Below are 139,416 nucleotides of genomic sequence, written 5' to 3'. Positions count from 1 at the left end.
TGAATTATACAGAACATATAATTATTTTGTACAAGGATACAAAAGCAATAACTGAATTATGGACACTGTCCCTAGTCAGTTATGGTATAACAAATATTACATATATGCCCCAAGATTAACTAAGTGGCATACAACATGGAAAGTAAGAAATTAATAAAAAATGTTGTGGGCTCCTTTAATTCAAGGATAGAGTATGTCTTTCTTCCCATTGTTTTCTCAGTGATCAGTCCCTGGCACATTATAGTCACTAATAATGCTAAATAATTTCATTACATCTCCCCAACACATTTTCTAAATATTTCCTATAGTCATTCTCCAATGGCCTCATTATCAATTATGGCTCTTCAAGGTAGACTTGAGGCCTTCTTTTTCTTCCATACCTATCACATCAGTTTTCATTTACTATAGAATCTCCCAAAATAAATATGCTTTAATCTACTGCCATTCTTGTTTTAAACGAAATTTTTCAGTTATAATCATTAAGCACCACTGTGTCAGTTTTTTGTCATACACTTAAAGTAGATTGCCCTTAATCTTTACAATAAGTTCTCCAATGTATTAATATCCCCATGGCATACAAGATTTACAAATACAGCTGCAAACTACTGCGGTATTAATGTGAAGATGCTCTCCTTGCAGTTGAGCCCTTTGTATTTTTCACTTGAGCCACTGTCAGTGTGACAGTCTTCAAACTTCTTTCCTGCAATACGATTTTGCATTTTGCTTACCCATCTATTTTCATAAAAAATGAAAGAAAAGGAAAGAATAAAAACTAAAAGCAAACATCAAAAAATAGATTAGTAATCTTCAAAGAACAAAGAAGTCATTGTCAAATACTTCCCTGAACCCTCTTGCCTAGAGGCTCAATTCCAAACTCCTATTATAGAATATTAGTTTCCCTCAAGTTGTTTTTTTTTCTCTCATCGCTATGATGATTTGAATTGTCATTTTACAACTTGTGACCAGATAATTTATTATTTAAGTCTGAATTTCTCCTGAAATTCCAAAGATACCTACTACTTAATAGTAACATCTTATACTTGACATATCCAGAAGAGTACCACACGTTTCCCCACCAATACACGCCAAACTCACTTCACCTGCAATCTGCTTCAGCGCTGATTGGCAATGTTTTCACTCCAGTGAAGTGCTCAGGCCCATGACTTTGGAGTCACCCCGTATACTGCTTCTTGCAAATCTCACCTCCAAACAGATTAGTTTTCGTATTAAAACACACATTGTCCTACAACTTCTCATCATTTCTATTTTTGATCCAAGCCACCAATACCTTCCTCCTCAATTATTAGGAACAATTAACTTCCTAACTCATAGCTTTCCATCCTGCCCCATTTACACTCAACTGTCAGCATTGTGGTCAGAAGAATCTTCAAAATAAATTGTCTATGTGGTCATTTCCTTCTTTTAAACTCTTTAGTCATTTGTCATTTTGGTCAGAGTAGAAAACTAACTCCTTATAATGACTGAAAGTCTCTCCATACCCCTTTGACCTCTCTTCTGCTGTTTTCCCATTTATTCACTTCCCTCTGATCTCTTCTTTGGTACTGTTTCTTCTTTCCTTTCTGTGTTCACACTGGCCATTCCTTCTTCTTGCAGCTGGTCTCCCTACCTAGCTCAAGTTCTTGATCAATTCATCAAATGCTGTTTTTGATTTGCGGTCTACCCTATCCACTCTTAAACTATAGCATTTCCCTAGACCCTCCTTTACGTTGCATTTGTTTTCTCCTTAACGCTACCGCCTTTTGAGTATGCTATGTAACTTACTTTTTACACTGATTATTTTTTGTCTCCCTCAGACAGAATGTAAAATTCATGACAATATGTCACTAATTGTAAATTTGGTCATTATGATGACCAAATATATAGAATGATGTCTATCTGCCTAAGAGCTCAAAAACATTTGTTGGAAGAATTAACACACACTTTACTATTAAATTTATCACATATTACACTGAAATGTAGGCAATAAACATATTATATGTATGCAATATTTCTGCCTCCTCCTTTAGTGAACTACTTAAAGTTATAGGAGGTGCCTTAGTGATTTGTTTGTTGCTTTTATGACTGACAGAGCAGGAACATTGCCATCTTGGACAAGCCCCTGATTCTAAAGTTCACCTTAATAAAAAGCCACCTAAATCCAAAGGGCATAAGCCTAATGGCTAAGGTCAGCATGACCATAAGCCACAAATAATATCTCCAACCAAAAAACATTCCAAATCCCTCGAGACATGGTAGCCCCGCGATAACTCCCCTCTGGTGCGGAAAGCTGCCTGCTGCAAAATAACACCCCCTCCTCCCAGAGAGATTCTAATCCCGTCAAAAACTTCTCCACACACAAAAACATTCCAAGCTTGTGATAAGCCCCCTCACCCTAAAACTAATATACACTCTCAGTCTGTAAGAGAAAGCGCACCTGACCGAAACCAGCCAGGAGCGCCTTTCAGGTTTTCACTAAAGAAAACCTGTCTTTAACTGCCAGCCGCGTTTCGTTTTTCTTTCCTCTTTATTTAACTCTTACAAAGACAACTGATTTTTCCCCCAAAATACAACAGTGCTTGCCCACCATTTTAAGAATAAATGATAAGCAGTAATTATTTTGGTTAATTGCTTTAGGAAATTAGAAATAACCCTTAAAAGAATCTGAGAAAAAGTGAAGTTACATTGCAAATATATTTAGAACATTTGCAAAGCGCCAGTCATAATGATAGTAGGATTTAACATAAAATAAGTACTAGTGTCAGAGAATGACTACCCTTTCGGGTTCTGTTCTAATGTAGTTGAAGTCTGTGTCACAGTTTTGGGGAACCTCATATTTAAAGACAATGAAAAGGCCAAATAAAGGGACTGCCACTCAGGCAAGGTTTTGAGAAAGATTGTTATCAAAGGGAATGATGAAGTGGAAGAGATTACCAGAGTTTTAAGAACTCGAACTCACTGTCCAAAATATCTGTAAAAGAAAATCGGAATCCTAGGACACCAAACTCACTATGCCAAAAGCAAAGTTAAACTTGGGAACTGAGTCACTAACTTTCTTTTGTTCCCAAACAGATAGCTATAATTCCACATGCTTAAATTAAGTAATTTTAAAGTTTAATATTAAGTAAAACATAGACTTACTGAGCAGAAGAGGCATGCATAATTGACTTTTCCTTCTACTCTCTTATTTTCTCATGTAAAAAGTAGACTCCACTAGGTGCGATGGTTGGCTCACACCTGAATCCCAGCACTTTGAGAGGCTGAGGCCGGTGAGATCACCTGAGGTCAGGAATTTGAGTCCAGCCTGGCCAACATGGTGAAACCCCGTGTCTACTAAAAATACAAAAATTAACTGGGCCTGGTTGAGGCATGCCTGTAATCCCAGCTACTCAGGCGGCTGAGGCAGCAGAATCGCTTGAACCCAGGAAGTGGAGGTCGTAGTGAGCCGAGATTTTGCCACTGCACTCCAGCCTGGGTGATTGAGCAAGACTCCATCTCAAAACAAAACAACAAAAACAATAGACTCACTGAGTGCTAGTTCAGTGATCTTCCCTGCTGCTCACTCTTTCCCCTTTAAAAATTGAAATTCTCAAAACTTTCTTTGGAAAAAATGCCGGTCACAGGTCTCACTGTGACTTGGGTTTCTTTTCCCAGACGCACCCTCAACCTTGGCAAAATAAACCTCTAATCAATTGAGATCTGTCTCAGTCACTTTTTCATTGGGTTACATTTTGGTAACCATGAAGGGATTCTCTGAAAGAGAGTGAAGTTAGATCTTGGTCTACAGCAACTCCCCTATCAGGGCCCTGCTACAAGCTGGAGCTCGTATTGTCCTGATAAATGACTTGATTAGCTGAAGTCTGGGAGCTTCTCCCTCCAGAGATCCCTCATCTTCAAATAATTTTTAGTTGAGGTCTGAGGTTTATTCTGCTGCTGAGCACCTCTTCTGGGAGTTTTCTGCTTCCGTGATGGCCGAGAACAGGCTTCCAGTTGGGCTGCATCTCCAGGTAAGTGGTTTGGGGTTTCATTTTGAGGTTTGGTAGTTAAAGGTCAAGTTCTGTTAGCTGGCTATCACTTCTTTTCATGCTTAGTGATCTTGACCTTATGTGAATTGTGTGATTACCTTTTTTTCTGGTTTTTGTTTTTTTGTTTTTTTTTTTTGAGACAGAATCTCACTCTGTCACCCAAGCCAGAGTGCAGTGGTGCAATCTTGGCCCACTGCAACCTCCGTCTCCCAGGTTCAAATGATTCTCCTGCCTCAGCTTCCCAAGTAGCTGGAACTACAGGCATGCACCACCACACCCAACTAATTCTTTGTGTATTTTTAGTAGAGATGGAGTTTCACTACGTGGGCGTGAGACTCATTATGTGAGTCTTGAACTTCTGACCTCAGGTGATCCACTCACCTCAGCCTCCCAAAGTGCTGAGATTACAGGTGTGAGCCACTGCACCGGGCCTTTTTTTTCTTTTCTTTTTTAAATTTTAGCCTATCTTCCCTATTAGCTCTCTCTATGAAGCTTTCTCAGTCAACTAAATTTCTGTCTTCTTAAACCTCTTAAACCTCTGCCACCTCCTGGCTCTCTCTAATGTCAACTGAAACCCTCATAGCTATATGAAGTTAAGTTCCACCTCTAAAAAACCCTGGCCAGTTCAGAAAAATTAAAAAGATTGACTACCTGAGAGTTTTTCTTTATATAACAAGCCTGTCATCCCAGCCTCTCTCTGTGTGCTATTAATTGAAAGATTTTAGAAATCTGTTATTCTACATAATTAATGAAAACATCAAATTTCAAAAGGACACATAATAGTGTCATGGCTAGCCTTAAAAATTCTCTTGACTAAATCAAGAGAGAGAAAAAAAATCTGACCCAAAACAGTTTAAAATTCCCACTATGGCTTAGGTTTGCTATATCTGGTCAGGGAACAAGGGCCACTTAACCTTATGGCATAATAGCTAAAATTCAATTCTGCACCTTCACCTCTATGGCAAGGATTTGATTGCTGGTCAGTGAACCAGTCTCTCTTAGTTTGATATTTCTGTGACTTTTGGGGTACCAATTTACTATTGATCTTTCCCCCTTCCTTGAACAACTTTTGATTTCCTGCCTTCTTCTATCTGCAGGGAGCTCACAGGGTTTTGGGCCTTTGTGAGTGGAAGGTCATCTGAGAAACGAAGACCCCAGAGAGTATGGCCTGACAGAAATATGGGTTATACCTCATTTACAGCTAGTGAAACTGTCCTTCTCTGAGCTATCTTTTGGGTGATTCTGGATTCTGTAAAAATCTGCTTGTCACCTCTTTGGAGACAGCTTGTATATCCAAGGTTAAGTGATATCCTTGGTTAAGGTACTTGGGAGGATACTGTTTGTTAAAGCAGCTCAAAAGCCAGAAATATTAACTGTTTGTTCTATCTAAAATCTAGTAATAAGAAATTTGAAAGGAATTTTTAATAACTCCATCACCAAAAGTCAACAATAAAAACTGACATTTAGATTGTATATGGATATATATGTAGTTATAAGACCTCTATTTGCTCTCTCTATGAAGCTTTCTCAGTCAACTAAATTTCTGTCTTCTTAAACCTCTGCCAGCCACACAACTTCCCTCTGTCTGTTTCCCTACTTACTTATACAGGCCCATCCTTTCTCTTGCAACCCTTGGTAAGACATAAGGGGACAAAAAGAAAAAAATTAACACCCCAGGAATTCTAAACCCCAGGCCAACCCCCTCTCCCTCCTTAAGAAAAAACAGAAAAGGCACCACAGATTCTTTTTTTAGAGAAACTGCCGTGTTTTTTGTTTGTTTGTTTGTTTGTTTGTTTTTCTTCAGGGACTCCCAAGAGTTGGAATGAACAGAGTCCTTTCAAACCCAAACCTCTGTTTTTTGTTTTTTGTTTTCTTTTGGATTGTGTTACCTTAACCTTTTGGCTTTTGGAGGTACCAGACATTACTTTGTATTGTAAATAATTTGGCTTTAGTGTATATAATGACAACGGAATGGGTTGATCAGAGAGTGGGTTGATTGGCATTTGCTTGCCCACCAGCCTTGGAAGAATTTCCTTGTAGCGAAATTCACTGTGAAACTGTTGTGTGGCCCAGTCCCCATGGCATTTCTTCCTCTGTCGAAACCCAATATTCACTGTGTGTCCTGCCTTGAGTTTAATGTTCCATTTAAAAGATCAAAACTAAATTAAAAGTCCCTATCTAAATAAAATTGACTTTCTTATAAAATCTGATGATAAATTTAAGTAATGTTATTTTACCTCTGCATCCAGTTGTTAATCTTCCTCTAACACAACCAAAATGCTTTTGAAAAGCTTAAATTCTCTAGCTTTGTGTATACTATCAGATGTAAATTCTCTATCTTGTTTCACATAAGTGTTGTCTCTTTAGAAATGCAAATTTAGGGTGACCTAGCTAACAATTGCCTAGAGCAGTAAAACAAGTAATTGGAACAATGAATGAAAAAATTGGTATTTAAAACTGGCAAATGAAGAATCTTATAAATCTAGAAGATCTGCTTTTGTTTGTGTGAGTCTGTATGTCTATGTGTTTATATGTGTCACATGTATGTGATGTTTCACTACAAATATGTTTGAAAGTTCTAACTAATTGGCCTAAAGAAAAAGTAAGCACTTAAATCTCATATCAAAAAATGGAAACTTTAGGCCGGGCGTGGTGGCTCAAGCCTGTAATCCCAGCACTTTGGGAGGCCGAGACGGGCGGATCACGAGGTCAGGAGATCGAGACCATCCTGGCTAACACGGTGAAACCCCGTCTCTACTAAAAAAAAAAATACAAAAAACTAGCCGGGCGAGGTGGCGGGCGCCTGTAGTCCCAGCTACTGGGGAGGCTGAGGCAGGAGAATGGCGTAAACCTGGGAGGCAGAGCTTGCAGTGAGCTGAGATCCGGCCACTGCACTCAGGCCCGGCCGACAGAGCGAGACTCCGTCTCAAAAAAAAAAAAAAAAAAAAAAAAAATGGAAACTTTAACTCAAATGCTTTTCAGTTCATATGACTTTAGTAATCATTAGTAAATAAAGAGTTTTGAAATTATTTGTAAAGTAAAATAGAAATATCTTCAAAATTTGCCGTTCAGATACTGTTTCTGTTAGATATTTTAAGGTTTAAAACTTGGCTTCTGTAATACTTTCGATCCTTGCTTAACTTCTCTACAAATTTCTGTATTTAGACTTGAGCCTTTTGGGCCATGAAAAAGCCTAGCTTTAGACATTGGCCTTTGTTGTAGGCTTACTCTGAATCTGGTACATATTTAAAACCCCTTACTCATGGGCATGGTGATTCACACCTGTAATCCCAGCAGTTTGGGAGGCCAAGCGGGTAGATCACTTGAGATCAGGAGTTTCAGACCAGCCTGGCCAACATGAAGAAACCCTGTCTCTACTTAAAACACAAAAAGTAGTCAGGCATGATGGTGTGTGTACATGTAATTCCAGCTACTGGGAAGGCTAAGGCACAAGAATTGCTTGAACTCAGGAGGCAGAGGTTGCAATGAGCAGAGATTGCGCCAATGGACTCCAGCTTGGATAACAGACTGAGACTCTGTCTCTAAATAAATAAATAAATAAATAAATAAATAAATAAATAAATAAATAAATCCCCTTAGTTCCTAGGCCTCTCCCTAGAAATAAGAATTACTAAGAATTAACATTACAAATAATATATCTTTTTAAAACAATTAAGTATTAGTAAAACAATTTCATATGTAAAATATAAAGGAAAATAGAATGTGTTTTTGGTAAACAGGTAATAAGAAGGCATTGGAAATATGTTTTTTGTTAAAGGGAATAATTTTACCTAGTTTTGAGGTTTTTCTTAAATTGAAGAAATGAAAAAGAATGATAGCTAAAACTGAATGGATATAGAAAGTTGGAAAAGAAATAAGATGGAAACTAATTGTAAGACATTATGGCTTATTGAAATCTTACCTTATGAGATTAGGTGGATATGCTTATAAGATTTTATTTAAAATTACCTCTAATGTAAAATAAAATAAGATAAAATTTTGTTTTCTCTTTTGAACAAGATTTTTGTGTAGTATTAACAGATAATAATATATTTTTGTTTACCTTTTGAGTAAACTACAAAAAAGGGGAAAGAGAGAGGAACAGATTAAGTAGGCCTTATGCCATCTTTATTTTATCTTATTTTTTGGGAAATAGAGTCTCCTCTCTATCAAAGAGTAGAAGATTTCACTTTTTAAAATCTTTAATTATCCTTTTGGCTAGTTGAATGACTTACTTTTCTAGAGATCTGTTATCCCATTTTCTAATATCAAGAATTTTAAACTTTTGATATTTGAAAAACTCCAAAATCAAAATTGTATGTCCTAAATTCAGTTTTATTGATCTCATTAACTTTTTTAGATGTTAGGACACTTGAAGTCCAAAAGAGACATGTTCAGATTATTTGATATAATAAAATCATACACAAAGCATTGTTAAACATGAAATAGTATTTAACATTTTTTTGTGTCATCCACAATTATTATTTTACTTTGATCCTTCTCAAAAGCAGTTAATAATCAGCTATAATGGAAAACCTATTTATCTAAGGAAATTTCCAGAAAGGTCTCTGATGGGTGCTCTTAAGTGAAGGTTTTGGATAATCTTAGAGATTGTACAATTAGACTAAGGAAAATACTTCCAGGACTCTCATTGAAGAGCTCATACATGCATAAGAATTACTAACCAATATCAAATGGAATGAGTTAATTGTATGAGACTGAACTAGTAGAGGAATGAAATAATTTTTATGACTTTATTTTTGTTTGAAACATTGCTGATTCTTTTTGTTTTGTTTCTGAGAGTCAATAAAAGTTGTTGTTGTTTTGTGTTTGTTTTCTTTTGAGCAAGGTATAGCTTGTAACAACCGAGTAAAATATACCCTTGTGAGTAAATTTTGAAACATATTTCTTTCTATCTGATTTATCCAGAATTTGGAAACTATTTGTGAGTATTCTTAATTTACAGCAATATAGGTATTTGCATAGGTTCAGTAAGAATCTGTTTCCCTCTGTAATAGAATACAATTAGAGACACTGGTTATTATATCAAGGCTTTAACTGGAATGACATATTTTAGGTATGAACCAACTGCTTTGTGGAATTGAGATTATCATTACAGAGCTGACAAAACCCCGTTGGAAATACTGTTTTTGTATCTTGTCTATGCAGGCTTTTTACAGGGATCCTGAAAAGAATGTTACATCCTATTAAGAATGCCACTTTCTGACAGGCCCAGGAACATCAGGTTTTTTAGGGAGAGGAAAAGTTACTCAATTCATACAGACCAAACATATGATCAGAGACTCATTTTCTTCTATAATACTTTCTCTGAAAGATTTTGAAGAAAATGGGGGAAATGGCTAAGAAAAATAGAACCCTTGGACTCCAAACTCCCTATGCCAAAAGGAAAGTTAAGCTTGGGAACTGAGTCATGCGAAAACTGCCTTCTTTCTGTTCCCAAACAGATAGCTGTAATTTCACATGCTTACCTAATCTTATGCAAAAATGTAGATTTACTGAGCGCAAGATGAATGCATAATTCACTTTTCTCTCCACTCTTCTTTTCACGTGTAATATGTAGATTCGCTGAGCACAAATTCAGAGTGCTAATCAGATCCTTACAAGAACATAAGCACTTGCCTCATTGCCTACTCACCCTCCTTTTTTTTTTTTTTCTTCCCCTCCTGTTTACTCTTTTCCCTTTAAATATTGAAGTTCCCAAAACTCTTTTTGGAAAAAGCACAGGTTGCAGATCTTACTTTGTTTCTTTTTTCCAGATGTACCCTCAACCTTGGCAAAATAAGCCTTTAAGCAATCGAAATCTGCCTCATTCACTTTTTGGTAGTCAAGTTCAATTTTTGAGTTTATTTGCTTTTCATATTCTTTGTTTGTTTTAGGCCATAATTATTAAGTATAAAGGGTTAATTTTGTATTTGCCTGTTTACTTGTAACAAGTTTCCCTTGCTGTTATTGCCATGCTCTTAAATGCAAAGAAAACCTCGAAATGTTCCTAGCCATAAACTCTAGCGTCTAACTTGAATCAAGAACCCACGACAAGATCAATAAAATGAGTGGAGAGAACTGAAAACAATGAGCAAAGATGCTTAGAGCCAAAGCTACAAAGATGACTATAAAAAATAAAATATATACTTTAACTATCACCTCGTTTTAAATCAGCAAAACTACAGATATAACAATAAAAGTATGTGTATACATACATATATATTCACACACAAACTATATAAATACATATAAAGTGTGTATGTGTACATATATATCTGATACATTATATATTTGTTGATAGTTACACATGATATATCAATAAAACTTTATTTCACTTCATTCCAATGTTTATTTTACGTATTGTAATTTGTATATGGTCCTCTTGATAATCTTACTAATTCTTCAAGGCTACAAATATAGTACTTACCTCCAAGCTGAACTACTTACACTAATTCATTTTCAGATTTGGCAACTAACTAATCAAACAGAAGGAAAAAATATACTTCATTAATGTAATTACGGCAGAAAACAAGGAAAAGGCAAATAAAGATAATTTGTTCAAGCTTACTTTTTACTCTTATTAAAAATGATGTTATTTCAAAAGGGTACATAAAGCAGCACAATGTACAATTCTTTATTAAATTAGAGGATTTAGGGAGGAAAGGGTTAAAGATTAACAAGCACATAATAGAAAACTGGTAGACAGTGTGTTAAAAAAAAGTTCCAGCTGTGGAATTATCCTGAATTTGGAACGTGACATTTACAACTCCACAGGAAGAATAGCACAGCAACTCCATCCCCAGATTTATCTGAAGAAACCTCCCACATCATGTGAAATATTTAGAAGTACATGTGAGACTCTTGCCATGATCTCTGCCTCTCTCTTTTTACAATCAAAAGGATTCAAATGAGCTTTTTCCAATGTGTAAAATTCATTTCACTGTGTTGTAGTTTACTTTTGTTTCCATTATTCTCACTATTAATATAGTTTAAGTGAAACTTTCCTGAATGATTTTGCTAATATCAATGTGTCTTTGTAAAAGACTGCCAAATCTAGTCATTGATTCTACTTCTGGTATGTCATCCTACACTTCTTTTATAAGAGTAAAACTAGCACTGCAAATAATTATTATTTAACATCTTAACAACATAATTAAATTTTATATTTCTGTTTCTTCAAAGAGTTAAGCTTTATTCTAGTTTGAATTTGACAGCATTTGTATTAATGTGAGCATAAAAAGTATTCATCTAGAAGGATATAGGTACTTTAGTAGTTTCAGTGTATGAATGCTACATTCTCTTGGCAAGACCATATAATTTAGAGGAAAGTAGCTCCTTGATTTTTAGGTTACATTTGATTGAACACTTAAACCTGATAAAAAGCAGGTTCCAGCAGTGTATTGGGCACCTAAATAGGTTTCACATAAATATTTGTTGAGCGATTGATTAATCTTGGCATTGCAATACTTTGTTTTCTAATTTTGGCAGTGTGGAAAATGTCAGGTTCCATGCCTTCCCCACCCTCAACCAAAAAGGCAACATGTTTCATTCATATTTGAAAAAACATATTCTAGAAATGTCACAGTAACCTTTTAAGTTGACAGTCTCTGCCTAGGAATTCTTGACAGCAGCTATGCACAATTATGCCAGCTCTATATTGAACTTTCTTACATCATCTTCCCAAAAGTGATAGTCTGAGCAGACAGCATGTAGATGACTAGATAGAAAAAAACACAAACTCAATGCATTCTTTTATAAATTTGATTTTTGAGGCAGAAATAAGAAAAAGTGAAACTTAATTTTTGTGTGTTTTTATTGACAAAGAGAATTATTATTTAAAGATGATCTTATAATGCCTTAACTCCCATATGTATAAAATTGATACCCCTGTAAATTACTAATATAGAATGCTGAACACAATTAATGTTGTACCTTGATATGTTTCTTAGTATACATCTTTTAATTTTGTTGAAAAAGCAAGAAAAATAAAGATAAACACAGAAGTTCTTCTCCAAATTAATGAAAATATAAGGGACATCATTTTAGTGGTAGATTTGAGGGCATAAAATGTCCCTTATAAACAATAACTTTAATGTTTGTACCTGGAAAACATATACATGGAATCTTAAGAAAGTGTCCAATGTATAATAATGAGTAAGAAGATATAGATGGTGGCGATGATGATGACGATGATGATGATAGTAACAAAAATCTATTTGCCTGTTATGTTTTAGGATTATTCATTGTCTTACATATAGTAACACATTTTATTGTCACAATGAATCTCTGAGGACTCTTATCATCTCCATTTTACATATGAGGAAATCCAGGAACAGTGAAGTCAAATACAATTACCCAAAGTTCTATTCCTTATCATAGTGTAGAGCTAGAAAACAAAAGTGAGTCAGGTCTAAGGCTAGTTGTCTTATCCCCACCTGTGTTACTGGTGAGAATAAAATAATATTGATCTCTCAGGGGAGCAATGATAGTGAGAAGATTTCTATCAACAATGTTATGGAGAATGAAATTTCTAGTTTAAAAAGAGGTAGTATTTGAACCACACATATAGTCAATATTCCTATAATATAGCAGTCACAGCTGACTTTCTATGAATTCTAATAGATGTGCATATAATTTTTACTCAGAATGAATATCAATGAACACACATGGATAAGTACAAGTCAAATACAGGGGAATTACTTCTAGTATATTTTTAGATTGACTTACATTGGTAAAAGTGAAAGTCATAATGAATATAAATATATTTAAAATTTTTTTGTTGGTTGAGGAAGTGGAAATAAGTATGTAATGGTGAGAAAAAAAAAAACAAAACACTGACAACAAAAATGCTTTCATTTTCCAGTTTGTTTAAGCAGTTAACTCCACCTGAAAGTAAGCATCCACTTATCAGAATGCATCTAGAATACTAATAGCAGAAATAATAATATAATAATACCAATATGGTGAATTTAATTCTTAGGCCAGACAATATAGTGAGGCAACTCCCCATTTATTTTATTTATTTACACAATATTTGAACTTCTTCTCCTAGCTAGTATTTTGTTGATTTTACCTCCATACTTATTCGTGCTTCTTGCTAGTTATGGTTTTTTTGTTGTTTGTTTTCTGTTTTGTTTTGTATTTTGGAGATGGAGTCTCCTTCTGCTGCCCAGGCTGGTGTACAGTGGCACAATCTCAGTTCACTGCAACCTCTGCCTCCTGGGTTGAAGCCATTCTCGTGCTTCAGCCTCCCAAGTAGTTGAGACTGCGGGCATGCACCACCACGCCCGGCTAATTTTTGTATTTTTAGTAGAGACAGGATTTCGCCATTTTGACCAGGCTGGTCTCGAACTCCTGACCTCAGGTGATCTGCCCACCTTGGCCTCCCAAAGTACTGAGATTATAAGCGTGAGCCACCATGCCTGACTATCATGTTTTGCCTATAGTAGTGCTACACCAAAAACAGCCCCTAAATTGCAGTAACTTATAATAAATATAATTACTGTCTCTCATGAATCTATAGTTCTATGTCAGCTAAAGTTTGGATTTACTTCTCATTTTGATATCAGTGGATACCTAGCAACTATCCTACGTTCTTTTCATGGTAGACAGGAGAATCTGCGTAATATCAACCAATGATATTAATATCTAAAGTTTTTGAGAAACTGTTTTTGTAGTTTCTGCTGGTTCTTCATAAGAATAGTAGTTTTTGAGAGTTATCTTAGATGATGAAGTGATTATTGCTTTGAAATACATATATTTGTAGGAATAATGTGGGGTTTTGAATGAAGATGCATTCCTCAATTCACTTCTTCCATGGATTTAGCTTCATCAAAAAAAAAAAAAAAAAAAAAAAAAAAAAACGAGACCTCTGAACCTAATTCAGGATCTAAGAATATTTGAGCTACCTAGGATATGCGACTCTTAGTTATAAACTCCTGTGAGTGTGGCCACATGCTATTACTTCTCAATATAATTGCCTGGTTCCCTGTTATCTGCCTGTTTCAGGGTCAAGAGAATCCTTCCTGTAGTCTTTTAATAGGTAGGGAGGAAGGCAGGAGCAGACTTATTTTGAGTTCACATTTACCCTGATAGTACCGTCCTTTAGATACTCACTTTTGTCTGTAATGTTTTTTGGTAGGTCCTAAATTTTGTCCCCATTTCCAGGTGAGGTCATTAAAATAAAAGTTTACTTTCATCAGAATTTGAAATGACCTTGAACAAAGGCAGTAAGAGCTCAGCTTACTTTGCTGTCTTCTGAGATAATTCAGTTTTTATTTTTAAATAAAATCAATATATATAGGTTTCAATAGAAGATACACAGAAATAACAGCCTACCAGCACCAGGCATGAGAAACAAGAAGAAACATGACAATACTATTTATCTATAATTTACATCTGAGGAAGCTGAAATATAAAGAGTTTAAGTAACTTTCTGATGATCACAATCTTCATATAAATGGCAGCTGGATCTGAACACAAGCCACCTGTCTCTAGAGTCTAGGCCTGGTTGCATAGTCTTTTAATCAATCCTGTTATGCTCATGAAAATTAAACCTGATGTAAGAAGCTTAGGAAGACTGTCATGGATGACCAGACCTTGTTTCAATGGCAGATTGGAGAAAGGAATGATAGAAAGAGGTTAAAGAGATCACTAAACACTACCAAAACCTATTTGGGGAACAATATATTTTGTTCACAATGATACTGGGAACGAACGTAATCTCAGCCTTATTTCATCCAAGATAAAAATAAAATTTACAGTGGGAATTTAGTAGCAGGGATGTTACGGTTTTTGAGGGATGATTAGAATCACAAAAATGCAGAAGAAAAATAAGATGAACCTGATAGTAGCCTAACTTGGAATCTGGCCAGGGAGTATTTTTTTCTCTTTCATTGACGTTTAAAAAAAATATATACTTTGTGTCAATTGGACCAATATATAGAGTACTATTATTTTTTTTTTTTTTTTGCCTTTTACTTGTTATGAGTTGCTCAATTAATCAGTATTTACAGATAGGCTGAGTGAAATGTGGATATAATTTCTTTGTTTTTCTCTCTAACTTAGACTTTCTACACCAATATGCAACTTTGAAAATTCAATTTTACTTGTCTGTTTGAGAGATTTAGATTTAGACAGGGAACAGAATAATTTTACTCAAGAATGCTAACCACACACTTATACCTCCTTCGACTCTGATTAATATATATACTACTGAAGGTATCAGAGATGGGGAAACAAACATGAGGCAAGGAAGCTTTCTTCTATGAGAAATAAGTGCGACGTAGTAACTATCTGAACTTGGGGTAATCAAAGGCAAGAGTGGATAAGAAAATAAAACACCGGGCCGGGCGCGGCGGCTCAAGCCTGTAATCCCAGCACTTTGGGAGGCCGAGACGGCCGGATCACAAGGGCAGGAGATCGAGACCATCCTGGCTAATGCGGTGAAACCCCGTCTCTACTAAAAAAATACAAAAAACTAGCCGGGCGAGGTGGCGGGCACCTGTAGTCCCAGCTACTCGGGAGGCTGAGGCAGGAGAATGGCGTAAACCTGGGAGGCGGAGCTTGCAGTGAGCTGAGATCCCGCCACTGCACTCCAGCCCAGGCAACAGAGCGAGACTCCGTCTCAAAAAAAAAAAAAAGAAAGAAAGAAAGAAAAGAAAAGGAAACACCGAATATTTCTTTAGCAGTTATACATAGATTTGATGTGTAGCATAAAAATATCTGAGAGAAGATTCAGATACCACTTATTCTTATTCTCACATTTACCATAATTCACACATTTCTCAGCTTTTGGCTTTTAAATTATTTATTTCTATGAGAAGATTTAGTTTGTGGCCAGGCATGGTGCCTCACGCCTGTAATCCCAGCACTTTGAGAGGCCAAGGCGGACGGATCATCTGAGGTTGGGAGTTCAAGACCAGTCTGACCAACATGGAGAAACCTCATCTCTACTAAAAATGCAAAATTAGGCCAGGCGCGGTGGCTCACGACTGTAATCCCAGCACTTTGGGAGGCGGAGGTAGGAGAATCACCTGAGATCAGGAGTTTGAAACCAGCCTGATCAGCATGGAGAAACCCCGTCTCTACTAAAAATACAAAAAATCTTATCCAGGCATGGTGGCGCATGCTTGTAATCCCAGCTACCTGGGAGGCTGATGCAGGAGAATTGCTTGAACCTGGGAGGCGGAGGTTGCAGTGAGCCAAGATTGTGCCATTGCACTCCAGCCTGGGCAACAGGAGCCAAACTCCATCTCAAAGAAAAAAAAAAAAAGGTAAGAAAAAAAGATTTAGTGTGTGGTACCATTTATTCTTAATTTATAGATTTTTTTAAGTTTTAAATACGTTTAGTTTAGACCTCACCAGAATGTTAATGTATACATATTTACACCATATATAATATATGTAATAGATTACACACATATATGTAAAACATACATACATTTACATACATGCATATGAATATAGACATAGGTCTATATGGTCTTTTCTAGTTTGCATATATACATATAACATGTCTATGTAATATATACGTATATAACATGTCTATGTAATATATACATTTATGTAAACTAGAAAAGTAGATGAGTAATACCTTTTTGATAGTATGTAACAAATTTTGTAATTTCTAATTTTAACTAAGTCAAATATACAATAAATTGAAAGAATAATTCCTTATTCCTGTATACCCTTTATAAATGACACCAATTTTGAAGATTTTTTGAAATTTTATTTATTCTTACAATTGATCCATCTATTACCTATCTATCATCTACATTCTTATTTTTATTTCACTCAAACTGTCATATTTAAGTGGAATAGTACAGTCTCTACTATTAGTATATTCCTATTTCTCCTTACGTTTCTTGTCCTTTCTGCTTTTAATACGTGGTTAATGTGTTGTTTGGTATTACTGTTATATCTTCTTTGTAAATATTTTTAGCATTATAGACATTTCTTCTTTGTTTTATTTAATGTTTATATTTTGACTAAGTTTATTTGGTATCAAGATGACAACCGCGGCTTTCTTACAATTTCCATTTGCATGGTTATTTTTTTCTTATCCCTCTGTTGTTAGTCTTTTAATTACCTTGATTTAGTATGTCTTTTACATACAGTATCTCATAGTAGGAGTTAATATTAGGTGGTCTAGATGGATCAGATAATAATTCATGGCAAATGCATAAAATTTGTTGACTAAAATTAGGTAACATTCTTGTAATCATATTTGGAAAGTTATTCTAGAGCAGGATATATCAGCCTGTAAACATTTTCTAAGAAAAAATACTTTGATTCATGGTTTGTACCTGTGTGTTTTCTGGGAGAATTTCATGATCACAGTTATTCATATAGTTTGAATGTGCCTAACTCAGTACAAGAGAATTCCATCATGAAAAACTGAGCTTTCTAATGCTAAGGTGTTTCACATTCGTCCAATAGCTGAGCCTCAGTGAACACACTGAGCCTTCAAGTTGCAGTACAAAGAAGCTTACACCTCAGATTTTGGTTGTTACGGTAATGTGGTATCCTTCATCTATAATGAAACTATTTCATGAATAAAATCTCTTTGAGTTTTGATATTCTCTCAATAGTCAAACATTTAAAATGATTTTTTATTAATTCAAAGAAATAATTGAGTTTTGTGTTATGAGCCAATGTGACTTTTTAAATAGGTAAATTAAGACCATTCACATTTATTGATATGAATAAATTGTTTGGTCTCTGTCCTCACCTTATTTTACATTATATTAATGTTTTAAATTATATACATATATATCACAGTGTGTAGATACATAACAGTGTTGCATGTGTATACTATGTTACTGTGATTATAGATTACAGTAAATACATATTTACTGTGTTAATTGGTTACATTTACAGTGTTTATTCTCTATGTGTTATGTCTCGTTTTTGCATTTAAAATATGTTTGGTATTTAGAAATATATATTATTTTGTTATAATGAATCTCTTTGTATTTTTACACATTGAAGAACACTGTCTTTTTTGTACCTACTGTTTTATTTTTACTTCCTGGTATAACAACTTTAATAGTATGTTTGAACTCTCACCTATTGCAAATTCAAGAGTCATTGGCCATACTCTAACTTTGTGTTTCTTTTCTATTTCTCCTCCCATGTTTCAAGTCCACTTAAAAAAAAAAAAATGTCAGAATATTTAATGCTCATATGCTGTGATGGTTAATTTTGTGTATCAACTTGACCGGGCTAAGGTAATCATTATTTCTGGATATGTCTCTGAGGATGTTTTTGCGATAGATTAGCATTTGAATAAATGGATTGAGTCAAGTGAATTGCCCTCACCAATGCTCGTGGCATCATCTGATTCATTTAAGTCCTGAATAAAACAAAATGTCAGACAAATGGAAAATTCACTTCTGTTTGAATTGAAACATTTATCTTCTCCTGCCCTTCGAAATTGGTGCTCCTATTTTCAGGCCTTCAGACTTGAGTTAAATTATACCACTAACTCTCCTCTTTTTGTAACTTGCAGATAGCAGATTGTGAGAATATTTTCCCACCATAATTGCATGAACCAATTCCTATAACAAATTTCGGTCTCTTCCTACATATATATCAATAGATAGATGCAAAATGACTCACAATTATATGTAATATATAATATACAATATAATATACAAATATAATACATTTATATGTAAGTATATAATATAGTATATATTTATATATAACATATAAATATATATTATACATTTATATATAATATACATTATACATTAATCTATAATATAGATTATAGATTATACATTTATATATTATATATGGTCTCTATACTCACCTTATTTTATGTTATATTAATGTTTTAAATTATATACATATGCATATATAATATATATGATTATATATCTCATCTATATTTCATTATTTCTCTATCTCTGGAGAACTTTGACTAATACATACATTATTGTTCTGCCCAGGTCTGAACCCTTGCCTGCTTCTCTTTTATGCTATTAAATATATTGAATCTTAGAATTTATTATTTTACTAAACTTTCCCTAGCTATCTCTTTTTTGGATAAAGCTTATCTTCTACTAGAGTCACCCCAAAAAACATTCATGGGCCATACCTGAATTTTTACCATTTCAAAATGTTTCTTTTGAAGACTTTGTATTTAAAGTGCAATACATAAATCTTTGACATGCACTTTGTTTCCTGAGTTTCTTGAAAATCGTATTACCCCTTTGCTCAATTCTCTATGTTCCACTGGAAAAGTCTAATGACAGCCTATTTTCCATAAATTTTTAAATAACTTAATATTTTTGCTTAGAGTTTCCAGTAATTTTTTTCTTTACCTTACAGTCTATAACTGTTACTAAAATGTATTTCCGATCGATTTTTTTAGTCCAATTTTTGCAGGGTAAATGGTGGAAGACTTCAACAGGTTTAATTAAAGTATTAAAAATTATTTTTAAAAGATTTGTTGCATTAGAGCTTTATACATTCATTCTGTCAGGCCTATGAGCCCAAGCCAAGCCATCGCATCCCCTGTAACTTGCACATACACGCCCAGATGGCCTGAAGTAACTGAAGAATCACAAAAGTGAAAATGCCCTGCCCCGCCTTAACTGATGACATTCCACCACAAAAGAAGTGAAAATGGCCGGTCCTTGCCTTAAGTGATGACATTACCTTGAGAAAGTCCTTTTCCTGGCTCATCCTGGCTCAAAAAGCTCTCCCACTGAGCACCTTGTGACCCCCACTACTGCTCACCAGAGAACAACTCCCCTTTGACTGTAATTTTCCTTTACTAACGCAAATCCTATAAAATGGCCCCACCCTTATCTCCCTTCGCTGACTCTCTTTTCGGACTCAGCCAGCCTGTACCCAGGTGATTTAAAAGCTTTATTGCTCACACAGAGCCTGTTTGGTGGTCTCTTCACACGGACGCGCACGACACATTCAGTTTCTTCTTCTTCTTCTCCTTCTCCTTCTTCTTCTAAATCTCCAATTATATGGATGATGAACTTTCTTAGCTTGTCTTTTGTTTCAACCACTTTTACCTCTGAACCTTTCAATTTCTTCATTTCATTTCCATTTCCTGTTGTTACTTTAGTTTATCTTGAACGTTTGCTTCATTAGATTTCATTTTAATCTATTTTTGATGCAGAATGTTTGCTCCTTAGTTCAGCTAAATCGGGGTTCTTGTATCACGACCAGAAAAATTAGGCAACTGGAAACATTGAAGGGTGAGGAGAGCAGAATTTATTTGGTGAAAAAGAAAAAGAAAGAAAGAAAGAAAAGAAAGACACTCAGCAAAGTGAGAGGGAGTCCTGCCAAAAGGTGCCTACCTCACGGATTGAATACCAGGTCACCACACAGGAGCTGAAGAACCCAGGCTCCTCCCCTCTGCACAAGACAAGAACTTCCTGGGGTTCCACCCCATCCCCGCAGTGTGCATGTGGGTCCCCAGTCCCTTGCAAACATGCATAGACAAGACGCTGGACAGGTTCTCTCATCTGCACAAAAGCATCTGACCTAAACACTTGGGGCGGGTTGGAGATTCTCCAGGGATTCCCCCTTACTTTCCTCCTGCATCTATCATTTTCACCTAAAAACTTGTAATTTGTTGCTTATTTCTGACATTTTTGTTTCTTTTTGTTTGCTTTTTTAAATCAAATCAAATCTCTTCACATTTATTTCTGCTTTCATTAGTCTTAATTTTGGATATCTGATTTGTAAACCAAAAAGTATCTGAAACCGGTCTCAATTTTGAAGTTTATTTGCCAAGATTAAGGATGTGCCCAGAAGAAGAAATCACCGAATTGCAGAAAGAGTTTGTGGTTTGTGCTCTTCTTCAAAGATAACTTTGAGGACTTCAACACTGAAAGGGAAAAAGTGGACTGGAGGTAAAAGAATGGTATGGTAGTCTACATGTTGCAAGAGAAAAGGAGCAGGGAGGGGAATAGTTGATTATGTATTCATCTGGTGCTCAGTAAATTGGCACTTTACATAAGATAAGGTGAACAGAGGGTAACTACCTGTGGAGATATTTAACCTTTTATCTGTACTTACCTGCTTAGGAACAAAAGGAAAGGCAGCTTCTTGCATGAGCAGCCTCTTGCATGACTCAGCTTTCATCTTAATTTTTTTCTATTAGGCATAGTGAATTGTTGTCCTAAGTTTTTATTTTCCTTTCACAGATTCTAGGGAGCTTTGTTTCCTACTTTTTAAAATCTTAGAATGCTTACTTTGGATATTTATTTCTAATAGAAGTAATACCATTAATTTCTGCTTTTGTGAAAGTATGTGTGTGCATGTGTGTCTTTGTGTTTTGGGCGTACAATAATCAATGGGTGAAATAGTTTTATTTGCATTTTCTCTTTTTACCATAGATATATACAGAGGATTTTTTTTAAATATAAATTTGCTAACCTCAGACATTTTATAGAAAGTGTTTGTATTCGTTTTCTAAAACTTCTGTTGAAAGTTACCAACAATTTAGTGGATTACAAGAGCAACCATTTTTAATCTTACAGTTTAGTATTTCAGAAGTCTGACACAAGTCAGATTTTATGAGTTAAAATCAAGTTGTTCACCAGGCTGAGTTCCTTTCTGCCAGCTCTAGGGTAGAATCTGTTTCCTTGCCATTTTCAACTTCTAAAACCACCTGCATTCTTTAGTTATGGCCCCCTCCCTGTATCTTAAGTTCATCACTGGTGGGTTGAGTCTTTCTCACATCACATCCCTCTTGCTTGCTCTTCTGCTACCCTTTTCCATTTCAAAGGACCCTTCAGACTACATTGGCCTCACCTGGAAAATTCAGTATAATCTCCTTATTTTAAGTTCAGTTGATTTTCAAACAATCCATATGAATCCTTCTCTTTTGTCATAAAGAAACTTATGCATAGTTTTCAGGAATTAGGATGTTGAATGTTGGTAACTTTGGGGGTCATTATGCTATCTACAGGGTTCTAAATTTCAAAACATCCACCTCTCCCAGTTTAGTAAATTTTATATATTGGAGATGACCTCATTTGTGTTGGCTGTAGTGGTTGAAAGTGAGGTGTTAGTGAATCTGGTTTCTACTTCATTTCTGTAGAATATTTATCTATTTGATTTTCCCTTTGTAACATGGTTTAGATGCATATTCCCTCCAACTATCATGTTGAAATGTGATTCCCAGTGTTGGAGGTGGGGCCTGGTGGGAGGTGATTGGATCATTGGAGCCAGGCCCATATGAACAGTTTAGCGCCATCCCCTTGGCAAGAAGTGAGTTCTCACTCAGTTAATTTATGCAAGATCTGTTTGTTAAAAGTCTGGGACCTCCCCACTACTTGCTCCCTTGCTCCTGCTCTTGCCGTGTAATGTATATGTTTCTACTTCACCTTCTACCATGATTGTTAGCTTCCTGAAGTCCTTACGAGAAGCAGATGCCGGCATCATACTTTCTGTACAGTCTGCAGAACTGTGAGCCAGTTAACCCTCTTTTCTTTATAAATTACCCAGTCTCGAGTATTTCTTTATAGCAACACAAAAATGGCCTAATGCACATTGTTTATGTTTCCTCATGTCTCTTCTAGACCTGTTTTCTTTTAAGATACCTTCCTGTAGTTGGTGCTGTGAACTACCAATCCCAGATTTCAATATTTCAAAATATTGTTTCAGTATTTTGGCATTCATCTAGCTGAAGGCAATACGGGTAATTTTATTTGTAATTTGATAAAATACTCCTTTTTACTCCCCACTTTTTCATGGAATCTATTAAATATCCTTTCCTCAAAGATTTACATTTGCTTTCTGTACCTAGAGGCTTGCAGTAGCGTACAGCACTAATAAAAGTTGGTGTTTATATCTCTGTTTACAGAGAGTAACATTTTTTGTGACATTCTCTGTTTCCTAGGAATGGTGACATTATGAAATTTGTATGTATGTGTGTGCATTTTACTACTTATGAGTCTTACTACTCATTTTACTACTTATGAGTCTTATTTTGGATATTGGTCTTAATAATATTTTTTGGAAAGAATATGTGGAAAGAATCAGATTCAAGCAGCCACCATTATCCTTCAGAGCCACAGCTCTCTTGTGTATTATTCTTTCTAATAAAGGAACTACCATTCTTTCTGATGAAGTGTATAAGCCATGGGTGTCTTTGCTTCATAGTGTAATTTTCTAGTGAAGATGGCTTTTAACAGATTTTTTTAATGTTTTCTTAGTTACAAACCCTACCATATAGTAACCTTTTATTTCTTTAACTTTTAGGTACTTCTCAAGACATAATGGTAGATAAAATACAACTAAAATAAAATCATTTAGAAATGTAAATATTAATTCTTTTACAATAAATAAAATTGGCAAAAATAGAATATATTAGAAATGGTAAAAAAAAAAAAAAAGGCAAAACCAAATATGTTAGATAAAAATTCACATTTTCACTTAATCAAAAGATCAGGCCGGGCACGGTGGCTCACATCTGTAATCCCAGCACTTTGGGAGGCCGAGGTAGGTAGATTACCTGATGTCAGGAGTTCTAGACCAGCCTGGCCAACATGGTGAAACCCTGTCTGTACTAAAAATACAAAAATCAGCCGGGTGTGGTATTGGGTGACTGTAATCCCAGTTACTCGGGAAGCTGAGACATGATAATCACTTGACCCTGGGAAGTAGAGATTGCAGTGAGCCAATATCCACCCCTGCACTCCAGCCTGGGTGAACAGAGTGAGACTTTGCCTCAAAAAAAAAAAAAAAAAAAAATACACGCAGAAACTTGAAACAATTATTTTCTTTCTCAGTCTCCAGCCCCAATTTCCTCTTTCAATGAGAAGTTTTGAACTAGATGATCTGTTTTAACAACTGTAGTTGTATACCTAATACCTTCGATTGTTTTCTGTTTTCAAAGCTGCTTTCTTATTCTTGTTTAATGTTTCTAATATCCTCTTCTTTTCAATATTTAATACACACATATGTGCACACACACATATACACACACTCATTTTGATTCTCTTCTGTAGGTGGTCTTTCACTGTGACTCTTTTTCTCATATGTCATGTGATCATTTTAAATGCTCAAGGGATTTGCTTTCTCTAGTTAATAATATCTAACTGGGGCTGGAAGAGGGGTGAAAGTCTAAACCCTAGATCATGCTCTATGAGCTAAAATAACAACACTGCTTTCAAAACTTTTTTATTGAGATCTACCCTAGAAATGTGCTTTTCATTATGTAGTTTTTAAATACATATGGCATATAATTATATTAATATTTAAAATGCTTATTGAATGCCTATAAAATACCAGATGCAATCTGACTCAGTATCAGGATTGAACAAAACCCACAAATAGTTCAATCCTCATGGATTTAACATTTTATAACAAATGCGCCTGTGTGTATTTGAAAAGCTTAACTTACAAAGAACTTATTAAAAAATACTTACCATCACTCATTTGATACACCTTGATGTTTTTTTTTTTTTCAATTTTATAACTTTATTTGATGTATTTGACCATCAACGATTAGTTCTCATCCACACTGACTGTGTGCAGATTTTTGAAAGCGGTAACAGGTACATAGGTAACCAACGTATAGAGCTTATTTGGTGATTCTTCATCCTCATTACGTTTTCTGGACAGCCGCACACGGATTCGGTATGGGACATTCCTTATTCCTTTCGCCCAGGCAGCTTTGTTGAGCTTAGTATCAATGCGCACATCTGGAGTTCCCTTCTCCTTCATGGCGAATTTCCGAATCCCTTTGAGTGCCCGAGGGGCACGCTTCTTGAAGCGCACTCCATGGATGCGCTTGTGAATGTTGATGGTGTATTCTCGGGTCGCCACCTCGTTGATGGCAGAACGGCCCTTTTTCTTCTCGCCACCCTTCTTTGCGGAAGCCCTTCTGCCGGGTCCAAGTTGGAAAGGAAGAGCGCGAGGTGTTGTGGAAGAAGGAAAGCCCCACCTTGATGTTTTCAATTCATTCTCATCTTATTTAAATATGCTTCTTGTGGCCCATTAAAATTTTTTTGTTACAAATGAGTTTTGTTTAGCAGTCTGACAAATACCTCTTTTTGGTGATAGAGGAAGGGTTTGACCTCTCTCATTTTCATTACACATGTTTTCCTACAACTCAGAATAATTCCTCATGATCTCTGCTTAAGGCACTACAACATCTTGAGCCTGCAGTTAGCCATTGTGATTGACAAGTATCCCATATATGGTGCTGGGAGGTAGATTGAGAGTAATGAGAGAGAATACAGTGAAGCACCTTACTTTATACATTACTGGTCCCTGTTTATCCAGATGAGCACCAGAGCACTCCCATTTTTGCCCTGTTACAAGGCATCAGTTTTGCTTTCTTGTCCTAAGTGAGCTGATGAGAAGGCAAAGATCCCCCTTGGTCAATTTGCAAAGGAACAAAAACAAAAATAATGTAATTTTCCCCGACTATCATCTATGATTTACATATGGTCTCTTGTCTTCTCTCACTCCAAGGCAATGACTCTCCAATGTTGAGTCCAATTCCTTCTATTCCTCTGACATGGGCTCCCCGTATATTTGTATGTACTTTTGAGAATTCAGCAGTAGTTGCCAAACCCAGGTCCTTCAATTATACTCCTTCTTTTGTGGGTTCAGAGTAGAAACTGAGAACAAATGTATGTTCCTCATTTTGCTAAAAGCTTGGATGCTGGTTCAAGACTTTAAAGTGTTCTCATTTTATATCTCAGCTCACACCCTCTCAAATATTTGAGAAAAGTGGACTTTAACTATAGAAAAGTAATATGATTAATGGAAAAATTAGTTAATACTTGTTTGACCAAAGAAGAGAAACAAGCAGCAAAGATTTATATCTATCTATCAAAATTTTACATGTATTTGTAATTAAGACTATAAGAATATTTTCAAACTGTCGTATAAGGAAGCAGGAAAAAACCTGCATAATCCTGTCATTATAATAATGATCAATTTTTTAAATTTTTGTAAACTACTTTAAAAATGTCAACTAATATATGAAATCTATGCTATTAATCTATAGAAACAAAATTAATTATATATTAAAATGTGCTTTAAATTGTGCGATTAAACAAGGTTGACATAGGTATGTAGAAATGATGGCTATAATATTTAATATGTAAATAAACTTTTCGTGATGCAGTTTAACATATCAATATTCAAATAAATTTTCAACATAAAGTTAGAAGAACATTTAGGGTTTAGAATGTATTTAAATATATGTTGTGTTTTTTTCAAATTTTTAAGTCATTCTAAAAGGTATTGGTGTATCCTGAGACTATGAAGTCTCACAAAAACATATATATATATATACACACACACAAATTCATATATATGTGCATATATACAAACTTATAATGCTTTCATACATTCATATAAAACTATTATTTGTATATATAATTACATACTTATGTAATTATAGATATTAATACAAAATATTTCTTTATGGCAGTTTTTGTTATAGATTAGCAGTTATAGATTAAATCGCTATTTTACTTAGTGGTAGACTATTTTTTTCAATAAAGTATAAATAAATGTAATTTGTTGGGTTTTGACAAATATAAGTAATGTTTAATACCCACACCAATTAACCTATACAGGCATATCTAGTTTTATTATGCTTTGCAGATATTGTGCTTTTTACAAACTGAAAGTTGTGGCAACCCTGCATCAAGCAAGCCTATCTATATCATTTTTCCAACACTACATGCTTGCTTTATGTCTCTGTGTCACATCTGATAATTCCCACATTTCAGACTTTTGAATTATTTTTATATCTGTTACGGTGATCTGTGATCAGTGATATTTGACGTTACTAGAATAGTTTTTGGGGAACCACAAACTGCACTTATGTAAGGCGGCAAACTTAATCCTTAAATGTGTGTTTATTTTTCCTGCTCCACCAATTGGCTGTTCCCCGTCTCTCTCCCTCTTTTCAGGCCTTCCTATTCTCTGAGACATGATATTAAAATCAGGTCAATTAACAACCCCACATCGGTCTCTAAGAGAAAGAAAGAGTTGCATGTCTTTCACTCTAAATTAAAAGCAGGAAATAATAAAGCTTAAAGAGAAAGGTGTGTCAGATAATTAGGCTTAAAGAGAAAGATGTGTCAAAACCAAGATCAGCTGAAAAGTAGGACGCTTAGGCTACACAATTAGCCAAGTTGTGACTGCAAAAAAAAAAAAAAAAAAAAAAAAAAAAAAAAGTTTTTGAACTATCACAAGGAGAGAAAACCAAACACTGCATGTTCTCACTCATAGGTGGGAATTGAATAATGAGAACACTTGGACACAGGAAGGGGAGCATCACACACCAGGGCCTGTTGTGGGGTTGGGGGAAGGGGGAGGGATAGCATTAGGCGAAATACCTAATGTAAATGACGAGTTAACGGGTGCAGCACACCAACATGGCACATGTATACATATGCAACAAACCTGCACGTTGTGCACATGTACCGTTGAACTTAAAGTATATTTTTTTTAAAAAAAGAAAAAACTTAAAAGTGCTACTCTAGTGAATACACAAACGTGAAAGTGAAGCACCCCTTATTCCTGATATGAGGAAAGTTTTAGTGGTCTGAATAAAAGATGAAACCAGCCACAAAATTCTCTTAAGCCAAGACCTAATGCAGAGGCCTTAACTCTCTTCAATTTTTTAAAAGCTAAGAGAGGTGAGGAGTCTTCAGGAGAAAAGTCAGAAGTTAATAGAGGTTGGTTTGCGAAGATTGAGAAAAGTCATTTCCATAACATAAAAAATGCAATGCAAAGCAACAAATGCTAATATAGAAGCTGTCGGAAGTTATCAGAAGAGAGAGCTAAAATAATTGTTGAATGTGGCTACACTAAAAATCAGATTTTCAATGTATGAAACAGCCGTATCTTAGAAGATGTCCTCTAAGGACTTATATAACTAATGACAAGAAGTAAATGCCTGGCTTCAAAGCTTCAAAGGATAGTCTGACTCTCTTGTTAGAAGCTAGTGTATATGTGGTGACTTTAAATTGAAGCCAATGCTTATTTACTATTTGAAAATCCTAGAGCCCTTAAAAATTATACTTAGAGCTGGGCATAAGGGCTCACACCAGTAATCCCAACTACTCAGGAGGCTGTGGCTGGAAGATTGCTCGAGGCCAGAAATTGGAGACCAACCTGGGCAATATAGTGAGATCTCCTCTCTAAAAACAGATACACAAATAAATGAAAAACTTTGCCACGTGTGGTAGCATGCACCAGCAGCCGCAGCCACTCAGGAGGCTGAGGAAGGAAGATTGTTTGTGCACAGGAGTTTCAGGCAGCAATGAGTCATGGTCATGCCACTGCACTTCCTCCTGGGTGAACTGAGCAAGACTCTAATTATTAAAAAAAAAAACAAAACACAAACAACAACAACAATAAAAACAGTTATGCTTAATCTACTCTACCTGTGCTCTATAAATGGAATAACAAAGCCTGGATGACAGCACATTTGTTTACAGCGTGGTTTACTTACTGAATATTTTTAGCCCACTTTAGAGTCTATTGCTCAAAAAAATTTTTTTTCAAAACATTACTGCTCATTAACACTGCACCTAGCCACCCAAGAGTTCTGTTGGAGATGTACCCGGATATTAATTTTGTTTTCATGCCTGCTAACACAACATCCATTTTTCAGTCCATGGATCAAGGAGTAATTATTGACTTTTGAGTCTTATTATTTTTAATCCCAGCTACACAGTCCCCTGAGTGGCTGGGATTACTGATGTGAACCATTAGGCCCAGCTCTAAGCATAATTATTATGTGTTCTAGGATTTTCAAATAGTAAATAAGCATTGGCTTCAACTTAAAGTTACCAGTCTTATTTTTAAATTTCTCCATGGTTCAAGAAGTAATTTTTGACTTTTGAATCTTATTGTTTTGAAAATACACATTTTATGATGTCACAGCTACCGCAGAAAGTGATTTTTTTCTGACGGATCTGGGCTACACAATTTGAAAATCTTCTGGAATTGGATTCATCATTCTGGATGACAGTAAGAACATCTGTGATTCATGAGAAAAGGTCAAAATATTAATATTAGGGTAGGTGAAGTGGCTCACACCTGTAATCCCAGCACTTTGGGAAGCTGAGGTCAAGAGATCAAGAGATCACCAAGTCAAGAGATCGACACCATCCTGACCAACATGGTGAAACCCTATCTGTACTAAAAATACAAAAATTAGCTGGGTGTGGTGGCCTGCACCTGTAATCCCAGCCACTTTGGAGGCTTAGGCAGAAGAATCTCTTGAACCCAGGAGGCAGAAGTTGTAGTGAGTCGAGATCATGCCAGTACACTCCAGCCTGGGTGACAAGAGTGAAATTCCATCTGAAAAAACTATATATATATTAACATGAGTTTGGAACAATTTGATTCCAACCCTCATTGATAACTTTGAGGACTTCAAGACTTCAGTGGAGGAAGTAATTGCACATCTAGTGGAAATAGCAAGAGAAGTAGAATTATAAATGAAGCCTGAAGACTTGACTAAATTCCTGCAATCTTATGATCAGACTTTGACAGATGAAGAGTTGATTCTTATGGGTGGCCAAAGAAAATGGTTCCTAGAGATAGAATCTACTCCTGATGAAGATGCTGTGAACACTATTAAAATGACAACAAAGGATTTACAATATTACATAACTCAGTTGATAAAGTAGAATTTGAGAGGATCAATTCAAATTTTGACTGTGAGTAAAATGCTTTCAAACAGCATCCCATGCTACAGAGAAATCTTTAAAAAAGGAAGAGTTAATCGGTGAGGCAAACTTTATTTATTTATTTATTTATTTATTTATTATTTTTAAAAACTGTGGGCGGATGCAGTGACTCACACCTGTAATTCCAGCCATTTGGGAGGCCAAAACGAGCGGATCACCTGTTGTCTCGAGCTCCAGACTAGCCTGGCCAACATGGTGAAAGCTCGTCTTTACTAAAAAAAAAAAAAAAGAAAAAGACAAAATTGGCTACATGTGTTGGCAAGCATGTAATCCCAGCTACTCAAGAGGCTGAGGAAGAATTGCTTGAAATCGGGAGGTTGCAGTGAGCTGAGATCTTGCCATTGCACTCCAGCCTGGGTGAGAAGACCAAATTTCCATCTCAAAAAAAAAAAAAAGAATTGCCACACCACCCCAGCTATTAGCAATCACCACTCTGGTAAGTCAGCAGCCACCAACATCTAGGCAACACATTCCACCAGTAAAAAGATTATGAGGCTTGAAGGCTCAGAAGATTGTTAGCATTTTTTAGCAATAAAGTATTTTTAATTGTTATGTCCATTGTTTTTAGACAGAATTCTAGTTCACACTTAATAGACTGAAGTATAGTGTAAATATAACTTTTGCATCCACTGGGAAACCAAAATATTCTTGTGACTTGGTTTATTGTGACCTTCCCTTTATTGTAGTGCTCTGGAACCGAACCTGCAATATCTCCAGGTACGCCTGTAGAACATTTTCTTCACTGAAGTATGCTCCTCAGGTCCTGGTTCCATAAGTTCACATTCCTCAACTTCCCAGTATAAAACACTATTTTGCCACTATCAGTTATTTCTCCCTGTCTAGAGCTTGATATAAATGAAACCCTGAAATATACACGATTTTGGAAGTCTTTCACTTAACACAAAGTTTTTGAAATTCATTTGTATTATTGCAGACATCAATGTTTGTCTCTTTTATTGCTGAATATGAATTATGTAAATGCCAAAGTTTCTTTACCCATTACCTGTGAATGAACATTAGTGTTGCTTTTCATTTTTAATTACTATAAATGGAGCTTCCGTGAATATTCTTTTGGGAGTATTCTTGGGTCGTGTGTTCTGTGGTTTGGAATTAATGGGTCATATCATAGATCTTGCTTAACTTTATAAAAAACTCCCAAACTGTGTTCCTAAGTGACTGTAACATTTTATACTCACAGCAGGAATGCGAGATCCAACTGCTTCACATACTTGCTAACATTTGATTCTATCAGTCTTTAGTTTTGGTCACTAAAGGGAGTATAAAGTAATTTTGCTTGGTAGTTACGTTCATTTCTTTGATGACTAATGATTTTTGGAATTCTTTCATGTGATTCCAAAGTCTTATATACATTTTATAAATTATGTAATCAATTTTTCTTTCATATTTAATGATTTTGGTGTCTTGTCTAAGAAGTCTTTACCTACTTAGGGTCACAAAGTAATCTTAGTTTTCTAAAAGTTTGTAGATTGAATCTTTATGTTTACCTTAATTATTCATTTCTGTTTAATTTTTGTGTATCATTTGAGGTAGGATTCTAGAGTCATTTTCCCTCAGAAATATCCAGTTGTTTCAGTAGCATTTATTGGAAAGATAAGCCTTTTTCCAATTAAATTTTTATCAAAATTAATTGCTTATATAGGTTTGTATCTGTTTCTGGACTTTTTTTCTGTCCCATTTATTGATTTGTCTTCCCATATACTCTCAAAATTACCGTATAGTTATAGTAATGAAAGTGTGAAAAAAAAAAAAAAAAGAAAGAAAGTGTGAAATTTAAGTAGTATAAATCTGCTGTACTGGTTCTTTGTATTTTTCACATGTATATTAGAATGAACTTGTCAATTTATACAATAAAAGTGTGATGGATTATTTATAGTAATTATTGAATTTACATATTATTTTTGGAAGAATTTATATATTAATGACATTTAATCTTTAATGATTTGATCTATCACTACATTTATTCAGATCTTTGATTTCTCTCTGCTTTATAATTTTTATTGTAGTGGGGATACCATATTTGTTGCAAATATATTTCAAATTTGAAATTACTGTGAATGGTATTTAAAAAATGGTTATTTTCAGTAAACGTTTCTAATATACTTATGACTATATACATACATTAGTATGTATGCGCTTATATATATGCGCTTATATATACACACTAATATATATATATACACACAGAGAGAGAGAGAGTTATTGTGGTTTTGAGATGGTCTCACTCTATCACTCAGGGTGGAGTGCAGTGGCATGAATTCAGCTTACTACAGCCTTGACCTCCCCAGACTCAGGTGATTCTTCACTTCAGCCTCCAGAGTAGCTGGGACCACAGAAGCACACCACGGCACCTGGCTAATTTTTGTATTTTTTATGGAGATGAGGTTTTGCATGTTGCCCAGGCTGGTCTCAAACTCCTGGGCTCAAGTGAACTGCCTGCCTCAGACTCCCAAAGTACAGATGTTACAAGTGTGAGCCACCATGCTCAGCCTATAATATATTTTTATATTTGAGTCTATAACCTTGCTAAATTCCTTTATTCATATTTTTTGGTTGTTTTCTGATGAACTAGTATTTTATATAAAACAGTCATTCTTTTTTAAAAAAAAAATTTCTTCTTCCATTTTGATCTGAATTAATAGTTTTCTTTCCCTCTTGCATTGTCTATTAATTCTAGCACATTGTCAAACAAAAGTAGCAGGAGGAGATACTCTTATTTCCATATTTGGGAATTTGTAGTCCATCAAATATAATTTTAGCTATAAGTTTTTCATGGATGTCTTTTATCATATTGATGATACTCTTTTCTATACCTAGGTCTTGACTGGGTTTTAAATTTTGCCAAATGCTTTTTGTACATCTATGAAGACTACCATATGGATTTTATTCTATATTTCGTTGATGTAGTAAATTTTACTGACTGATTTCTGAATGTTGTACAGACCATTATAAGTCATTTACACATGTCAACTCATTCAATTCCCATAACATATCAGTGAGAAAGGTACTATTAATTTACCCAAGGTCATGGAGATAATAATTTATCAAAATAAGATTTAACAGTGGAAGGTCAACACCTGAATTTATGCTCTTAACTACTATATTTAACAATCATCTTTTAGAATCCGTTACATGTATGCAATTATTTATACAATAGAAAATAAATGTAATAAAATCTACATTACAAATAAACTTATACAAGGATTTCAGAAATCTAAAATTATACAACCACATACTCTTTCTAAACTTTTTTCTAAGTTTGAGTATTTGTTTGTCGTAGACACTAAGATGTCTAAGTTCTATTGTTTTCTTAAGCAGAAAATAACAAGTGTCTCTTCTTGGCAGAGGTCTTCCTTCCTGTCAATTTCATTTGGTTTAATGATGAGAAAAACACAGAAATATTTAAAGACTCATTGTTGACTTTCCAAGCCCTTAAACATGCGAGCACATTTTTAAAACCAATGATAATTTTTTTTTTCAACATGGAAACTTAGAGATTTTAACAGGTCAGCCCTTTCGAGGACTTTCATTGAATTCTCTAGTTCCTCAAGCCAGTTATCTTCTATAGTATATGAACATACTTTTTTTCTTTGATAGTAATAGTGCCAAAAATACCAGAATATTATGTTACAGAAAATTTAAAATTGAAGTGAATAACTACATTTGAATTTTCATACTAAATAAAATCATTATTGAAGTTTTTTTCCTACATCATTATCACCTTATATGGAATCTTAATGGAACTAGGATGCAGTTATTTAACTTTTTTTCCCTAGGACAATAGAAGATACTGATTTCTATGATGAATAATACTTTCCCTTGTATAGAATTTTGTTAGTTCAAAATATAATAATATGCATTTTTTTGATCTCCAAATTTAAGAAATATTGGCATATTAAATAGGGAAATTATCCCTATAGTAAGCTTCATGCTTCTTTCATTAGTGACATTTCAATAGCATCTGGCTTCTGCTGATGTTGAGACATTTATTACACTAGTGGTTTCCCTTCTTGAGTAATTTTTGTCAACCCTTAACCCCTAAGGGTGAAATACAAATCAGCTGCTATCTGTGTATCACTATGTGCCGGTTTCAATTTCCTTAAGAATTTTTTTTTTCAGAGGTCATCGTTTAAAAGATGACATAAAGCTGAAACTAGGTATGCCCTCCCTGTGGTGAAAGCTTTGATCCCCTGCTGATTTCTGCTATAGCTTCTGTGCTGAACACCACAGGAAGCCCCTTGTGTTGAGGCACTTTACTGGTCTCAATCTGTGATATAACACTTCAGTGTTGAGAGAGAGGACTAGCTGGATTTCCTAGGCTGATTAAGAATTCCTAAGCCTAGCTGGTGAAGGTGATCGCACCCACCTTTAAACACGGGACTTGTAACTCAGCTCACACCCAACCAATCAGGTAGCAAAGAGGGTTCGCTAAAACACAAATTAGGCTAAAAGCAGGAGGTAAAGAAATAGTCAAATCATATATCGCCTGAGAGCACAGGGGGAGGGACAATGATTGGGATATAAACCCAGGCATTCAAGCAGGGAGCGGCAACCCTTTGGGTCCCCTCCCATTGTATGGGAGCTCTGTTTTCAAGCTATTAAATCTTGCAACTGCACTCTCTTCTGGTCCCTGTTTGCTCCAGCTGGAGCTGAGTTTTCACTCGCCAACCACCGCTGCTGAGCACCACTGTGGCAGACCCACCACTGACTTCCACCCCTCTGGATCAGGCTGGGTGTTCCGTGCACTTCTGATCCAGTGAGGCACGCATCGCCACTCCCAGTTGGGCTAGAGGCTTGCCATTGTTCATGCGTGGCTAAGTCTTCTGGTTCATCCTAATGGAGCTGACCACTAGTCGCTGGGTTCCACGGTTCTCTTCCATGACCCACAGCTTCTAATAGAGCTATATCACTCACCTCATGGCCTAAGGTTCCATTCCTTGGACTCCCGGAGGCCAAGAACTTCAGGTCAGAGAATAAAAGGCTTGCCGCCATCTTGGTGTCTGCCACCATCTTGGGAGCTGTAACAGCGAAGACCCACCTGGTAACAGTGTTGTGGGTAGGACATTTCTCTCCCCCGTGTGGAGCTTCATGTCAAGCTCCATAAGGGCTTTCACAAGAAAAGCTCTAAGTGACTTGTAATTTTGATTGATTGGTATGTAGCCATATATGAATGTGGTTGAGCACAGAAGGAAACCATCAGTATCCACGTTTCTCTGCACTGAAACATTTATTTTCACTAACTCAGCTCTGGTGTTTGTCTTTAGTCACCATCTCATATCATGACATTTTCTAAGATGAGTTTACCTCTGGCATGACACTTGTCCTTCTTTCCTAGAATGACCTCATATGGGTCTACTTCACATATGCTTAAAATGTTTCTAAAACTTTTGGTTGCATGAAGAAAAAAATGCTTACTTTTACTTGGAGATATTGGTGAGGGTTTCATAGAGAAAATGAGAAATAGCTCCATCTGAATAGTGTACCAGAATCTCACAGCAATCAAAAATGGTGAATCCTGGCAGGAATGCAAAATAGTACAGCTATAGAAGACTGGCAGTTTCTTACAAAACTAAAGTCTACTTTTATTATATGATGTAACAAGAGTGCCCTGTGGTATTTATCCAAATGAGTTGGATAGTTATATCCATACAAAAGCCTGCATACAAATATTTATAACAGTTCTATTTATAACTGCCTAAACTTGGAAGCAACTAAGCTGACCTTCAGTAGGTAAATAGATTTAAAAAAAAACAAACTATGGAATATTTTGCAGTGCAAAGAAGAAATAAGCTATCAAGCTATGTAAAGTCACAGAGGAATCTTGCCTATATATTAGTAAGTGAAAGAAAGCAACCTGAAAAGGCTATCTACTATATGATTCTCACTATACGGCATTCCAGAAAAGACAAGAGTATAGACAGTAAAAATACCATAGTTTCCAAGTGTTGGAGAGACGGAGAGATGAATAGGTAGGACACGGAAGATTTTTAGGCCAGCGAAACTATCCTGTGTAATACTATAGTGGCGAATACATGTCATTAATACATTTGTCAAACTCTCTCTCTCTCTCTCTATATATATATATATAATATATATATACTCTCTCTATATAAAATATATATATACTCTCTCTATATATATTCTGTGTGTGTTTGTGTATATATATATACACACACACTATATATATCTTCTCTCTCTCTCTCTCTGTATATATATATGCAGCCTCCCGAAGTGCTGGGATTACAGGCATGAGCCTGTATACACATACAGGCTAGGTAATCCCAGCACTTTGGGAGGCTGAGGTGGGTGGATCACCTGAGGTCAGGAGTTCGAGACCAGCCTGACAAACATGGAGAAACCCCGTCTTTACTAAAAATACAAAATTAGCCGGGCGTAGTGGTGCATGCCTGTAATCTCAGCTACTCGGGAGGCTGAGGCAGGAGAATTGCTTGAACCTGGGAGGAGGAGGTTGTAGTGAGCCAAGATCACGCCATTGTACTCCAGCCTGGGTGACAAGAGTGAAGCTTGTAATCCTAGCTACTCAGGAGGCTGAGACAGAAGAATGGCGTGAACCCGGGAGGCAGAGGTTGCAATGAGCTGAGATCGCACCATTATCCAGCCTGGGCGATAGTGCGAGACTTCGTCTTAAAAAAGTGTGTGTGTGTATACGTTTATATATGTATATAATTTATTTATTATTTTTATATAGATATGTATGTATATATTGCATATATAACAAGAGTAAGACCTAATGTAAATTATAGACTCTGGGTGATAATAGTGTGTCAATATAGGTTCATCGATTGTAACAAATGTACCACTCTGGTGTGGGATGTTGGTAGAGGGGGAGGCTATAATGTGTGGGCCAAGAGATATGTGAAAATTCTCTACACTTTCTGCTCAGTTTCACTGTGAACTTAAAACAGCTCCAAAAAATAAATTAAATTTTTAAAAAGTGGTAAAATTATTTTGGCCAGAGAAAATATTGTATCTGAATCAAATACTCACTGATAGACGGACAAGCCTGTGAGGTTTCTGACATATCAAACTGTGAGAAATACATATAATCACTGGAAATGTAACAAGGTAGATGAAATTATTGTTGTCAGGTATTTTGTAGAATTTAGTACTCTGCATATTAGGATAAAATTCATAAAATTGCCCAAATCCAACTTTTTAAGCCAAAAGAATACTGTTAACTTTGTATGTCTTAAGCTAATATTGAAAAATGAATGCTGATCCGTGGTTTCTATAGAAGGCTGAGATGCCAATGTAGTTTTTCTTGGTTGGTAGTCAATAAAATGATTTTAAAAAGGGTGAGTCCTGTGGGCAGTTTGTTTATTGAGAAGAGCATGGAAGACTAACTAGGCCCAGCGGAGAAATGCTTGTGACACAAAAGAAAGGGGAAGAGATTGGACGATGATACCAGGAGTCCACCTTCTCAGCATATGTTTTCTGTTATAATTATATATTCAAGAAGTTATTTACAGAATATTTTACTGAGAGGCATTCACTTACACACTGGGGTGACTAGATGTCTCAACTGAGAACTATGCACAATCAAGAATACTAAAAAGAGCATAGGAAACCAGAGAGAAAAAGAACTCTAAATTTTATGAATTCCAAGAATCAGACAGGTATGAGCTGGAAATCACGGAGGATCTTGAGCATCATCTAGGAAGACAGGCCATTCTCTAGAGACATGAGAGGTTCCTAAGTAAGTGAGATCTGTTTTACACTTTAGAAGTAATTTTGTCTATGGTGTAATAAACTTATTAGGTGTGCATGTAAAAGAAAGCAGTGACAATTGAGACAAATTCAATAAGCCAGCCAAGAAATGATGGATGTTGAGCCAAACGGTAGTAATAGAAATGAATAACTGCAGGAAATTTGAGAATTTTTAGTATAAATTCGTAGTGTGATGGGTCTCTTACTAAGGTTTCCTTTGGATATTGTATGTGTATGTCCACTGCCTGACCCCTAAGGCTAGGTTGCACTCCAAAGCTATGGTGCCCAAACTAAAGAGCAGGTGTCTCTGAGAACCCAAATATTCTGGAGAGCACCTGAGAACCTCCTAAGGAAAACAGTCTCATTGCTCAAGCATAGCAGAAACAGAGCTAGCAAATTAGCTTAAAAACAGCCTTTTTTTTTTTTTTTTTTGAGGTGGAGGGGTGTGGAGGTGGTGACACAAATCCCCAAAGTTGCCCTGCTGCTGTCCAGGAGTATCCTGTATGTAAGTCCTAATAAACACGTCTCATCATCAAGCTTGACTTGTCCAAGTCATTCTTTGGTCTCTTGGCTCCGTCCCAAGTTGTGGGAATTTTTTTTTTTTCTATACAAATCTTGGTTTTTCTCATAACAAAAGTATTTGAAAAAAACAACCAGTTTAAAAAACAAACAAACAAAAATGCAGATTAAACAAACCTCAGTGGATAGTTTAAATGTAGCAAATGGGGGAAAAAGAAGACACAAAGAAGACTATGAAGTTCTTCATGGGGATATTGGAGAAATATTGTTGCCACTCCTTGAGCAAAAGAAACGAAAACTCAAAAAAGAAGCACATTTTCAAACTAAAATTATTTTATTTATTAAATCAACAAACCATGCAAAATATGAATGCAAAGTGCAGGGTATTTGATGGTTAATGTGAGTTTACACCATGGACAATAGAAAGGCAGGGATTTTTAAAGCAGTGGAATAAAATAATAAAGTAATACATACACCCCACGAATGGAACACAGTGGTATTTGAAATAAAATAGATGCAGCAATGAACTTGGAAACATTTGTTGTCAGGTAATGGGGGAAATGGATTTGGAAGAGCTACACTATTTGAGTTCCTCACGTTCCTGCTGGGAACCATGGGTAGTGGAACTTGATCTTGGACTGGAGCAGTGAGGGCCCCCCCTTGGAGTAAAGACATAAATAAATGTTCTTGAGAGCTAATTATTCCTGAGAGGGGGGAACATCTCTTACCCAGAAGATATGGCCCTGGTACATACCTGCCCTCGATACATTCTGTTCATTTTATACAACATCTGGGAGCATATCAAGACAAGGCATAACAAAACTGGAATGGGATTTGCAAATCATAATCATAATAAATAAAATGAGAATCACCAAATGTTACAGAAAAGTTTCATAATGAGACCAAGGCAACATATTTAATATAATTAAACAGAATGTAGATAATAAATAGAAGAACTTAGAATGAATATAATAAACAGCTTCAGAGAGTTGACTTTGAATATTTTATCTGTAAAAAGAATTGACAAATGAACTTGGAGATTGAATTTTTATCTTCAAAATAATGTAGATTTTTGTTGGATAAAGCATATTGTGTAATTTTAAAACACGGTCTTCTTTTAATGGAGAAAACTTATAAATAAAGTAGTTGTTTTTGCCTCATAGCTTCTTCAGGGTGACCTTTCTTTTCAAGAAGAGCATGCCTAAATATTTTCAAAATAATGCTGATTGTATGAGAGAAAGAAACAGACCTTCTCTGCAATACAATATCAAGACATTCACAATTTTCTTGACTTTGAGCTTTTGCTTTAAGACTATATGTGCTTAGTTAAAACAAGCAAAACCTTGTAATTTGTGCAATTGATTTTTTTATGTGAAAATTACCCAAAGGTATAAGAAAGGAATATTAAGTTTTATGATGGCATCTAAACTCCTTCTTGGCTACTTAAGGACACAGAGTTCACATTTTAACCTGCATTTCTAAATATGATTATGGTATTAATTTTCCTTTTGCTGTGCGTGAGTTCTTTGAGGTTAGGCATCATTTTTTCATTTGTGTTTTGTTCACAGAAATTGTGCATGGTACCTACCAAACAATGGACATTCAGACAATGTCTTATGAATGAATGAAAAAACGATTACTTACAAACTTGTTTAAAGTATTTTCTTTTTTGTCAACAATTCAATATCTTCTACAAATGAGTCTTTAAAAAGTAATTATCTTACATGTTACTTTGTGACTTGAAACAATTTTTTAAATAAACAGTGTTATAAACCAGCTATAAAGTTAGCTCCAACTGGAAAGTATGTAGGAAGTAGGCTACTTCAACATTTTAAAAAATAATATAGACAAAAGTGACCTCTTTCGGCCTGGTGTGGTGGCTCACGCCTGTAATCCCAGCACTTTGGGAGGCCAAGGCAGGCAGAGCATCTAAGGTGAGGAGTTTGAGAACGGCTGACCAACACGATGAAACCCCATCTCTACTAAAAATACAAAAATTAGCTGGGCATGGTGGCACGTGCCTATAGCCCCACCTGCTCAGGCGGCTCACACAGGAGAATCACATGAACACTGGAGGCAGAGGTTGCAGTGAGCCGAAATCGCGCCACTGCACTCCAGCCTGGGTGACAGAGCAACACTCTGACTCAAAAAAAAAAAAAAAAAAAAAAAAAACCAACAACAAAAAAACCTCTTTCTTACATCGTGCCCGTCCTTGTCCAGTTTCTTTCACATATGTGATTTCCGAAAGATTGTTCCTTTGAAATTATTAGGAGATTGTCTGACATCTAGTGGGCACTCACTAAATGCTTGTTAAATTATGTTGTGAAAGGATGAGAGAAGGAAAGGAGGGCAATGGCAGCTGAGAGTGTAACACAACTGAAAATGGCCAAAATTAGAGCTCAGATAGGAAGCAGGGGCTGGCATCTTAGAAGCTTCCTGAGGCATTCTATAAGAGGAGGAGTCTTTTGAATTTTTCAAACTAAGAGGAGATTCAGAATAATACACAGTGATCAAAATATGCACATACGTTTTAAGAATAGGAAAATTTAATAAAAATATAGTTAGGATTACACTGGTAGATACTTAATTATAATTTGTACCATACCCATATAAGTTAATGACAATATAAAAGCTACATTGTGACATTTTAGTCTGACTAGAATGCATTTTGTATTTTATGGACAGTAATTGAGTTAGCAATTCTTTGCTTATTTAGAGGCTGAAAATAAGAATACTCACATTATAAAAGGAATCAGTAAAAATAATAGCTGAATAAAGAAATAAACATTTCACTTAGAACATACTAGGTCAGGTGTAACTAGATCATGAAAGGCTTTAACTTAGAATATGCTGCATAGTATTTGAAATAGAAAACACTCTTTGTGTTTTTAAAAAATACTTCCTATGCTTCTTTAAAAACGATGGGTATAACTTGACACATTTGTGCATTTTTAGTATTTACAGTGGCATTTTTAATGAAAGGTAGTGAGTACTCCATTTCTCTTTCTTGAATTTTACATGCCAACATTATTCAAATTAAAGTCCTTTATAAAAGATAAGCCAACTTGTATACTCAATGTGTCTTCATTACTCAAACTCACTGTCTATCCATTCATTTTTGGTCTGAGACCAGGTACAGGCACAAACACGATAAGAAGGTGGCTCTCGCCGAGAGGAGAAAGCTTGTGTTCAGCCTTTGGTGTGATGCCACTGTGTAAGCTGCCAAGCACAAGCACAATTTTACTGGACACCTGTGTGCTCCTGAAAGAATCTGACCTAGTTGTGATGTGGCCCAGTGCCATAAAGGCAGATGGAATTTCAGAGGCTTAAAATAAAACATATAAATCAGCTTTCATATGGAATTGATCTCCCTTCAAAATAATACCAACATTCATGTAAATCAGTTTGAACAGAGGATGCATGCCCTTTGAAAGTTGTCATTAACGAAAATGCAGTCGTTAGAATTCGTATAAAGTTTTGGGTTACGTAATTTTAAATGTTGGCCCAATGTTATATGATAATTTCAAAATGATATTAAGGAATCACCTGGTTTTCGTAGATTAAAGAGAAAAAAAAAAAAAAAAGAAGTAGCACAGAGTTTAGATGCCAAGGAAAGAAAAATGTAAAAAGTCTAATTTGTTTGGCTATTTTAATATAAGAAGGAAAATGAAACTTTGTTTAGAAGGTGAACTTAGCAATATAATCAATACTGATTCTTTGTCTTCCCCTTTCTGTTTATTTTTAAACTTCGTTCAAGTTACTGCAGAATCAGCATAAATCTGCATTGATGGTATTTTTTCCTAACACCTCTAATCACGTAAGTGTATAAGCTAAAGAATGATATGTAGTTTTGAGTGAAAATAGAGACCAACCAAAGAGAAAAAGATATGAATGAGGCCAGACACAGAAACATTTGCCTAAGTCCACTGTACTTTACTGGATAGTACTTGAAAAAAAAAAAGTCACCTCATTATTTGATCCTTAATCTAGACGTTTAAAATGATTGATAAATAAGTTATTTTATACTCTTGTCCAAACACATGTATATTCATATTATTCAAATGAAGAGACTATTCTTTATTTATAGCACCAACTTGTTGCTTGGTGCTGGAAACCAGGCACTTTGCTAGCTGCAGAGTGTACAAAGCTGGATGAGATGTTTCTCCATCTCAAGGAGTTTGCTGAGGAGTATTCCAGCATTACTAAAGCTGTGCCCTACAGAAGCACAGGGGACAATGCGTAAGTGATGTTGGAAACTCACTGATGGCTTCACAAAGAAGAAGCTGGGCTATCTAAAACTTTGAAGGGTGAGTTGGGTGTTAGAAGTGGATAAATGTGGAAAGATAGTTCAGGCTGCAGGGGTGATACTACACAAGGAAGGAAGGAACAGTGAGGATTTCTTTTTTCATCAAAGATTTTAATCTAGGGAAACAACATGTTTATTTATTATGTTATTTAACCCTTAGTGTCCTCTAGGGCAGAAAAGGAAACTGATTCAAAAACAGGACAATTTATTCATCCTCTACCACCACTCCTTTTCAGAACTTTCTACCAGCCACTTAGTCATTTAAATTAAACCACAACAAACAACTTTCTTCTTTCTTCTTTCTCATTTTCTATGTGTAGACAAAGCTTTCACCTGGGTTCTCTCTTCTCTATATCTGCTTCTAATAGGAAGCAGCACAGCTCAGGGGTGACATATTCTGTGTATGAAGTCACATATCCAGGTACTTGGATGCCAGCTCTACCTTCCACTGCCTCTTCTTGCACACTTGACATATTTTCAATTAATCATACCAAATCATATTCTTCAGGTCCTATTGCAATGGTTAATTTTATTTGTCAACTTGGCTAGGGTATGGCGCCCAGTTTTTTGGTCAAACACCAGATGTTGCCATGAAGGAGTGTTTTTTTGTTTGTTTGTGTTTTTTTTTTTTTCCTCATGTGATTAACAATTATGTTCAGTAGACTTCAAGTAAAGCAGATTATCCTCCATAAGGAGAACCCCAATAAGTTGAAAGCCTTAGGAGAAAAACTGAAGCTTCTTAGAGAAATAATTCTGCATCAGGATAGTAACAAAGAAATCCTGCCTGAGTTTCCAAACTGCTGACTGCCTTGGAGATTTCTGACCTGCCAGCCACCATAATCATGTGAACCAAACAATTCCTTAAAATAATTTCTCTCTCTCGCTACACACACACACACACACACACACACACACACGTGCAGCTGACCCTCCAATATTACAGACTTTATTTTCTTCTGCCTTTGCAATCCCTGAGACAGCAAAACCAACCACCCCTTTTCCTCTTTCTCCTCAATCTCAATACTCAATGTAAAGATGAAGAGGATGAAGACCTTTATGATGATCCACTTATCTTAATGAATAATAGATGTATTTCTGCTTTCTGATTATTTTCTTTCTTTTCTTTTTTTTGGATAGAGTCTCACTCTGTCACCAGGCTGTAGTGCAGTGGCACTATCCTAGCTCACTGCAACCTCCACCTCCTGGGTTTAAGCGATTCTCCTGCCTCAGCCTCCCAAGTAGCTGGGACTACAGGCACGCGCCACCACGCCCAGCTAATTTTTGTATTTTTAGTAGAGATGGGGTTTCACCATGTTGGTCAGACGGTCTCGATCTCTTGACCTCTTGATCCTCCCGCCTCAGCCTCCCAAAGTGCTGGAATTACAGGTGTGAGCCTCTGATTATTTTCTTAATAACACTTTATTTCCTCAAGCTTACTTTATTTGTAAGAATACAGTATATAATACATATAACCTACAAAATATGGGTTAATTGACCGTTTATCTTATTGGTAAGCCTCTCAGTCAAAAACAAGCATTTATTTATTAGTTACATTTTTAGGGTGCCCAGAGTTATATGCAGATTTTTATTGCGCAGGGTGACAGTGCCCCTAACTTTTGTATTGTTCAAGAGTCCACAGCAAACTAACACAGGAACAGGAAACCAAACACTGCATATTCTCCCTCATAAGTGGGAGTTGAAAAACAAGAACACATGGACACAGGGAGGGGAACATCATACACTGGGACCTGTTGGGGGTATCGGGCAAGGGGAAGGAGAGCATTAGGACAAATACCTAATGCATGTGTGGTTTAAAACCTAAATGATGGGTTGGTAGGTACAGCAAACCACCATGGCGCATGTATATCTATGTAACAAATGTGCACGTTCTACATATGTATCCCAGAACTTAAAGTTAAAAAAAAAAAGTCAACTGTGTATTAGAAAGAAAAAGAGAGATAGAGGTAGAGAGAGAGAGAGAAAGAAATATCTTTTATCATATATAAAATAATATGTATATTATATACTTAATAGAAAGTTATATAGAGAGAAATAGAATATGTATAATAAATAGAATATGATTCTGTTTCTCTTGAGAACCTATACACAAATTTAACTTACGGGGCTATTTTTGGCATTACATCAAAACAATTCATGCAAAGCTCTTATGATACAAGGCACTAAATAAGTTGAGATAATGTTTTGTGTTTTATTATTAAAGTATCACTCTGCTACCTTTGTTTTTTGGCCTAGATGGTTGTAACATCTTATTGAAAATGTCTCTGGATTACAGTGCTTTCCTCTCCCAATTTGTTCTCCATACAGCTGCTAGGATGACCTTCCTATGGGTTAAAGCCCCAAAAATGATAATATCAATAATAATTTCAGAAGTCATTGCTAAAATTTGGGTAGATATAGAGCATCTTTTTATCATATAAATTTTGTTGTTTTATTTAAACCTATAAGCCTCATACAAGGTATACTGTACATATTTAGCTCAATATTTAACATATGAAAACCAAAGCCTTATAGCTGTCAAATAATTTGAGCAAGGTCAAACCATTACTACAGAGTTGGAGCAGGATTCAAACCAAGTTCTGCCTCCCTCAGTAGAGAGGCACACTTCATCCACACTTCAATGTTGCACTTTCAAATTTAACATCTAAAAATGTTCTCCAGCTAGCCTACCTGCCCCATACCTTTCACCTTTTTTTCTCCTCTAATAATACTTTTCTCACTTTGTCTGAATAATCTACCCCTTTCAGATCTCTATCTTTGTGCCTCATCCTTCTTCCCATAATATCCTCTCTCCTACCTGGTGTACCTGGCAAACTGTTTCAAACGCTGTAGGATTCTGCTTAAAAGCAACGTTTTCCGGGAAAGATCTTCTATCAACCAATTCACCGGAAGATGAAGTGTGTCGTCGTCCTCTGCCTTACTGAAGTAACATACATACTCATCTATTATAGCATTTATTATATTTTTCTTTAGCTATTTTTGCCTCCTTCAGAATTTGTCTTAAATAAAGTCAAACCATCGGGCGCGGTGGCTCACGCCTGTAATCCCTCGACCTTTGGGAGGCCGAGGAGGGTGGATCACGAGATCAGGAGATCGAGACCATCCTGCCTAACATGGTGAAACCCCGTCTCTACCAAAAGTACAAAAAATTAGCCGGGCAAGGTAGTGGGCGCCTGTATCCCAGCTACTTGGGAGGCTGAGGCAGGAGAATGGCGTGAACCCAGGAGGCAGAGCTTGCAGTGAGCTGAAACTGGGCCACTGCACTCCCGCCTGGGCAACAGAGCGAGACTCCATCTCAAAATAAAAATAAAAATAGAAATAAAGCCAAACCAGAACGTGTCCTACTTATTTTTCTCTTAAATTATCTGGCTGAATATCTAATACATAAGGGATATTTGATAGATATATTTATTAATCACGTGTTTGGGGGAAATAGTGTAATTTTTTAAAAAATTTGGTTTTAAAATACCAGCAATATAATGATCAAGTTAAAATTTAATTTGTTATATTTTTATAATAGAGACTAAAACTGTTGTTAGTAAGAACTAGGTTAAGCAACATGGTTTAAAATAAACCTTGACTACATTAATTATAGCTCTGAAGTGCTTTATATTTTTCTGAATTTACAGATTTTAAAAAAGAAAACATTGTATGACTTAAATTTAATAGACATTCTGGAAACCCTGTAATCCACTGGGTAATTATACAGGTTTCTGCTTACATCTCTGACCCAGGAATTAAAAAGAAAGAAAAATGAAAATTTTTAACTTGAGGCAAAAATAAGCATCACCCTAATTACCCATGACTCAATTATATAAGCATGAAATTCTGATACTATGAACTACTGTATATATTCCTAATAATACTGAAAAGATGAAAATGGACTGTGTGCAAGATGAAGTGTTCTACAGAAGTTATAAAAGATGAAATATAAGTGGTTGCTGAGCAGAATAGCAGCATGTAAAGTCTGACAACTTTGGTTATTTGTCTAGGTGTTACAAATTAAAATGCTTTTACCTGTGAAAGACACAGTAATTTTTGAGCATGAATGTGCATCTTGATTTGAGACTTGCAGAAAAATAAACTGCTAATTTCCTTCTAGCTCAAACTGATTACTGAAAACATAAATGCGCCAAACAACCAATAATAAAGGAAAGACCCATGACATATTGGCAGGCATTGTTTTAAGTGTTAATAAAAAATTTGAGGATCAGCCTCTGATTCTTTCCTTTAACATTTCTGCACTTAAGGGTTCTACTTATGTTCTTGTGCCTCTGTTTTCTAATCTATAAAATGAGGATGAGAAAAATTCTTTTCACACTCACAGAGCTGACATGAATGCCAAATACATCAATCCTTATGAAAGTGCTTTGAAAGTGGTAAAATACTACAATGATATTGCTAATTTTATTAACATTGCTATTCATATTATATTTTACAAAAATGAATATTATGCCAGAGTATTGCAAATGGAGTAAATGAAGTACTATGAATGAACAAATTTTTAAAAAGCATTTGTTGAACGTTCCAGAAAATGTGTCTTTTAATCTGGGCTTTGAAATACTTTCTAATATGCTAGATATTTAGAACAGTATTATGAAAAATAAGCTCAGAGGAGATAACTTTGTTTTAGAAGGAGAATGAGTCATAATTCCTCAGCTTGTTTGACTTAATGCAAACATCACTAAATGACTCTGCAGAAGGCTCAGGCTGAAGTAGTAAATGTTAAAAGATTCCTGAAAATATGAGATTCAGAGAGAGTACAAGCCACTCCCATGGAAGAAAGGCACTGTCTGAATTCAAGCCATTTTGCTAATTTCAGAGTCAAGATATGGTATTTTGATGTCTCAGATGATTCTTGAATACAGCTGAAGAGCAAAGACACAGAGAAACAGTTGTTCCTGATATTTCAATGCAGGTTCTTAGAGCAGAGGCCTCTTTATTGAAAGTGAGGAAATAATAAAATAAAAAACGCCCTCAAGTAATCTTCTGCCCATTTCTCCAGACTTGTTCTTTAGGTACAAAAAAACAGTCCAGTAGCACTTTTGGGTTGCATGTGGCTTGTGATGTATCAGTTGGCAACGGCTCCTCCTGTACCATGATATTACTATCATTGTGCAACCTACCAAAAACATCTGGTAAGGGGAAGACTTGATCTTCAGCTGGATGATTTGAAGAAGCAGAGTATCTGTAGAAGTAGTACCAGAGCAGATCTGATATTCGGAATCTTTAGAGTCCTATTTCTGACACCAAAACCAGAGGTCTCACCACTGGTGTCTTTTCCTCAAGGTTATTGTATAAGAATCAGTGGTATCACTCTTAATGAGCTTAATCAACTACACTTGTAACTCATCAAAAGTGAGATTCTTTATATTAGTATAAATAATTGCCTGAGTAAATCACAGCTTAGTAAAATGAGAACAAAATTAGAAAGTTTAAACTGAGATCTTTAGCTGCATGGTGGTGTCTGTTTTTTCCTACTGTTTCATTCAGCAATTTGAGGAATATATCATAACAATATGAAGGAAAGACACAGGTTAAAAATATATTCATTGTGGTAATATTTTAAAATAGATGATTAAAAATAGCAATAATATCTGAAGAAAAAATTATTTACTAGTTTTATAGAAAATCCCTCTAGTCGAATACTATGCAATCATTAAATAATGTTGTGGAAAAATTGCAGGAAAAAGATAACATGCAGAATTATAAGAAATTTATAGGTGTATAATATGTAATATATAATATACACACACAGTCAGCCCCCTGTTTCCATGGGCTTCATATTCATGTATTTAGTCATCCACAGATCAAAAATAGTTTTAAAAAGCAACTGTACTGAACATGAACAGAAGTTTTTCCCTTGTCACATGATACAATATAACAAGTATTTACATAAGATTTATATTGCATTATGTATTATAAATAATCTAGATATGATTTAAAGTATACAAGAGGATATGTGTAGATTATATGCAAATTCTGTGCCATTTTATATCAGAAATTTGAGCATCCACAGATTTTTATATCATTGGAAAGTCCTGGAATCAACCCCCCACTGAGATAAGAGACAAGTGTACACATACACACAGACACACATACACACACTTGATTAAAATGATGTGCAACTATAAACTATCAAACTGTTGTCTGCAGTTATTTCAGAAAGTGCAATTTTATGATTATGTTTTATCAAAATTTTTCTCTCGGGTGTCAAAATCTTTACAATAAGTCCTAGTACTTGTATAATAAGAAAATAGTTATTCTGAAAAGTAGTCATGTGAAGAGAGGCACTACGTAAGTATGACATGCATCAAAAAGAAAGCCAGTTTCACTTGATGTTTATATTAAAGAATCCCTTAGAACATAAATGTCTGAAGACTATATATTGCTTCCCACATCGGATTCTTATTATGTTAAACCTTGACACATTGAGAGTAATCTATCAATACTTTAAAATAATTACTGAAGAAAAATAAGCAATCAAGCAAACTAAACTAGTGGAAAGAAGAGAAAAAGAAAAATAGTCAAAACTGTTGACAATGTTTTAAAATAGAAGTACTGACTTAATGAGTTGAACGATTTTCTTTTCCATTTAATTTTTAACTTATCTAAAGCAATGTTTCTGTTCTATGTAGATGTAGGTACTTAGAGATATTTAAAATTTCTCAAGGGTTATTAATAAAGTATCTCAAAATCACACTGAAGCAGCAGAAGGTAAAAGACATTCTGATATCTTGTAAATTCTTACCATGTAGATGATATAATTATTTTACCAATGAAGAACTCAATCAACCTAAAATTAATTATATAATTATTTCAGAACCAATATTTATTACTGTTAAAACATTATCTGTATTCAACTCTCTTGATGAGAATCAAGAAAGCAAAGAGGAGAACAACATAATGACCAATTACCTATTAACAGAAAAAAAAAAAAAAAAAACAGACAAGCACGCTAAGGGTAATAATAGTGGCAAGTGGAATTTATTGAATATGATAAATTGCTATTTGAGGACAAAAAACACTTGCGCCAAATGTGAAAACAAATGAAATACCATACATTCTCCGTGAAAATCTATTAAGCAAATATATTGCTGTTTAGAATTGTACATTTTTTTAAAAAAAGCAACAGAATGCTTTTACAAAATATTGGCGATGGGAGGATAAATATTAAGCAAGAGAAACTTTCAATTAGTCTTGAGCTGCTTGAGAGGTCCTGCTTGATTGGGACAGTGGATTTGTTTTACTTTAGGTCTGTACTCTTAGGTGATGAGAATTACTGTTTGAGATATTGTGTACAGTGCCAATTCCGATACACGAAGAGCAGAGTGGCTGTAAATTGTAGGAAATCTATTCTGGGGCACCATGGGAAAAAGTTACTATAAAGCTGATGAAGATTAAACAGACCATACATTTTGGTTGAGGCTACAAATCGATATCAAGATCAAACCAACAGAAATGGGTAATGTCTCCAATTGAAAAAAAAAAAAAAAAAAAAAGCTAGTTTTGGATCATTGTAAAAGGTAAAATCTTTTTGAAAACCAGTAAAGCCTGTGAGATCTTATTTTCTGTTGCATTATAGCATCTGGCATACATGTTATTCAGTGTATATTCTTTAATGTTTAGGTACCTGTGGCTAATTTCTATTTCTTTAAGAACAATTTTCCTTTGAAAAACAGATGAGCATAGTATTTTCTTGGTTTCCAGCATCTACACCATTAACTTGCATATAGTAATCACAAAATATTTCTATGGTGATAAATGGTGTTTATGGATAAATATGATTAGAGAGTTCGATAAAAGGTCAACAGTGCAGAAAAAAACAACTCAGATATTCTGCCAATGGCCAAAAAACAAGAGCACTTTCAAGAAAGATGCACATGATAGGAAGAAGCTTGTTATGAAGAAGATATGAATGACTGTAAGTGTGAATTGGCATATGCAATGCTAAAGAGGGATTAGCTTTCCTGGGCCTATTTAATGTCATACTTTTTATCCGGGATGTCTCTTCTATTTCTGATTTCTCTGTCTTAGTTGCAAATGTGTTGGTGTATGTTTGTTTTTGGAAGGCAAATCTCCATGATATTTTTATATGTCTTGTGAAAGCTTTTGTATAGCAAAAAGCCTCAGATGAGAGAAATAGTGGCTCTCTTTGGGACACAAGGCAGACATGTTTTCTGATGAGTATAATAAAGATGATTTCTCCCTCTGGGGAAGAGTTTGATCAGTTTGCTGGGAGCCTCATCACAAAATGTGGTTTCCCTAAGCTTGGAACTCCTCAGCTGTTGCACAGTCTCCCTATGCGCAATCCACCTGGACTCCCTCCCCCACTGCTCCAGTGGGGCTTGTGGGAACAGGTAGAAGCGCATGTAAATATAAAATCATGCTGCCTACTGTTCTGTGACTAATAAAATCCTTTATCTGTGACCCAGGAGTCTCATGTCCTCTGCCACAATCTAAGAAACTGTGGTAGACTAATTTCACAGTTCTGTAAATTTCTAATGCTGAATTCTTGTTATTATTATTTATTTGGTGGAATGGCAAAAGAAGAGCACGTATATAGTATATTTATGGCTGAAAATCCACTGATAAAATGCAGAAGTAATAGCCTTTTGAATATGACTAGAACAATAAGTTTATTTTAAATATTTCAAAGCTTTCCTCTTTGGGTAAGAAAGGCCCTTATTTTTAATAAGTAGTTATTTTGGATAAATAAAATAAGGCAATAGAATAAATTTTCACTTTTGATGGGGCAGCAGTTGTCAAAGACCAGAGATAAATGGACCTCTACATTGGTAATAAGCTGATAAGTGGTTTTCTTTCTTTTTTTTTTTTTGAGATGAAGTTTTGCTCTTGTTGTCCTGGCTGGAGCACAAGGTCGTGATCTCGACTCACTGCAACCTCTGTCTCCCGGGTTCAAGACATTCTCCTGCCTCAGCCTCCCGAGTAGCTGGGATTACAGCACCTGCCACCACACCCAGCTAATTTTTGTATATTTAATAGGGACAGAATTTCACCGAGTTGACCAGGCTGGTCTTGAACTTCTGACCTCAGGTGATCCACCCGCATTGACCTCCCAAAGTGCTGGGATTACAGGCATGAGCCACTGTGCCCGGCCTGAATGTTCTTTACATGAGATTAAGCTCTGGTCATTTTCAGGGATTGCAGCAGAGCCTACTGTTGCAGATAACATTAAACTTGAGTTTCCACCTTTATTTCCTTGCTCATTTTGAGCAAACAACTAGGGAAGCATTCTCGGTGTTGGTTCAAACACTAATAAGTATTGGTCATTATCACCTCCTCTGTCTCCAGTCACATTCATCATGAAGGTAAATACCCAACTGTGAAAGCATTCTGCCCTGTAGAAGAGGGTAACTATTTGATGAAGTTAGCTGTAATACTTTAGGCACTGCGTACAATAAAAATCTCCACTCCGTATTTATTTTTTAGACTATGGTATTAAGTGATAATCCTTATTGGCATGCTTGGGGCTAGGGGATATTCCTCATGCATCAAATTGCTCAAGATATTTCAGTGGCCAACAATGTGTTGTATAATACTTCTCATTATTATTATTGTTATTATTTTGTCTCATTGCCCTGCTTTGTTCTGACTTACTTATTAAAAGACGTTGGAGACGTTTTACACTGAATCATGTGCATAATTTAAAGAAAATAAATCCCCTTGAAATTCTACATTCACAGCAGTTTACGATGAGCTTATTTTTATTTACCTATTTTTGTTTGTTTGTTTTCAGACGGAGTCTCGCTCTGTCGCCCAGGCTGGAGTGCCGTGTCACCATCCCAACTCACTGCAATCTCCACCTCCTCCTGGGTTCAAGCAATTCTCCTGCCTCAGTCTCCCGAGTAGCTGGGATTATAGGTGCCCACCACCACACTCGGCTAATTTTTGTATTTTTAATAGAGACAAGGTTTCCCCATGTTGGCCAAGCTGGTCTCGAACTCCTGACCTCAGGCCATCCACCCACTTCAGCTGAACTTATGTTTTGTTGTATCTCATAGTCAGTAGACTGACTGAGTAGGACTCTGACTTTTTATGTATCACAGTGTTCTGTCCACTCGGTGTTTTTACTCTATCTGTAATGTGATTCATACTAAATAAACCTTGTTATACTATGAGTATATTTCTTTATGATCCTTATTATCTTATTATCTCTTATTAGACCTTCTCTCTCATAAGATCCTTATTCTCCTTATTATCTCTCCTAATTAAATAATCAAATGATTGCCTCCTAATTTATCTTCACACACTCATCTTACTTCTGTCCATGATCAAGGAAGTCTTCTATTTACCTAACCACAAACACACGAGTCCGTCACCAACTCATTTTTCTACAGTGAATCTAAGTGAGGATTCTGTGACAGAAATTTTCAAATTTTTAAAACTAGTCTTAAGTATTTAAATTTGTTTCTCAATCTTAAATGTATTCCTCTCCTCTCCAACCAAAATGAGGTAAATGTCAGTCTTTGGATTTGATTTAAATTTATACCAAGCTCTTTCATCTCAAATGCACACATCTCATCTCTGACTGCTTATCATCAAGATGACTGAAAGCAATTGCTTTAAGTGCCTAACTCAATATATCTACATTCATCTGTAGAACTTCGGCACCACACTCATATATATCACCATGTTCCATGCTTCTGTGATTCTCTCTATGGAGAGTATAAGTCTCATAAGACACGCACTTGGCATTTGTCTTGAATCACTGTGTTAACCTAACCCTGCAGTCTTTCCCTCACAAGATTGGATGAAAAAATTACAGTCAAGTGTCAACGATCGAAGACTTGGGAAGAAAAGAGTAATGAAACACTGAGCACTTGTTACACAAATGAAAGCTAATATGCGTTTCTGAAGAAAAGATATTTGAGCAGAGATTTTTTTTTCCTGAAATATTAAAATGTTTCTCCTTGTCCACCAATCACCTTTTCTGTTCTTCAGTCATTGCTGATCCAATATCATTTGTACATTTGATATTTATCTGTGAAAATATAAGAGGAGGAGCATAAACAAAAGAAATAATAACAAAAAATTCTCTTAGAATAATGAATAGACATCAATATGCAAAATCTAAACATATTTTGAATTAATATTGTCACAGCAATCTGGCAGTATTTACGCCTAAGAAAACCATACGAAACTTAAACTTTTGAAAATCTTCCCTACATAGAAATATTTTCACAGAATTGTTTACTGGTCTGTGATAAAATTACAAATTCTTATTCAAATTATAAATAAGGAAAATAGATTATATTTAAAAAATTATTTTTCTTTGGCCGGGTGTGGTGGCTCATGTCTGTAATTCCAGCACTTTGGGAAGCCAAGGAAGGTGGATCACCTGAGGTCGGGAGTTCGAGATCAGCCTGACCAATGTGGGAAAAACTCATCTCTACTATAAAACACAAAAATTAGCCGGGCGTGGTGGTGCATGCCTGTAATCCCAGCTACTTGGGAGGCTGAGGCAAGAGAATCGCTTGAACCCAGGAGGCAGAGGTTGTGGTGAGCCGCGGTCGCGCCATTGCACTCGAGCCTGGGCAACAAGAGAGAAACTCTGTCTCAAAAAGAAAAACAAAAACAAACCAAAAATGTGTTTTTGTTTTTTACAACACATTTCCATAATCTACTATGAAAATGTTGCTCAATAGTCTAAAAACTATACAAAATATTGTGCTGATAGACTGTCTCTATTGTCTGTGATATTAATTAGAGATGGGTTAGCTTAATATTCATTACAGCAAAACAAATACTAATTAGTATCAAGCTGGAGAGTTTACTCTTACAAATTTCCTATATTAAAATGATTTTTAAATAACTAAATTAAGTGTAAACATATATCACTAAATCTTCCTGTTAATTAGTTCCAAGTAAGGTGGCATTTACTGTTTTGTCACATGTTGAAATATTTGCAAACATGATCTACTACCAAACTGTCAAACTATATCCTTACACTAATGTCTTAGTTAAATGTGCCAATATTGATTTCTTAAGTAATATTTTAATTGCTATGAGACTTCATGGTACTTTAATAATATAGAACAGGTTATGTTACTGCTTCATAGAATTTTGATGGAAATTTTGTATAAACCTAGTTATAAAAATTATTAGTTTAATATGATTTAGACTTAAGACTTATGCTATTTAATAAATTAGTGCTTTGATTAGCTGTTTATTGATGATATATTCAAACTATACGTGGTTCTTTTATCTGTTTTTAGTAAAAACCTTAATATAGTATAATTAATGGGCTTTCTTGCTCTAGCTTTAATTGCATAATTTGTTGCAATGACAAACTGGATCTCATGCTACATTTCTATAAATAAATATTTTAGATATTATAAAATGGTATTGTCATCTACATAAAGAAATCACATTTAAAATTATTGTTTTCTGTCTGTCATAACAAAATAGACTTTCATTCCACCCCCAGAATGACAAATAGGTCCATTCAACAGACATATTGATACTAAATCTATAAATACATAGTAACAATTTATCAAAACATATAAATCATTAATTGACATGACTCAATGGAAAAGAACCTATTCTCTGATAGCAGGAGGTGTTAGTTCCCATTAACTAATACATCAAGCAAACAAAAATATCAGTAATTATATAGAATATCGGCACAATGAAATAACTTTGAGCAACAGTTCAGATATAAAACACTGCCCAACACTGACATAATGTGCATTTTTATGTGAAAATAAAATATTTAGCAAAATTGATCATATGATAGGTTGTTGTACATTATCAGTTGAGATTCAATATACTTTACAGTTATAAAGTCACTTAGAAAATGTTCTCTAATCACTGTGGATTTAACAATTAATAGAGTTTTCTGTAAAATACAGTGAGTGACACATTTCTAAATGACTGTTGAATCAAAGAAGAAATCACAAAAGAAATTAGAAAGTAAGCTAGGTGCGGTGGCTCACACCTGTAATCCCAGCACTTTGGGAAGTTGAGGCAGGTGGATCATGAGGTCAGGAGATCGAGACTATCCTGGTCAACATGGTGAAATCCTGTTTCTACTAAAAATACAAAAATTAGCCAGGTGTGGTGACATGCACCTATAGTCTCAGCTACTCAGGAGCCTGAGGCAGGAGAATCACTTGAACCCAGGAGGCTGAGGTTGCAGTAAGCCGAGATCATGCCACTGTACTCCAGCCTGGGCAACAGAGGGAGACTCCATCTCAAAAAAAAGAAAAACAAAAAAAAAAAGAAAGAAAGAAATTAGAAAATAGTTTGAACTTCATGATCAGAAATATATGTCATATCAAAATTTGGGGTATGCTTAAGGGACACTTGACATGGTTTGGCTGTGTCCTCACCCAAATCTCATATTGAATTGTAGCTCCCACAATTCCCACATGTTTTGGGAAGGATGTGGTGGGAAGTTATTGCATCATGGGGGTGAGTCTTTCCTGTGCTATTCTCATGATAGCAAATAAGTCTCACGAGATCTGATGGTTTTATAGTGGGGAGTCTCCCAGGGGTTTCCCTTATATATTTCCTTGCACAAGCTCTCTTCTCTTGTCTGCTGCCATGTGAGACATGCCTTTCACCTTCTGCCATGATTGTGAGGTCTCTCAAGCCATGTGGAATCATGAGTCCATTAAACCTCTTTCTTTTATAAATTTCCCAATCTTGGGAATGTATTATTCCATGAAAATGGAATAATACAGCACATAACTAAAAAATTATAGCGATACATGCATATATTATAAAAGGAGAAAGACTCAAAATCAGTAAGCTATCATTTTTCCCATAAAAGTAGAAAATAAAAGTAAATCTTATCCAAAGAAAGTAGAAATAAAAATAAGAATATAAATCAAATAAATAGAAAGCAGATATGTAGTAGAGAAACATCAAAACTAAGAATTCATTCTTGGAAAAGATTTATAAACTTGATAACTCTCATATACTGCTATAGGCAGTAGTTAGTAGAGATGAGCCTATCAATACAACATTTTCAATTCTAGGCTTCAAACCTCTTACCCCAATATAAACATATGTTCAGCCAGAGACTTGCATCTATATATTCTTTGCAGCCTATTTCTAATAGTTCCAAACTGGAAATTAACAAATATTCATCAATTATAAAATACATACATAGGTTGTAGTATATTTATGTCATTGAAAGCCTTGCAGAGATGAGAATAAATAAGGTATGACTGTATACAACAATTTGAATGAATCTCAGAGATGTGATGTTTAACAATACGCCAACAGCAAGGCACGTATTGTACATTATTTTATTCATATAAAGCTTAAAAGCCATGCAAAACTGAACTATGTTGTTTAAGTCAGAATAGTGGGAAATCTTGTTGAAGAAGAGAGGGACTGTGAAAAAGTATGAAAGGGACACCTCTGGGAGACTGGTGATGTTTCTTGGTCTGAGTGGGGGGTTTATTTTGTGAATGCTGGACAAATACGACACCTGCCCTTTTTTTTTTTTTGTATGTATTTTATAATTCAATAAATTTACAAAGAAATAAACAACAGTCACATTCAGTTTAGTCTAATTTAACAATACATGTTTCAATATGTATTCCAATGTGAAGCACTTGGGGGTATACATATTCAATTGATATCTAAAATATGAAGATTTCTAAATACACCTGTGTTGGGACTCACAAAGCAATACTCCAAAGTGGAATCCCCAGAAGCAGTTTAAGAAGCAAAGTTCCTCTTTGAGCTTTTCCTGCACTTCTATCTCTCACCCTCATTCTCCGTGGAGGCAAGCCGTAGAAACTAGAATCCCTCTTCCTCAAGGTGGATCATGGAAACCAGAATCCCTTCTCTCCAAAGCCACCCATAAAACCTAAAAACATTACTCGAAACTTCTCCCATCTTTCTTTGTAAAAAATGGCCATAAAAAATTCTCAGACCCACCTCCTTTGATGGTAGGTCATAAGACCCCCATTGCAGAACAAGACCTGCCCCATGCCTAGAAAGAAGGAATGCTGTACAGAGAGGCCAATAAGAAGCTAAACTAACAAGCCTTGTTCAATTTCCACCCTGGTCTATTACTACCAGATCACACTCTTTCATCCAGTCGCATTGCTACACAATTGCCACAGCATCTTGGAATCTAAGCATAAAATCAGATAGCTTCTCCTGTATCTTTGAGTCTTCATTCTGAAGGCTTTCATGTCATATAAAACTGACAAAATAGATCTGCTATGTTTCTCTCGTGAATGTGTCTTTTGTTATAGGAGTATTGGCAGTGACTTTTATGATAGGGAGGAAAGAGGTTACCCCCTTTCCACCCTTATAGCTGTTTCATCTTTTAAAGTTGGAACTGTTGCCTTTACAATAAAAACAAACACAGGGTTTAAGAGTGACACAATACAAAGATTTATCATGATTTCATTTCTTCATCAGATAAATGACAATAAAGACTTATTTGCGCAAAAAAGGTGATAAAAAGGATAACACTTTAAAAATAGTTTGTTTCAAGAGGCAACACTTTTAATTTTATAATCTTTATTCATCTCACAGTGCTATATGGTCCATCCCCTCAAATAAATGTTTTACTAGTATTTTTAGCACAGCTTAATTAACATGCTAAAATATCAATTTAGTAAAACGTTTACTTGAAGGTATATGTTCACATAAGTAGTTTGAGACAAATAAAATCTCTAACAATGAGAACGATAGCTTGAAAACAAGAGAGACCCATACTGAACCCTTAGCATGATACTATTCCTTACAAGTCCAATAAGCCACGGGCTGACAAGTTGACTACACTGAGTTCTTTCTGACCTCTTCGATGTATGGGCTTGTTCTGACAGGCATGGATTTTGCACATCCTTTCTGCAGAGCGTACATAGCATCATTGCCTTGGGGCTTAGGAAATGCCTATTCCACACTCACATATTACCACTCAGCATAGTGTCTGACCTGAGAAATGACTTCCCAGCAAAGGAGCTAAGAAGTGGCCTCCACTGGTCAATGCATTTATAACATCATCCAGAAGCAGCCTGCCTCACAGGGCACCAGAGTCACCTTCTAAAGGCACAGCTGAAATTCTACACTATGAAAAAATGTGGTGCTCTCTTTTATAATGTAGTGGAATCATTAAATTAGATGCTTTAGTGTGCTACTGTGCTACCAACAAGAAGAATGAATGGGTCTTAGAAACAAGAGATGAAAATAAGAGTGGCCCCGTTAACCATAACTCTAAATGATCCAATAAGGTAATTTTTGTCTTCTGTATGTGTAACTGGGATCTCTAGAAGGTTGGAGACCCTTGTCCCCAAATAATATAATATTATTAAAGAACAGAGAAAGGGTCCCATTATACCATAAACAATGGCTGCACCAGTGCACTTTAAACACTTTATATCCTTGGACCAGCAGGTGAAAATAGGACTCACTATCACAGCAGAAGTAACTAACTACGATCTGCAGAGAAGGTAAGGCTACATTTACACAACAAAGGCAAAAGGCAGCATGTGCAGTCCAGATGATCCAGTGGGACGCCTCCTGGTCCTTCTGTGTCCCATTGTAATGGTGAGTGAGCACGCACAGCAACCCTGGTCTGAAAAGAGTAGGATTGCTAAGGATTCAGACCCTTAGGAGTAAAGCCTCAGGTTATACCACTAGGTAATTTATCAAGACTGGAGCAGTGATAGCTGCAGGTGAGAGAGATTTGAATGAATAGTGGATGAAGGTAAGGGTGAGTACTAGTTACAGTCTTGAAGCCAACTGCAGAAAGGGTTGGAGGGGATGAGTATTCCCTCCTCCATCTCTGTTTCCCTTCCAGAAGAAAAGTCCACAGGAACCATGGAAGAACTGCTCCCTAAACCTGCACAGACAAGTAAACCCGATGGAGGATATGAAAGACACTGCTCAACTCTCCTAGTGTGGGATCCTTAACGACTGTGAGACCTCTGTTTGTACAACAATGTTTGGGTCGTGGCTACACTTCCTGTGGCTTCCCTGTGACTGACAATGGCAAGAGTACCAAGACAGGCCCATTATCAAAAGAAGCAGGACTCCTCCTATGGACAATGTTGGCAGGGGAGTTACAGGACATCTGTGTTTGCCAGTTACCTCCTTACAACGGAAAAGTAAAATTTCTCCTATTTTAGTTTGCAACTTAGAGTGAGGAACCAGTGAAAATTAAATAAACTTCACAGACATAAGGACATAGGGTTGCCATCTTTCTTCATGATTACATTTCAAAAGCAAGACCCCCAAAGTCTTGAGAAAGACAATCCGGGGTTGTAAAACTAGCAAAAAGCTATTAAAATATTATAAATCTCAAAGGGGCAGAGAAAGAAATTACAATGATGCATTTTCTAAAGTAAATGCTCCTAGAAAAGGGAAGGGAGAGACCTCTGTGGTTAGGCCATCTGGATTTTGTCAGGGCTAGAGGCCACAGACCTAGAAGCAGAAAGAAGCCTGTCTGAAGTTTAATCAAGCTGAGGGGAACTTTAAGCTGTCTTGGTCACCTCCCAGGCAATCCTACACTTGTTTCTGTACCCCTCCACCAATGAGTCTTTTGCATGTCATATTCCTTCTTGTAGTCCTCTTGTCACAGGGTGCTGGACTTCAGTTCCCATTAATTCCCTTATCTTGTAGCCCTTGGTTAGAGCACATGTCAGTAGTTTTGGCTATTACCATTATTTCCATTGCCTTTACTCCACTTTACTATCTTGTTAATTATCTTGTTAATTGCGGTGGTATTTTTGTCCTCCAACTGGATTCTTCTTATCTTTTGAATGGAAACACACGTTACATGTATGCTTGTGCACACACACACACATTCTGACTCTAACGAATTTCTTATCTGCAGCACAGGGAGAATCCTAAATTGACCTAAAAACTCAAAACATCTTAAAAACTCAAAACATCCTCTTGTAAACGTGTCACAGTATATATGCTCTTATAATTCCTGTAGAACTTAAACAAAGGCAATTCTAAATATAAATACTGTATTTACTGTTATACATAGCTGAATACATACTTTATTGATTACATATTACCGTATGAGTAACATAGGCATGAATATTTCTAACTTCTCTCAGTATTTTCACAGATTTTATTTTTAAGGTTTTCATTTAACCTGTCATGATACTAGTGAAGACTAAACTACTAAAACCATTAGTCAATCATTGATATGCTTTCAATTATTTGAATATATTGGACATAAATAATCTTTTCAGTTCTCATTTTAATATTTTTCATTATTCAACCTGCAGAACTCTCCTACCCCAATCCACACACACGAGCAGAGCCATTTCTGTTATACTTTATTTTCCCTGTCACTGTATTATGTAGTGTTAAGGTTGAACTTGAAGGAAATTCATATTATTTGAGGTCTATAATATGCCTATAACTGGGTTAAGAATTTCATGTAAGTCATCTTATTTCATACCTCCAATACTGTGTGGTTGGGAACACCATCCATATTTGTAAGAAGATGAAAACTAAATCCAAGTGAAAATAAATTACTCAGTTTCTCAATTAGAAAACTGTATAGTCAGGAATACAGTGCAGGCTTGTCTGACTCCAAAGGTCATAACTTTTCACTCTGTGACTTATCTCCTTTTCCATTCTACTATTAGAGTCATCAACCAATGAATGCACATGAACTTAGCAATATATATCACAGTGACATGTTTATATATTTTATTAGCATTAAAGTAAGCTAATGGTTATTGCCATATTACTCAGATATATGTTGCATAGTCTTAATGGTTATTGCAATATTAATAAGGTATGCAGAGAATTTCTGTGGTGGTGATTGCCATTTTAAGAAGATACATGAGGAAGTTTACAGGCTACAAAAATAATAAATAAGCTGAAGAAAAACACTGTCATGAAGCATATTCTAAGACCTGCACTGCATGAATGGTTATGGATTATGAAAGTAATTTTCTTGGAAAGTTTTAATATCTGTTAAATTTAAAGTTAAAAGGACATAGAAAAGATATGCGTAAATGGTCTCCCTGTCTTTAAGGCTGGAATTCCTGCTCCAGTCCGTCTGCTAGATACTCTTTCTCCTAAAATACAGCTTTGACTGTGTGAAATTCATTTTCTAGGTTTCATTAATTTAGCATGGACAGGAGAATAAAGTCTATTTCTGTGAGCTGATATAAAAAGCCATTCACGACCTGACTCTCATCAAACTTGCTACTTTCGTTCTTTCTTACTTGTTTTTTTTTTGAGAGAGAGAGTCTCTCTCTGTCTCCCAGGCTGGAGTGCAGTGGCGCGATCTCTGCTCACTGCAACCTCTGCCTCCCGGGTTCATGCCGTTCTCCTGCCTCAGCCTCCCGAGTAGTTGGGGCTACAGGCACCTGCCACCACTCCTGGTTAATTTTTTGTATTTTTAGTAGAGACTGGGTTTCACTATGTCAGCCAGGATGGTCTCGATCTTCTGACCTCATGATCCGCCTGACTCGGCCTCCCAAAGTGCTGAGATTACAGGCGTGAGCCACCATGCCCGGCCCAAGCATGCTACTTTCTATCCCTACGTGTTTCTTTTTTAGAATAAATCTTATTTACTCACTGCATAAACTCTGGATACATATTATGTCTTCTTCTGAGCTGTCAGTGTCTGCCTATAGCTAATAAATGTCCTAATAGCTACCTTTACTTTGTTCAAATTAGACAACCTAACACTTTCTTCCTATCTTGTCTTATTAATAAATATATGTTAGATATATTTATGAGTAATGTTGTGGTGAGCCGAGATGGCGCCATTGCACTCCAGCCTGGACAACTGTTTTAAGTGATATTTTTTCGGCACACATTTCAATTATGTTTTGCTGTTATACAAGAACACACTGATTTTCTTACTTACAGGACTCTTTGTCTATGTTTTATGGCTCGCATATTATATCCAACATGCTCATAATGTAGTCATAAAGAAGTCAGCAATGGTTAGTGTTTGTTCTTTCTAGGCCTTAGGTGTCTTATTTGGGTGTATGTGTAGCAGTGCTTGTGAGGAAAGGTTGGCACACAGCAAGGAGTATCTGATGGCATTGCAAGGTTGTCCAGTACCGTGAAAAAGAGAACTCATAGAGAGCAACTGCATGTTGTTACTGATATCTTTAAAAGGGGAAATTTTGGCCGGGCATGGTGGCTTATGACTGTAATCCCAGCACTTTGGGAGGCCGAGGCGGGCAGATCACAAAGGTCAAAAGACCGAGACCATCCTGGCCAACATGGTGAAATCCTATCTCTACTAAAAATACGAAAATTAGCTGGGTGTTGTGGCAGGCGCCTGTTGTCCCAGCAACTTCGGAGGCTGAGGCAAAAGAACCTCTTGAACTGGGAGGCCGAGGTTGCAGTGAGTGGAGATCACCCCACTGCACTCCAGCCTGAGTGACAGAGCGAGACTTCTAAAAAAAAAAAAAAAAAAAAAAAAAGGGAAATTTTACAAGTGTTCATCAATAACTCTGATTTAAGGTTTAGTGGATTCTCTTCACTAAGGTAATGAACTGAGCTTTGAATCGCAGTTAAGATATTTCAATATAAATCACAATTTGTGTATTTTTAATAGTTTCTCTGGATATATTGAGATGATCATGTTATTTTTTTCTAGTGATCTGTAATATGGTAATTGATATTATAGATGTTTTAGTGTTAAAATGTTCTTGCATTTCTAAAATAAACACAACTACACTATTTTTTAAGACTATTGATAACTTACTTAAAATATTTTTACAATACGGAAGAGTGAGTTGAAATCATCATTTTTCTTTCTCATTATGGCTCATCTAGTTTATCAGTATTAATAATTTTTTTCATCAAATTATTTGCCCATTCACCGTTCTTTCTATTCCTTTCTTCAGTAATTCCATTTAAACATGCTAGAGCAGACCAGGAGCAGTGGCTCACTCCTGTAATCCCAGCACTTTGGGAGGCCAAGGTGGGCTGATCACCTGAGGTTGGGAGTTCGAGACCAGCCTCAACAACATAGAGAAACCCTGTCTCTACTAAAAATACAAAATTAGCCAGACATGGTAGCACATGCCTGTAATCCCAGCTACTCAGGAGGCTGAGACAGGAGAATCCCCTGAACCCGGGAGGTGGAGGTTGCAGTGAGCAGAGATTGTGCCATTGCACTCCAGCCTGGGAAACAATAATGAAACTCCGTCTCAAAAAAAAAAAAAAAAAAAAAGGTTAAGCATCTTTTGGTTCATTATACTACCTTTTATGTTTTTCCTTCTGTCTGTATTGTAAAATGTGGCAAAGCTTCAGGTGTCCTTGTTGGCTGCATTGAATCTACTGATTAAATTCGGTAAGTTTCTAAGTTTCATATTGAGTATACTCTTAGAGATCCCATCTAAATAATTTCGAAATGATCTCATCTATCTTGGATTCTTAAATGTTTGGATCCACTATATGTTTAATTCATTTCTTTATTTTTTAATGAAGTAAAAGGCATTATTCAAAAGCCAATCTAATAGCTCTACAATCTGTCATTCTTGGGTAGTCTAATTCTGTTACTATATTTACTAATATATAATTCATGATGTATTTTTCTTTTTGGTCTAGGTATTTAATATAACTTTAACATTGAGTATCAAAAAACAACTTTTTCATTTTTAAATACATTGCAAATGATTTATTTCAATATCTATTTTTAAATAATTGTTAAATCTTGTGTTTTCTTATGTTATATTTAATATTGATATAATTAATTTAATTTTTGGACATTATTTATAAAAGCTCTTTTTCATATAACAACACACAGTACTAGTATTTTCCAATATTTATTGAATTTACTGTGTATGATTAGCTTTTAAATTTCTATTAAATTTTGTTAATGTAAAATAAAAATCTAAATTTGATTTCCATATAGTCAATTACATCAACTCTAATTATTGAATAGCTAATATCCCACAGATTTTACTTTTAAAATTTATAATATAACACATTTCCATATTGGGGGAAAAGGATGACTAGCACGAGATGTTGGATTTGTCCTAAAAATAGAGATGACAAAAATTGAGAAGAATATGTAAAACTGGATATGAAAAACTGACATAAATTCTGTGTGAAGATTCTATAAAAGTAGAAAGCATGTAAAAAACATAACATCCCAGGATATAGTGTGTGTGTTTAGGGAATAATCAGAGGAAGCTAATAGATACGGATAAATCTTTCTATTAATTTAAACGGCGTTTCGAATCTTGGACTGTTCCATTGCCATTGTATCATTTGTAATCTCTTAGATATTTTGTAACATTAATAAAATGTTAAGGGGAAAATAATATCAATGGATTCAGAATAATATATTGATAAATTTTAATTTATATGTGTGATTAAATAAATTACAATTTATAATAATAAATAGAAAAAGTTAACAATTTAACTATTTAAAGCCTATACCACACTTAAAATAATCATAAAAATGTGTGAAATAAAATACATTTAATTTAAAATTAGAAAAAGAATTTATAAAGCATGTCTCCCATTACTGGCATGTTAAACTTCAAATCTACTAATGTTTTAAAACAAAAAAAAAGTGTAATAAGACAAAAAAAAAAGGTAATGTCTGTTAGGATAAGATAATCAAAATTTTCTTTATTTGCAGATTATATTGATTACAGATTTTAAAAGACAATAGAGTCTAAAACTACAAAATGATGAGAGTTTATGTGATTCTCAAATATAAAATCACCTCATAATTTATTAATTTTTGTATAGAACAGTACTTACCAAAAAATGAAGACAATAATATTGTTGCAAATAAAATTTAAATTATCTAAAGGTTAATACTTAAGATAATTCGTAAGAAAAAATTATGTCAATCAGCAATGTAAACATAAAATTAAAGGTAGAGATAAATAATTCATAGATTAAATATCTTCATATTGTAAAATTGCGAATCCCTCTACCACTTCAGTAACAAAAAATGTGTTTAAATTCAAAGACAAAAATTCAGGTACACATTTTGTGGAACTCTTCACATTTATGATGTTAACAGAATAAAAGCCCATCACTAACTTTTTAACAGCAAAGAAGTAGAAATTGACTCAGCAGATGTAAGAATATACTACAAAAGCAAATAGTTTTTAAAAATAATTCTACCAAACAACAACAAAAACAGGAAAAGAAAGAACCAATAGACCACACTGGGAAACTTAGAAACAAATGTACAGACAGAAATATGACAATGGAGACACCTGAAGTAAATGGGGACTGGATAGAATATTTAGTAATTAGTCTAAGACAAAATGGCTCACCACACGCAATGGACAAAAGCCCAAATTTTGTCATGAAGTATGTAAAAATAAATTAAGGTTATGAAGCAAATTACAGAAAATGTCAAATTATAAACATAAATAACTGTGTAATCTTGAGGCAGGCAAATAAGTCTTTAAAAAGATTAAAAGTACAGGAGTGATGTCAGCAAAATGTTTGACTAGAATTGACTGATACGCATTCCCTCCCCTCCCAAATAAAACAATAAAAACACTATATTTCTACTGCTGTGATTGAGGAAGTGTGTTGGAGAGCACCAAGGTAGTGACAACATCCCTGTGGATCACCATAGACAGGGTAACTAAACACCCTATTTCTGCTACGTTGTCTTCTCTGCTGGCATTAGTTTGGATTAATGAGAGGCTTCTTCTGGGACAAAGATAAGCTGGAGACCTCCAGCTGTCCCCATACTATCATAGACAGCTGCAGTCCTTGCTAGAAGAGAGTCTTGTAGCCCTCACAGGCACCAAACCTAGTTTGTAAAGTTGCCTGGAATTCACACTGCATTTTCTCAGAGTAGAAGCCTATTTTGTGCACCCTCCCACCCCTTAGCTGCTATATAGCATGGCACCATGTTGAAACCAGACCCATCGCTAGAGTATATCCTTACCTGGGGGCCAGAAGGCACTGCATCTTTATACACTGTAAGTGTGGCTGCCATTCCATTATGCTCACATAGTTGGCTGCACTATAACAAATCCGGCTGTTTGGCACTTAGGAGCAGCAGAATAGCTAAGCAGAATATCCACAACACTCAAACCCACATGGTACCTCAAAACCCAGGGAACAGGCAGAACTCATGGAGAGGAAATCAATGCACCATTAACCAATCTGACACAACTATAGACTTCACTGACCAGGATTATAGCTGAAGAAACTGACCAGAAGCTATGCTACTGTGTCTACCCAGAACCAAAGCCAATGCTCCATACCCAACTGACACATTAGGACCCATCTACAGAAAAAATTGTTTCTCTACAAAAGTTACTTCACGAAATTGGAAAAGAAGACTTTTCACTAGATGCACAGATAGCAACATATAGGCACACAAGGGGGAAATATGAAAAAGCAAAAACAACAGCAGCAACAAAAAAAGAACACAATAATTCCATAGTTACAGACCACAATGAAAAGACAATTTGCAACATAACTAAAAAAATGGAAAATAATAACCTTAATGAAACTGAGAGATACAATAGAATATAAACAAATGATTCAATAAAATCAGTTATAATTCATGATTTAAATAAAAATTAACAAAGAGATATAAAAAAAAACAAAAATCTTGGGTCTAAAGAATTCAATAAATAAAATAAAAACTACAGGGGAAAGGTCTTTTGAAATAAGCTAATCAGAGGAATAAAGAAACGAGAATAAACAAAAAATAAAGAAAACACGTGGAACTTATGAGACATCATTAAGTGAACAAATATGCAAATTATATAAATGACTAAGGGAAAAGAGTTGAATGAAGGCACAGAAAATATATTTAATGAAATAATACCAGCCGGATAGGATGGCTCATGTCTGTAATCCTAGCACTTTGAGAGGCCAAAGCGGGCAGATCACGAGGTCAGGAAATCGAGACCATCCTAGCCAACATGGTGAAACCCCGTCTCTACTAAAAATACAAAAATTAGCTAGGTGTGCTGGTGGGCACCTGTAGTCCCAACTACTTAGGAGGCTAAGGCAGGAGAATGGCGTGAATTCGAGAGGCAGAGCTTGCAGTGAGCCTAGATTGTGCCACTGCACTCCAGCCTGGGTAACAGAGCGAGACTCCATCTAAAAAAGAAAAAGAAAAAAAAAAAAAAGAAAAGAAATAATACCTCCATAAGTCCTGAAAGAGATATTAACATCCAGATTCCGGAAACTCAAAGTCCTCAGTTGGATTTAACCCAAAGAGATCCTCTTCAAGGCACATTATAATCAAACTGTCAAAAGTCAAACATAATGAGATCATTTTAAATGTTGCAAAAAAAAAGTGTCAAGTCACATACAAGGAGCTCCCCATTAGACAATTAGCAGATTTCTCAGCAAAAACCTTGATGCTAGAAGAGAATGGAATTATATGTTAAAATTTCTGAAAGAGAAAAAAGCAGCCAATAATACTATTCCACCAAATCAATCTATACTTCAGAAAAAAGGAAAAATAAAGATTTTCCAAGTCAAGCAAGAAGCTGAAAGAATTGATCACCATTAGAATGGCCTGAAAAAAAATCTTAAAGGAGTGCTAAAATTGGAAATGAAAGGAAAATAATTAATGTTATAAAAACACGTGAAAATATAAAAACCACCAGTAGGGACACATTTGTAACCAAACTCAGAATACCCTAGGGACATAATGGTGTTGTATCCATTTCTTAATCCTCTAGTATGAAGGTTCTAAATTCAAAATAGTCAAAAACAGCAGCTATTGTGGTTAAGGAAAACACAGTAGATAAAGATGTAAATTAAGGCAACAAAAATATAAGTTGAAGGGGGCAGGAAAACAGTTCAGAGTAATTTTCTGTGACTGAAGTCATGAGTTATCAGCTTAAAGTAATCCACTATCACCAGGAATAATGGCTCACACCTGTAATCCCAGTATTTTAGAAGGCTAAGGCAAGAACATTACTTGAGCCCAGGAGTTGAGACAAACCTAGGCAACATAGCAAGACCTATCTTTGCAAAAAATAATATATATATATATATATATATATATATAGCTAGGCATGGTAATATGTGTCTGTAGTCTTAGTTGCTTAGGATGGTGAGGTGGGAAGATCCCCTCAAGCCTAGGAATTTTAGGTTACAAAGAGCTATGATCACACCACTGCACTCCAGCCTGGACAACTTAATGAGACTCTGCCTCTTGAAAAAAGTCCATTGTAAATACAAGACTCTTTATGCTAGCTCCATGTTAACCCAAGGAGAGAAATTAAAGCAGATACACAAACAAGAAAGAGATAGGAAACAAAGCTTATCACTATAGAAAACTACCAAATCACTAAGAGAAAAAGAGAGTAAAAGCAAAGTATCTATAAAACACCCATAAAACAATTAACAAGATGTCATGAGTAAGTCTTACATATCAATAATAATCTTAAATATAAAAAGATTATATTCTCCAATTAAAAGATTGGCTGCATAGATTAAAAATAAAAAAAAAAAAATAAGACTAACTATATGCTGCCTACAAGAGACCCACCTCAGGTTAAAGACAAAGTAGAGTGAAAGTGAAGGGATGGAAAAAGATATTCTATGTAATTGGAAGCCAAAAGTAAGGGATAGTATCCATACTTAGATAAAATAGACATTAATGTGAAAATCTGTAAAAATGGACAAGGAAGGTCATTATATGGTAATAAAGTGATCTATTCAACAAAAGGATCTGATAATTGTAAATATATATGCATCCACCACTGGAGCTCACAAATATATAATGCAAATAGTATTAGATCTAAAAGGAGTGAAAGATTGAAATATAGTAATAGTAAGGAAGGTTAATGGCTCACTTTCAACAATGAAGAGATCATCCAGACAGAAAATCAGCAAAGAAACATTCAACTTAAACTGCACTGTAAACCAAGTGAACCTAACAGATATTTACAGAACATTGTATTCAACAGTTGCAGAATACACATTTTTCTCCACTGCAATAAAACATTCTCCAGGATAGATTACATGTTAGGCCACAAAACATGTCTTAACAAATTTAAGAAGTTAAAGATTATATCACATGTATTTTCTGACCATGATATAAAACCGAAAATCAACAAGGACAACAAATTTCACAAAGAGCACATTCCTAAATAACCAATGGGTCAATAAAAATTTATTTGGGACATTTAAAAGAAAAAGATTATGGAGAAAAAGGAAAATGGGAATGTATTCTAACAGGAATTACAGGATGCAGCAAAAGCAGAGTCCTAAGAAGAAAGTTTACAGCACTAAATATCTACATCAAAAAAAGAGAATTCTAATAAACAATGTAACAATGCACCTCAAAAACTAGAAACACAAGAACAAACGAAACCCCAAATTGGTAGAGGGATAGAAATAATCAAACTCAGAGCAGAAATAAATAATATAAAAGCTAGAAAAAATTCAATGGATCAACAAAATGAATAATTGGTTCTTTGAAATCGTAAAGAAAATTAATAAACCTTTAGCTAGGCAAAAAAAAAAAAAAAAGAGAGAAGAGATAATATGAAAAATGAAAAAGTTGACATTACAACTGATAACACTGAAATACAAAGGTAATTAGATTATTATGAGCATTTGTCTACCAACATATTTGATAACAGAAGGAATGGATACATTTCTGGACATATACAACCACCAAGAGAAAATTATGAAAAATAGAAAGTCCGAACAGACCAATAAGGAGTAAGAAAATTGAATCAGTTATGTAAAGTTTCTCATCAAAGAGAAACCTAGGATCTGACAGCTTCACTCTTAAATTCTTCTAGACAGTTAAAGAACTAATAACCAACTGTTACAAACTGTCTCAGAAAATTTAAGAGAAGGAAATTTTTCCATACTTACTTTACAAGACTAGCCTTACCATGATACCAAAATCAGAGAAGAACACAACATAAAAAAGAAAACTACAAGCCAATATTCCTGATGAACATAGATGGAAATTTTTTTTTTAAATCACTAACTGTATTCATCAGCACATTAAAAATATCATTTAATATGATTAATTGGGATTCATCCTAGGATGCAGGAATGTTTCAACACAGGATATGCTGATAAAACCTTGCAACATATTAGGCACAGAAGGTATGGAGTCAAAACAGTTAAGGTAACCTGTGACAAGCCCACAGCTAACATCATACTAAATGGGAAAAAGCTGAAAACTTTTTTTCTGAGATCTAGAACAAGACAGGGATGCCCACTTTCACCATTCTTATTCAGCATAGTACTGGAAGGCCTAGGCAGAGCAATTAAGCAAAGGAAAAAAACAAAAATACATCCAAATTGGAAAGGAGGAAATCAAACTTTCTTGTTCGAGAATGACATGATCTTATATAATAAAAGCTCTAAATAGCCCAACAAAAAAACTTTTAGAACTAATTTAAAAATTCAGCAAAGTTTAGGATACAAAATCAATATTCTAAATTTAGTAGTATTTCTGTATATTAATAGTGAACTATCTGAAAAAGATACGAAGAAAACAATTCTATTTACAATTGCTACAAAAAATAAGATAGCTAAGAATAAACTCAATCAAGATAATGAAAGATCCCTACACTGAAAAGTATAAAACATTGAATTAAAAAATTGTACTGGACACAAATAAATGAAAAGATATCTCAGAACACTAACTGAAATAATTAATACTGTTAAATGGCCATACTACTCAAAGCAATTTATAGATTTAATGCAATTTGTATTCAAATACCAATTACATTCCACACACACACACACACACATCTTAAAATTTATATGGAACCACAAAACATCCTGAATTATCAAAGCAATATTAAACAAAACAACAAAGCTACTAAACAAAATCACACCACCTGACTTCAAAATACACTACCAAGCTCTAGTAAGCAGCATGGTACTGCCATAAAAACAGACACACAGACCAGTGAAACAGAGTGGAGAGCCCAGAAATAAATTCATGCACCTATAGTCAACTGATTTTTGACAAAAGTGCAAAGAACATGCACTGGAAGAAAATAGATTATGTACATGCAGAAAAATGGGACTAGACTAGTAGCTCTCACCATACACAAAGATAAAATCAAAGTGGATTAAAGACTTAAACATAAAACATGAAATTCTGAAACTATTAAAAGAAACATTGGGGAGAAGCTTCATGACATTGAACTGGACAGAATTTTTTAGATAGAAACACAAAAGCACGAGCAATAAAAGCAAAAATATACAAATGGGCTTATATTGGAGTAAAAAATTTCTGCACGGCAAAGGGAACAATTAATAGATTGAAGAGACAACCCACAGAATGGGAGAAAATATTTGCAAACCATCCATCTGATAAGGGGTTAATATCCAGAATATATAAGGAATTTAAACAAATCAATAGCAAGAAAAAATAGCCTGATTGAAAAATATGCAAAATATTTTAATAGACATATTTGAAATGAAGACATGCAAATAGCCAACAGGTGTATAAAAATGCTCAGCACAGCTAATCATCAGGTAAATGCAAATCTAAGCCACAATAAGACACCACTTCACTTCAGTTAGAATTACTATTATCAAAAAGAAAAAAAGAAAACAAATGGTGAGGATGTGATGAAAGGGAAATGTTACATATTGGTGGTGGGAATGTAAATTATACAGGCACTATGGAAAATAGTATTGATATGGACAGGAGGCAGCAGAGTGTGGTCCCTAGTGAGGGACCCATGGCCCTAAATGAGAGTAGCCGTTCCTGTTTTTGTGGCCAAATGTTGCCTTTTGGCCCACCACACCCCTCTATCCTGTACCCGTATAAATCTCAAGCTCCAGGAGCAGAACAGCAGAAGAGAGGCAGAACAGCAGACTGGAATGGCAGAGAAGGAGAGAAGTGAAGGAGCATCTGAACGTGGAAAGGAGTTTGGCTAGGGACAGCTAGAGAGGAGATCGGCGATGGCACTGCTAAACTCCAGGGAAAGATCATCTTCCCACTCCATCCCCTTTCTAACTCCCAATCCATCCCGCTGGAGCCACCTCCATCACTCAATAAAATCCCCACATTCACCATCCTTCAAGTGCATGTGCTCTGATTCTTCCTGGACACTGAATAAGGACCTGGGTACCAAGAGGGCAGAGTGTAAAATGCTGTCACCCTGACTCTCCACTGAGCTAATTTAACACTCAGCCATCCCTTAATGGCCGGGCTAAAAGAGCATTGTAATACACTCCCAGCTGCTACATGGGGCTGGGGCCCAAAAGCCCTCACCCTGGTTCCCGCACCTGCCCACCTGCATTCTCCCCCTCCCATAAGGGGTTTGAGTGTTCGGCAGTGGAGCAAGGGAGCTACACCCCTGTCTCAAGTCCCATACGGGAGTCAGGCAACTCTCCCATTTCATCATGAAAGTGCCTCAAAAATTTAAAAATGTCAATTGAGAAACAATGGACAAACCTGAGGGACATTATATTAAGTGATTCACTCATATGAGGAATCTGAAAAAACTAAAAAATGGATTTCATAGAAGTAGAGAATAGAATGGTTACCATAGACTAGAGAGGAGTTGGGGGGAGGAGGGGATCTAGAGAGGTTCGCCAGTGGGTACAAAGTTACAATTAGATAGGAAGAGTATGTTCCAACAGTCTATTGCACAGTGGGGCGTATGGTTTGCCATAAGGTATCATTTATTACACAACAGGTAGAAGACAAGAGTTTCATTGTTTTCACCACAAAGAAACAATAAATGCATGAGGTAGCAGATATGCTAACTAACCTGATTTGATCATTACACAATGTATACATGTATCAAAACATCAAATTTTATCCCAGAAATATGTACTATAAAATTTATCGATCGAAAAAATTAAAAAAGGAAGATAAAAAGCATAATTCATAAGCAGAAAAATATTCATTTGAATGTATTGAACCTAAAGATTTTATTCAAGGAATAAATCTATGCAATATATTCATTAATGCTTGAAATTCACATATTATATATAATACTGACAGTATCTGTAGAATGCAACAGAAAAACTGCATTGCAGTGCATAAGGGCACAGACTCAAGTCAGATTGCCAGTGTTCAAACACTGACTCACAATTTGTTAGGTTTGTGTCCTTGGCAAATTTCTTAACATTTTGTGTATTAGTTATTTGTTCCAGGGTTATTATGTTCATAGCATTTTTATGAATATTAATGAAGTTAGTACATGGAAAGTGATTAAAGCATCACCTGGAATACAATAAACTCTTAAGACATTTAAACTATGAATTTTAGTTTTATTATTTTTATTATAGTTTTCTATAATAACATGAATATCCAATTTAGATAATCAAAGATAAACTTACAATCCAGTAACATACATATGGGAGAACAAATAGTCATATAGGCACAGATATAATTAGGAAATTCATATACAGAGAAAAAAATGATCAATAATAAATGATGAAGAAATATTTTTACATTTACATATTCTTGGAATGAGAGGTAGTCTGTGTTTCTAGATTAATATGGTTTAATTAACAGACTTTTTAAGCTGTACATCATTGATAGGGAAGGAGATCTTAAATTGGATGGGATTACATCATTTAAAAATAATATGAACACTGCTTAGACTCACAAGTAATCAGAGAAATGCATTTTTCTTAAAAAGAGACTATATACACTTACTATATGAGTTGAAAATTTAAACGTTAAGTAACACTAAGTTCTGATGAGGATTTTGGAAAGCAGAAAGTATCCTGCACCTCTGGTGGGAGTGTAAATCTGTCAATGAATCTGGAAAGCCATTTGGAAGAACTTAATAAAAATAGTGATGTGTCTAATACAAGCCTCAGCCTAGATATATACCCAATATATACATTCAAAATAAATATATTGGGTATATATTTAAGGACATAAAAAGACTTAGACATTGGTACCTTTAGAGATTTTCTTTTTGGTATGAATGAGGATTTTGAAACCACCCAAATTTTCATCACTAGGGGAATATCAGACTCTATGGAATACAGTGAGCACCAAATGATGTATACATAGCAATGTGGACTGAACTAACACACATAATTATGTGTGAGAAAATCCAGAGTGAAAAAGATATAATGCAAAATATTCATGTTAATTAAACATACATGCACAGGCTAAACAACATAACTAAAGTCGTAAGTAGATGCTCAAGGACATGGAACATTTTTTGAGTATGACATCTACTGGTGGTAGGGGAAGAACAGGGAAGATTAAGGATAAAGTGTTTAAAAAAATAGATAAAATTGTTCATTTTTTTGCCCAGTGATGAAAATGTGCTATTAATGAGAAGATAGGTCCTGCATGATAAATTAGAATATAAATTCATGAGAAAGTGAGTGAATATTATGCTGGTTTGGGTCTCTAAATTCTGTTTTATCTGTATTTGGTTTGTTTCTGCAAAAGCACCTTTTTGGACCACTTTTATTCATTGTTTAAAATTTTATTTTCTAGAGTTCTTATCTCTTCACTTTATTCATCATTTTTAGAATATTCTAAAATAATACATTTTCAAATTTGCCTGTCAACTTTCATAAAAACATAATTGGTCTTTGATATTGCATTCAATTTGTAGATAAAAGGGGAAGCATTTGCCTGTTTGCATCATTGGATATTTTTATGCATGAACATCTTCTATTCAATGTTTATATTATAGTTTTTTAAGATACTATTAATATATTTTTTTCTGTAAAGGACCTGTAAACATATTGTATGAATTAGTGTTGATTCTGTGTAACATTTGTTTCTATTTTGATTCAAGAATGATTAAAATACTTTTTGTTACATTTTCCAATTTGTTATTAGGCAAGAAAACCAGATACTTTTGTACATTGTTTTCCAACAAACTTCCTGAAATTTTCTGGTGGTTTTAATAATTTTCCAGGTAACTTCATAGTTTTCTTTTGTGTAGTTTTAGGCAAATTAGATATTGAATGCAAGTAGTGTCGTTTCTTTTTTCACTTCTTATGCAATATTAAAGTCTGATTTTGTTCTGATAGTGTGTTTAATTTCTATCTGTTGTTTATAACATTTTTTGACCATACCATTTATTTTATTGTCACCCAATTGCTGGATCTATTTGATGTATATTTTCTATTACACTATACACTTAGCTGTTATGGGATATTCTCTATTTAACTATGTACATTATCCAGCCAATGTGTAAAAATGGAGGTTTTATTTCTGGATACTTCTATGCTTTAAAATGTTTAAAAGGTAGTGTACTTTTTTTTGAGTTATTATTGGAAATATCTCCGAGGGGACTAATTTGGTCAGATTTCATACTGTGGAATAGGCTATGAGTACCAATACAATTATCTTATGTATTTTTGTGGTTCATATATTTTGTATTTCTCAGAATATTTTGCAACTTTTTTCAATCTGTGCATCTTGTCAGCATTTAAATATTTATTTGAATATGTACATTATTATTAACTCTAGTTTGTTCTCTTAATGTTTTTAAATGTATGGCTAAACATTTTTTATCAAGATTGACTGTTTTGTGCAAGTTATTTACAAATTTTAGTATTGTTATCCATTTTATAAATAGATGTCTTAATATTTAGTAATTTACTTCAATATGTTATTTTCAAGTAAGTCCTCAACAAGAAAACTTATATTTTTAGTTTTGTACTTTTTTTGTAGAAAAACAGATTTTCTGTATCCCACATGTTTTGCTATTTTCTCTTTCCAAAAGTCTGTCTCTAAAGTCATTTTCCTTTCGTTCTCATAAGAATATATTTTTACTAAAAATATTAATTTGATATGCACTTTTTTTGTCATAGATGCCTAATTTTATTGCTTTGTGTTCAGGCCACATGGTTTGCAAAGAGGAAGATTTTGGAAATTGTTGAAGTTTATTTAGTTTATTTTGTAATCTAGCACATAGTGAAATTTTAGGTATGGTTTATGTATCTTTGAAAGGAGAATCAGTTATAGGCTTATCGAGTGCAAATTTATCTATAGGTGTTATATTGTTTATTCAAACCCATTGTACGTTGTTTCTTTTTCTTGGTTTCCAGGTCTCAGAAATCAACCTTTCTAAGAGACCTATATTAAAGTTTCTTAGATCCAACTTGGCTGCATTATTTTGTTTTAGATATTTTAAAAATATACAGCAAATAGCTGAATTTTGATTTTTAAAAAAGATTTTTATATTGAGTCTTTCACTTTTAGAAGTGACTTAATGAATTCATAATAATGGCAAATGTAGTGTTTTATTTGGCCCATGATTTTATTTATTTATTTGATTTTCTTCTTGCCTTGCTTTTGACGTGTTCATCTGGCTTTGCTTTTTAAAGTTTAAATCTTTCATATCTTGAGGTTTTATTATGACAAAAGCTTCAAGTGGGTATTTAAATGTTTTCATGTGTGTCATGTGGGCCATGTGTGTCAACACTATTTATTAATAATGTATTTTTTTCACTGGGTGTGGTTGTTCCTGCCTATAATCCCAATGCTTTGGAAGGCCAAGGCATGAGGATTACTTGCCAAGAGTTCAAGACCAGCCTGGTCAACATAGTGAGACCCTCCCTATAGATGCTTTAATTCAGCTTAAATTTATAAATAAACTTATGTATTTATAATCTTTACAACATTGAGAGTTTCTATCCAAGAAAAAAATGTATGTTTCTATTAATTAAAGTTTTCATTTTTTTCATATTCGGTTCCTTTTATATTATCTAGCATAAGTTTGGCAGATCGCTAGTTTGGCACTTATATTTTTACTGCTATTATAAATGGGATTTTTTCCTACATTTACATTCTTTAAAAACATAATTGTTAGTATTGAGAGCTAGAATTTCTTTTTCTTACTTATTGTATTCCTTCCATTCAGTGTGCAATTTATTTCAGAAATTTCTCAAAGTTTTTGTGCAGGCATGGATCATCAGAGAGATCCAAGTCTGGTGATTTTTGAAATTTGAATGTAAGACAAATTGAGGGAAAATGAGTTTGAAAATATTCATGAGTAACACATTTTAATTATGAACAATAGAATTAATATATACTGAAAAAGAAGAAGTCAGAACAAGAGGGTAAGTTGTGGACTCAGAGGTAAAAAGAGTTTCTGTGAATGTACTTGATCTAGAAATAGAGAAGGGAGTGATGGACATTTAAGGTGTAACTTTGGATTATAACCTAAGGAGAGGATAAGGAGGTTGCGTGAAGATAAGTAAGCAAAACAGCAAACTGATTCTCCGGGAGTTTGGTTGAATCATCTCTGTGAATGGTGTAGTTACTAAGGATAATAGCATAGTTACTAAGGTTGGGGACAAAAAGAAAGTCTGTCTCACGAAATTTCTAATTGTTTACCTGAATTATTTTCACAGGTTTAACAGACATCAAGTATAATTTTATAAAAATGTTATTTTTGCATGTTTCTTATAAATATTATATCTTTTATATTTTTCTGAATTAATTATACTAAAAATCATCATTGACAGGTTTTATTATTATAATTATAGATTGTTCATAATAGAAATACTTCTACTCTAATTTTATTTTTCATCATTTTTAATAAGAGGGTTTTTTTTTTTTTTTTTTTTTTTTTTTTCTGAGTCTCGCTCTATTGCCCAGGCCAGAGTGCAGTTGGAGGATGTCAGCTCACGGCAACCTCCTGGGTTCAAGCGATTCTCCTGCCTCAGTGTCCCTAGTAGCTGGGATTGGAGGTGTTCGCCACCACACCCGGCTAATTTTTGTATCTTTAGCAGAGATGGGGTTTCCCTATGTTGGCCAGGCTAGTCTCGAAGTCTTGACCTCAAATGATCTGCCTCCCCCGGCTTCCCAGTGTGCTGGGATTACAGGCATAAGCCACTGTGCCCAGCCAAGAAAAAAATTTATTCAAACATTGATACAGATTTATTTCATAACGTGTTACTACTGTCTATTCATGAAGTTTCTAATTGAAACTTTAAGAAATGAAAATTTCTCAAATATATATACACATTGTGTGTGTGACCTGTGCATTATGTTCTTTCCCTCTACTCTAATGTAGTCAAACTCTTTTAATGTGTAGAACAATTACATAAGTTTACATGTACAACTACAGACACTTAAGTGGACACAAATATGCATATGCATGCATGTATATGTAATGTACCATATGCATTTATATATATATATATATATACTGATAGTGATTGCACAACCTATACTTCTTAATCTGCTTTGGCAACCGATATTAATCCTCAAGAGAAGCAAAATGGCAGACAGGCTGTGAAACAGTCTAACATAATTCACCAGACTGATTGCTGGTCAATTCGAGAAGCCGTCAGCTTGAACAGTTCATTTCATTAAATTACCAACAAATTGTCCAGTTTGTTTAATTTGAACATTGCTAGATGGATGTTTTCTAAAACCTGAAAAAATTGAAAACTGAGGTCTAATTACCATTATGACTAAAATATATTAGTTTTGTAACTGGCAAAATACCTTCTGCACTATCCTATGAAAATGCTCTATGTCACAGATTCTGAATTATACAATTTAGAAAATACTGAAAAATGACACAAACATCAAATAGAAAAATGCAATAATGCCAAATATCAACAAGTAAATATTGTGTACATGTTAGTAAAATGTTTTAAAGCTAAGTTATAATATAGATTTCAAATATTTCTAGTTCTTATGCAAAAATAATTAAATTGAAATATATGCAATATCCAAATACAGAGCACATCTTTGATAATTATCTATAATTTTTCTCTTAAAATAATTACATAAAGATAAAACATCATTCAGACCTGATTGAGGGTAATGAACATTTTCTTTCTATCCTGCACTGCATCTGTTTATCCTATACTGATCTAAAACAAGAGATTCAGAAATCCAAGAACTGTCCCCTGATTTTGGCTCAGAAACTTAAGCTGTCAGAATGAAAGAGGATTCAGGTTTTAGCAAAATCGGCATTGTACTTGAAGATTAGCCATTAGCTTCAAATACTTGCCAGGAGCAGCAGCTGGCCTTTAAAAGCTTCACATGCTCATTTCATTTCTGCTCATTGATTTATTCAAAGTGGGTGAAGAAGAATAAACAATAAAGAAGGATGAAAGTACTTTCACGCTGGTTTTACTCTATTGGAGCTAATTGTGTTTTTGTCATTCAAGGATCAGTCAGTTTAAAAATAGTAATTAGGCCGGACGCAGTGGCTCAAGCCTGTAATCCCAGCACTTTGGGAGGCCGAGATGGGCGGATCACGAGGTCAGGAGTTCGAGACCATCCTGGCTAACACGGTGAAACCCCGTCTCTACTAAAAAATACAAAAAGCTAACCGGGAGAAGTGGCTGGCGCCTGTAGTCCCAGCTACTCGGAAGGCTGAGGCAGGAGAATGGCCTAAACCCGGGAGGCGGAGCTTGCAGTGAGCTGAGATCCGGCCACTGCACTCCAGCCCGGGCGACACAGCGAGACTCCGTCTCAAAAAAAAAAAAAAAAAAAAAAAATAGTAATTAATATTTTGAGTCATATATCAGAAACTTCCTTAGACAACAAACTTCATATTCCATGTGCTGCACACATGTACATATGTATAAGTATGCATGTGTATATATGCATATGTGCAAGCATTCCTGCATGCATATATACATATATATTGTAAGGAGTCATAGTTAATCTCACAAGTAGAGATACTGTATTCAATGCATAATTTATAGTCCTTCTCAAATATATCCCAAGATTATATAGCTTAACAATATGCACAGACGGTGATAACTATTGTAACTGGCTGTCAACATGATTTTAATACATTATTTTTTAAATAAGCACTGAGGAATTAAGTGCATTAACTAAGGTCATCTTTCCATACCCCAAATGTTTTATTCATCATCGTATTCTCTTTATCACTCACTCAGATGGTCAGCGGTAATAACTTATAGTGATAAAGCTCCTTTTATTTCATATAATATGACAATAAGTCAATATATTATAATTTAAAAAGTCTGAGAGTACCACCAGGATGTTAACGGGATTAAAATATTCCTGTCATTTCAGGAGTTGTAGAGTTAGAAATGTTTAATATGGGAAAGAGCATTAGTATTCACGTTGTTGCTGGACTATGATGGGAAAGAGGTTTTGCTTTGAGAAATTTCTTACTCCCAAGGGTTTAAAACTTCTTCATAAGAATGGGAGTTGGGAGAGAGATTTAGATTCACTTCTAGGTAAGTTCATTCTAACAGTAATACAACAGAAAAATGCAATACAAATATGAACAAGTAAATATTGTCCAAAATTGAATTAGAAGAGTTGCAATGTAGGCAGTTTCCTCTCTATACAAGTGTTCAAGGATAGAGCTGGGGACTACACAGAGGATTCAAGAAGCAGCTAAGTAGCTGTCCATGTTTACTACCCTTCAGATGATCATCCATTAAAAAGTTAGAACGTTTCTAAAAATGCCAGACTTTATATGAGTGGGAGTTAACAGAAATATTTTGGAATAACCTAAACACTTTTGCACCATCTCCCCTTTACTTAGTGATATTTGACTTTATACTTCCAAATCATATGGTTTAATTTGCCATAGATGTTACTCCAAGTGGCAGTGTGTTGTCTTAAGAAGCAGGAAATATGCAAATTCAAGAAGATATCTGCAGTGCTTTTAACAAATCTGTGAGTTGAATAAATTTTAAAATCATTAAAAATGAAGTGAGAAAAGTTCTTCCTCTCACAGGATTTATCATTATGGAACATCTGGCATTTAGAATACAGATATTAAAATAAAAATTCATGAAATTTTACATTATTCACAATGTATAATTGATCTGTCTCGGCAGATTTTTCAAGTTAGCCATTCTTGTTTTTCCTTAAAAACACATATTTTATATGACCCAAACATTTTATATTACATTAGAAATACATTGAAATGAGAGCGATATTACGCACTTTCAAAGAAAATTAAAAGCACCTTTATGGTATTAGAAAATCAAGTGAAGAAAAACTAAAATTATATCATATTCCTAGTAGGCAAATACAATAAACCAAAATATCTTCACCAGTTTAATCATTTTCTAAAACATGTTTTCTTCTTTCTTAGGGAAGCAGCTGTGTGGTTGTCATATAAATGTGGCTTTTGAAAAACAAAATGCATAATGAGTGGTCATTAAGGAAGTAAGGTTATTCTGCACACATGCCAGTCCTTTCCATGCGTGCATACAGAGGAATCTAGACTAATAGCAAGAATAGAAACATTACAGTTTGAGGGCTGTGAAAGATAGTACAATCATAACTTAGAGTAGATTTTCTTCAAAGTTCTTAATTATAGGTCACTTAGGTGGTGAGACAGATGGTAAAATGGTTAAAGTAGATAACAAGACACAAAGACAGGTGGCAGAGATGCTAAGAACATTTTTTTTTTTCTAAGATGATGTCAGTCTTAGCACTCTGTGACATTGGGACTCCTAGGGCAGGATCATGGGTGGGGTCACTACTAATTTTAAATCATTTAAGAACTGATCATTTGACTCAAGTGAAACAATCAATTATGTTCATTATCAACTTGAAAGAACATGCTGAAGTACATTAAATTGTCTTTTGTAAACAGAATAATATTCCTGCATGCCTTTGAAAGTTTATTAAGGAAGGGACAGCCTAAATTGTATGTGTAGTAAGACTAATAATAACAATACCAAAGCTTTGGAGAAATCAATTTATATTAGCCAAGAAATTTTTAAACACAACATATACCAAGATACATATTTTTTAATTCATACAGGAAACCGTCTCATGATCCATTTCTGTTGGCATGACTCCGCTCAGAGATGAAAGGAGAAGGGTAGAGGCTGGCATTTAACCTTGAAAGGAGGAAATAGAACTCCCTCTGTGAACTGACTACAGAGAATGTAAAAGGGTAGAAACGGATAAAAAGATTTCGGAGCAATAAAAGCACTAGCAACCATAAGAGCAGAAACACAACAAAACACCTCTGTTAGGATTATTTAACAAATATTTATTTTACAAATATTTACAAAAATGTCACATTCTGTTTTACTTACAAGCAGTGGATTAAATAGAGATAAATAGACTAACCATGTCTAAAACTTTGAGAACTAACTATTCTCTGGAATGATGTGAGAAGTTTGTAATTGCTCCAAATTCCACTAGAATGCCATTGCAACACTTCAGCACAGCGGTAATTTATATACACAGTTTTAGAGAATAGATGGTTCTTTTGTGTTGTAGAATCCAGACTCCTTGACCTGTCTATGTGTCTCTTCTTTGAACAACAATAATAATAGCAAAATGTATTATAGGTTCATGATAGAAGCACTCAAGAATCATTTGAGTATTATATCACTAAAAGTGGTGTAAGTTGGCATTAGAGAGGTAAGAAAATCAGATGGGCCAAATAAATGACTTTATAAGGATGGGAAAAAGCATGACTCGAGATGCTTTCTCTACCCGAGATGTCCATTAAATTGATTTTTAAAAAGGCAATGGCATTGTTATCTTTTTATTCTTGAGTAATACCCATTTAAGGAAAACACAGGACAAAGGGTAAAAAACAAAATCCTTTTTTCTTTATTTATTTAAGAAAAAATATGGCCTATTCCTAACAGTTTATAATACCTTCTGGGTGAAACACTTAATGGACTTAATAAGGATCAAAGAAATGCAATGAATTCCCTTAAAAAACTACAGTGCAATTTATCTCCTAAAATAAAATATATAAGAATAAATCCTTTAAAATTCAAATTAAAAGTAATGCAAATTTCACTGGACATATTGCAGTATGGCTAACTTGGAGGAATATTTTAGCATTATTATCTTGGAAAAAGCTAAGAAGTAATATAGATTCATATAGTTTTAATTTTTGCATCTATGTCATAGTAAATAAATTTTTGCATCTATGTCATTAGTAAATTAGGTCTCATTAATAATATGAAAATACTATAAAACTGCTAACCAATTAGAAGCATCTAATAATATATACTCAGAACTTTTGAAAAGGAACCTCTAATAAGTTCTCAAAATGGAACATAATGTTAAATGTTTTTCTTTATTAATATATCCAGGAGATCCATATTACAGAAAAATAACATATCAATTCATAGAAATAACAACCTCAAATATAAGCATTAGTGTAACCTAAGGGAAGCATCCAGCTACTCTGTATTGGTAGAGTCATACTGGTTGTTTAAGGGTAGTGTCTCTTCTGATTAAGTAGTGTCTCTGCTCAAATAGTTGTTATATATTTTAAATATCTCTGCTAAATTGGCTAATAGGTATCATGAAATGGTAGAAAGATTTCATCTCTGTTATGTGGAATTTCAATGGACAGCCTCCTATCTTCTGTGAATGCAAGATGTTAGATAGTGGAATTGTGAGGAACATTATACTATGATCAACTACAGGACCTTTTTTTCAATATAGTTATAATTCATACTTAAAGCAAGTATGTTCAATAAAGGCATTCCATGCTTGTCCAATAGAAGCCACTCAGTTATCTTGGTGGGTGAATAAAATGTTACATTTTGAAGTTTAGAAAAGAAAAGAAAACCAAAAGAGTTTTCACTCCTACACCAGAAAAAAAGCTCCAGAGTTACCAACAAAGCCCACCAAGATTTTCTTCAATAGTAGAATATGCATACCCCAAACCTTGGCAAACATTTGATTGAGATGCCATAATTCCAAAGCACTGCCTATGGTAAAAACAATTTAATGCAAAATTAACCATAGCAGTCATCCCACTTATCTTTGTAACAATATCAGTAATACTACTGATCAAAATGTTGCTAGTAATATGAATGTTAAAGATCATGCTATTAAGGTTTCAGATGGAAATGAGGAAGATGGAAGATGCATTAGAAACTGGAGGAAAGACTTTGTTGTAAAGTGGTAGAGAACATGGCTGGATTATTTTCTACTATTGATAGGAAAATAAAACTTGTATGTACTGAATGTAGATATTTCATATGAAAAAAATTCCAGGCAAAGTGTGGAAAACACTGCGTGGTTTCTTCTTGTTGCTTATAGTATGATGCAAGAGAAAAGATAAGTTAAGGAATGAATTGTTACACAACAAACCAGAACTTGAAGATTTAAACAATTCTCAGCCTATGCGTATTGCAAGAAATGAGAAACTGTGCCCTAGAGAGAACACCAAGGGTGCAGCTGTACAACTCTTTGCTAAAAATATTAAGTGATTTATGGAGTCAATTAATCATCTCAGCAGAAAGACTGCCAGCTTGATCTGAAGGGTACAGAGATGGGAAAGAAGTGAATTAAGGCTGTTGGACATCTGGGATTCTAGAGGCAGGTTGTGAGCTGACAGCAATTCCCTGCAAACGTGTCTTATTGTTAAAACAAAAAAGGGAAGAAAAACCCTCAGGGTATTTCAGAGGGCATTGGGACTGCCACTGCCACCATGGGGACAGAATGCACTGGCTCAGGGAGTAGGAAGTGGGGTCATTGTCCATAACCAAAAGATAGTTACACCATTTTATTCTGGAAATAGACAACTTTCTGTCTGAATTAGCAGGCTTATAGATGGAGAGAAAATTTGTCTCTGATGAATCATGCCTCAAGTCTCTACCATAACTGAGTTGCATGATTTAAAACATATTTTGGAGTTAGAAATGATGGTGGAGTGGGTTAAGATTTTTGAGGGTGTGGGGATGGAATAAATGTATTTTGCATGTGGAAAAGAAATAAAATTTTGGGGGGTCAGAGGGTAGACTCTTATAGATCAAATAACGGCTCCTCCAAAAATATATGTTGAAAAGTCCCAAGCCCCCAATATCAGAATTTGACCTTGTTAATAGGGTCAGGGAATATGTAATTAGTCAAATGAAGATGAGAACTTCTTATGCAATGTGACTGATGTTCTTATAAGAAGACATTTGAAAACAGAGATACACTGGAAGAATGCCATGTGATGACCAAAGCAGAGATTAGAGCCATGTAGCTGCAAGCCATGGAACATCAAAGATTGTTGACAAAGCATCACCAGCTTTAAAAATGACAAAGAATTCCCCCACAGATTTGAGGGCAACATGACCCTGCTGAAACCTTGATTTCAGACTTTTAGGCTGCAGAATTGTGAGACAACGTATTTTTCTTTAAGCATCCTAATTTGTGACTGTTAATGGCAATCCTTGGAAACTAATATATCTGGCTAAGAAAATGTTTACCTAATTAAAACCAATGTTAAGGTATTCTATTCCATACTTGTTAGACTCCTGGAAAAACTGTTTGTTGTGTTGATTTTTGTTTCACAATAATAAAAGCACATAATTAGTATGTGGGATACATTTTCCTTTTTCTATGATGTTTGTACACTAATGTAGTCTTTTAAAAGCCTTAATTACTGTACTTACGTGAAGAAAGATCCCATAAACAAAACATAGCCCTCTTTAAAATGTTTTAGATTGTGACATGACCACTGAAGACACAATTTTTCCTACACAAATTTTTAAACTGATATAAAGAGAAGATGAATTAGTCATATCTGAAATTGTCTATCTACAAATTATTTCTGTTAACAAAGACCAATAATAGAACAATGTAACCTAGGCCTTCATTTTTCTTTAAAATTGCCTACTAACTCTTGGGTCTTTATTTAAATATTTGCTGAATGAATGAACGATTGAATTAATATATGAATGCAGGTAAAATAAATAAGAAACTAATATTATAGTAATGAAATTGGGTTCAATATCTGTTTTCATAAAATATAGAAGGAGAAGATTAAGATAGAGAATTTATAAGTTTTTTGGGTAATAAAATATTGCTTAAGATGTAGAGAGGGATTCATTATTATTTTGTGTCCAGAACTGGTTCCTTCCAGTGGGTTCTCGGTCTAGGTGACTGCAGAAATGAAGCTGCGGACCCTCATGGTGAGCATTATATTTCTTTTTCTTTCTTTTTTTTTTTTTTTTTTGAGACGGAGTCTTGCTCCGCGCCCAGGCTGGAGCGCAGCGGCGGGATCTCAGCTCACTGCAAGCTCCGCCTCCCGGGTTCACGCCATTCTCCTGTCTCAGCCTCCCGAGTAGCTGGGACTACAGGCGCCAGCCTGGTCGCCTGGCTAGTTTTTTTTTTTGTATTTTCTATTAGAGACGGGGTTTCACCGTATTAGCCAGGATGGTCTCCATCTCCTGACCTCGTGATCCGCCCCTCTCGGCCTCCCAAAGTGCTGGGATTACAGGCTTGAGCCACCGCGCCCTGCCGAGCATTATAGTTCTTAGTGTCCGGAGTTTGTTCTTTCAGATGTTCAGATGTGTCTGGAGTTTCTTCTTTCTGGTGGGTCTGTGGTCTGGCTGACTTCAGGCATGAAACCACAGACTTTTGCAGTGAGTGTTACAGCTCTTAAAGGTGGTGCATTCGGAGTTGTTTGTTCCAGGTGGGTGCTTCTACAAGATTTCCCTTATCACTTACTGAATACTCATTGGGTCTTTTTCCCTTAATCGCCTGGGAGGAACCATCTATCCTCCTGTCCTTAAAGGAGTTTCTCCTAGATCTGGTTGGACCTTTGTATGGTAATTAGTTAAGATTTAGATCCCCTGTTAGGAAACCTGTGGGGTTAAGGATTTTTGATAGCAAGGCTACGGGTAGTCAGTGCCCTCACTGCTTTTGGGCTACGCCCTTGTTTACACTGACAACAAGGTAGTTTTGGAGTGTTACAGGGTTACAGAGAAGACCTTCAATTATCAATCATAGGTTTTAAATTTACCCTGGCCTTAAAAGGAATAGGGTACACTATTTTTTTCTTTACTACTTTCATCTCTCTTTATTTCTCTTCTTCTTTGTCTCTCTTTCTGACTCCCTCTTTGTCTCTTCCTCTCTTTGACTTTCTGTCTCTATCTCTTCCTCTTTCTGTCTCCTCTTTGTCTCTGTTTCTTCCTCTTTCTCTGACTTTCTGTCTCTTTCTCTCTTTCCTTCAGTATTTGACTTTGTCTCTCTTTCTCTTTCTTTCTCTCTTTCTGTCTCTTTCTCTTTCCTTTCTGCTGGTCTTTCCCTGCCTCTGCCAGCTGCTTATGCTGCTGTTCTCCCCTCTCCCTCCCTTTTTGATGGCTTCAGCAGTGTAAGACTGCCACCTCCTTGAGTTTTTCCATTGCATGCAATAACTCCTTGTGATATTTAATGAGGATATCCCCAGAGGTTAGGAACTCCCTTTCTGTACATATTGCAGCATGGGCATATAGGGTTAGAGAAGCATACTTGCTTTTTTTTTTTGAGACGGAGTCTTGCTCTGCCGCCCAGGCTGGAGCGCAGTGGCCGGATCTCAGCTCACTGCAAGCTCCGCCTCCCGGGTTCCCGCCATTCTCCTGTCTCAGCCTCACGAGTAGCTGGGACTATTTTATTCTTTTTTCTTTTCCAGTTCTAAGGCTCAGGTAAGTGCCACTAGTTCTGCTAACTGGGCACAGGTCCCTGGGGGAAGAGGCTTACTTTCAAGTATGGTTATATCACTAACCATGGCATAACCTGCCCTTCATATGCCGTTCTCCACAAATGAACTTCCATCGGTATATGGGTTAAGGTCAGGATTAGCTAAGGGGACTTTTAAGAGATATCTCTGGCAGCGTAAGTCTGGACTATAATTTGTTGGCAGTCATGCTCGATTGGTTCCACATCCTCTGGGAGAAAAGTGGCAGGGTTGAGGGCCATGCATATACTTATTTGAAGCACTGGTCCCTCAAAGAGTAGTGCCTGGTATCTAAGTAGGCGGTTGTCTGATAGCCATAAACGTCCTTTGACAGCTTGTATGCCATTTACGTCCTGAGTAGTCCAGAGAGTGAGATTCTTTCCTTGTATTATTTTGATAGCCTCTGACACTAAGATGGCCACCACCACACCTACCCTTAAACAGTGAGGCCACAAGTCTGAGTAAGGACTCCAAGAGCTATCCCTGCTCTCTCTGTGGTATATAAAGAGAAGTTTTGTCCTGTGGAAAGGCTTAAAGGTGGAGCTTGTACTAGGGCCTGCTTTAAGGTTTTGAAGGCTGCTTCTGCCTCTGGTTCCCATTCTACTAGATGAGTATTTGCTCTCTGGGTCTCCTTGATTACAGTATAGAGGGGCCTGGCTATCTCACTGTATCCATGGATCCATAGTCGGCAAAAGCCAGTGATTCCAAGGAAGCCCCAGAGCTGTTTTAATGTCTTAGTGTGACGATAAGCCAGTATAGGCTATATTTGTTCCTTGCTGAGGACCCTGGTCCCTCTGGCTAAGATTAGGCCTAGACATTTGACCTGCTATAGGCAAAGCTGGGTCTTCGATCTAGACGCCTTATACCCTTGATTAGACAGAAAGTTCAAGAGATCTAGAGTGGCCTGCTGGCATGAGGTTTCCGAATTGGTAGCCAAAAGTAAATTATCCACGTACTGAAGGACCAGAGTGCCTGGACTTAAGAATTGGCCTAACTCTTGGGCCAGTGCCTGACCAAACAGATGAGGGCTATCCCTAAACCCTTAGGGCAAGACAGTCCACGTAATTTGGGACGTGTGGTTTGTGCAATCCTCAAAGGCAAAGAGAAACTGGGAGTCAGAGTGCAGGGGAAGACAGAAGAAGGCATCCTTGAGGTCCAGAACAGCGAACCATTCTGCTTCTTCTGGTATTTGAGAGAGCAAGGTATAGGGATTGGGTACAACTGGATATAGAGGAATTACTACCTCATCGATGAGTCTAAGATCTTGCACTAGTCTCCACTGACCAGTTTTTGTACTCCTAGAACTGGGGTGCTGCAGGGACTGCTGCATTTCCTTACTAAACATTGAGCCTTTAAATGTTTAACAATATCCTGTAATCCTTTATGAGCTTCAGGCCTTAAGGGATATTGCCTTTGATAAGGAAAAGTGGTGGGGTCTTTTAGCCTGATTTGGACTGGGCAAGCATTTTTTTGCCCTTCCAAATTGTCCTTCCAATGCCCAGACTTCAGGGCTGAGTCCTCCCTCAAGTAGGGGACAACAAATGGGTAACTTATTCCCCATATTTGTGTAGAGAATAGCTCCAGCTTTGGCTAATATATCCCTCCTTAATAAGGGTGTGGGCCTTTCAAACATAAGAAGAAAAGCCTGTGAAAAGAGCAAAGTCTCCCAATTATAAATGAGGAAGTGAGAGAAATACCTGGTTACAGGCTGTCCCAGAATTCCTCAGATAGTAATGGACCTTGAGGATAGTCGTCCAGGACAGGACACTAACACTGAGAAGGCTGCGCCAGTGTCCAGGAGGAAGTCAATTTCCTGGCCCTCAGTGGTTAAACAGCTCACTGAGGGTGACAACATGAGCTGGCACTTGCCCTGGGCATCTTCAGTCCTGTTGTTGGATCATCTGTTTGGGGGCTTCTGGCCCAGAGAACCTTTGCCTCTGGGGCAATGTGCCTTGCAGTGATTGCCTTGGTATAGTGGACATGGATGAGGGAGTGGCTTATTTATCACTGGACAATCTTTTTTAAAGTGTCTTTCCAAACTACACTGGTAACAAGCCCCACCAGATGATGGGCCTGCTCCATTTTCTGTCATCTCTGAACCACCAAGGTTTATTTGTCTGAGGGCCATGACTAAGGCTGCAGCCTTTCTCTGATCTCGCTTTTCCTTTTGGGCCTGTTCCTCTTGGTCCCTATTATAGAACACGGAGGTTTCCAGGTTTAATAATGCCTCCAGATTTTATTCAGGGTCCAGAGCTCACTTTTGGAGCTTTCTTCAGATATCTGCAGCTGATTGGGTAATAAACTTATCTTTTAGAATCAATTGACCCTCTAGTGAGTCAGGTGACAGAGGAGCATATTTTCTTAAGGCCTCCTGTAGTGGCTTGAGGAAGGTTGAAGGATTTTCTTCCTTTCCCTGAGTTATGGTGGACATCATTGAATACTTTATGGGCTTTTTCCTAATTCTCCTTAGTCCTTCTAGAACACAGGTGAACAGATGTTTATAACTTCAGTCTCCATGATGTGAGTCAAGGTCCCAGTGGGGATGGCCTGCTGACCAGTAGGGAATTTGTCATTTTCTTCTGCTGTCATACTATCATTTACTTGATTAAGATACAAGGTATCTCCAAACTCTCAGGCTGTAGCTAAAGCCACATTCTTTCCATTAAAGGCCAGGGTTTGATCTAACAATAGTATGACATCTCTCCAAGAGAGATCAAAGGTTTGTCCTAGACCCTGTAGGACATCTATATACCTATCAGGATCAACTGAAAACTTCCCCAGGTCTACCTTGCTCTGCTTTAAATCAGAGGGAGAAGGGGGCATGTACTCAGGTTGAGTCAAATTCCCCTCCCCCTACAGCTTGAAGGGGACATAACCAATAGCCCAGGGCTTTTTGTGGTCCTTTGGCAATTTCTTTGCTTGTTTCCTTCTGGGTGGGGGAGATTAGAGGAGGCTTATCATTAATAGGAAGGGTAGCTATAGGGTGGCTAGGATATGGGCGTAAGCTGAGAGGTCCTCCAGTGGGATGTAAATTGCAAGCTTTGCATAGTTGCGTATTCTCTTTCAATGAAAAAAAAGCTTGGACATAAGGTATTTCACTCCATTTGCCTTCCTTCTTACAGAAAAGGTCAATCTGCAGGATAGTATTGTAATTTATACTTCCCTCAGGTGGCCATTTGTCCCCATCAGAAAGAGAATATTGAAGCCAGGCCATAGTGCAGTAAAAAGTGAACTGCCTCTTTTTCAGGGTTTGTCAGTCAAATTGGTCCCAATGTCTTAGGATGCATTTCAACGGTAAGCCTGTTGATACCTGAGTGTTTCCTATCTGAAAGACAAAACCACCCACGGTTTTGGTTTGTTTCTACTCCCCGCCCAACAATGCGCAATGGTCCCTGAACCCTGCTGATTGGGATAGTTGCACTCACTGATGCACCAGCAGAACACCTCTTGCCCAAGAACCTGCAACAGTCCCTGGACCCTGCTGATTGGAATAGTTGTGTTTACTGATGCAGCAGCAGAAATACCTCTTGCCCAAGAACCCACAATGGTCCCTGGACCTTGCTGATTGGAATAGTTATGCTCACCCACGCAGCAGCATAAACACTAGTTTTCCTCCTAGACCACAAGGAGGACTGAGGAAGGTTGGATTTAGTGATCCTTACTGAAGCATTCTTGAAAACCTGTTAGAGTCCTAAGCATTCTCCTGTTAGTACTTGGACCTTACCCCTGTTCTGTGAAGATGTTATGCCCCAAAAATGAAGTGGAGGGCCATATCCTGAGGGAGGCAAGGGATCTCCAGGGTTGGAAGAGTGATGCCTTTTGTCCTTACTTATATGAATAGGAAATATACCATTTCTGAAGCTCCCCCTATCCTAGCTTCAGGAATAGCTTCTGTTCGGCCTGCTAGTCTGAGGAAGGATCCTAAAATTCCAGACAGTCCCCTGTACAATGGGGCTTTGGGCAAAAATTATGTCTTTCTGATTGGTGAGTCCGGGTGCCTAAAGAAGGTAACAGAGTCCTGAAGTTTATACTAGAAATCATTCTTATAGGAGAAACTAGAAAAGCACCAGAGAAAGGGAGTGATTTTTAGAAGCAAGACTAACTTCGGAGAAGAGAGGAGGGAGGAAGTTTGTCTGACAGGCGTTAGGACACAGCAGGCAAGGGTCAGGATAGCTAGGATAGATGAGTGAGTCTCACTTGGGTGACATGACTTTGAGAATTCTGCTCATGGCCACAGGGTCAACCAACTTGTTGTCAGGACCCCAGAGCTGAATGGCTTTCCTCTCTGTCAACCCTCAGCTCAGCCCAGAAGTATAGGAAAAGTGGAAGCTGGTTCCAAGCAAACCAATGCTCCCAAATCCGAAGAGTCAGGGGTTGTCAGTTCTTTCTCAGAAAGCCTGACACCCATGTCTTTAGTCCGGCGGCCGCACTAGTTACTTTTAACTGACTGAGAGGTGCCTGGTATTTAGCCCCCGAATTCTAAGGAAAAATAGGACAGAATCGCAAGTGAAAGGGGTCCGATGATACTCACTGCTTGACGATAGGTGATAGTCCAATCTGGATTGTCAGAATGCGTCTGGAATTGGTTCCTTCCAGTGGGTTCTTGGTTTTGCTGACTTCAGGAATGAAGCCACAGACCCTCATCATGAGTGGTACAGCTCATAAAGGTAGTGAGGACCCAAACAGTGAGCAGCCTGCAAGATTTATTGTGAAGAATGAAAGAACAAGAGTGAAACAACAAAGCTTCCACAGTGTGGAAGGAGACCCGAGCGGGTTGCCGCTGCCGGCTCCGGCGGCCAGCTTTTATTCTCTTATTTGGCCACATCCACATCCTGCTGATTGGTCCATTTTACAGCGAACTGATTGGTCCATTTTACAGAATGCTGATTGGTCCATTTTACAGAGTTCTGACTGGTGCATTTATAATCCTTTAGCTAGACACAGAACACTGATTGGTGCATTTTTACAGAGTGCTAATTGGTGCATTTTACAATCCTTTAGCTAGACGCAGAGCACTGATTGGTGTATTTTTGCAGAGTGCTGATTGGTACATTTGCAATCCTCTAACTAGACCGAAAAGTTGTCCAACTCCCCACTTGGCCCAGGACGTCCAGCTGGCTTCACCTCTCAGTTTTGCCTCTAACTTTACTGTATTTATATAAATAATATACTTGGAGAAGGAAGCATTTTTAGGAGTAATAGAATATTGCTTGAGATGTAGAGAGGACTTCATTATTTTTTTGTCTCTAAACTTACTTTGTTTATATAAATAATATACTTGGGACTGGTGTGGTGGCTCATGCCTGCCATCCCAGTACTCTGGGAGGCTGAGGCGGGCAGCTCACCTGAAGTCAGGAGTTCAAGACCAGCGTGGTCAACATGGTAAAACCCTGTCTCTACTAAAAATATCAAAATTAGCCAGTCATGAGGGCGGGTTCCTGTAATCCCAGCTACTCGGGAGGCTGAGGTAGAAGAATTGCCTGAACCTGGGATTCGGAAGTTGCAGTTAGCCAAGATAGCACCATTGCACTCCAGCCTGGGCAACAGAGTGAGACTCCATATCATTAATAATAATAATAATAATATACTTGGAAAGGGAAGCATCTTCAATTGTTCTAGGATGTTTATGTCAATAATGCATATAGATTAGGAAATACCAACTACTTAGTCATTAACAGCATCTTTCTTAGTTTGAAAATGTAAGAACATTTCCCTCTAGATTTAACTCACAAGTCTGGGCATAAAAGTAATTTGCCCAGGAAGTGCTAAAGCAGTGTCTCATAGTGGAACAATCCTCTTAGTTAGCACTTTATATGGCGAAACTAAAGAAAATCCCTGTACATCTAGATTTCTGTTGCTGATATGTCAGTTATTGGGTGTATAATCTCTACAGACATTAAAAGATTTCCAATGTAAAGTCAGGTAGCTAAAGTGATTTCATTCAAGTTTTGAGAGAACTAGGAATGATAGGACACGTGGATCTCTATTTGGGAGGCTTATTCAAAATTCTGAGAAAGAGGTTTGCATTACTTTTGTACAATCGTAGAGATCATCTCTCTGGCATTCAAGAAAATTGATGTTATTTATCTTCTTTACTTTAGTCAATAATGTATTTTGAGCTGACAGAAAGGCAAATAACCTAAAGAGTTAGAAAGGATATATAATTAAATTTGAGTTTTTCATTAGTAAACAAATCAAGTCTCTTAAAGATAATTTAAATCAGAAATTTAATATTTAGAACTCTTTCTACATTATACCAAGAAAAAGTTAATTTTCATCATACTTTAAGGTTCAAATAACCCAATTAAGTGAAAAGATATAGACGTTTGTTTTTTAAGTGTTTGGATCAAATTGGCCTGTCAGCATTGATGAAGTGTTATCACTTACATAGGTCAAAAGCTCTCATATTGCCTGGCATGGGGCAACATTTTGTGTTAGTACTCTATGACACGCTTTTGCATGCCTCTCAAACTATAATTTTGATATTTATTTTGTCCCATTTTGTATTTAAACTTTGAAGAATTTTTCACAGTTTCTAATCAACCAAACTTTCTCTTCTTTGTTTTTGCACATACATTTATGTATATTTTGTTTATGTATTATATTTTTATTATTTATTCATGTCATTTAATAATGTACTGGGTTTTAAGCAAAAATAAGAGATGATGTGCATTTTCTTATCATGTTGAAATTAATGACCCTGGAAAAGTTGAATTCCAGAATTTGATAAATGTCATAAACTCTGACTACCTGGACTGGAGTCAATATATGATAAGAACAATTTTTTTTGTTTGTTTGTTTTTGTTTTTGAGACGGAGTCTCGCTCTGTCGCGCAGGCTGGAGTGCAGTGGCTGGATCTCGGCTCACTGCAAGCTCCGCCTCCCGGGTTCGCGCCATTCTCCTGCCTCAGCCTCCCGAGTAGCTGGGACTACAGGCGCCCGCCGCCTCGCCCCACTAGTTTTTTGTATTTTATTTTTAGTAGAGACGGGGTTTCACCGTGTTAGCCAGGATGGTCTCGATTTCCTGACCTCGTGATCCGCCCGTCTCGGCCTCCCAAAGTGCTGGGATTACAGGCTTGAGCCACCGCGCCCGGTTGATAAGAACAATTTAATCTACTGCCCCTGTCATGTAGAGACATATTATCTCTAGATACATTTTTTCGTAATTCAAAACACACTTTAACTCAAAGGAAGCACATTAGAAATACAAGTGATGTAGGTGAATTTCATGTGCTCTTAATGTCCATGGATTAAATATTGGGCCAGATACAGAGAAGTTACTGATGAAGATGACTATACTCTTTTTATAGCGAATTGAGCTAATTATTGACATGGGTGCTTTTCAAAGGATTTCAACCATTTATAATCAATTAAAAGGTTTAATTTCTATATCTAAAGAAATAAGATAGATTGTCCTCATATACAGCTATCACAAAGTCAGTGCAGTTGACCAAATTTTAAGGAGGTGATTTGCTATTCATAGCAGAACACATTTGTTGGTCAGCTTGGAACTATTAGTAGCCTCCTCAGGTTCCTGGAATATTGCATTTTTTCTAGTGAAAGCTTCTGACAAAACAGGAAGCAAAGAACACATGGCACTTAGACATTTTCACATCTATTGTCTTTTTCTCTTTATTTGAGACTAGTCAAGTTGTCAGCTACAACTGCAAACAGACTTCCCTTTATGTAATGCTTTCTATGGTCCTAAAAATAGTAAGACTTGCTGTTTGCCAGTATGTGAGGAGGCAACTGCCGTTTTCTTTCAGAATCACAGTATGAACGTTAATATTAAGTAGACTTTGCTGTAATTCCTTTTAAAGGTACACTGCAAGTCATTGAAATCTTTGTGGGGAAATTGACCCAAACATTGCATATAAGTAATTTATAAATCAGAAACCAAGCTGTTTCAAAAGATTCTCAGATGTGAATTGATACTGAGATTTGTTTCAGCACCATGATACACTTGGGTTGTTAGTAAGTAGTGTGACCGTATAATTTATCGTCCAAACCTGTACATTTTAGAATGAATGTCACATTATTAACTGTGCAGGAAAACAACCATTACTAAGATGTCTGGGGCAAGCTAGAATGTATGGTCACCTAATTTGCCACATCATGAATTCTGCCAATAGCTAGAAGGCTCTGATGAGATTTGCATTTTAACAGGCAGAGCCACAGTCTTAAAAAAACGAACCTGAGGTTAAGAGTTTCAGGTCAAAGTTATTTTGCATGATGTGATTTTCTTCTACAGAAACAATTTATGAAATATTTAATATAGATTAACTTGGAAAAATCTGGCTACTCAAAACATTTTCTTCCCCTTAGTTTCTGTTGTACCTATTTGATTTTATCCGATAGTGTAAAAAGTGTGTGTGATTGTGTACACATGTGTGTGTGTATATATATATATATTTACAATAGTGCATATAGATTTTATTGTTTTGAAGCTAATTGACTCTGACTAGTATGAAAAGAATATCCCAGACTTGGCCCTTTATAACTCTATGATCCAATTAACTTAAATAATTGACCTAAATGATAAGTACACATAAAAAGTTGCTTCATAAATACTTTGTTTGGGTACCATAATATTTGGAATGTTTTGTTAGAAAATTAATATTGTTACAAGTATATTACTAAATAATATGGAAAGTACTGATTTGCTTAATTTAAGTTTGCTTATCACATCATCATTTACGTCTAGTTAGTGACAGATAGTATATTATATATCTATTATTTACAGATGTTATATATATGTATAACACAAATTCACATACATACAAAACATAAATTACACATGAATCCCTTTTCCTCCTACAACTCATTGCCAAAAGCTTTTTTTAAAAAAAAAACCTCGGTCCAGGTGCAGCGTCTCATGCCTGTAATTCCAGCACTTTGGGAGTTTGAGGTAGGAAGATTACTTGAGCCCAGGAGTTTTAGACCAACCTGGGCAACATAGTGAGACCCTGTTTCTACAAAAAAAAAAATTTAAAAAGTGTCCGAATGATGGGGTTTGAACTAATAGTCCCAGCTACTCAAGAGGCAGAGTTGAGAGGATCACTTGCACCCAGGAGGCTACGGCTGCAGTGGGGCATGATTGTGGAACTGCAAACTCCAGTCCGGGTGAGAGAGCAAGACCATCTCAAAAAAAAAAAAAAAAAAAAAGGAAAAGCAATAAAGAAAAATCCACCACCCAATAAGTTGATTAAACTTCTATTACATTTTACACAGAAAAGGTATCTCTGAATTATGGGGCAAGGAGCCTCATCTTATATAAAATTGAGATTTAACATTGCTATTAGTCCAAAGTAATTTTAATGTAATAGGCTGGTGGTCTGAAAAAGAATCCACATTGAATTATCTATACATTATTTTATACTGTAAAAATTATTATTAATGTTCAGAGTCCACTTTATTAAGGTGGCAGGCCAATTTAACAGTTACTGTTTTTATGTTGCAATTGTGTGTGCACACCTATCTATTATATTAGAGATACATATGTATAATTTTTAAAAGATAGCACATCTACAATATTTTATAGTCTAACATATATTTCCCGGTGCTGTTAACATGTTACTGTGTGACAAAAATTGAGACATAATCAGTTAGTATCAAATGCAGATTAACCAACATCCCAAAGTAAAATTTATTTACTATGCAAATTAAATGGATATTTGATGTGCAAAACTCGTACTTAAAGTTAGTTAACAAATTTTTTATGCTTTTATATGTATTGTTTTTTAACGGGAAGATCTGCTTATGTATAATGCCTTCATAAGCTTAGGTATTTAAAAAATTAATTATACATTTTTCATCTCTATAACCTGTATTACGGTCTAATTAGGTTTGTTTAGAAAAACTGTACTCATGTAATAAATGCCAATGGTTTTAGTTTATCATTTTCATAGGTAGGTTAATTAAAGAAATTATTTATTTTTGTTTTCTTTTCAACATTGTGAAAAATGCACTCTGATATAAGGTACAAAATTAGAATACAATCGATTACGGGCTGAAATCGGTTGTAAATCAACTTTCAGTACTGTGAATATTTTATAGCAGGCATTTGCAAACTAAAATTCTGACATTTATACAGCAATGCATGCATAATTTCACTCTTATATGTCATTTCCCTGAGACGAAAGTAATTTTAAAATGCAAGGTCAAAGAGATGATTACCTCTGACAAATAATAATAAAAGAAGCTAAGGACAAGTATCAGGAGGTAATTTAACATTTTTCTATTTTGCAAAGCATTTAGTATCTAATGTACACCTTTAGATAAGACTAGGAAAGGTGAGGTAGGAAATCCTTGAGGTAATATGGAGATAACTTCAAGGTAGATAAATTGTTCCTTTGATTTAATGGCTGCTATTGTTCCCTGGCAAAAACACAGTTGGAACTGTTCTTGTGGGATGCCAGTATCTCCTATATCTGATAAATGGTATGACCAGGACAACCTCAGTCTCAGCAGGAAAGACATCGAACAAATTGTCAGCATGATTTACATAGAAGTTGTCAACAGCATCTGGGTTGCTCTGTGAAAGAATGATGGGTAACAGATGTTCTGGGAAATGCTACCATCTGCCCTTTCTCAAGATACATCCCCTGTGAAACAATGCATTTGAATGGATGCCACTGAGATACCTTTCCTTGCAAGCGCTTAACCATCCTCAATATTTCAGTGTTACTTGTAGCCATCACAAAAGCAAAACAGTCTGAAGATTGTAAGTGCAATTAGGTCAAGGAAGCAGACAGATCCTTGAAACGGTCTTTTAGGTTTAGCCACATCTTTTGGAAAGGGATTGGCTGATGACTCTCGAGTGCGTGTGCTAGAAAAATTCCACCAAGAGGTCAGGAACTCAACCTGTACATATCTAGCCAGTGATGTTATACTTGTGGATTATTCAGTGATTTGTTTAAATTCTAGAGTGTCTTCACAGTATTTTAAAACTATTTGCTCTATAGCTTACAATAATATAAATATAACCAGAAAAGTAAATATATAATTGAATAAATTGATAATAACTTTTACATAAATGTTTTTACTAATGGAGCAATATGCTGAAGGTTAAATGCACAGTGGTTGATCATTATTAGCAATAGTAAGAGGTCAAGGCTCTTAAAGGGAAAAAACCTTTAGCCATTTTCTCAACCCATATCTTGCCAGTGTGTATTATTTATTTTCAATGGGTTTTTCTCATCTGTAGAGATGGTGATTAAATTTGTGCTTGTTGTACCTGGGAACATACATGCAATTAAAAAAAAAAAAAAGAAACTCCTTAAAATTTAACCATAATTTTTACATCTACCAAACACTTTTATGTACTGAATTATTAAGAAGAGTGTTACTCTTAAGCATGCAATTCAAAGTGCAAAAAGAATTCATGATGTTTTCTTTCCTTTGTGGATTTAAGTCAGGTTTTATATCTTAATGTTTAAACTCCCCACACTTGTGATAATATATTCATTAAAAATAGAATAATAGATATTCATCTCGACAGGCATAGAACAACATATATGACAATGGTGATATAGGCTCTGCTTAGTTTATTATAATTTATTAACATATAGCTTTTATAGTGGTCTTAAATAATTTTAAGAACTGAATGCCTTATGAATGGTACATGATACATTGGATATGTTACACATTTATCACATTTAAATATTTCAAATTTATCTTATAAGTTTATTAGAGATGACAGTATTAGAGTAACCAGAATATTAAGTTTATGAAAATAATTTATTCTTAGTAGTTATTCTGGGTAAAAAGAAATAAGTTCTTCCTTTGGGTTGAATATGGCTTGTGAGAAGGTTTAACCAGCCTGAGAGTAGAATCATCCGCCATTAGATTTATACAGGACCTTTTGGCAGAAGCCACTAAAAATACAAAAATTAGGTGGGCGTGGTGGCAGGCGCCTGTAGTCCCAGCTACTCAGGAGGCTGAAGCAGGAGAATCGTTTAAACCCGGGAGGCGGAGGTTGCAGTGAGCTAGGATCATGCCAGTACACTACAGCCTCAGTGACAAAGTGAGACTCTGTTTCAAAAAGGAAACAAAAGGGCTGGCACGATGGCTCACCCCTATAATCCCAGCACTTTCGGAGACCAAGGTGGGCTGATCACGTGGTCAGGAGATCCAGATCAGTCTGGCCAGCATGGTGAAACCCCGTCTCTACTAAACATACAAAAAATCAGTCAGGTATGGTGGCAGGTGCCTGTAATCTCAGCTACTCGGGAGGCCGAGGCAAGAAAACCACTTGAACCCAGGAAGCATAGGTTAATATGAGCTGAATTTGTGCCATTGCACTCCAGTCTGGGCAACAGAACAAGACTCCATCTCGGGAAAAAAACAAAACCAAAACAAAAAAAAAAACAAAAGTTTTGTTAAAAAACAAAATTAGACGCACACACTCAACACAGAAGAGGATTGGCCAGAGCATAGAGAACATATATTTGAACGCCTTCAACCTAGCCCTAGGCAACTACCTTTTATGTTGAAACTACAAAAATAATTTCTTATCTCTTACTTTTATATTTTAGTCTCATCTTATCCTCTCATTTTTTCACCATTGTCTTTGATAAAATCTGGAAAAAATTTGTCAAACTGAATCATGGCAAATTAAAAGGAAGGGGTTATGCATGCTGTTCTCTTTCTTTAAGTTTTTAAAAAATATATGAATCACCAGAGAATTACTAATTGTCTTACACCATTGAGAGGTGACAATGTGCTAGCAGCCCTTGCTCTCGGGGCCTCTTCGGCCTAAGTGTCCACTCTGGCCGCACTTGAGGAGCCCTTCAGCCCACCACTGCACTGTGGGAGCCCCTCTCTGGGCTGTGGGAGCTCACCACTGCACTGTGGGAGCTGGCTCCCTCTGCTTGCAGGGAGGTGTGGAGGGAGAGGCGCCCGTGGGAACTGTGGCTGCACGTGGGTGCTCACGGGTGGGCACAGGCTTGGCGGGTCCTGCACTTGGAGCAGCCTGCCGGCTGGCACTATTAACCCTAGGCAGTGAGCGGCTGAGCACCTGGGCCAGCAGCTGCAGAGGGTGTGCCAGGTTCCCCAGCACTGCCAGACTGCCCGCGCCCTGGCTTGAATTCTCGCCAGGCCTCAGCCACCTCCCCATGGGGCAGGGCTCTGGACCTGCAGCCCGCCATGCCTGAGCCTCTCTACCCACCCCGCAATGCGTTCCTGGGCGGCTTGAGCCTCCCTGATGGGTGCAGCATTCTACCTCCCCGTGCTCTGCAGCACCCAGTCCTATCAACCACCCAAGGTCTGAGGAGCAGTGCAGGCTGGTGGGCAGCTCCACCCATGGCCCTGGCACCCAATCCACTAGGTGAAGCCAGCTGGGCTCCTGAGTCTGGTGGGGACTTGGAGAACTTTCATGTCTAGCCAGAGGGTTGTAAATGCACCAATCAGTACTCTGTGTCTAGCTCAAGGTTTGTAAATGCTCCATTTAGTGCTCTGTGTCTAGTTAATCTGGTTAGGACTTGGAGAACTTTTATGTCTAGCTAGAGGATTGTAAATACACCAATCAGCACTCTGTGTCTAGCTCAGGAATTGTAAATGCACCAATCAGCACCCTGTCAAAATGGACCAATCAGCTCTCTGTAAAATGGACCAATCAGCTCTCTGTAAAATGGACTAATCAGCAGGATGTAGGTGGGGCCAAATAAGGTAATAGAAGCAGGCTGCCCTAGCCAGCAGGGGCAACTGGCTGGGGTCCTTTTCCACACTGTGAAAGGTTTGTTCTTTCACTCTTTGCAATAAATCTTGCTGCTGTTCACTCTTTGGGCCTGCACTGCCTTTATGAGGTGTTACTTTCACTGCGAAGGTGTGCAGCTTCCCTCCTGAAGCCAACTAGACCACAAACCCACCAGGAGGAAGAAACTCCGGTCACATATGAACATCAGAAGGAGCAAACTCCAGACACACCATCTTTAAGAACGGTAACACTCACCATGAGGGTCCGCGGCTTCATTCTTGAAGTCAGCGAGACCAAGAGCCCACCAGTTCTGCACACACCATCACAATTTAGCTAATGCAGTTCAGCAAACACTAACTGAAAATCCAATTAATACTCCTGTGTGTTAGGAAGACACAAGTATAAACATACAATTCTCATTCACACATGCTAGGGCAGTGAGACAAGTCTTACATAGACACATATCTGGGTGCCCTAAAAGTTAAGTTTCGATGAGCTGTAGCAAATGAATTTTACAATTTGTTTTTGTTTGTGTGTGTGTTTGTTTTTATCAGCAATAGAGCCATGAATTTCTTGACCATTTGTCTATAGAAGTGAATAAATTTCACTAATTCTCTTATTTTCTCCTAGCCTTAAGACAAAAACAGACTTACTTATCAAGATCTAAAATACATAATGAAAACTGCATGTGTAAATACTGGAGATAAAGAAAGAATAGAGTCTGAGTAATTATATATAGTTTATAAATAAAAGAACCAGATTCCATTATAAATCATGTATATATGATCATTAAAATTTTAACAGCAACAGCTGATGTGGTTCTAATAACTTTTCAAGTGATTACAGATCATTAATCAAGGATATATATGATTCTTCAGTTTACACAATTCTAGCCTATAGCAGAGTTCAAAGATGGATAATCTTTTATTAGTGATAACATGCAAGGTATGGTAAATTGAGTGAAATGATGGCAAACTCTCTTCATCCCTCTTCTTTATGCCTGTTTTTACTATGTACCTTTTCAGTTTCTCTCACTTAAGAGCCTGAGTCTATTTCTGCAGACCTGGATTCTGAGTTTAGTCATCATGTAATTAACTTAAACCAATGTAATAGCTTAGGCAGGTTGACCCTCCATTCCTTGGGTTCCGAAGCTGAGGATTCAACTGAGATAGAAAATCTTCTGCAATAAAAAATAAAAAAAATAGCATAGCAATACAAGTACAAACAAAAACAGTACAACAACTATTTGTATTAGGCATTATAAGTAATCTAAAGATGATATAAAGTGTGTAGGTTATACCAAATACTATGGTATTTTACATCAGAGACTTGAGCATCCACAAATTTTGGAATCTGTCGGGGACGCGGAATAAATACCACGTGGATACTGAAGGCGGACTGTATATATGACACATGTAGAGGCTTGACAAAGTCCCTGTGGTGTTTGCACTTTCCCTTTTGCCTCTCTTGAATGGCTTATCTGCTGGAGGATGACAAATCATAACTTTTTCATACTGTATTTGTCTAGTCTTGCCAGACAAGGCTGCCTTAGGTCATTTGAAAGACAGGTAATCCATAGATATGAGTCGACCAAAGACACGTGAGTGAACCCAACTGAAATCAGGGGAATCCCCTAGATGTATCAATTAAGTAACTGTTTACTGAAATACGTCACTGAGGTTGTGTGATTGTTTTCTGCATAATGTACTTGGAGATAACTGATGCTTAGGTGCACAAAATTATTTTTGTTTGTTTGTTGTTGTGGTTGTTTTGTTTTTGACCACCATAATGCTTTCTTTAGCGTAATTTGAATGGCTGTCCTTAGAAGGCCATGCATTTTTCAATTAACTGAAGAGTCAATCATGTGGTATTGTTTGCACCTGGCCCAAATCACATGTTTACGTCATTTGCTTGGATTCTGTAAGCTTTTACTTTTACAGCCTTTGATCTTTACAGGTATTTTAAATGTTTACTCCTTGGATATAAGAAAGCACTTGACACAGACTTTGATTTACAAATCCAGTTCTCTACAAGCTGAAAAGTCTCTGGATGATCTGCCAAATAAATTCTTTCTCGAATATATTTCAAGAATAAACTCACTTCTGATTGTAATAGCATGGAACAACTTTTTTCATGAATAAATATTTTTTATAGTAATCAAATAAAAATCTAGTTATAAAATTAATTTAATTCAATTTATTAAAATTTTCCTTTCAAATGTAATGAAATGAACTATTCTTGATTTGCATTTTGAAGGCAGTTAAAAATGTTTCCCTTCCTTTTGTTAATACATTGCACTTTTTTTTCTAAAATGTTACGTTAGGCAATAATAAACCAGTCTAGCAAACAGACCTGAATATTATTGCACAGATAACTTTCCAACTTGTTATGTGTTGTAAAGCTCTTCCCTAAGTGTCTTTTTCTGAACTGCTTTAAACTTTACTGGTTCTTTTGTCTTCCTTGTTTTTCTCTCTTTCTTTTTGAAACATGGACTTACCCAGTGAGTACATGCCTTGTGCTTAACTGTTACAATACAAAGCTTTAAATGTCCCCTGCTCACAAGGAGGTTACAACTGGTTAGGGGATGAACCTTTAAATAAATGAACTTCTATGTTCGTCTAAATCACTCATTTTATACTAAGACTAAAGTTTCTTGCACTGTTTTTGACTTCTTCAAATGGAGGGCTATCTTCGCTTAATCATGCACTTGCTTCTCAACTCGTTAAGGTTAGTGACTGTACCTTACGTCTCTTCACTTTTAACTCCTAGCATTCAATTGTCCAGTTAATTCCAAGGTCCTAGAACTGTGCATGACATGCAGTGGTTTCCTTATATTATATAGTATGCAGCAGCTCTGGAGCCCAGCTTTTATGTTCCCTGGCCCCTTTGATTCTACCTACAGTTATGGTGCAAATGCCCTGCCTTTCTGCTGTCTGCCCTGGGGTCTTCCTCAATGCTGGAAGAACTCACTCAGCCCAGAAAAGCATCCTCTGGATGGCAGAAGAGTTAGCACCTGTAAAAATTTCAGATACCAGAATAGAGTCATGTCTGCAAGACTCTAATCTGAGCCAGAAAAGCACAAAAACGGAAGGCCCGTGCTTGCATGTCTGAGATAAGACTGTCTCAAGGACTTTCGAAAATAACTCCACCAGAAACCACTTTATATTTTTTATATATTTAATGCTTCTTATGACCTACATTTTGCATGTGTGTATACATCTCTTTGACCACGTTTATCACTAAACATTCATTCGGACTGCAGTCATCCAGATAAGACGCTCTCATAAGAATACTGGCTCAGTAACGGCATCTCCACCAAGAAACTGATGCAAGCTCTGACTTTGAGCCTCTACAACCAACAAACTCTGTTTCCAAGCAGTTTATGTGAACCTCTGCTTTTTGCTAAAAGAAGCTTGTTCTCACCCTCCCCTCTTCAGATGTATCTGTGACTTGCTGTAGGTGTGTATTGGGGCTATAATCATCTTTGCCTACTTCTGATAAATTCATTAAATTAGGACATATTTTTCTCTTCTGTCTTTTTTTTTTTTTTTTTTTTAGACTGACATGCCGTTGGGTACATCTCTCAACTGAGAAAAAAGCCAGTGGTAAGTAATGCATTCCTCCTCTGCTTCCAGTATACAGTCCTATAAGGTATTCTGAACGTTTCTTAAAAGGTCCACAAACACCCTAAACTGCTGTAGCAACAGTAACTACACACTAAACATTGTGAATGTCGCTCCTTCCTCTTTTTGTATTCAGCTGGGCTCAACCACCATTGGCCCGCATGCCAAATTTTCTCTCTAGTTTCAGGAGAAACCAAGGACACCCTTTAATAAATAATTCTTGACAAACAAATTCCCATTGGTCAGCAACATAATCTACAGCGAAGATAAGTGACTGCTCTCAAGCAAAAATGACATTTGTCAAAGTGAAAACCTAGGGTTCTGTAAGTTCCTGATTGGTTGATCAAATTATTAGGCTATACATTTAATATGGAACATGGAGATGAGTAGACACAGTTGTCTCTGACTATTGAGCCAACTATTAAAAATGATCTCTTCTGGCTATATAAACATTTTAAGATGTTGTCAAATATTAATAAAAATGACGTGTTTGAACTGAGTTGAGGATCTTAAAAAGAAACGTAAATTTCGCATCAGGACTTTAGCAATTAATGATTCCTAAGTTCTGCCAAGTGAGAAATAATTAAGGGCCTTCCTTCTTTTATATACTATGAATTTATGGAGTAATATTTTCAAAGGGTACAGCAATAAGGAGAGTAAATTATGTTTCTTTAAAATTCAATTGATCCGAAGCAACACCGTGCTGAGTTATAGTGTACTATTTTTCACAGGAAATGTGGTTCATCTGGGTGAAAGTTACCTTTGTTTAGCTGTTACTGATTACTGACAGTAATTACTCTAATTACTTAAAAATGATAAAAATAACTTCAATAGTTACACTAAATAGAAGTTATTTCCAATGACTCTTATAATGAAATATAAATATTTGAAATTGTATGTAATTTTTAAAAGTAATTTCAACTTATATTTTAGATTCAGAGGCTGCAAGTGCAGATTTGTTAACATGGGTATATTACATGATGCTGAGGTCTAGAATACAGGTGATTCCGTTTCCCAGGTAGTGAGCATAATACCTGATAGATATTTCAGCCCAAACTTATTCTTGTGCATAATTTGCCTTTTTCTGTTTTCCTTTATATACTTTTTAAAAATATATATGCTTTAAGTTCTAGGATACATGTGCAGAATGTGCAGTTTGTTACTTAGGTATACACGTGCCATGATGTTTTGCTGCACCCATCAACCGGTCATCTACATTAGGTACTTCTCCTAATGCTATCCCTCCCGTAGGCCCCCCAACTCCCATCAGGCCCCAGTGTGTGATGTACCCCTCCCTGTGTCCATGTGTTCTTATTGTTCAACTCCCACCTATGAGTGAGAACATGTGGTGTTTGGTTTTCTGCTCTTGTGTTAGTTTGCTGATAATGATGGTTTTCAGCTTCATCTATGTCCCTGCAAAGGACATGAACTCATCCTTTTTAATGGCTGCATGGTATTCCATGGTGTATATGTGCCACATTTTCTTTTTCTTTTTTTTTTTTTTTGAGACGGAGTCTCACTGTGGCCCAGGCTGGAGTGCAGTGGCCGGATCTCAGCTCACTGCAAGCTCTGCCTCCCGGGTTTACACCATTCTCCTGCCTCAGCCTCCCAAGTAGCTGGGACTACAGGCGCCCACTACCTCGCCTGGCTAGTTTTTTGTATTTTTTTTTTTTTTTTTGGTAGAGACGGGGTTTCACCGTGTTAGCCATGCTGTTCTTGATCTCCTGACCTCGTGATCCGCCCGTCTCGGCCTCCCAAAGTGCTAGGATTGCCACATTTTCTTAATCCAGTCTATCATTGATGGGCATTTGGGTTGGTTCCAGGTCTTTGCTATTGAGAACAGTGCCGCAATAAACATACGTGTGCATGTGTCTTTATAGTAGAATGAGTTATAATCCTTTGGGTGTATATCCAGTAATGGGATCACTGGGTCAAATGGTATTTCTAGTTCTAGATCCTTGAGGAATCACCACACTGTCTTCCACAACAGTGGAAATAATTTACACTCCCACCAACAGTGTAAAAGCATTCTTATTTCTCCACATCCTCTCCAGCATCTGTTGTTTCCTGACTCTTTAATGATGGCCATTCTAACGGTGTGAGATGGTATCTCATCGTGGCTTTGATTTGCATTTCTCTAATGACCAGTGATGACGAGCATGTTTTCGTATTTGTTAGTGCCATAAATATCTTCTTTTGAGAAATGTCTGTTCATATCTTTTGCCCACTTTTAAATTTTTTTTTCTTGTAAATTTGTTTAAGTTCTTTGTGGATTCTGGATATTAGCCCTTTGTCAGATGGCTAGATTGCAAAAACTTTCTCCCATTCTGTAGGTTGCCTGTTCACTCTGAAAATATTTTCTTTTGCTATGCAGAAGCTCTTTAGTTCCCATTTGTCAATTATGGCTTTTGTTGCCATTGCTTTTGGTATTTTAGTCATGAAGTCTTTGCCCCTGCTTGTGTCCTGAATGGTATTGCCTAGGTTTTCTTCGAGGATTTTTATGGTTTTAGGTATTACGTTTAAGACTTTAATCCATCTTTAGTTAATTTTTGCATAAGGTGTAAGGAAGGAGTCTAGTTTCAGTTTTCTGCATATACTTTAGAATCCATCTTCTATGTGCATAAAATGTGTTTTTATAGGTTTTCACTTTTAGAGCACCTGAGTGGAATTACAGCCAAATGTTACGTTTATTTGTGTTTGAATTCTAATTTAATGCAAAAAACATAAAAACTATATATGTCCCTCTACATATAATTCAATATATTAATAATTATTTTTATTGAAACATCATTAAATTCATTTCTCAATATCTTTTAGTCTTTGTATAAGTATTTTTACTAATATTTTTATTAACATTTCTGTTCTTTATGAATCAATCATATACAGTGCTTAATAAATGTTATAATAAAATTATATATTAGAGATAAGTTTACCAAAATATTGTTCAATTTACCAAAAAGAATTGGTATTAGTAACCTATGAAAGTCACCATTCACTAGTCAAATATTTTATCTACATTAAAAGTAATGTGAGATAACTCAAGAAAAAACAAAAAGCCTTTCAAATATTATTTCATTTAATATTATATAATAGTCTTTTACATAAATATTTTTGTTATCAAAGGAAAGATAATTTTATATTCCACATTCTTATCCTGTCATATGTATCTCTTATGTTTCTAAAGTATAGTTATCGTTACCATTTGACATGACTACATCTGGTTGAGATAAAATAGAATTAGCTTCATCTATTTAAATATAGAGTCTTCTTTAAAATTTTTGCTAGTATATAGTATTTTATATATGGAATTAATTTGCTGAAATGTATCTATAGAAACATATATAAAATTTATATTTCATGTCATGCTGGTTACCAAAGTATCACAGAAACCTTTAAAGACTGATGTCATCAGTCTATAAATGTATTTGCTTCTAGTGTATTTAAAATAATTGCCTCAATATATTTTCTCATATTTTTCTAAATCTCTTCTCATTTTTATGATCTCACGTTTTTTAAAGTTATCACAATGATTTTTTTTCTATTTTAAAATAAAAAACAAATGCATAATTTCTTAAATAGTCCATCTGTATCTTGGAGAATGCTGATGCATATTAAATTTGTGTTGTAGCACAATAAATAATCAGTTATTTGTAGTGTGCATGATGCTACATTATATGATTTATGTCATAAAAACATTGTATTACTTGTTTGAAATTGAATACACTTATAATAAAAATGTAGTTTTTAAAAAGTAATTAAAAATTGGAATTATTATGTATTTGGGGGATATAGATATGAAGAAGAATATTTTCAAACCATTAAGAAATTTTTAATAGTTAGTAGACAACATTTAATATAATACCAAAACTGAGTTTTTTTAATGATGTCCCGAGTTCATGGCATTAAAAAGAGTATCTCACTGGAAAAAATATGGGAAGCATTATATGAATGAAAATTTGAACATATAAAATTGATAGATCCATTATAAGATTAATATCCAAATAACAAAAATATCCAAACATTCAAATAAAAATATCCTATCCTAACTTACCAAATATTAAAAATAAAAATATATATTAAAAAAGAAAATACTCAAATTTCATTATTGAGGCAGAAAAGTAGTATAGGTGTGTCAATTTTCTTTATTCTTGGCATTTGTTTACTTATAGAATAATATTTCATTTTGTTTTGTTTTTAAAAATATTTCCTTTGCTCCTTTGTAGAAGATATATATTTATTTTCCAAGTTATATTTTAAGTTTTTAAAAATATCTTTTCATTATAGAAATGTCAATTTTTTCTAGCTTATTTTAACCTGATCCTTAATTTCATAAAATCTAGAATTTTAGGAACAGATTAGTAATACAATTTTTGTGATCTGTATACATGTATTTAAGTATTTTTATATCATAAATACAGGTTATTGATATGCATGTACATATAAATACCTTATATTTAGGTTTCTATTTTAAATAGGGCTTTTTGTTCATTTTAGTCACTGTCAATTCACTTAAAATGTAAGGCTTTCCTCAGTGAGTATTTTAGATGGTTAAATATATGAAATATTTTATAGCCTCTTCCACCTCTGAGAATTTAGTTTTTGCTTTTTGTTTAAAGGAAACTGTTTAGTAGCATCATGTGATTCTTTTGCCTTTATTTAACTGCAGTATTTCTCTAAGTGTTCTTTTAAACTAATTTTTCATCTTAAGAATATTGTATTTCAGTACGTATAGGTTAAATTTTCTCCTAAGTACCGTATGATATTTACAAATATAGGTTGACCTAACTAATTAGCAAGTTCCTTATTGATGTGCCTTTACATTTTTTCCATTTAATTATAGTAATTATTAGAAACAATTCAATTTCATTTTGCATATTCTTTGATGTGGTCCTAAAGGAGTAATCTATTTATTTTATTTTGAGATTACTGCCAAACTGCCTTTCAATTTGGCCATAGCATTATATTCTACCAGCAGTAAATGACTGCTTGTTTTCTAATTCTTTGAATGAATACTGTAATCAAAACGTTAAAATGTTGCCCATCTAAAGGTTGGCAACATGATTTGTTTTTATAAGTTGTTATTTATATATTATTACTGATGAAAACATCATTTTGCACATTAGTCATTTGGGTATTTTCTTTGTAGTTGGCCTTTGGCTTTTATTCTTATTTTGATCTAGATAAACACATCAATATTATTTTTCATAAATTTTTCACTTTTGTCTGTTTGGAAAGCCTTCTTAACCTTAGGCTACAAATATACTATCGTTTCTTTCTAGTTGTAGTATGTTTGCCCTTAGTTTTTATTTATAAGGTATTTGGAATTTGTCTTTAGCATGTATTTCCTTTTTTGGTAATATATACATTTTCACACAAGTTTTTATTTATAAGGCATTTGGAATTTGTCTTTAGCATTTATTTCCTTTTGGGTGATATATACATTTTCACATAGAATAACCTATGTCATAAGGTTTTAAGGTTACTGTATTAACAACTATATATTGTATTCTTATTTTAAAATTGTTCTTTGTATATATAATCTTCTAGATCAGTCTTTTCTAATTTTTCTATTTTTAAAAATAATTTTCATGCTTTGATTTGATTCATTCCTTAAGACAAATTTATTGTAGTGGATAATGCTGAGTCAAAATTGACATTCCATGGAAGGTGGGTTTCTTCAATATTATTTGACTAGGCCCATGAGGAAAAGGTAGGACTACTATTTATAAACTAAAGAATATTTTTAATCTGCTGTGATTGGTATAGCATTCAGGTCCTATGTAAAGTGATGTAATTTTAAATCATGCCCTCCACTGGTGAGGGAAGAGGTGACAGGCACCGTGTTAAAACTCGTAAGTGTTGTGCGAATCTTGCCAGAGGTCAGGATTCTGACAGACAAATAATTAAATCCCACTCTGTCATATGACAGTTGTTTGACCTTGGGGAAAGTCATTGTTTCCTTTGACCATTGGCTTCCTCATTGCCATATGGAATGTTGACTACAGAGAAAGTACATTCTTTTCCATACTCTATGGACAAATGAGATCCTATTTCTGTTTCTCATATAAGGATGGGATGGTAGCTGTGTGATTAGGCAGCATTGCTTACAATAAACATTTTCCCAAATAGGTCAACAACATCTGGACAGGACAGCTATGAATGGACTGTAAACAATTATTGGTGATAGCTATAGGAGGCAGGCAAATTCCTAGGCAGACAAGCAGAACTTCCGTTCCTGTTCAGTGTGTTCAGATCCTGCTTGATCCTGGGCCAAGGTCTCAGCCCAAGCCTCCACTCCAGCCCCTGATTGGTCCTGGACCAAAGTCTTCCCTTCAGCCTCAGTGGCCACTGATTGGTTCTTTACACTGTTGTACCTCTTTCTGAATGGTGGTTTTTTTTTGTTTTTTTTGTTTTTTTTTTTGAGGTGGAATCTCGCTCTGTCGCCCAGGTTGGAGTGCAGTGGTGCAATCTTTGTTCAGTGCAAGCTCCGCCCCCCAGGTTCATGCCATTCTCCTGCCTCAGCCACCTGAGTAGCTGGGACCATAGGCTTCTGCCACCATGCCCTGCAAATTTTTTTGTATTTTTAGGAGAGACGGGGCTTCACTATGTTCACCAGGATGGTCTCAATCTAACTGTGTGATCTGCCTGCCTCCGCCTCCCAAAGTGCTGGGATTACATGCATAAGACACCGCACCCAGACCTGAATGGTGCTTTTTGCAAGCCACCAGTCAGCATGCATTTCCCCAATCTAAGCCCATGAAAAGCCCAGGCTCAGTCTGGTAGGTGGCAACATTCTAGCAACCCACTTTCGGGTCCACTCTTGCTGCTTAGAGCTTTCTTTTTGGTGCTTAATAAAATTCTACTCTGCCTTACTCACTCTCCAATGTCTGCCTACCTTATTCCTCTTGGTTATGAGGAAAGAATTTGGCATTTTCCAAACTGTGAGAGTGAAAGTGTGTCTGGAATCGGTTCCTTCCGATGGGTTCTTGGTCTCGGGGACTTTAAGAATGAAACTACGAACCCTCATTGTGAGTGTTACAGTTCTTAAAGATGGTGTGTCTGGAGTTTGTTCCTTCAGATGCTCAGATGCATCCAGAGTTTCTTCCTTCTGGTGGGTTCGTGGTCTTGCTGGCTTCAGGAGTAAAGCTGCAGACCTTCGCAGTGAGTGTTACAGCTCTAAAAGGGGCACATCTGGAGTTGTTCATTCCTCCCAGTAGGTTTGTGGTCTCTCTGGCTTCAGGAGTGAAGCTGCAGACTTTCGTGGTTAGTGTTACAGCTTATCATGGTAGTGCAGACCCAAACAGTGAGCAGTAGCAAGATTTATTGTGAAGAGCAAAAGAATAAACCTTTCACAGCATGGAGGGAGACCCCAGCAGGTTGTCACTGCTGGCTCCAGTTGACCACCTTTTATTCCCTTATTTGGTCCCGCCCACATCCTGCTGATTGGTCTATTTTACAGAGTGCTGATTGGTCTATTTTACAGAGTACTGATTGGTCCATTTTACAGAATGCTGATTGGTCCATTTTACAGAGTGCTGACTGGTGTGTTTACAAACCTTTAGCTGGACACAGAGCGCTGATTGGTGCTTTTACAATCCTTTAGCTAGACAGAAAAGTTCTCCAAGTCCTCACCCAACCCAGAAGCCCAGCCAGCTTTACCTCTCAAAGGAGCTTTAACAATCCCTCCTGCTCAATGAACTATGGCAGTGAAGAAGACACAACTTTGGGAAGCCATAGCTTTGGGGCTGTCCTGAGAGCAGTGGAGCTTTGGGGCTATCCTGGGAGCACTGAACCTTGTAACCTTGCATGGACTGCACTGGAATATTGGAAGCTTTGCCTGTGGGACCATTATAAGAGACATTGACTTCTATTTGAGACCTGGGGCTTCTGTGGTCCTCTCTTCGTGATCTTCCGTCCTTGCATCTAGACTGTCTCATGTACATACCAGAAAGAAAAAGAAAAAAACCTGGACTACTGTGTCTCCTGTGAAAACCCTTGCTGCTGAAAGATGTCTGAGGATACCCACTGCCACATTTCCTTTCCTGTTTTGTGTCCTTCCAAGTGAAGCTAGCGCCAAGTTCAGCCTATTTAGGTCTTATAAGTCTAACTGATAGGTTGAGCCCAAGAAAACTCAGAGAGGGGACATGGTAGAGCAATAATAATCATGCTACTTGAGGAAATGAAACCACTATCTCAGAAAAATAGCTGCACTCCCATGTTCATTGCTGTGCTATTCACAATAACCAAGATAAGGAAACAACCTAAATCTCCAGGCAGATTAATAGATAAAACAAATGTAATATTAATAGATGAAATAAAATGTAATAGATAAAATACATGTAAGAAATATTATTCAGCCTTAATAAAGAATGAAATCTCGCAACAACATGAATAAACCTGGAGGACATTATCTCAAGTGAAATCAGCCAGGCATAGAAAGACAAATACTGCATGATATTACTTACATGTGGAACCTTATTTTCAAAGTTTTTATTAAAGAGTCTACATAAAAAACTTGAACTCATGGTAACAGAGAGTAGATTGATCATTGCCAGGAGCTGGAGAGTGAGAGTAATGGGGCAATGTTGATCAAAGGACACCAAGTTTTAGTTATAAGTTGATTAAGTTCTAAAGATAAATATATAGCATGGCAACCCTAATTAATAGTACTGTAGTGGACACTTGAAATATTAATTAGGCAACCCTAATTAATAGTACTGTAGTGGACGCAACTGAATAGTACTGTAGTGGACACTTGAAATTAATAGCACTGTGGTGGACACTTGAAAGAGTAGATACTGTGTTCTTACCAAACATAGAGAAAACTATGTGATAGATATCTATGTGAGGTTTTGGGTATGTTAGTTAGCTTGATTGTGGTAATCATTTTACAATGTGTACACATACAAAATCACCACATTGCACCTTCTATATACACAATTTTTATTTGTCAATTATACTTCAATAATGCTGGGAAATTAATAAATAATAAAAAAATGAAATCGACCACCTTGTAAAACTGTGAAGAATAAATGAAATAATATAAATAGAACTGCTGGCACAAGGTCCGATCTTTTCTCTGTGTCCCAGAAAGATACTTGTCATTGGACTTTTCTCCTGTGACATGCACAGGTGCCAGCCCTGCCTGGAGTGGCTGGGGAACTCCTGGTGAGATGTGCCAAGGCCTTTGCTGGGGGTGAGGGTGCAGCACTGGCCCCATATCATAGATAGTCAGGAACACAATCTGTTTCCATATCACACCCCTGTCTCAGTGTTCATGACTTTGTTCAGACACACACAATTGTCTGTCTCCAGGCCACAGTGAGGCTGAGCCACAGAAAATTCCTGTACAGCACTTCTTAGAAGGAGGTTTTAGAGGCTGAAACTTTTCATTCAGCCCAGTACATACCGCTTTCTGCGTCATCTGTTGTTTTTTATGGGAATGCTGCTGCTTCTTGTTGCAAGAGGGAAGGGCTCCACTTTTCAGCCTGAGCAGATGGGTATTGGTTGTGGTGATGGTGGCTGGTTGGGTCAGCCCAACCTCTGGCCCTCAAGCAGTGGTGGACTGGGCTAGATAATTCCCCAATTCCCAGGCCACTGGGTGGCCTGCTGGACAGTATGTCCAAGTCCAGAAATGACAGGACTAGGTCCTGTCAGCCCACATTTTATGTGCTGGCCATAATAGGGAAGATCAAGTTTGTATCCTGGTCACTGGCAGAACTCTCAGGTAGGGGCAGGCAGAACACTCAGGCAATGGGAGCCCAAGGGCAGATCACAGGCCTACAGAGCCTGGGCCACAGCTGAAACGGTCAAGAAGAAGCAGAGCAGTTATGCTGTGAACCTTCCACTGGGGAGAACAGGCCCCTCCAATGGGGCTATGTGGACCGGGAGCTGTGGGACGCATGGCTTGTTCACACCTCCCTCTCACAGAAGCAATGCTGGGTTTTGCTGTTAGGGGAACGTGAAGGCTCTGCCCGCTCCCTGGCCCATGGGCTGCAGGGGCAGGGAGATGGCAGTGAAAGAGGATTTGGAAGGCCTGTTGGTAGCCTCTGTGAGTTGGTGGCCTCTTAAGAATTGAGCTCTGGCTGCAGTGTTTAGGCAAGAATGGGGAAGTGTGCCAGAGATCTATCAGCAAAGCAGGCAAGCCCCACTTGGCGAGGAGTCATAGAGGCAAGGGGTCACAGTGCAGTCGGCTTTCTTCTTCACACTGTGGTTGCACGTTCTGCCTTAGGGGTATGCAACATTGTCCTACCTCCTCATTTTTCCTCTGTCCCATGGGTGGCAGGGGTAGAGGCAGCAGTGGTGGCGACTAGAAAGGGCCTAACAGCAACTTCTGCGAGTTGGTCTCTCTGAGGAACCCTGGGCCACTTCTGCAGTGTTCAGGAGGGGTTGAAACAGCTGTGCTATGCCAGGGCTTGTCACTGGAGCAGGCAAACCATGCCTGGTGGGGAGCCATCAAAAGGATTGTGGATAGTGTGCATTCTATCTACTTCTCTGCACTGCACTATGGTGTCTGCCTTAGGGGCACCTGAAATTTCCCCACCTCTCAGTTTCTTCCCTGGATCAAGAGTGCTGGAGCAAATGTGGTGGTGGTGGTGGCTGCAGAGGGCCTATCAACATTTCTGGGAGCTGGCAGCCTCTGGGAGTTGAACTGTGGTTGCAGTGTTTAGGCAGGGGCAGGGCAGGTGCACTAGGGGCCGGTCTCCAATATGGGAAAACCCCATCTGGTGGAGTGCAGCAGAGGCGGGGGTTCACATGGTGCATTGTCTGCTCTGTTATACTGCAGCTGGAATTTCTGTCCTCCGGAAGTGTGAAAATGTTCAGCCTTGCTTCTTGGCTGGGCAGCAGCAGCTGGCACCAGGCTGTTTGGGGATCAAAAGCCTGTTGGATTCCACATGGGCTTGAGCAGTACCTCTGCTTAGTCTCCTGGTAGCTCTCTGTGGTAGTCTGGAGGCTCAGGGAGGTCAAGGGCCCCTCCTGTGACTAACATTGTAAAGGTTCATGTCAGAGGTGTGGAATTCTCAGGGTCTACTACAGGCTTACCCCATACCCACGTTAAGAAACCTCTCTTGGCTCACATCGGTCTCAGCTTGGCAGCCGGCCCAGCTTTGCTCTTCTTTGTTCTGTACTTCTTGTTTCTCTAGTGAATTTCAGTATCTGCTCTGAGAGGATCTTTTTGAGGTATTAGTGTTTACTCACTATGTAGGCACTCACTAGCTGCTTCTAGTTAGCTATCTTGAACTGGAACCTATGCCAAACTTTTATGTGGCCACAGTACAAAGTTATATTTCAAATTACAGGGAGATCTGGATAACACTTTTGTTATTTATTTATTTATTTATTTATTTATTTATTTATTTATTGTTTTTTAGAGACAAGATCTTGCAGCTGGTAGTGGTGATCATGCCTGTATTCCCAGCACTTTCGGAGGCCAAAGTGGGCAGATCAACTGAGGTTGTGAGTTTGAGACCAGCCTGAGCAACATGGAAAAACCCCATCTCTACTAAAAATACAAAATTAGCCGGGCATGGTGGCACATGCCTGTAATTCCTGGTACTCGGGAGGCTGAGGCAGGAGAATTGCTTGAACCTGGGTGATGAAGTTTGCAGTGAGCCTAGATCATACCATTGCACTCCAGCCTGGGCAACAAGAGTGAAACTCCGTCGAAGAAAAAAAAAAAAAAAACATCTTGCACTGTCATCCAAGAGGAGTGTGGTGTCATAATCACAGCTCATTGTAACCTCAAACTCCTGGACTCCAGTGATTCTCCCAACTCAGCCTCCCAAATAGCTGGAATTGCAGGCATGTACCACCATGACTGGCTGTTTTTAAAAATAGTTTATAAAGACAGAATTTTGCTATGTTGCCCAGATTGGCCCAAACTCCTGGTCTCAAGGAATCTTCCCACCTGAACCACCTAAACTACCTAAAGTGCTAGGATTACAGACATGAGCCAGTGTGCAGAACCCAGAGTACATTTTTTTGTGAACGGTATTGTTTTTGAAACACCAGAGGTGTGGTCTAGGTCCTAGGGCTCATTACATAGAAAGCCAATGAATGAGATGGTGAGTATTGCCAGTGAAGAAGGCTTTAATCTGGTGCTGCAGTTTAGAAGCTTAATGTCAAATTCATTTCTCCGCTCTACAAAAACTAAGTGTTTATAGGGCAGGAAAGAAATGTAACAATGCCAAAGAAAACAGGAACTAAGGTGGGGCTAGGAAGCAATCATAATGAATGAGGAGGTTGGCATTTCTTTGACTGGATACACTGATCTGTTGAATTTCAGTTCTTTGATACTTTTTGAGAGGCCTAGAGGTCATTTCCGGAGAAAGAAACTGAGACAAAACAAATGTTTCAAGCTTTAAGACCAGAAGGGTCAAATTCTAGGTTTATCCATAAAACAAACAAACAAACAAACAAAAACACTGTCTATGGGACTATTGAGTCAGTTTCACTATGGTCAACTATCAAGCTGTTGTTTGATTTTAAAAAATCAGGTTGAGATTTTTATACTATTGCTGTGATACCACCATTCCATTTATTACCAAGAAAGTGCTCCAAGTATTGCTCCCTTTAGCGAATTAACTACTGCACACTCATTAATCAATTATTAGCACAGAACATGATTGGTTCCAACTTTGGCTCATAGATGGGTATCTTGGTTAAATGTATGAATGAATAAATGGAAATATGGGTGAGTGATTGGTTGGAAAGAGAGCTATTCATTATGATAGATACTCCATCAATGATGATGGAGAGATTGGTGTGAAAGGTAAAGGTAAAACCAGATAGATGATAATAGATCCAACTGGCCTATGTAAAAGCATTGCCTATTTATGTATTAACATTAAATATTTGATTGCCAAGCAGATTGCTGCTTCCTTCCATGGATTAGTGCATTTTCTTCTTGTAGTTAGGCCACCCTAGAAGCCAGATTTAAATTACAAAATTATGTGGGGAGACTGTCTTTGTTCACACCTTTATAGACAATTGCTTGGTATAATCATGCTAATGGTAAAGCATATCTATTGAATTTGGATTTTCTATTTTTACTCCTTGAGGGCAACCTAAATTCTATTAGGCCTAAGTTGATAATAGGTGATGTTCCTTGTCGCCTTTTTGTAACAATAGTACTTTTTTAATGAGAATGCTATTTATCAAGCATATTAAGAGCTAACTACAAAAGCTAGAAATTACATTGTTCTGATCAGGTTTCCACTGTAAGAAAAAGATGGTAACATCATTTTCACCAGTTTTTTTACAGTGCTACAATAATGTCCTCAGGAAGATACTGAGGACCAGTTAAGACATTGTTTTAATTTTAACCTGAATGTATATGAAATTTTGTGTTTGTCTCTCATCTTTTTTTCCCACATCTGTGACACTTAAGTTACCTATTATATCTTAAAAAAAAAAGACCATTCATCTCAGTTAAATGGTTTGTAAATTTTCTGTTTAACTTTCTAATGCATAAAAAAATTTTAAAAAGCTATTTTTTCTTTGTTCATCAGTGCTAAGGTTAAATTTTTCTTTCATTATTTTTTGATTTTACTCTAAGTAAAATAAGAACTTTACTTGAGTTCTGGAATACACGTGCAGAACGTGCAGGTTTGTTACATAGGTATGCATGTGCCATGGTGGGTTTGCTGCAGTCATCAACCTGTCATGCATTAGGTGTTTGTCCTAATGCTCTGTCTTCCCTTGTCCCCCACACCTCGACAGGCCCCAGTGTGTAATGTTCCCCTCCCTGTGTCCATGACCCCTCCCTGTGTCCATGTGTTCTCATTGTTCAACTCCCACTTATAAGTGAGAACATGCGGTGTCTGGTTTTCTGTTCCCGTATTAGTTTGCTGATAATAATGACTTCCAGCTTCATCCATGTCCTTGCGAAGGACATGAACTCATTCTTTCTTTATGGCTACGTAGTATTCTGTGGTGTATGTGTGCCACATTTTCTTTATCCAGTCTATCATTGATGGATATTTGTGTTGGTTCCAAGTCTTTGCTATTGTAAATAGTGCTGCAATAAACACATGTGTGCATGTGTCTTTATAGGAGAATGATTTATAATCCTTTGGGTATATACCCAGTAATTGGATTGCTGGATCAAATGGTATTTCTGGGTCTAGATCCTTGAGGACTCACCACATTGTCTTCCACAATGTTTGAACTAATTTACACACCCAAAAACAGTGTAAAATTGTTCCTGTTTCTCCACAGCTTCTCCAGCATCTGTTTCCTCGCTTTTTAAATAATCACCATTCTAACTGGTGTGAGATAGTGTCTCATTGTCTTTCACTATTTTTAATGTCTCTTGAAGACCCTTAGTTTTGCAGTCTTCATCTATCATTGTGCTGTCATTTCCTTAATGGGAAAGTTACCAAAAGAATTTAATTTTCAATATAAACCAAATTTCAGAAAAAACTGTTAATTCACATATTTTTCTATTTTTAAATTTCATTGTATACTGTTTTTGCTTTTATTCTATTTTTTATTCATTTAAAATTCCTGAGCTATGCTATATTCAATAATAATTTTTAAAGCTATTCTATAAAATGGCAGTATAGCAAAGTCATAAAGAAATAGCAGTAGCCACATTTTAAATGTTAGCTCCATTCTGTTATTGTGCTAAATCCTTTTTACATATATGTATAACTTACAAAAAACAGTGAGATAGATGAGATTTTAGCCAATTTATAGATAAGAAAGTGTGGACCAAGAGGATTTAAGTACCAGATTAAGTGTGGACCAAGAGGATTTAAGTACCTGCTCTCAAATTATAAGATCTTGGTCTATTTGACACATATGGCAGGGCTCTAACCCTTTATTGGTGCCAATTCTGTTAAGGGGATCTTAGTCATCTCAACAAATATGTAGTTCTCTTTAAAACGTTCCTTGCTAGAAGAATGTATAGCACAGTAACCTGCAATTATTTAGTCGGAAACAACAAAATCCTGAGAGCTCATTTTACCTCCGCATGAAATAAACCAACATTACATTGTTAAAATGTTTCTCTATTCAAAAGAAATTCAGTAGTCTTTTAACTTTCAACTTTTCTTTTTTTTACAAATTGCATCTTTTTTTCTATGTTAGGACAAAGAGAAAGGGAAAAATTCACTCTGTTGACATGAATAAAATCTTATATTAACTTTTTATAATTTGTAGTTCACCAACAGCAAAAGATAATGCGGTATACTGAGAACATAAGCAATCAAAGAGACATACAATTGATAATTGGCCTTCTGTGTATGTACATCAACTATGCCAAATAGACTATTTGAAACTACTTAGCACTTTCTGAGTAATCTGTAGATAAATAATTTTTTTTTTATTATACTTTAAGTTCTAGGGTACATGTGCATAACGTGCAGGTTTGTTACATATGTATATATGTGCCATGTTGGTGTGCTGCACCCATCGACTCATCAGCACCCATCAATTCATCATTTATATCAGGTATAACTCCCCAATGCAATCCCTCCCCCCTCCCCCCTCCCCATGATAGGCCCCATTGTGTGATGTTCCCCTTCCCGAGTCCAAGTGAGCTCATTGTTCAGTTCCCACCTATGTCTCTATTCTGGTCATTATAAAGTAAGTTCAAATCGTAAAGAAATAAAGCATACATAGAGAAATATTATGTACTTTACAGTAGTGGCAATAGATTAAGTCAACATGGGTAGCTTTAGAACTGTGCAAGTGGACAACAATGTAGTTTACCACATTTGTAGAATTAAATAACACATGAAAACTCTTTGTGATACCTTTGATATACTTCTGATGTGTTCCACTTTCTACTCTGTAAGTAGACCAGGGAGAGTTATGGAAGCTTTAGGAAAGAGAAAAGCCAACAGATATAGAAAATGGAGGAACATATACACTGTAGGAAAAAAAAAAAAGAAGGAAAGAATAAAGGGAGGAAAAAAGGATGGGAAGAAGGAAAGAAGTACAAAAGGAAGAAAAAACAAAACGGAGAAAAGGAAAGGAGAAGAATGTAAGCACACAAAATCACGTCAGTGATCATATATATAAGTGTTATCACTACCCACTCCTGATCTAATGGATGCTAATTTTCCTTCCCATTGAGCCTAATTATGGCATTGGAATCATCAGTATATTACTTCATATAGCTCTCTTAATTACTCAATATGAGGTAAAGCCTACTTGTCACTCTGAGTTATTAGGTTTCTCTTTTATCAAGAATTTAATGTCTTGTTGAAAAGAAAATTAAGTAAACAATCCCATCAATAATAACAATAAAAACAGTAATATTTAATCATATTAAATTTAGGAATGAATTTAACCAAAGAGTTAAAAAAACTTATATAAAGAAAATTATAAAATATTAATGAAGAAAGTTACAAAATACACAGATGAATGGATTACATTAGTGTTCATAGATTAGAATAATTGATTTTTTAAGGCACAATTTCCATTTCCAATTCCAAAGCAAGTTAGTGTTGTTAAAAATTCCGTACTACTCAAAATGATCTAAAGATTTCACACAATCCCTATCAAAAACCCAATGACATTTTTTATATAAATCAAAAAAATGATTTTAAAATTCATATGGAATCATGCAAAACTCTGAATATCCAAATCAATCTTGAGCAAGAAGAATAATGCTGGAGGCATCACACTTTGTGATTTTAAGACATATTACAAAGCTACAGTAATCGTGACGTATGGGATTGACATTAAAACAGACACATAGGGCCGGGCGCGGTGGCTCAAGCCTGTAATCCCAGCACTTTGGGAGGCCGAGACGGGCGGATCACGAGGTCAGGAGATCGAGACCATCCTGGCTAACATGGTGAAACCCCGTCTCTACTAAAAAAATACAAAAAACTAGCTGGGCGAGGTGGCGGGCGCCTGTAGTCCCAGCTACTCGGGAGGTTGAGGCAGGAGAATGGCCGGAACCCGGGAGGCGGAGCTTGCAGTGAGCTTAGATTGGGCCACTGCACTCCAGCCTGGGTGACAGAGTGAGACTCCGTCTCAGAAAAAAAAAAAAAAACAGACACATAGAACAATAGAACAGAATAGAGAGCCCAGAAATATATCTGCACATCCATATTCATCTGATCTTTAACAAGCATACAAAGAATATGCAAAAGAAAAATGATAGTCTCTTCAATGAATTGAACAATAGGAAAATGGTATTTGGAAAACTGAATATTCAAATGAAGAAGAAGGAAATTGGTTGGATTTTTATCTCACACCGTCCACAAAAATCAACTCTAAATGGATTAAAGACTTAAATGTAAGACCTGAAACTCTAAAACTACTAGAATAAAACAGAAAAAAATGTTTCTTGAAATGTGTCTGTACAATATTTTGGATCTGACACCAAAGGCACAGGAAACAAAAACAAAGACAAACGAGATTGCTTCAAACTAAAAAAGCTTCTTCATAGCAAAAAGAATAATTAACAAAGTAACCAGGCAAACTATTGAATGGGAGAAAATATTTGTAAAACAAACACAATCATGCATTGATTAACGATGAAAACACATTCTGTGAAATTTATTGCTAGATGATTTCATCATTATGCCACATCATAGATTGTACTTACAGAGAACTAAATGGTACAGCCTACGACAAACCTAGGCCGTATGATATAACCTATTGCTCTTATGCTACAAACCTATACAGCATTTTACTCTACTAAACACTGCAGTCAACTGTAACGTGTTGGTAAGTATCTGTGTATCTAAACATACCTAAAGAGAAAAGGTGTAGTAAATATACAATATTATAATCTTACGGTACTTCCATCAGATGTGTAGTTTAATCATTTACTGAAACATCTTTATGTGGTGCATGACAGTATCAATAATGGGTTGATTATAAACGTACATAAAGAACTCATATGACTTACAAGCAAAAAACCAAATAACTCAATTAAAAATTGGCAAAGGGCTTGAGTACACATTCCTCAAAAGAAGGCATATAAATGGTCAACAGGTATATGAAAAGGTGCTTAGTTTCATTCATCATCAGGGAAATGCAAGCCAAAACCGTAATGAAATATCACTTCACGCCTGTTAGAACAGCTATTATCAGAAAGAGAAAAGAAAACAGTTTTGGAGGGATGTAGAGAAAAGGGAAGTGGAGTTTGCACACTCTTGGTGGGAATGTCAATTGGTATAACCATTGTGAAAAATATCGTGGAAGTTCCACAAAAAATTAAAAATAAAACTACTTTAAGATCCAGCTATCCCACTTCTCGTTGTATATTAAAGAATAATAAACTCAGGAGCTCCAAGAGATATCTGTCCTCTTATATTCACTGCAGCATTCATTTGTTCACCAACAAATGAATGAATTAAAAAACGGATATGCACTGCAATGGAATATCATTCAGCTTTAATAAAAGAGAAGTTTGCCATTTGCAACAACATGGATTATCTTTGGTGACATTATGGTAAGTAAGATAAACTAGACATAAAAGACACTGTGTGGTTTCACGTATATATAGATTCTAATGTAGTTGAACTCATAGAAACAGAATAAAAATAGTGGCTATCAGAGGATGAGTGGATGAAAATATGGGGAGATGTTTGTCAATGGGTACAAAGTTTCAGTTATGTAAAATAAATTCTGAAGATCGAATGTACAGAAATGTGACTATAGTTAACAATATGGTATTGTATGTTTAAAATTTGCCAAGAAGGTAGATCTTAACTATAATTTACACACACACACAGTCACACACAAATTTACTTGTGCAAATATACACACAAAAGAACAAAAACATGTAAGTATATGTGGTGTTGGATATGTCAATTATTTTGACTGTAGTGAATATTTCATAATGTACATGTATTTCAAATAATCAAGTTTACACCTTAAGTACATAAAATTTTTAATTGCCAACTACACCTCATATTGAAAAACAATTTATTGTCTTGTTAAGTGTATTATTCCATTTTCATGCTGCTGATAAAGACACACCTGAGACTTGGCAATTTACAATAGAAAGAGATTTAATAGACTTACAATTCCACATGGTTGGGGAAGCTTCACAATCATGGTGGAAGGTGAAAGGCACATCTCACGGGGCGGCAGACAAGAGAAGAGAGTTGTGTATGGAAACTCTCCTTTTTAAAACCATTAGATCTCATGAGACTTATTCAGGAAAACAGCATGGGAAAGACCTGCCTCCATCATTAAATTACCTCCCACTGGGTCTCTCCCACAACACATGGGAATTCAAGATGAGATTTGGGCAGGGAAATAGCCAAACCATGTCATTAAGTGACTGTCTTTGTATGTTAAAGAGTAACCTTATGTAACCAAAATATATCTTTTGTCCAAATGTTGTCATTTTGTTGTTTTGTATGTTTTTTTAATTGAGATGAGAATTGATAAGATTTACATCTTAACAAATTTTAAGTGTATAGTACAGTATTGACTATAAACACAACGTTATAAATCAAATCTCTAGAATGTATAATACTAATCTTGCATAACTGAAACTTTATACCAGGAAGCAAATGACTTTGGAAAGTGTATCTCTATATAGTCACAGGAATATTAAAAGAAAAAGAAGATTGCCATGAGATTAAAAACAAGGGCTTATGTGATTATACCTGTATTTAAAACAAACAAACAAACCAAAAAAAAAAAAACAAAGCAACAATGTGGAAAAAAACATTTGAGGAGTTTCTTTCTAAGTGCTTTTTTTTTTTTTTGTCTCTTTTAAATGATAAAATGACATGAGCCTATGTTTCTAATCTCATAATCTTCATTTTTCTTCTAGTATCTCTGTGAATATAGACAGATATATTTTCTAAAATCATTTTCACTACATCTGCCTTCCACATGAAGAGGATTTGAGAGTTATTAAGAGTTTACCACACAGTCTGAAACAATCAACAATGTCACACTTAGGTACCTCTCCTTTCCTATTGATGCCTGTTCGTGAAATGGAAACCTTATAAAATTACTGTCCTGGAGGTCTGAGGAAGTCCCTGGACATCATTTTCTTCTCTTCTCTTTTCTCTTCTTATTTTGTTTTATTTTTTAGGTATTATTTGAGATGGGGTGTCATCTGTCACCCAGGCTGGAGTGCAGTGGCACAATCACAGCTAACTGCAACCTCTGCCTCCTGGGTTCAAGCGATCCTCCCACCTCAGCCTCCCAGGTAGCTGGGACCACAGGCAGACACCACTACACCTGGCTATCAACATTATTTTCTTAAAAAAAATAATTTATTCATTCAGTTATATCACTAATACATTCTAATAATTTCTGAACAATTCTTTCTCTAAACCATTGGGGCCATGAATGCTTCATAATGTAGGTTGTTTTTGGATTTTAACATATTAACAAGTGGCATATACATTTCAAGTTCATTAAAACCAGAGTAGTGCTCTGTAATAAAATGTTCTTATAGTGGAGGTGATTATGAATAGTCATACTATGTAAGCTAAATAATTGCTATAAGAAGACTCATGCAGATGCAGGGCTGCTTTTAACTGCCTGATTAGTTGTACAAAACTTTCAATGACAACAGCAGCAACAACAACAAAAAATCTTTTGGTTTTCAAAACTTTCAGGGTATTAGGATTGCTACTGTGATATTGAGAAACATATTATTAAGAAGGAGATTTAAACTTTATTGAACTCTCTTTTCTTATTAAAAGTGATATTTGATCATTCAAATCTACACATTATCTAGATTTTAATTATATAGGCAATTAAATTACTTTATGGCCTTTAGTTTTTACATTTAAGTAAATGGAATGTAGACAAAGGTATATTATTTATTTCACTCACATGAATACATGGGTCAAAGTTTATTATTGTTTAATGTCCTTTTCCTCCCCACCCAGTATAGTGTTCCATAAATAGATTTTTACTTAAAATCCATGCAAAGCAATGAAATTCCACAAGACCATATGAGTGTTTTCTGGTACGTATGCTGAATTATATCCTGAATTTTTAAAAACATACATTAACAAATAAATGTATTGCCAAGAAGAAAGGTGATATTGAACTGAAGAACCAACATTTTGGCAAAGCATCATTACCCATAGGAGTCTCATTAAATTCTTTGGCACAAAAATTGGGTAAACAACATGTGGTTTAGCAAATTTATTTTAGCCTCCAGGGGAGGACTTTAGCATAGGGAGAACAATATGGAACATTAACTTTTACTGTGTTTCTCAAATGGTCATTGCTATTTTATGGAGATGAGGACCCAGGTAATATTACAAAGTTTCCCAAGTAAAATGATCTCAAGCATGCAGGCGTTTGATATTGGACACTTCAGTATTACTACTGCTGACATCCCCACTCTCCACACTGGGAGTGCGGGCTAAAGCAGTGTGTTATAATTTATCACATTTAAATTTTTGTTATGTTTTCTTTATATGAATTCACTACAGACATAACTTCCTAATTAAAATCTAACTTTAATATGATCACTGCCACATTTTATTATGTTTCTTTTAATCTCTAGATTTTATCTTTTTTTCTCACCCCATGTTGAAATAAGCAAAGTTGACCCAAATGAGAGCTGGCAGACTCTGTTTTCAGAGATTCAGAGGCAGGCAGGTGAGTGTGAAGGCTTTAGGGTGAAAAAAAGGGAGAGCTTCAGTCATGCTCTGAAAGAAGGGTGTCATGGGGAAGCTGAAGGTGGGCAAACTCAGAGGAGAACATATTTTGTGACTGCTCAAGTGGCAGCGGGACTCTCGCCTGTGGTGGGCTTTGTGGGGTACGAGGAGTTGCAGGGCTTGGGGCTTGACTTTCTCTGGTTGGTCTTAAGTTGCAAGTCAGAGAGAAAGGCGAAAAAGTTTTTGATCAAGTCCTGACCTTTCTGAGCCACCGCTTCCGAGGTTATGGTTTGGTTCTGGACTGGTTGCTGCAGTGGTTGCGGGTCAGGGCTCTGTTGGCATGTGTAGACTGGTCATTGTCCAGTTGTACAATCAGTGTCTCTTTAGGCCTTTATACATGCACCACTGTGACACAGATTCTCAGCAGAGGACGGCGTCTTAGGAGTTTAGTTGCTGACTCCATTCCTCTCTGCTTTGAGAATCAATCACACAATTGATTCCACCGTTTTACATTTTAGATAATAAAGTAGAAATGTTTATTTTTTTAACTCTTTGAGTTTAGACAGTATGTAGTTGGCTTAAAGTCACATAATTTGCAAATTTAAAATTTAACTATTTCAAATTCTAACAAAGGATCTTTTTTTTTTTTTTTTTTTTTTTTTTTTTTTACTGTAACTATATGGTAGAGGACCACAGCAAAAAGAATAGACAGAAATCCATAAGGATAATTCATCTAAGCTAATTATAGTTAAAGCATTACTGACTTATGAAAACTCAGGATTATGCTCTCAAAAGCAATTACATTTATATAATTTTTATTTAAAATTTATATTACATGTAATATAAACTAAACGTACAATATATTGAACTATATGGAAAATTGAAACTATGAAATCCTGTACTGGGCTGCACCTCTTTTATTGACTACTATTTTCTTATCAAATTTGGTGACACAGCATACATGCTGCTCTCAATCACATTCAATGATTCTTTTTTTTTTTTTTTTTGAGGCGGAGTCTCGCTGTGTCGCCCAGGCTGGAGTGCAGCAGTGGGGCAATTTCGGCTCACTGCAAGCTCCGCCTCCCGGGTTCACGCCTTTCTCCTGCCTCAGTCTCCCGAGTAGCTGGGACTACAGACACCGGCCACCACACCCGGCTAATTTTTTTGTATTTTTAGTAGAGACAGGTTTCACCATGTTAGTCAGGATGGTCTCGATCTACTGACCTTGTGATCCGCCCGCCTCGGCCTCCCAAAAGTGCTGGGATTACAGGCGTGAGCCACCGCGCCCGGCCACATTCAGTGATTCCTAACCAGTTCTCCCACCACTCTCCCCCACACACTGACATAGGCATCAATTATCACGGCTGTTATCATTTTTTGGCAAAACCTGATTCAGACAAGAAGCGGCACATAGTTTCTTCTATGTGGAAAAAATAAATTATTTTTTAATATTAATAATCTTGCCTTAGAGTTCCTTCATGAGTTTTATTTTTCTTGATTACCTGTTTTCTTCTCTTAATCTTGAAGGTAATAAATTCTTAACGTGCTCAGTTGATTATTTCTGTGTGGAAGTTTTTTTTTTTTTCTTTTTTCACATTCTCTTCCATTCAAGAGCTCTGAAACTTGTCATGGATTCGCTCCTATGTTAGGTGCTATAAGTAAATCTACAGCCCTTACAGTCGTGGAGATTTGTCATTTTCATATTGGTATTTTCTTTTAAAACACATTTAGAAAGTACTTACATAAACATAAAAATATTTTTTCACATATTCTTAATTTTTATCCTAATCTGAGCACTCAAATTTGTGATTGTTTTAGTTACTATTGTTATTTTTGTCTATGTACTAACATTGTAAACTTGAAGTAACAAAAGTATTCCCAGTTATTACAATCACTAATTGTCTTTTAAAAAAAGGGGGTTATCCAAATGTCCATAGTGACAGACTGGATTAAGAAAATGTGGCACATATACACCATGGAATACTATGCAGCCATAAAAAAGGATGAGTTTGTGTCCTTTGTAGGGACATGGATGCAGCTGGAAACCATCATTCTCAGCAAACTATCATAAGAACAGAAAACCAAACACCGCATGTTCTCACTCATAGGTGGGAACTGAACAATGAGATCACCTGGACTCGGGAAGGGGAACATAACACACCGGGGCCTATCATGGGGAGGGGGAGCGGGGAGGGATTGCATTGGGAGTTATACCTGATGTAAATGACGAGTTGATGGGTGCTGATGAGTTGATGGGTGCAGCACACCAACATGGCACAAGTATACATATGTAACAAACCTGCACCTTATGCACATGTACGCTAGAACTTAAAGTATAATAAGAATTTAAAAAAAGGAGGTGGTTACAAGTGGTTCAGTAGACGAATATATTTTGTGGTGTATAGTGCAAAGGAAAAAAGTCTGTCAAAATAATTCCCCAAAATATATCTTAATTACTTTGCTGATTTTAACATATGCTCACAAATTCTTTGCTGGTCTTCCCTCCAGGAGGTGGGCTTAATTACCCTCCCCTTGGGTGTGAGTTGGACTAACTCCCTTTTAAAAACAGAATGGGCAAAATGAAAAAAGATAATTTTGCATCAGAAAAATCTAGCAGACACTACTACAACCAAGTGCTCAAGCTTAATATCACCAGTGAGAAGTATGTGAATTTAATCTTCCCCCGATAGGCTGCTACTTTACTTCTCTGACATTGTCTCAACATTCCTAATGATACAGACAGGAGGCAGGGAAATACTGGGTTGAAGAGGGCAGGTCCCTGGCCAGGGCTTCACCTTCAAGGTTGGGCCCGCGGCCCTAAATGAAAACTTCGCATCCCTGTTTTCCCACCCAAAAGTTGCTTTTTGGCTCACAACACCGCCCCCACTCTACATACTGTGCCTATATAAACCCTAGACCTCAGTTGGCAGAGAGACAAGCAGCTGAACATCTAGAAGAGAAAAAACAACTGAGCATCAGAGTCTAGAGCTAGACGTGGCTTAACTTCAGACGGCATGACTTTGGAGAGGAGCCCAGCCGGAGGCAGAGGGCTTCAGAGAAAGATGGCCTTCTTCCCACACCATCCCTTTCCAGCTCCCCATCCTGCTGAGAGCCACCGTTATCACTCAAAAAAACCTCCTCAGTCATCATCCTTCAAGTCCATGTGACCTGATTCTTCCTGGACACTGGACAAGGACCAAGGTACCAACAGGAAAGGGTGTAAAAGGCTGTCACCCTGACTATCCACTGAGCTGGCTAACACTTAGCCATCCGCCAATGGCAACTACTAAAAGAGCATTAATTTTAACACACCACTAGATGCTACCATGAGGCCGGAACCCAAAAGCGCTTGCCCTGCCCCGGCACCCGCTCATCTGTGTGCTCTCCCTCCCACAAGGGGTTTGAATGGTAGCAGCCAAGTAAGCAAGCCACATCCCTGTTGCAAGTCCCTCAAAGTGGTCCAGGGAACTATCCCGTCTCGCTAACGTCAATTTAATCGTGAAAAAAACATCAGCAAAGTCAAACGGAAAGACATTCTAAAAATCACCTGACCATAACTTCAAAAGTTTCAAGATTGTAGTGGAGAAAAGGTAATTTCATTACTTTCCCTTTCAGGTTTTTAGTTGAGATAATCTCCAGAACACAAAAGTCAAATTAACAAAAGAAAAATAAGCAGATGTTTGTCAATGTGTACTGTATACATCGTGTGGGGAAGACTTAGTTTAAAACTATTTCTCCCTGAGGGAAGTGTTCTAGGGGCCTTGTTTAAATAGCATTTTAACAAAGAACCATAGATCATATACAGAGAAGACAAAGGAGAGAGCACTTCCCATTTTTTATAAGGTGGGAAAATGTAAGAAGACAGGGATTTTGTTCCCAGGTTACTCTGGTGCCTGCTGATGCCTTATCTGGGCTAATGTGCAAGTGCTGCTCCAGTCACAAAGGGTTGATGTTGGTTAAACCTTTCCACTTCCCCTTCCTGCTGAGAGCCACCTCCATCACTCAATAAAGCCTCTGCATTCACCATCCTTCAGGTCCATGTGACCTGATTCTTCCTGGACACCAGATAGGAACCAAGGTAACAACAGGGAAGAGTGTAAAACATGTCACCCTGACTCTTCACTGAGCTGGTTAATAGGCAAATAGAAGCTGAGGCAGATTGCTTCCCTGCGTTTTCAGTGTCTTCAACAGTCCTCAACATTTGGGGGAGGAGCGGAGGGAAATAATTAGTTTCCTTCAAGATCCTGAAAACTAAGAAAAGACTGAGAAAGATTACAGATCTGAGACAACTAAGGAGACATGACAAGTAAATGCGACCTGGTATACTGGATTATATAGTGCTGGAACAGAAAAAACTGTAAAACTGGTGAAATATGAATAAAGTCTGTAGTTGAGTTAATCCTGTAGTGCCAAAATTAATTTATTAACTTACACAGATGTGCAATAGTTAAAATGTTAAAATTAGGAGGAGCAGGGTGAGGGATGTACGGAAACCCTCCACAGTCTATATAACGCTTCTGTTAATCTAATTGATTTCAAAAGTAAAGCATTAAAAATCGTAATCTCTATCACATTACCTAATACTGACAGATTATGAGCATATTCTTTTTTTTTCCTCTAGATCAACCATTTCTCAGTCTAGCATCCCTCTTTGCTTGTATGTTAATATCAAGTTTCTGTTTTAAGTTGTCTTATTTCTCTTTTAGTTGAAATGTGAACACTAGGGAATATAAAGCATACTGTACCATCTGAAAAATACTAGAATCTTGGGAATTTATAATGAGCTGATATTTTCCTTCTGGGCCTCTTGCAGTGGAAGGAGCACTTACCTGGGTATCTCAAGATTCAGATCTGGACCCAGCTAAAACACTAATAGGCATGTGATGATGATTGCATTATTTAACCTTTTGAAATTCAAATTTTGTATCTGAATATTCAATTATCTTCATCTAAATTTAAGGAATAGCAACTCTGTCATAGGTAGTCTTAGAAATCAGCTGTATTACTAAAATATAAGAATTTAATGTATGTTTATCAAGGTTGCTAGTATAAGTAAATATTGAAAATAAATCACATATATATATAGTAGCATAAAATAATTAGAAAACATAATTTAGAATATCATTTATAATATCAACAGAAAAGAGTACCTAGAACAAAATAGAACATCTTCATGAATTGAATAATGATTCAATGTAATGCCTATCTGATTCTAAAAGTTATATAAAGAGGAAGAGCAAGAGCAAAGATTTACTCAAAAATATTTCAGTAATAACACTAGGTAAATTTATCCTGCCACATGTCCAGGATGAATCTATAGTAATTAAGGAGGTTGGGTAATAACACAAAGAAAAATAAATAGACCAAATGGAGATCCGTGTTTACAAAAATGTTGATATGAGAAAGATGCTGCATTTAGAATAAATACAGAATGGTAGTTTCCGCAGTAATAAAAAATAAAAATGAGAAAATCAATTATCTAAATAGGCAAAGTATCATTGACATCACAGACAACAATTAACAACAGGAAAATTAAAGATGTAATATGAAAAGCAAGACATTAAAATATGTGAAAGTATAAAAAGATATTTTTATATGCTTGAAAAAGGAAGCATTTTATTTAAATCAACATAAAAAGCACTAAATACACAGGAAAATATTGATACTGTCAGCTACTGCAAGATTTTTTTTTTGAAATCAAACAATATAGTAAATAAAATGAAAATACAAGCTACAAATTAGGACAAGACACTTGTTAAATAGTTAGTCAAGGAAAGATTGGCATTCAGAATATATAAAGAGTATTAAAATCAATTAGAAAAAAATCATCCAAGAGAAAAATGATCAAATTACATAAATGAGTGTTTCATAGAAGCATCATAATTGAACATCTGAAAACATGTTCAACTTCATTAGTAATGAAGAGAATGAAGAGAATGAAAACTAAAATGATGGGAGATACTATTTTCACATGTACTTCATCAAAACATCTGCAGTCTTATTATTGGTAAGAATTTGGAGCAAAAGGGGACACTTAAGCCTAACTGGTATGAAAATAAATTGTTATAACCCTTTAAGAAAACATTGAGATGCAATGTAATAGTATTGACCATTTCCATACCCTTTAAACCAACAATACCATTCCCAGATGTACATGGGCACCAGCAGGCATTATAAGGCTGTTTACAGCAGTGTTGTTCAAAATAATAAGATAATATCAAACAGGGAAAGGGAATAGATGTTAGCTGCAATAGCAATGTAGGTGGACCCCAGAAACTAATGTGCAGAAAAGAATCTCAGAAAAATGTATTTAGCATAATACTTGCATAAGTGTGGAAAGACTATGACGTAAATATAGCCTGAAATAATAATCATTCAACAAAACAAGGACTTACTTCTCCTTATGTGGCTGCCTATGTGAGTCAAGTGACACCTCGGAATGTTTGCTCAACATATAGTGACTCAGAAATCCCAACTGTCTCCAAGTATGGCTTTACCTCTCAAAATGTGGTCCCCGTTACTACTACAAAATGAGAAAGCGCACATAGGTAATTCAGAATCTGCTCTTCTGTGCTCTGGGATACATGTCCTTTTAGTCATTTATCAAAAACAGTCAAGTGGTCCTGACTAACTGCAAGGAGGATAGTTAAATGTAGGTGAACATTTGGCAGCGTAAGAAATAGCAAATAGATTTATCTCAACAGTTTTTAACAAGGTCAATACAACAACAATAATATATTGTTTAGGGCTAACAAAATATGTGATAAAATTGAAAAACACAAAGAGAGGGTGAAAACTAAGAAGAATACATTAGGGAAGGAGACAAAAGGATGGGGATCAGAAAGGTGAAGATTGTGTCAGTAATGTTTTATTTTTGATTTTGTGTCACTGGATCAGGATATTTATTTTGTTGTAAGTAATTCTAAAATAACTTACATTTTGATTTCACACTTTCTTTTTTATGGATAAAAAGTTTTATAATAAAGATAAAGAATAGCCATAATGTGATGATTTTAATTTTTGGCAAGATGGGCTTTCTTTTCTCAGACGAAATATACAAGGAAAGTACTCACTATCACATTAAGGCGTGAAATGACTCTTTAGTGAAAACCTATAAATTTCTTCCGTGTTGTAAATTTTTAATATCTTTTTCTTGACTGTGCCTCTCCCTTCTTCTCCTGAGTTATTAAACATATTAAATAGCATAAAATTAAACTTTATGTTACCCCTAAGTAATGGCAAATCAGGTCTTAAGATTGATTTTGATAATCCACAAAAGTTGAGATTTGAAATATTTTATTCATGCTCTAAAAATTAGCTGGACTGAAACTACATACATAAAAGTGTCTGGAAATTCAAAGCTGCAGCCAAACCTGGCCTTCGGGAGAATCCAAAGAAAATTGCATTCTCAGAGGTTTCCCCATCGAAACCTTCATTTCAGAGCCCCAAAGCACAAAACCTGGCCTCATGACTTATCAATAACTTCCTTATAAGCGATTCTCTTCCTTTCTTCTTATCCCATAAGCTATTTACAGATAATACTTTGGTGAAGTCAATCCCTGGTGACCTTCTGTTCCTCAGGGAAGACAAATGTTAGTCCTCCATGATATACTCAAGTCAGATTCTGCACAGCCAATATAATCTTTCAGTTTTTCCTGAGGTTTTGGAACTCACTGGAACGTGACTTGCATTATAATTAGTCTGCAAAATGGAGGGAGTGAAAGAAATAAACTTCATGCTAGAACTGCTGTCAGAAGAAAAATCGTAAGATACGAATGGAGAAAAAGGTTCTGTAGGGTTTTGCCTGCCCCACTTTCTTAGCCTCTGACACTCACCCATGGTCCCAAGTGCCACCACTTGCATGAATAGTGGAGATACCATGTCTAGGTGCCTCTGAGAAGATTCTAGTCTGTGTCCTGTGGGACTGAGGGATCTGTAGTTTTCTGAGTGGGTCAGTGGCGATTCCTGCAATTTTCAAAGGTATCCATCCTTCCTAACATCTGACAAGCCATTACAATGATTTGACCACAATAGAAATGTAAGAATCAATCTTGGACATTCTTTCAAGAAGTTGAAAACATATTATTGGAGAATTATTTTTAGGAAAAGCATAATGATCAAAGAATTTCTTCTATCACTGCTCTTCTGATTAGAGCACATAACCCTGAATTACCTATTTCTGTACAAGTAGGCATATCTTATAAATATGGTCTCTGTTTTTTTGGGTGAACATTGCAGATATTTGTGACAAAGTAATGGTTTTATAAATATATAATTTATATAGATAAAACAACAAATACTTTTTCTGATGATTGGGGAAAGATAGAGCATGGTTTGTTATACTAAGAAATAATCAATTTTCACAATTAATAGAAACACTTGTGGTTTTAAGCAAGACATATTTTTCTTTATGTATTGTCTCAAAGTTATTTATTGCTGGTGTACGTGGCATATTTTAAATTACTTCTGGCTGTGGGGAAAAGAAAGAGAGATCAGACTGTTACTGTGTCTGTATAGAAAGAAGTAGACATAAGAGACTCCATTTTGTTCTGTATTTGAGATGCTGTTAATCTGTGACCCTACCCCCAACCCTGTCCTTGCAAGAGACATGTGCTGTGGTGACTCAGGGTTTAATGGATTTGGGGCTGTGCAGGGTGTGCTTTGTTAAACAAGTGCCTGAAGGCAGCTTGCTCTTAAAAGTCATCACCATTCTCTTAATCTCAAGTGCCCAGGGACACGTACACTGCAGAAGGTCACAGGGACCTCTGCCTAGGAAAGCTATGTATTGTCCAAGGTTTCTCCCCATGTGATAGTCTGAAATATGGCCTCATGGGAAGGGAAAGACCTAATTGTCCCCCAGCCTGACACCCGTGAAGGGTCTGTGCTGAGGAGGACTAGTATAAAAGGAAAGAAGGCCTCTTGGCAGTTGAGATAGAGAAAAGCATCTGTTTCCTGCCCATCCCTGGGCTATGGAACATCTCGGTGAAAAACCGGATTGTGTGTTCTATTTACTGAGAAAGGAGAAAACTGCCTTAGGGCTGAAGGTGGGACATGCCAGTGGCAATGCTGCTCTTTATGCACTAAAAAGTTTATGGAGATGCTTGCATACACATATCAAGGCACAGCACTTTTCCTTAAACTTATTCATGTCACAGAGATCTTTATTCATATGTCTTACTGCTGACCTTCTCCCTACTATGATCCTATTATCCTGTCACTTCCCCTTTTCCAAGATGGTAAAAAAAATGATCAATAAATACTGAGGGAACTCAGAGACCGGTGCCAGTGCGGGTCCTCTGTATGCTGAGGGCTGGTCCCCTGGGTCCACTTTTTCTTTCTCTATACTTTGTCTCTGTGTCTCATTTCTTTTCTCAAGTCTCTCGTTCCACCTAATGAGAAACGCTCACAGGTGTGGAGGGGCAGACCACCCCTTCACTGGCTATAGTGTCTTTAATCAACACTTCTTTAATGGACTCTGCACTAATAAAAAATTATCAATCAATTTTAATATTAAGGAAGAATCACTGTCAGTGACATGTGATTCCTGCCCAAGAGAAACACAAGCACTCAGCTCTAACCCCTGAGAGCCACGTGGGCTCCACTCAGCAAAGGTGAGTGTTGGCTGCCCAGAGCCTTAGGAATCCCACTCCTTCCAGCCAAAGGTGAGGGTTGCAGTGTTTTGGATAAACTCCAGTGAGTCCTAAAGTTGGCATCCTTACCCATGTGAACCTAGAGGGCAGAGCATTGAGCAAAAGAAGATAATTTTTGAATCTTAGTCTTTGGACTTGCTCAGGATCTGTTACTCCTTTCCTCTTTTCTAATTCTTTCTTCTGGAATGCAAATGTCTATGCAATGCCTATCCCACCATTGTATTTTGGAAGCACATACCATGTTTAATTTCACATGTTCACAACTAGAGAGCAATTTGCCTCAGAATGAATCATACTTTGAGTCTCAATCATGTCTAATTTAGATGATACTTTGAAGATACTTTAGATTTAGACTTTAAAGATGATGCAGGAAAGAATTAATATTTTGGGTTATTGAGATAAAGTGTTATTTTGCATGCAAGAAGGACATAAGTTTTGGAGGGCTGTGGGTAGAATGCTACAGCTTGAATTTTTGCCTTTCCCCCAAATTCACATGTTGAAATTCTACCCTCCAACGTAATTGTTTAAGAAATGGGGCCTTTCTGATGTAATTAGATCATGGAGGTGGAGCCTTTCATATTTAGTCGAGCCTTCCATAATTAACACTTTTATTAAAAAAGCCCCAGAGATATGACTTCTTCCATATGAACACACAATGAGAAGACAGCCAACAATCTATGAACCACAAAGCAGGCCCTCACCCGACACAGAATCTATTGGTGCCTTCATCTTGGACTTTGCAGCCTCTAGAGCTGAGAAAACAAATTTCTGTTGTTTCAAAATTACCTAGTCTAAGGCATTTTGTTGTGACAGCAGGAACAAACTAAGACAGGAAAGAAACACCTGTGATAAGAAATTTAATACCCACACTAAGTTTTGTAGTTTTTTATGTTATTAATTTTTCTTCCTTCATAAAATGGATAAAATAGAATGAAATTTTATTTGGCTATAAATATTAAAACACAAAAAGTGAGTAATTCAAATTCCAAGGTGGTATAATTATTTTTATCTACTAATAAGAATTGTATGAAATCATTTCACTTTTATTACAAAAATAAGTATTTTTATATTTTGACACACTAAACACTTATAATTTCTGAAAAGCATTCAATTTTATTACTCACAGATTATTTTTAATATTAAGAGTAACTACTATTAATGCTAGATATATTTATGTATGAGTTCAATCAAAAATTTAAAAAGATGCTAACTTTTCTATCCATGCATGCTACTTTGGACTTGAAATTGTAGGCAATGAAACTATTCTCCAATGGTTTAGTTACAGGTTTTAGGTGAATCTACCACAGTTGAGTAAACTAGTAAGTTTTTTAGAGAAATTAGAGTTCCAATATTGATAGGCCACTAACGTTTCGTTCTCCAATATCATCACACACATGCATATACAGCCACAAAACAAACACCCACATACTTCTTTTGTGTTTTCCTTAGAGACAGGGTCTCACTCTGTCATCCAGACTGGCATGCAGATTGGCATGCAATCATAGTTCACTGTAACCTTGAACTTCTGGGCTTAAGGGACCCTCTTACCCCAGGCCCATGAGCAGCTAGGACTACAGACATGCATCGCCACGCCCAGCTAATTTTTAAAATTTTTTTGTAGAGTAGGGATCTCCTTTTGTTGCCCAGGCTGGTACTCACACAATTCTGAAAGTAAATCTTCCTTAAGAGTTACTGGACAGGAGTCTGTCTACTCTCTATTCACAGAGTGCCTCTGGAAAGACAATGATTCTCTACTAATTACCAATTTAATTGTTTACTTGAGACTGTTAGCTGAAATGCTTCCACGAGAAACTTTAGATTTTTTGATCCAATTTATAAATATTGCTCTTGAGAAACATTGCTAGACTATATATTCACTATCAATTTTATATTTAAGTTTTGCATTGTGTTTCAATTAAAATAACTTGTCCATAATATTATTAGGGTGAAATTACATATCATTTCAGTCTGTATGTATATATATGTTTTTCTTTTTAAGATAGAGTTTTGATCTTGTTGCCTAGGCTGGAGTGCAATGGCATGATCTTGACTCATGGCAACCTCCACCTCCCGGGTTCAAGCAATTCTCCTGCCTCAGCCTCCTGAGTAACTGGGATTACAGGTGTCCACCATCATATTTGGCTAATTTTTGTATTTTCAGTAGAGACAGAGTGTCACCATGTTGGCCAGGTTGGTCTCAAACTCCTGACCTCAGGTGATCCTTCTGCTTCAGCCTCCCAAATTGCTGGGATTACAGGTGTGAGCTACCACGCCTGGCCCTGTCTTTATATCTTGATATATGCATGGTATTAAACTAAAGATATAGTGTTCCTTTCAATGATATTTCATTAAAAGTGGGGCCTGCAAATTTTTCTGTAAGAGGTCAGTTAGTATTATATGACTTGATATCCATGTATGGTCTGTGTAGTAAGTACTTAAATCATTGTGGCACAAAAGTAGACATAGACAATTCATAAATGACAGCATGGCTGTCTTCTAACAAATATGTACAGATAGTCTTTGGAATTATTTATAATGTTACAATGGGTTAATTGGGATGTCAAGCCCATGATAATTCAAGAAACACCTGTATAGTATTTATGAAACAGGCAGCTAGCTGAGTTTGGCACTCAGCATTGTTTGACAACCCTTGCACTAAAGTTAAAGTTTCACAGAAACAAAGATGTTTTGTTATGCTGTTCCATAAGTCCTTTGAAGCAAATATTTGCATATAATCACCTATATCTTTCTCTCACACATTTAATATAAATTTATTTTAAATTTGCTTCTCTAGTGATTGTCATTTTTTCTCTTGTCATGCAATATCAACAAGAGAGTACGTCTTACTTCATTCTGGAGTATTATAAACAAGCTTTGTTTTATGTATTCATAATTGGGTCATCTTTCCAATAAAGATTTTATTTGTATTGTTAAATTTTAACTACCTTGAAGTAACAAAGATATAAGAAAATACATAATACGGGCCGGGCACGGTGGCTCAAGCCTGTAATCCCCGCACTTTGGGAGGCCGAGACGGGCGGATCACCAGGTCAGGAGATCCAGACCATCCTGGCTAACACGGTGAAACCCCGTCTCTACTAAAAAATACAAAAAAAAAAAAAAAAAAAAAAACTAGCCAGGCGAGGTGGCGGGCGCCTGTAGTCCCAGCTGCTCGGGAGGCTGAGGCAGGAGAATGGTGTAAACCCGGGAGGCGGAGCTTGCAGTGAGCTGAGATCCGGCCACTGCAATCCAGCCTGGGCGACAGAGCGAGACTGTCTCAAAAAAAAAAAAAAAAAAAAAAAAAAAAA

The 139,416-nt window shown here is 36.2% G+C and overlaps 1 protein-coding gene across 1 annotated transcript; it reads right to left on the bottom strand.

Moving 5' to 3' along the window:
- Positions 1 to 24,515: 24,515 nt before the first annotated feature.
- On the bottom strand, positions 24,516 to 100,699 carry LOC111546718. Its single transcript, XM_026456553.1, has 3 exons — positions 100,425 to 100,699; positions 45,127 to 45,249; positions 24,516 to 24,954 (listed from the first exon to the last, which is right to left on the bottom strand). Exons 1-3 carry the CDS (start codon positions 100,697 to 100,699, stop codon positions 24,516 to 24,518), a joined length of 837 nt encoding a protein of 278 aa, XP_026312338.1.
- Positions 100,700 to 139,416: the final 38,717 nt, after the last annotated feature.

Source organism: Piliocolobus tephrosceles, chromosome 4 (assembly GCF_002776525.5).
Source record: "Piliocolobus tephrosceles isolate RC106 chromosome 4, ASM277652v3, whole genome shotgun sequence".
Taxonomy (NCBI): Eukaryota; Metazoa; Chordata; class Mammalia; order Primates; family Cercopithecidae; genus Piliocolobus; species Piliocolobus tephrosceles.
The sequence above is the reverse complement of the archived record's forward strand: the minus strand, read 5'-3'. Positions and strand labels throughout refer to the sequence as shown.

What these genes read in the sequence shown, in the direction of transcription:
- LOC111546718 (XM_026456553.1), bottom strand. Translation starts at nt 100,699, where the DNA reads ATGGGGAGGTGGCTGAGGCCTGGCGAGAATTCAAGCCAGGGCGCGGGC. An exon ending in CCAGCTCCCACAGTGCAGTG is followed by an intron (nt 45,250 to 100,424) that starts GTGAGCTCCCAC and finishes ATGTTACTTCAG; the next exon opens with TAAGGCAGAGGACGACGACA. An exon ending in CAGTTTGCCAGGTACACCAG is followed by an intron (nt 24,955 to 45,126) that starts GTAGGAGAGAGG and finishes GAAAACATCAAG; the next exon opens with GTGGGGCTTTCCTTCTTCCA.